This window comes from Magallana gigas, chromosome 4 (assembly GCF_963853765.1).
Source record: "Magallana gigas chromosome 4, xbMagGiga1.1, whole genome shotgun sequence".
NCBI classification, from domain to species: Eukaryota; Metazoa; Mollusca; class Bivalvia; order Ostreida; family Ostreidae; genus Magallana; species Magallana gigas.
In genome coordinates, this window is record NC_088856.1 from 5,314,916 (window position 1) to 5,457,972 (window position 143,057).

The 143,057-nt window shown below is 32.8% G+C and overlaps 11 protein-coding genes and 3 long non-coding RNA genes across 17 annotated transcripts; 5 read left to right on the plus strand and 9 right to left on the minus strand.

Moving 5' to 3' along the window:
• Positions 1-8,373: 8,373 nt before the first annotated feature.
• LOC136275136 (uncharacterized) lies at positions 8,374-12,660 on the minus strand. The gene is made up of 4 exons (XM_066083463.1): positions 12,434-12,660; positions 12,003-12,087; positions 10,184-10,286; positions 8,374-8,729 (listed from the first exon to the last, which is right to left on the minus strand). Exons 1-4 carry the CDS (start codon positions 12,471-12,473, stop codon positions 8,436-8,438), a joined length of 522 nt encoding a protein of 173 aa, XP_065939535.1. The 5' UTR covers positions 12,474-12,660; the 3' UTR covers positions 8,374-8,435.
• A 3,774-nt stretch (positions 12,661-16,434) lies between these two features.
• Positions 16,435-16,659, minus strand: LOC136274891 (uncharacterized). Its single transcript, XR_010713342.1, has 2 exons — positions 16,598-16,659; positions 16,435-16,513 (listed from the first exon to the last, which is right to left on the minus strand). It is a non-coding gene; the product is annotated as an uncharacterized lncRNA (long non-coding RNA).
• Positions 16,660-29,351: 12,692 nt separating this feature from the next.
• Positions 29,352-35,262, minus strand: LOC105349212 (uncharacterized). Its single transcript, XM_066083236.1, has 9 exons — positions 35,201-35,262; positions 33,842-33,927; positions 33,040-33,264; positions 32,719-32,800; positions 32,246-32,310; positions 31,981-32,142; positions 31,326-31,410; positions 31,100-31,214; positions 29,352-30,474 (listed from the first exon to the last, which is right to left on the minus strand). Exons 3-9 carry the CDS (start codon positions 33,095-33,097, stop codon positions 30,319-30,321), a joined length of 723 nt encoding a protein of 240 aa, XP_065939308.1. The 5' UTR covers positions 33,098-33,264; positions 33,842-33,927; positions 35,201-35,262; the 3' UTR covers positions 29,352-30,318.
• Positions 35,263-41,500: 6,238 nt separating this feature from the next.
• Positions 41,501-46,454, plus strand: LOC105349211 (techylectin-5A). The gene is made up of 7 exons (XM_066081013.1): positions 41,501-41,634; positions 43,735-43,806; positions 44,110-44,305; positions 44,956-45,092; positions 45,391-45,487; positions 45,591-45,755; positions 46,177-46,454. The coding sequence occupies exons 3-7, from the start codon at positions 44,194-44,196 to the stop codon at positions 46,410-46,412; spliced, it is 747 nt and encodes a 248-aa protein (XP_065937085.1). The 5' UTR covers positions 41,501-41,634; positions 43,735-43,806; positions 44,110-44,193; the 3' UTR covers positions 46,413-46,454.
• LOC136274384 (uncharacterized) lies at positions 41,594-43,789 on the minus strand. Its single transcript, XR_010712699.1, has 5 exons — positions 43,723-43,789; positions 43,135-43,223; positions 42,330-42,554; positions 42,027-42,108; positions 41,594-41,658 (listed from the first exon to the last, which is right to left on the minus strand). It is a non-coding gene; the product is annotated as an uncharacterized lncRNA (long non-coding RNA).
• A 1,233-nt stretch (positions 46,455-47,687) lies between the features above and the next one.
• Positions 47,688-50,254, minus strand: LOC117682258 (uncharacterized). Its single transcript, XR_010713623.1, has 3 exons — positions 50,100-50,254; positions 49,667-49,796; positions 47,688-48,845 (listed from the first exon to the last, which is right to left on the minus strand). It is a non-coding gene; the product is annotated as an uncharacterized lncRNA (long non-coding RNA).
• Positions 50,255-54,728: 4,474 nt separating this feature from the next.
• Positions 54,729-57,303, plus strand: LOC105349210 (ryncolin-2). Its single transcript, XM_066081017.1, has 5 exons — positions 54,729-54,881; positions 55,444-55,580; positions 56,486-56,582; positions 56,674-56,838; positions 56,962-57,303. The coding sequence occupies exons 1-5, from the start codon at positions 54,770-54,772 to the stop codon at positions 57,195-57,197; spliced, it is 747 nt and encodes a 248-aa protein (XP_065937089.1). The 5' UTR covers positions 54,729-54,769; the 3' UTR covers positions 57,198-57,303.
• A 94-nt stretch (positions 57,304-57,397) lies between these two features.
• LOC105349213 (uncharacterized) lies at positions 57,398-63,598 on the minus strand. 3 transcript variants are annotated; one of them, XM_066081015.1, is made up of 6 exons: positions 63,475-63,598; positions 59,190-59,260; positions 58,981-59,069; positions 58,621-58,756; positions 58,351-58,472; positions 57,398-57,810 (listed from the first exon to the last, which is right to left on the minus strand). In XM_066081015.1, the coding sequence occupies exons 2-6, from the start codon at positions 59,239-59,241 to the stop codon at positions 57,559-57,561; spliced, it is 651 nt and encodes a 216-aa protein (XP_065937087.1). In that variant the 5' UTR covers positions 59,242-59,260; positions 63,475-63,598; the 3' UTR covers positions 57,398-57,558. The 3 variants fall into 3 exon arrangements, with proteins under 3 accessions (XP_065937087.1, XP_065937086.1, XP_019918260.2); XM_066081014.1 differs by lacking the exon at positions 63,475-63,598 and adding an exon at positions 59,387-59,491 and having other exon boundaries at positions 58,621-58,747; XM_020062701.3 differs by lacking the exon at positions 63,475-63,598 and adding an exon at positions 59,387-59,491.
• On the plus strand, positions 61,002-64,670 carry LOC105349214 (metalloproteinase inhibitor 2). The gene is made up of 7 exons (XM_034449464.2): positions 61,002-61,204; positions 61,413-61,488; positions 62,215-62,273; positions 62,801-63,003; positions 63,477-63,573; positions 63,909-64,033; positions 64,356-64,670. The coding sequence occupies exons 1-7, from the start codon at positions 61,201-61,203 to the stop codon at positions 64,548-64,550; spliced, it is 759 nt and encodes a 252-aa protein (XP_034305355.2). The 5' UTR covers positions 61,002-61,200; the 3' UTR covers positions 64,551-64,670.
• A 982-nt stretch (positions 64,671-65,652) lies between these two features.
• On the plus strand, positions 65,653-77,817 carry LOC105349215 (serine/threonine-protein kinase Nek3). Its single transcript, XM_034449462.2, has 11 exons — positions 65,653-65,866; positions 66,483-66,746; positions 66,838-66,941; positions 67,052-67,148; positions 68,615-68,722; positions 69,004-69,144; positions 69,488-69,976; positions 70,265-70,301; positions 70,424-70,481; positions 70,706-70,790; positions 76,592-77,817. The coding sequence occupies exons 1-11, from the start codon at positions 65,765-65,767 to the stop codon at positions 76,715-76,717; spliced, it is 1,611 nt and encodes a 536-aa protein (XP_034305353.2). The 5' UTR covers positions 65,653-65,764; the 3' UTR covers positions 76,718-77,817.
• A 4,089-nt stretch (positions 77,818-81,906) lies between these two features.
• LOC105324367 (glyoxylate/hydroxypyruvate reductase A) lies at positions 81,907-86,443 on the plus strand. The gene is made up of 10 exons (XM_011423427.4): positions 81,907-82,070; positions 82,195-82,308; positions 82,416-82,447; positions 82,816-82,958; positions 83,188-83,261; positions 83,421-83,508; positions 84,141-84,261; positions 84,517-84,584; positions 84,770-84,899; positions 85,355-86,443. Exons 1-10 carry the CDS (start codon positions 81,956-81,958, stop codon positions 85,439-85,441), a joined length of 972 nt encoding a protein of 323 aa, XP_011421729.3. The 5' UTR covers positions 81,907-81,955; the 3' UTR covers positions 85,442-86,443.
• Positions 86,444-86,531: 88 nt separating this feature from the next.
• On the minus strand, positions 86,532-88,595 carry LOC136274385 (E3 ubiquitin-protein ligase TRIM45-like). Its single transcript, XM_066081018.1, has one exon. The coding sequence runs from the start codon at positions 88,565-88,567 to the stop codon at positions 86,666-86,668; it is 1,902 nt and encodes a 633-aa protein (XP_065937090.1). The 5' UTR covers positions 88,568-88,595; the 3' UTR covers positions 86,532-86,665.
• Positions 88,596-89,311: 716 nt separating this feature from the next.
• Positions 89,312-107,128, minus strand: LOC105326130 (glyoxylate/hydroxypyruvate reductase A). 2 transcript variants are annotated; one of them, XM_066081020.1, is made up of 11 exons: positions 106,342-106,364; positions 101,457-101,661; positions 100,279-100,434; positions 99,966-99,997; positions 99,552-99,691; positions 99,114-99,190; positions 98,890-98,974; positions 91,398-91,518; positions 91,041-91,108; positions 90,774-90,903; positions 89,312-89,723 (listed from the first exon to the last, which is right to left on the minus strand). In XM_066081020.1, the coding sequence occupies exons 2-11, from the start codon at positions 101,590-101,592 to the stop codon at positions 89,592-89,594; spliced, it is 1,077 nt and encodes a 358-aa protein (XP_065937092.1). In that variant the 5' UTR covers positions 101,593-101,661; positions 106,342-106,364; the 3' UTR covers positions 89,312-89,591. The 2 variants fall into 2 exon arrangements, with proteins under 2 accessions (XP_065937092.1, XP_065937091.1); XM_066081019.1 differs by lacking the exon at positions 106,342-106,364 and adding an exon at positions 107,013-107,128 and having other exon boundaries at positions 89,313-89,723.
• Positions 107,129-121,618: 14,490 nt separating this feature from the next.
• Positions 121,619-131,647, minus strand: LOC117682478 (A disintegrin and metalloproteinase with thrombospondin motifs 9-like). The gene is made up of 7 exons (XM_066083237.1): positions 131,488-131,647; positions 127,813-128,058; positions 125,391-125,662; positions 125,104-125,274; positions 122,682-122,835; positions 122,548-122,611; positions 121,619-122,455 (listed from the first exon to the last, which is right to left on the minus strand). Exons 1-6 carry the CDS (start codon positions 131,558-131,560, stop codon positions 122,571-122,573), a joined length of 957 nt encoding a protein of 318 aa, XP_065939309.1. The 5' UTR covers positions 131,561-131,647; the 3' UTR covers positions 121,619-122,455; positions 122,548-122,570.
• Positions 131,648-143,057: the final 11,410 nt, after the last annotated feature.

A 143,057-nucleotide genomic window follows, 5' to 3' on the forward strand; every position in this document is an offset into this window, starting at 1 on the left:
ATGAAAATAGATTTAAATTGCACAGACACACTATTATTGTCAGAGTAGTTGCCTAAACCTAAATCACACATGTCAATTTGTCATTTTAGCCGTTTTATAATTCATGTGTTAAAATCAATCTTGACCTGAAAACCTATTCATTTTTGCCTGCACAATCATGATGAGAATAAAAAAAATTGTCACATTTTACACTCGCTTGCTTTACAGACTTTGACAATGAAGGTATATGTTTGACCAATACGCCGGTTTCGAGATAGAAACTCTCTTGTTTAGGAGGCACACATAACACACGAGTGGAAGCAGAGGTGGGACACATCATCAACGTAAACAATAGCAACACGCCCAAAAAAAAGATATGTCTTTAAACGTAGATTTAATGTTAAAACCGCAACTTAAAATTGTTTTAATTGGACGAGGAATGACTGTCAGTGACTATAGTGTCCATCAACTTCGGGAATTTGCTAAGAAAGCTCCGGATGACAAACGAATTTCTGCGCCAGAAAAGTCGTATAATTATTGATCGAGAGGTAGTTAAATTTTTGCTTATAAAATCCCCAGAACTCAATAAATGGACTGATTATTTGAGAAACACTCCCGTTTTTGTCAGGCCGATTTATTTGTTTATTCATTATCAAAAGCAAACGCCAGGTATTCTCCTGCACGTCAACATAATTACAATTCCGAACGCGGTTACAGATTGTATCAGTCTTATAAATCACATTCACTCTGTGAAGTGTCATGAGCTATCCCACAACTACTTCTATGTAAACCCACTCTGTATTAGAGAAACCTCACAATCAGATGTTCCATACAGGACCTTGTGCCTGCTATATTGTGTTGATGGTAGTTGTACATCTGCTGTCTGTTATTGCACTGGGTAACTTGTGTTCAATTTTATAATTATGAATAATTCTCCACCCAATTATAATATCCACTGATACTACAGAAGGAAGTAAACTTTGTGTTCAGGATCATGATAACAATTTATTATTGCAACAATTTAATGACTGCTTAGCACTACATACATAGTAGCAAGTAATTATTTAAATGCAAAATCATTAAAAATACCAATGACGGCTACATACATTTGAGGTAATCTAAAAAAAAAAAAAAAAGTTATATTGCACCAGTTTTAAACAGTCAGTAGATACACATGTAAAATTTACTGAAACATTTTTAAAACATTGAATACATATGGCAATTGAAAAGTCAGGATAATGTACTGTAACATAAAATATTTGCATAATTGGGATACATGTATATCAATTTTATAATAATTTAATTGTAATCTTTTTTTTTTAGAGATGATGGTGGATGTAAACATGTTGTAACCCTATTGTTCAGTTTGTCACTGTCGTCAGAGAGGAATATTGACAGGAACACTGAAACATGTACTGACAGGAAACGCATTTAGGATGTACCTCGTAAAGAATCAAAACCTAAACTGCTGGATGAACTGAGCAAACCCGTCTTCTTTCATTTGAGCACTGTTTTGACCCTATCATTGTTAATCCAAATAATCCTGATATTGATGAAATGCTTTTAGATTTAGTGACACTCAAATTATTGAAGTTCTTGACATGAACATTGATAATAATAATGATCAAAATGTACCCAAAACTCTTCCACAAGATATTGCAAATATTGATCCAAATGGAAATATATCAATTTTTGACTACCTATCAACATGCTTTAATGAATCATATTGTACTGAAATCAACAGGCTTACTGACCAACAATCCGAGTCAGTCCATTGGTATGAATACAGATGTGGCAGAATTACATCTTCTGTCATACACAATGTTTGTAACTATAAAGTAAATGACCCAAACAACTATATTGTAAAGCAAATATTGAGTAATGACTGTACATCATTTTCAACACCTGCCACTATCTTTGGTAAGGAAAGAGAAGTTTTGGCAAGAAATGTATACGAAACAAGTATGTATCAGAACACAAAGGTAAAGTAAAAACCATAGGTCTTATTGTTAATGCTAATGTACCATTCCTATGTGCTTCACCTGATGAAATTTTGCAGTGTAAGTGTTGTGGAACAGGAGTATATGAGATAAAATGTCCCTACAAATTTAGAAATTACACTTTAGATCAGATTTTCAAGGACAATTATCATATTCAAACTGATGAGAATGGATGTATAAAATTGAAAGAGAACTCTAATTGGTACACACAAATACAAACACATATGGCTGGGGCAAATGTACAGTGGTGTGATTTTGTATTCTATTTGAAAGGTGGTGTCAGAATTGGAAATCATCAAATTTACAGTGAAGGAATTTTTTTATCCATTACTTTGGAATTCATTGTTTAAAAAATCAAAAATATTGTTTGAGAATTTTGTAAAACCTAAATTGCAAAAATGTAATTATTCTGTATTGTTATGTAAGGATTAATGTGTAAAGTCTCTTTTAGAGAGAAATAAGACTAATGTTGCAAATATTTTATGAACAATTATAAACTAGCAAAACTAAATTAATTAAGTACTTTGATTAAGTACTTCAAAATGCTAATACTATGTTTTGATTAATTACCTAGTTGAAAAATATTTACTGCATGACAAAATATATGTGAATGTTAAACATTCCAGGAAAAATTGAAATCAAAGTGCGCAAATATTGGTGCAGGCTTTTTCAATTAACAAGTCACTATTTAACTCTAAATAAGTGATTCTTGACAAACAACAACATAAGGACTTCTACTTTTTCACTAGAGTTGGCATTAGATTACAAAGAAATGCTGAAACTTTAATCGTTTGATTAATAACTGGTTTAAAAGACCATGGAATTATATTTCCTATAAGTCTGAATAACTTAAGTCCCTGTATAGCCCTCTCTACATGAATTCTGAGTTTGGCTATCTTACCGGTCTGCTTTATTTCTTTAACATTAAGGCGTTTCTTTTTCCCCCATGGACACTTTCTGGCAAAAGGAGGAATATTTTGGGTGGCTTTCTTATCAGTGAGCAGATCTCTTATTATAAAACCTCGGTCAGCCATTATGTCATCACCCTCTTCCACAAAATTTATAAACCCCGAATCTTCTGTAATAAATCTATCAGACACATTGCCACCATAAAGTTTTGAAACAAAAGTAAAATTCCCTGCTGGTGAAATAGCTAGCAAACATTTAGCTGTGTTTTTATACTTATATGTACTATATGTAGGACAATGGCATATACTTTTTTACTTTTTTCCGAGATGGCCATCTCAAACAATCTCAAACAATTTCCAAATGCATTTGACATTAAAGTTATCTAAGTCATAAAAATCTGGGAAACCCTACTTTTAGATACTCCAAACAGATCAGCAATACAAAACTCAAATAAACCTAAACATTAGCGAACAAGTGAAAGAATTAGTTCCTAATAAAAAGATATGTTCTTGATGGACCAGGTTTTCCATGTCTGTTCCTCTGTTAATTTTTCTCCTGAGCACTGGATGGACCTGACCAGTTTTTTACTGCTAAACACTTGACAGCTAAAATATTGATAATACCAAATAGCATAGCAAGTGATGGTAATCTTGTGTACAACTTAACATTCCCATCATTGGTAAAAGTCTCAATAGAACATTCTCTTAAAAGAGTGGTCTTGTCATCACGTTTTGCTTGAAGTTGGTGGATTTGATCAGACATTATGTTGATATTATTCATGGTCATGTCCGTTTGCACTGCTGTATCCTGGACGTTCACATCAGTAGAACCTGGTGATGTACCAGCAACATAAAAATGATCGAGGAAGGGAAGATTTGTAACACATTCCACTTTCTTCACATAATTTCCACTTGCTTTACACCTGAAAAAAAAATTATAATGAGATTAAATACGGCAGGTTAAAATTAATGAATGGTAACACTATTTCTAATTCTTAAAAACTCGAAGCTTAAACATAGAGTTGAATATATCAAAAGTCAGATATAAAAATATGAAGTTATTCCTACTCAATTTTATTGCAATTTAAAAGATTAAACAACAGTTGAGATATGTATGATAACAGACTAGAAAGCAGGTTTTTGATTGATAAGCAACAATTACCCGCAGATCTATCATGACTGGTGTTGATTTCATATTCCTCAGCAACAATGGGGATGTTGTCTTCTTCATAATGATGAAGAAGTATGCCACTATTGCTATCTGTTGAAGTTTCCGCCTCATCACTGATATCATCTGGAATCTAGATAGAGTTGCTGGTTTTCCTGTTAAATCAATTTCATTTTAAAAAAGGGCTAGCTAGGATTTTTTACAATCAAGAGTTAAATAATAGTGTTAAACGATTTTCACATTAACAAGCAGAGTATATCCTAAACATTTGACGTGAAAACAGCTGAATTTAAACTCCTGATACTCATCACATTCTATAGATAAACACTGAGCTTGCAAGAAATCATAAACTTTTATGGATAAAAATAAAGAACTGTCGTCTGCTCATTAAGTTTGCCAATACTCAACAGTCGATATTATATTATTATGAGTTATTCATTAACAAATATACCTAATAAAAGACGATTTCTTGAAATTGTTGTATGGAAAAAATGTCGAAGTATTTGAGCCGGGCTCAAAATGGCAAGAACATATTCTTGTATATTTGTTTGGTACCCAAGACTTCTCCCGTCTGATGAGCCTTATCCACTGGTTTCTTCTCCTTTGGTCAGACTTTTTTGGGCAAAGAATAAAAAGTAACATGTTTCTCTTAATACATTTACCTCTGCGCGCGAAGAGCTACACCAAGGGAGGTTATCTCGAAACAGACGTATTAATACTCGACAACTGAACACATTTTTATCTATCTATAGATAAATTTTTGACATTGCTTTTTTTAACAATTAGGTTTGTTCTATGATGAAGACTTTAAATGCTGACAAAACCATATATAGGTTTAAAAACTTTGAATATTGTGCTAGGATTTATCTTATTACAAAGACGCGGGTATGATAAGGCAACTCACAGCGATCAAATTCCTCTGATCAATATGACGTCACAATAAGCAGCATGATGTCATATTTTATAATTATCATTGATGACGTCACAAGCATGTTTAATAGAGAAGATCATGTCGGGAGACAAATCATCGGAATGCAGTGTAAACAATGCCGAAATAAGACTTATTTAATACAAATACCTATATTAAGTTGAGTGTCTGTTAGAATATATTCAGGATAATACAGGGATGGATATTTTGTTTAATCAGCGAGTGTTATAAGGTAAGCGGATCGACATTTATATGGCTTGACCAGCCTTTCCTCTGTCAGTGTGTACAAAAAATGGAAAAAGTGTAACACTACCCCGGATATTAGCAAAGATGATTTTGGTAAATATCAACGGTATATGACCTAAACTACCTGAAAAGTGCTGCTAGAATCCTGTGCTTTGTTGTTTTAAATGAAAATTACGTAGTATTTTCAATGAAATTTTAGAAGTTGAGAGGGTTTTTGATAAATATTTACAATATTTATTTTATGCAATGTACAATAGGATTCTAGCAGTAATACTAATAAACATGAACTAAGTGCCGATCGAATTATTGTAGCAAACATACAAATGAACTTCGGGGTAGTGTTACACTTTTTGATTTTTTGTTAAGGTAAAAAAAGTGATCTATTTTTAACTGTCACGTGATACCATGGCAGGGCAGCTTCAAAGATCGAGTCGATTCAGAAGTAGAAAAATAATATCTTGGTGAACACATTCACTTGGTATTAATATTCCACGCTGTTTTCATAAAAATAAACATTTTTTAAATTGATCATAATTTTGACGGTCATTAAACTCGGAGTTGCCTTAACCTACCCGCGGAGTTTACAATACTTCCCAAATACGTACAATTCCGAATAAATTCTGAGTATTCAGTGCAAAATTTTGTCTATGACAATGAAAAGAAAATGGAAAATAAAAACTTCAATTATTTTCATTGCTGAGCATACACAGTCATTAGATAAGCATCAACAAAATGGAATAATGATATTGATTTAAGATTAAAATATATATTACATATTTTAGAAATATTCATACACTTTAAAATTTATAGACGTTACATATAAGTTGCTGATAAATTCCATTTCCAGAAATCTTTTTTTTTTCATTCCAATATGATTTATTAGGACAACCACACGCCCACTGTACCGATTGCTGATAGTATCATATCAAAAATATATCTCCAGAAGCCTTAAACAGAAAATGTATATCACAAACAATTTGGCATTATCCACCATCGTTCAAGAGCTTTTCATCTATGATAAGCTCGTTCCCTCAATTTTGCAGACAAATAAAAAAAATGTCTTATAATTAATAAATATTTTGCCGAAAGCGTATAGCGCATATGTGCTCAAGTACTTTTTTCACAACTTTTTTATCATAAAAATTATAAACATCATAGTACACAATGGTTCTTTGACAAGATATCGCTTGATGATTCAAAGTTAAAAAAGTTATTAAAAAACAGCCTTATTTCTGCTTCAAATGAAAAAAAACCAAGTAAATATATTTTTTGTAGATTTGGAGGTAATTGGGCTTAAAAACCTTATGCATACGTATTTTCAGTATGATTTTAACTATTCTTTAACTCATTTTAGGCACTATTTTGAACTTTTTTAAATGAACAGTATTCATAATTTCCACTGCTTTCTTATTTCTCTTTACAAAGGGCAATTATACATTATAACTTTGATTTTTAGTAACTTATAGTTGATTAAACTTGGTCAAAAAGTAACTGGTATTAAATCGCTTTCCGGTTTGCTCAGGAACTAAAAAAACAATAAAACATTGTACAAAATAAGAAATTACATTAAAATAAAATTTAAATAAAATGATGTTTTTTTTCCATTCTATAGTTTCATTCAATGAAAGACTTGGATGGTCAACAACCCATCAGATCTAATTCAATTTTTCAAAGCATTTCTTAAGTTAATAATTATTTATAAATAACGTGGTGATAACGATCTGTGTTCAAAATCGAAAGGAAAAATACAAAACAGGAGCTAAGCAAACAAGAGCTTCTAAAGTATTAAAGGTAGGGTCAGGTGCCATAGAGGAGCATCCTCTGATGAGCAGTCACACCCGTGGTGTGTTCTTTGTCGTAATCGAGAAAACGAAAAAATCTGTAGACAATTAGGTGATAAATTATGATTTAACAATAAGTATAAAAACGTCAGCTAGCATGCAACCCAGTGGAATATTGTATTTGCTGACAAGTTTGTTGTATTGACCATAGAACGTACGAAAAGATGACTTCCATCGATACTGTTAATAGTCCAGGGCTGCATTTTACAAAAGAACTTATGACAAAGTCGTAAATATTTACAGCCTCGTAAAATAATCTTTAAAGAACAAAATTGACATAAAATCATTTGTTTACAAATATTTCAATTCCGATAATTATATTTTCCAGCCATAAGATAAATAAATGATTAGTTGGCGATTAATTAGCATTCATTAATTTAGTCTTAAGTCGTAAGTTCTTTTGTAAAACGCAGCCCTGATTCATCAACTTGTTTGTTATTAACTTGCCTCGCCTTAGAAACTGTAAATACGTAGAGCATGCCATTGCGTTTTGCATTTACTGAGAGACAAAAATACCTTATGCAGGTAAAGAAAGTTTATAACTACTTAAGTAAAGAAAGTTGACTTTTTAAAAATTGATGTCATCACTTTTATTACAAGGTTTGTTGTTTGGTTACCATCAATGTCCCCTTCCAATAAAACATCCAAATATGAACCAGATGAAGCAGACTTTGTGGTATCTTTTATTTCAAGTTCACTGGAATATATCGAGTCGACGTAAGTATTGAAATTATAGTTTGATAATTGATAATACGTCGTTGATCTACCTGAATGTTGAGTTGAAGGCCACAGCAAGTGTTTTATTTTTTTTTCACGTACAAGCTTTTGAACAAGTTCTGCTGCATATGTTTATAAAAATGGGCCTGTTAACAATGGGGCGCAATTAGTACCCCTGAAAATTTCAACAGATTGTGGGAAGACCTGATTTCCAAAACTAAATAAATGTTGAACATAAGAAATTCAAACATCTTTTTAATATCCACTTTAGAGTATTTGTGTGCGCAATCCGAATGGCTTTTAACAAAAAGAGTCTTGTACATGACCGATGACAAGGTATGTTAATTTACTTGACCCATTTTTTATTTGGAAAAAACAGCTATTGATGATGTCAACGAGCCTTGACTTTAATTAATCGAAGTCTTGATGCTGTTGATTTTGGTAAAAGTTTGGTATTTCAATTTATCTTAACGTTCCTTGAATTATGGTCTCCACATCTGATAATCCAAATAAATAAAGAGAAATGCCAATATCTTTGTTTTAAACTTTTATATTTTTTTCTTCATAACATTATACAAGTAGCTCTTATAAAATGGACAAGATAGTCCATCCCTCTTTAGAAATACATAAAAAAAAATTCAATGATTTTCATTTTGACAAAACAACGGATATCGGGGTTTTGTCCCGAATATGTAATTGTCCTTCGAACTCCATAGAAACATTTAATTTTTCTAGACTGTAATATTTATTGCACACCTTTTTTGAGTCCATATCATCAAAAGGATAGGAATTTCTTCTTTGTCCGTAGTTTTGCTGTAAAACATTGTAGATATTACTGTAAGCACCGTCCATACTACTGCTACTAGAAACCAAACCATTACTTGCACTCCTTTTACTTTTTTTTTCAAGCTCTACCTCCTCAGAAGTGTTTTGATTTCGGCCCTACAACATTTTACAAACATTTTACACATTTAGTAAATATTCTTTTTCCTTGTGAAACAAAACAAATTTATCACAATTTTTATGTTTTACTAGACTTTGACCCGTAGGAGCACGGGGTGACATTGCATATGATATTGGACACTTACGAAATATATACATCGACACACCATGTTGACATTTACATAACCAAGCTTTAAGCCTTTAATTATAATGCTATTAATTTCATTTAACTCTCCTTAGTTAGAATCACCTAACTGTGTCTCGGGACATGCCTTCACCACAGTTAAAATGCCTCCCATATACCCGTAATGAAGCCAAAAAACCCCGATTTTTGAGAAAATTAATGAAGTTGCATTGAAAATAACAGGCAAATTATTTGTAACAAACCATTTTAGGGCTGTAATTTTTTTTCACCGGACCCTATTTTTACCAACGATTTTTAATCGCTTCGAATTTACACATCATATGGACATTCGGACCTCTCGGGATTTTTCATATTTAAAAATGCACTGAGATAGAGTTATCTCCCGTATTTTCTTTTATGAAAAGAATAAATGACAAATTGTCAATGAAAATTTACACGTTCATGGATTGGTTATATCGTTTCTGAGTTTATCCATGCAAATGTGATATTTGGGTATCATAGACAAAAGAGCCTCGCTTGATTTAGCGTGAAGGTAATGCGCATGCGCAAAATTATAAAATCCAAAAAATCCAGATGATTTCCAAATTTTTTAAAATGAATATTCGTTGATTATTAATTAGCGAAGCTTGATTGAGAAAAAATAAAAACAAATTGGTAATCTTCAAGTACCAATAATGTTTAAAATATATAAAACAAAAGAGAGTACTCTTCCGATTTCTCGGTATTAAAGCCCAAAAATCGAGTCTATGATTTTAATATAGTAGTATAAAGGTAAGTAAGAGATGAATTGCTTACATTAACGGTATAAATAGAAACAGGAATAACATTCAGTTTTTTAGACGCATGAAAACCTGGTGTTATAGATGTTAACAAAGTACGTTCGCTCGGCTATTTTTATATAGGCTTCTTAAATCATAATTAGCGAGGTTAATGGTATAAGAGGAGCATATGTTGTACCATATAATACATTTGTATTTTGAAAACATTTGGTGTATCGTGTACGAACTAAAACCAAAAATTTGTCCTGAAATATTTCCCTCGCCTTTCTCTAAGCTAAATTTCATTGTAAATGGATATAAACCAAATGATTCTGAGATAACAAGTATTTATTGAATAAGACACCATTAGGGAGACATATTTACATGTAATGTTATCAATGGTATTTCGTAATATTGGATAAAATTGAACTATTGTGTCAAGCTTTAAAGTAAATATGTTCCTAATTTCTTTTTTGTGAAATACCTCGTATCAGAATGATATAAAATAAAAGATTAAAGCAATTGAAAAGTAGTTTTGATATTTCTATTACCTTCTCTTTAATGTTAGAAGATTCACTGATTTCTGCATAAAGTTCTGAGTTACAAGCGTGGCGTGGATGTGGTCTCTTATACTCAGTCTGCAGGTTTATTTTTCTTAAAATGAAGGAAAGAGTCATTCATGAATTTTTAACAACCACTTGTATGATAGCACCAGGCTAGCTTCGTGGCTTTTTAATTCTATAATGCGGTTAGCCATAATTCTTTGCAAATGCGCATTCAAGTAGGACCGCTGACACCTGGTCGTTCCTGGGTTGGCTGCCGTGTGACAAGACAATACTTTGACGACAGTTCATATTTGCTCTACAGAGCGTCAAGGTTGGCCAGAGGTAACCTGTTAAACTTACTTTTTTTATTCGATTAAAAGTGCTGATATATTTAAATGACTTGGACGAAAATGATTTATTGGAACTGATTGACCGGAAGTGTGCGTCATATTTATTTTGTTATTGTTAACAAATTGCTATGAAACATAACTTTGTTTACAAATGATAGACAGACACTTATAAGATGATAATTTTAGAAAGGTATCATCAAATGTTGCCATACTCAGAATGCCTGCATGTACTTTTTTAAGAAATATTTTGTAGCATTTTGACTTGGTTATACAACGTTGAAGTTCCAAATGGGAAGAACAACTCTGATGTTGAACACCACCACGGCACCTAGGTCCAGGACTACATCCGGTGTAACGATGAAACATGACCCCTGTAGAATATTGACCCGGGGGTCTAATTTCTACGGAGAAAACTGACAAAGGGTCAGTATTCTATGACAAGTAGGGTCCTTTTTCTACAGTAGAATACCATTCCAGACCTGTAGATCTTCGACCCCCCCCCCCCCCCACACACACGTTGAAGAGTGACCCCCATAGAAGTTTGGCATCGCTAATAAACTACATAGATATTCAAGAAATTAGAGTCGACACGTGTAGCCGGCATTCATCCTTCTTCATGTGAACGTACATAAGTTCAACTTATGTACGTTCACCTGAAGAAGGATGTATATCCAGAAAGCGCTAGTGAATAGAGACTTTGGAACTGTTCATTTTCTGTTTTCTTTTTTGATTATTTATACTGTGTGATATCACCTTTCACTCTTTTTGAATTATATATATTGAATTTTGAATATATATATATATATATATATATATATATATATATATATATATATATATATATATATATATATATATATATATATATATATATATATATATATATATATGTATATATTTTTATTTATTTATTTTTTTTATTTGAAAATTAATATAATAGACAGACTGAAATAATGATAAGAGACAATGATAGGTGATCAGAAAAGCGAACTGAAGCTGGTTATTCATGTTACAGCTAATTGAATGAGTTTGTGGTATGGGGGAGTGTGGGTGTGAACGTGATATTTTAATTATATTTCATTTGTTCTTTTGTAAATAAATTTATAAAACTGAAGCTGTTTTTATTTGGAGAACACCTTGCTCATCCACTTTACAATATTAAACTAGGCATTAATAAAAATTGTCTTTCGGGTCCTTTGTTGTCGACAATTGCGACGTTGTCATATTTAAATTATATCAAATCAGTACTTCAATATCTAAAGAGATTTACCCTTACATGACATACAAGCTAAAAGTATACGTAAGTGAAAAATCGAGTTTCAATTTAGAAAAACGTTTGGGATGATTAGAGAAGAATTATAAATGTAAGGGTGTAGAAACTGGGATCTTAACATGACATGTTGCTAGGGAGAAAGGACAAAATCAATTCACTTTTTATAAATAATCTATCTAATAGATGTACTAAAAGCACAAACCTCTTTCTTATAAGTGTAATTCCAAACAAGAACCCTAAGATTCCACCAAAAATAAACACTCCTAAGATAACGAGCAGGATTTTATCTAAAAATTGATTAGAAAAACCAAATATGCATTTTTCTAAGAATAAAGAGATACATGTAAAATATCAAACAGTATCTTCCCCAATAAAATGTTTGTTAAATAAGCATTTGCAAAATACTTTACGGACTAATCAGGCAAATCAAAGACTTCATTTCTCTCAATGTATCAATCTAGTTTTTCAAACAAATCATTCTAAGACAATGTGAAATATACAGAATTATTTCTTACAAATTTCATGTATAGTGCCAGAAGTATTTGAACGTTTTTGAAGACAACGCAATGTAAAACGACATAAATGTACATACATGTACATATATTTATAAATTAATGAACGCGTGTACTTTACCTTTCCAGTGCTTCCAAAAGTTTGATAACGAATACTGCATGTCTTTTGTACTTGTGCTATTTTGTTCATTATCTTTGAAAAAATGTTCATCTTCTCTACATTTTATGATGATACATAGATTCTTGTTAATTCCGGTAACACAAAGATACACTGATGATTCTTCATTTATAACAATCACAGAATAATGACTTTCAGTGGAAATTTGCAGATCACTCACAGTTTTTAGTAATTCTATTTGAAAAAAAATATTTTGTGGTGTTATAACTTTTAATGAATTTTAATTTCGATTGCTGTGGGCAAACGAACTAATGAAAAAGAAATGTTTCATACCTTGGAAAGTTATAGCGTTAATTTGTTCTTTGAAATGCAAAACGGCATCTGTTGTAATGTTTGAAAAACTGTTAAGAAAAAAAATCACACTAGAGGAATTACATATATATATATATATATATATATATATATATATATATATATATATATATATATATATATATATATATATATATATATAATGTTGACATTACTTAAAAGGTATCATTTTGCATTTTATTGTTTAAACTAATTTATGATAATTTCAAGTTCACTTATTGTGAATAAGATATTTGTTACGAACCTTATATCGGGTATATTTTTGAATTTTTACAACCGTTTTACAGCAGCAACTATGAAACATAATAAGCGATAGATACATGTTGATGATATATAAAGCTTGTACCAAAAAAAGTAACCATACTTTCCAATGCTCAAATGAATCTCGTTGACTTCATAGTTCTTTTTCCCATGCCTTATACAAGTGTTTTTCTCCAATACATGTATGCGTTGGTCTATAAATATACCCGAATAGCAAATTAGGATTAATTTTTAAGCTTTTAATCGTCATATTAGTGACTCCTATGACCTATTGCATTTGTTTTTGTCCGTTGTCGAGCGTCGTCTATCGTGCGTTGTTTGTTTAAACTGCTTAGTCCGATTTTTATCAAATTTTGTGCACGCTTTAAACGATGGCTATGCAAAAAATAGGTATAATAATATACATTGCAGTATATTTTTTTTAAATCAATTAAGCCATATTTTAATAAAAGCATTATGTTCAAAATTTGTTAACAATAATATTATGTAGAAAATTTGTTAACAAAACAAACGACATAAAAAGGTATTGCGTTATTTCGCATAATATTAAAATTCACCAGTGACGTCGATACAGTTATTGTTGTATTACGACTTTGACATCGCTATTAATAAACGTCGTAATGTTCAGGCAAAATACAAATAAACTTGTATACGTTTTGTTCGCTTATATTTTCGAAGTTTGCTTTCTTTAAAATTAATGCATAGCCTGCGGGTTGGATAATTCAGGAGACGAAACCAACCGGTTCCCTTTTCTAAACATTCCCATAATGCATTTTGGTTTGTGTTTTCGTTTACCCCCCACCCCCCCCCCTTTCTAACTTTCAAGGGAAGCCGATTCTGCTGGTGTAAATATGAGAAAGTCCACTGATAATAACTTTCTAAGATAAAGGGTTTGTATAGTAAGTTATTTGATACTGTAATAACAAAAACATCGAACCAGGCAACTTTAATTTAACATTTTGAACTTCTTCTTTAAAACTACAAAGCAAATAATAACCATTTTTAGATTGAAATATCTCTAGGATAAGAGAGATATAAATTGTGAATTTTGTGACTTTACAACCCCGGAGCCTCATTGGTGGGGCCAAATAGGCGAAAAAAGGGGAGGGGTGACATTTTCAAAATGTTCTTCTCTACTCCCACCTATGTTAGATAAAATGCATGATTATGATGGCTCTGAAGCCCTCTACCAAATTGTGAAATTCATGGTCCTTGGGCCGGATGTTCACGTCGCCGTCAATATGTCGACATCGTTTAAATAAATTAAATTTTATGATTTTTTTCTTCTCTACTATCAAAGTTATGGAAGATAAATTCATTCTTATTTTAAAGTACATAGAATTCTAAAACAGTGAAACCCAATGCTTATGGGGAGGGGTAAGAGGCTTTTTTTTTACCGGGGGGGGGGGGGGGGGGGTAACAATTAAATAGGGCCGTATATTGAATATGTAATTTTTTTTACGTCACTTGAGTCAATTAGGTAATCTATTGTCGCCATATTTTAGGAATTCTACTTTAATTTCCTGTGCATTGTATGCTTGTAGAAATAAATATATGCTTTTATAAATAAAATTGAGTATTATAAGAGATTGACCCTTTTCTCACTAAAATTGTACAATGTCTGGCAACTGGAGGTAGGATGTATATAATACAAGATTCATTCAACACTTGCCCCACCCCCTCTTCCTTATGCATAAATGTATTTCACAAATCAAATATAGATTGTGGTTTAGGGATTCAAAGTATAGTTACATTACAACATGAAACCCTTTGACAAATCGATCTTATGGCTATGGTACTCAGGTGAACGTCAGGACTTACGAGTCTCTCTTTTTCAATAACACAGCGCTAATGTATTCGATCGTATTTCTTTCTTGAATCAGTTATCATATTTCATATTTTAGCATGAATAACACATTAAATAAGTGAGAACTGTACAAAAGAATGTTAGTTAAAAAACGCATATTTTGAAAAAATGTTCATTTCAGTATGAATTTAAGAAACATTTAATATTCTACAGAAGTTTTAAGTATAATCAGTTTAGTTTAAAACAATGCAAACATTCCAAATAAAGTTATCTTATTATCATGTCTGAAAACGAGTTTATCTAACATGTTCTGAATTATCAAAACATGCTTGAAAATGCTGATTCTAGTGACCCGTTTTTAAATTAACTTAATATACGAAACAATTGGTCTTAAGCCAGTCTTGAGCTCAATAAATGATATTTATGACTGATTATCATAGTTTTAGTCATTTTCTTGTTTTTATGTTTATACATGTATGATATATTACATTAACGAGGAAATGTAAATCGTGATAGATATCCTTTCAAAAAGTCAACTAAGAGTTAAAATTAAACTTTTTTATAAAAAACAGTTTTTCCTCAAACTGTTTTAGGATTCTTGAATGTACTCCTGCTTTGTGGGGTCCTCTTACCTGTATGATTGTCAGTTATTGTATTAGTGACACAATCACTATGATTTGTGCCAACTTTTTCCATCTTGCAAGTAACTGCCAGCTGAGTACAATCCTTTTGAGGAACAGAACTGCATTTAATCTTTAAGCACAGTTTTCTGGTACACAGACATGTATTTTTTTTACTCTTTGTGACATACACTGCACAGCTCTGCATTTGTAAGCAATCCAACAAGTCTGCTGATTTTTCTCCTAATATAAATAATACATACTTAAAATGATATAAGAGATCGATCTAGATATCTCTTGATCGTGTCGAGTAATAAAATAAAACTGTTGATAATAATGAAATAAATAGATTATTTCTTTGTAACACATTACACATTCTAATTTTATTTTAGTCAGGATTGGTTAAGATTTGTCACAAAGCCCTCTAAAACAACGAATTCCTGCAATGTTGCATTATTTGTCGCAACTTACTTTCTCTTTCAGTGGCCCACATTGTTTGAATTGATACGCTGCATTTATCAGAGTATGTGTTGTTGATTTTAACTTCATTTTTATTTCTGTTAAAAAGAAAACACACCGGAAATATGAGAATTTTTTTTTGTGATTTTTTATGATTAAAATTGGTAGTCCAACAAAACAGGTTTCTAATTTAATTAAGGTTTAATGTTTATTTTATATAGAAAAATACTTGAATTATGCATCATGATACTTTTAAAACACGATATCACTTCACCTTAAGATATAGCACAAAACAACTCTCTCCTTTAAAAAACACCCCCAAAAACTCCAAAACACATGATTCTGTTGACAAAATGTTCTACATTGAGACAAAAAGTTTTAAAATAATGTTGAGGTTGTAAGCCGTATAGAGTTGACTTTTATCTGATACAAACCTGTCATTAAAATATCAAAAGGAAGGATTGAAAGAATAAAAAGCGACATACCTTCCATCGCAGCACATAAAACATTTCTCAGGGTACAACATAAAAAACAAACCAAGACTTGCACAGCAATGTAGATGCACTGTAAAAATTAAATTGAATTAAAAATTGAAATCTGAACAGTTGAATTTAAAAAAGAAAGTGAAAAAAAAAACAAAAAACTTACTGTCTTGTTGCATGCGTACTTGCTTGTGAAAACAAGAAAACAATTAAATCAATCACTATGACAAGGAAGGAAATCTGAAAACGAGTCTGTTCCGGAAGAGATTTAGAGATCAAGTATTATTATCCATTGCAAATGGATTTTAATACGCGATACACGACTGCGTGAACATACTCACTTATTTGTTTTTTCCAGAATGTGCTAATAGAATTTTTTTTGTGTTAAAATGCACTAGAGCGTATAAAGGTATCGACCTGTTTCAATGTGAAACACTTTATGACATCTTCAATTGAATTTATATGGAAAAACAGATTTTTAACATAACTTTATTTACACTGCAAACTGAAATACATTGTATACATTTATAGAAGAGACAAATGTTAAACTGAAATTACGTTACTTCTTTCAACTATGTACTGGAATCCATTTTAGTTAGTTGTTGTTTTATTTGGTACGGGGTCTCTACAAAATACATTGTATATATGCCAAAAATACAAACATTTCTGAATAACATTTGACATACATATATCGATATGGTAAATTGTGTGTATAGGTTGCACTGCAGTATTAAATTTTACTCTATATTCTTACCAAAATTGCACAACTTTATATACAGATTAAAAATTCAAAACGAACATCTAGAAAAAAATCTTTTTGATATCTTTTTACACAACGCTTCATTTACAATTTTCTAGCAAAATACACATCCAGCAAGGCGTGAAACTTTGTTTACCTCGAAGTTACACATGTTCTTAAAAATCAAGCCCGGGCCTTTTTACCCACTTCCGGAAACAACACGCATCAAAATTTAAATGACCTCGCATTATTACAAAAGTGGGATAATTAGACCTCTTACACATTGTTTTTCATCTCATAAAAGAAAATCAGATCCTGTCGCGTGCGGAAACGCCCCACATTTAAAGAAAAATTTGGGAATTATTTTGCCTCAGCCATGATTTGACACCTGCAATACAAACATTTATGCATCTATTGAGAACCAACTTTTGCAGATTAAAATAAAAAAAAGTAAACGAACGAACGAATTTATATATATATATATATATATATATATATATATATATATATATATATATATATATATATATATATATATATATATATATATAAAGCACAGAGAAATTCACCTTATTCGACCTCCACCTTCGCCCCGGCAGGGGCTTGAACTCACGACCTCTTGAACCCATTCTCCTAGCAGTGAGCGGCCACTGCGCTAACCACTGGGCAATCTTGGGAAGACAAAAATCTTGCTTTCGTTGACAAAGAGAAACTAGCGCGATGGTCGCTCACTACACGGTCGTTTGAGATACAGGTGGAATGCAGTTAAACGACTATTTAAGAGGATCGGAACGATACACATTGCATATATACATAAATATAATAAGCACAAACATTGCAATAACTCTCAAATTGACATATACCTGCACAAAGTGAATGATAAAGATATACATAAATCACAGAGAAATTCACCTTATTGAAGGTCAACCTCCGCCCCGGTCGGGGCTTGAACTTTTATAGAAACATATTTACACCCCTAGCGGAAATCCTCTAATTTTTTCTGCTTCAGAATAAGAGCGTAGTTTAGCATACGATTTCTAGAGATTGTGAACATAAACTATTTTATTGTTATAAAATGGAGAATTGATTTTTAATCAATCATAGCTATTGTATACTCATTAATAATCACTTATTAGCAGTTACATTGATAAAGAAAAAAATGTTTAATAAAACATGTTGTTCAGTATGGTTTCGTTATATTTTCCCTGGTTTTTTTTTGTCTATTTATCGTAAATAAAAAATAATTTCATTTCACAGAAAAGCAAAAAACAATTTTATTATTGAATTAGATGTTTTACTAAGCATGTAATAAGTATGATAATATCAAGTCCTCGACCAATATCAGTCCTCAGATAGAGGCCCTATCGCTGATACAGGTTGAATTATGGAAAATATCGTTTTTCTCTATATAGTATACACTACATGTACAAACATCTTATACATGCTTTGGATGGATGACCTTACCGCACTTAGAAAACCACCAACTTGTAATATACGTTTCTATACCTTTACAAGCGTTACGCAAGATTTTGCAGGCATAAATGGGTAAACTAAAGTGAATACTTTGACATAAACGTCTAGAATTGGAGGAAACTAATTAAATAAATAAAGTTCAAAGTATCAAATCACAACATTTGAAAGGTTTTTTTCTAATTTGTTCGAACTGACAGAGTAAATGAGGAATCGCATAGATCTTTCAAACACTTGTTACTTTTTATCCAGAAAGGATAATGAAAGTATGAAGCCAACAAGTTATTTTGCACAAAAGTCTATCATAACGAATGCATCTTGCTGATACTTTTTATTTGATCATTATACTTTGACTTTTAAAGTTGTGTTTTCCTTTTTTTCCAAGGATATCAAGTTCGTTATAAAAAAAATCTAATCAAATTCAGAATAAAAAAAATCAACTGAAAATTTACAAGCTTTAAGGAAAATTAACACAATAATATTGAAAAAGAAGATACAATAACTAAAGGTGTATGAATTCTTAATAAAACTGATTCAGTTTGACATAAAGACGAATTATTCTTACTTCTATCACCTTGTTGCAAGAAATTAAAGATTTGGTTGAATAAATTTTTATCATATTCATTTTATATAGAGTCAAATTATTTGCTTTTTAAAACTATAATCAAATCAAACCTCTCCCCTAATGATGTCACGTCGCGCTTTGAAGATTTGAAACAAAATAGAGCATGTTTAAGAATTTACTATGGTTATTTTCGCCACCTGTTATTTTCGCTTGTTACACTTGCAAATGGTTTCGCCCCGTCTTAAATTCGACCAGATACGATTATGTACTAAAAAGATATTGTACCTGTATACAATACCTCTTTTTTACAGTCAGAAGCCATTTTGCTTAACACGCAGATGATTCTAATAAAAGTAAAGAGCACGTAATATAAATGTATTGGGAATTAAAAAAACGTTTAAATGATAATTAAATGAATTGATTTCAAACAAATGCATGGTGCAAACAAAATGTAGTACTTATTTGATAAACTGTTCCGCCGTTCGATAAGGACTTTTTAAGCGTTGTTCATTATACAGAGGAAATAAAAAACGTGGACAAATAATAACATGAGATACCAGGAATAAGTAAACCTATACGCAACAAAATGATCGTTTAGTATTAAATTGCCAAAATGTTATTTCCAGATCATCTGAAAATAATTCATTAAAGGACATCTAATAATCTATTTGTAATGTTCGTGACTTTCTGAACATTTTAAGTTACCAGCAGTTTTTGTAAGGATAGAACTATAAAATTATCTATTACATTGGCAAACTATACCTTATTCGTAGCGTTGATGTTTTAACAGCTGTGCTTTTCATATTATATGGATATACTACTTAAATGATTCTTACGGTATTTGTATTGTACCGTATTATGATTAAGTCCAAGTCGCATTAACAAATAAGGATCGCACATTTTTCTGACTTTTATACAAATAAAATCATTCTCAATTAGTTTTTGGTATCGTTAACATCGCCACAGTCAATAAATATATAATATTTATAAAATCAGCTTATCCAAAATTCGGAATTCTAATGTTTTCAATTTCAGGCTTGTATATGTACAATATCATACGTGAGCACGATTTAATCTAAAAATCAATATAAAATGGACTAAATAATATCTCCTTACGAGTAACGAAGAGGTCTTCAGGTCTTCCGTGCTATTTCTGTTTTAATTTATACTCTGAACAATCAATGCAATTTCAGAATTACCCCCCACTTTCAAATGATGTAAAAAAAATATCCCTTATTACGTAATGGGTATGGGAATGAGTTTTTTAAACAGATATTGTTACAATCGACAACTTTTCTTTTAATTCTAAAAAGAAAACATTTTGTGATGTTTTAATTATTAAGAAGGCTGGATGGTCGTGGGCATTTTAAGGCTATCTGTAGCTCCTTGTGAAGAGGATCTCTGTATAAATATAGAAAATTGCTCAAATTTTAAGGCTTAAACATTTTTATTCGTTCTTTGCTAAATGTTAGTTTATGGCATAAAACATCTTGCGGAACTCCCCTCCTTTTTTTTTTTGGCGGGGGGGGGGGGGTCGGCATTTGTGAATGTTTACAGAAGAAAAAATAAAACATTTCTTACAGTCAACATTTCTAAGTGGAGTTTAAAACTTCAAATGCTAGTAAATGTTTTGGAGCAGTTAATTTTAAAAACTGAGGAAATTCCGGTTCTGTAGCGGCGTGTTGGTAAAAAAAAAATCATTTTATTTATTTAATACTTGTATACAAACTACTTTCAAATGATATTTAAAAATTTAAAATCAATTTGTTCATGTATTTTTTTTATTTTATTTTTTTTATTAGATTTATTCATTATATCAGTTTTACATCAAATATAACAAACAGAGATAACATCAACAAAATATAGAATGTACATATGCTCTAATTTGATTTTATAAAATTTTGGAAAATTCTATAGTCTATGAATGAATTGTGACTTTTTAAAACAGAAGCATAAAATACAGTAGATACCTTTACATGGTTCAAAAAATTGTAATTTGTTTCTTCTAAGGAATGTACCCGACAATACATCTTATATTCATAAATTCTGTATGCTATAAATGAAATGAGGGTATTCAGTGATACAATTTTTCTATTTTGTTCATGAAAAAACCCTAAAAGTACATGTGTCCATTAAATATCAATTTTAGTGTAAACATTTAAAGCATTCCATATTTCAAGTACGTTATCACATTCAAAAATAAGATGCTTTGTATTTTCATTCTACTGGCATATTTTACATTGACTGTGGATTTCTTTATTCCATTTACTTAAATAAACATTGTTACAAAGAATATTATTTAATACTTTGTAATTGAATTCTGCTAGACGTTTATCAGAAATATCTGATAATTTACATTTGTAGATATATTTCCAATCAACAGAATCAATATCATATTCTTTTTGTAAAACAGTCTGATAACAAGGTTTAGTAAACTTCCTATTTACTAAATTCTCATAGAAAAAACTACATCTTTGCCCTAATACATTCTCATAACCTGAATAAAAATTAAAATAATTATTATTTTGCATATTAGTAAACTTACAATTTGAAAAATCAAATTTCCTACATAAAGGCTTGAAAACAGAGGAAAGAATCTTGATTTTACATATCCATTTTGATTTATTATTTATACAGTCTTTGAAGTCTGAAAACGACTTGAAATTTCCTTCATCATTTAACAAGTCGTTTACACATCGAATTCCACATGTAATCCAATTTTTAAAAAATAAGGAGTTTCCCTTATACAAAAAATTGCAGTTGTTCCATATCGGTTGTTGTACAATTTTAATTGATGAAATATTTTCTAAGTTTTTAGGTTTACATTCATTGAATGAACATAACACTTGTTTATAAAACATTGGTAATTTTCCTAATTTTTGCATATTTTCTATCTTTTTTTCTGAAAATAGTAATGCGTAATTTACATCTATGTTTATTTGTTTACAGTAAGAATCAAAAATGTTGTACAGAATGTTTTTGTTTTTTAAGAGTCGAGGAACCCATGAGGCTTTAAATGCCTTTATTTTACATTCAATATCAACAACTGCCAGGCCACCTTTTAAAACATTACCTATTAAAGTATTACGTTTAATTCTTTCCCAAATAAAGTTATAGATTAAGCGTTGAATTTTTTTTATTCATTTTCGGGAGAATTAAGTATTGAAGCAACGTATGTTAGTTTAGATAAAGCAAGTGTTTTAAAAATGCATGATTTACCAATTTAAGTTAATTTTCTTCTTTTCCAAGACTCAAAAAGCTTTTCCACATCATGATAAATTTTCATCCAGTTCTTATTATAACATTCTACTTTATCGTGACCAATGAAGATTCCCAGACATCTTACTGCTTTGTTTGTAGTTTTGATACCATAGAGCTCGTCATAAAGATTTTTTTTGTTCAAGTTGATGTTTTTTTATTAATAGGTATATAATAAATATAATAAAAGATACCCTGTATCAGCTCTCGACCAATATCATCCCTCGGGCCTTCGGCCCTCGTGTTGACATTGGAGTTTGGGGCTGATACTAGCTGTGATATAGAAAAGGGTCTTTCTCTCTCTCTCTCTCTCTCTCTCTCTCTCTCTCTCTCTCTCTCTCTAAAAATTTAGCAAACTTTCTAAGCTCAAAACGTATAGTTATGCCTTTTATTGTTTAAACTAACTTTTGCCAATTTCTATTTTACTTATTGTTAATACAATTTTGTTAACGAATCTAAATTTGAGTATGTTTTAAATTTTTGCAACTTTTTCACAGAATTAAACAATAATGAAAAGTTATAAACTAAAAATAAGTTGTAATGACATCTCTAGCTGGTACCAGATAAGTAACCGTACTCTCGTATACTCAAATGAATCTCATTGATTTCATATTCCTTCTTCCTATGCTTTATACAAGTGTCTTTTTCCAGGATATGTATGTGTTGATCTATAAATATGCCCAAACAACAATTCAATTTATTATCACATTCTTTGTAATAACATAGACCTATTTGCATTCTGGTCGTATTGGTTTCTCGCATCAGCTCTTATATTTCATATTTCCGCATGAACAGCACAGTGAAATACTGAGCGCTGTACATGAAAATACAAATAAAATGCCGCATATTTTGGGGAAATGTTTTTCTTCGTTATGAAAAGGAGATACATTTAATATTTTACAGAAGTTTGAAGTAAAAACAGCTCAGTTTAATAAATACAAGCATTTTCCTAAATTAGGTCATCTGACTAGCATAATTATGCACGGTTTCATCGTTTTGTTAGAAAGCTGTTTTAAAATCAACTTAACTAAAAATTTAACAATAATGTTAAGCTTTTTAATTAACTATAACACATGTTTTTTTTAATGTTTTGTTTGGTTCCTTAAAGTTTTCTTATGATTTATTAATTCATGAATGACATGTACACCTCGTTTGTTGGGTCTTTTTACCTGTTAGTTCGTCAGTCACAGAAGAAGTTAAACAATAATCATGATTGCCGGGAATAGTGTCTATCTTGCAAGTGACTGTCAACTGATTGCAATCCTTCTGAAGCACATTACATTTAATTATTGCGCACAGCTTTCTTGTACACAGACATGTAATATTTTTACTTTTTGTGACATTCACGGAACAGGTCTGCATTTGTAAGCAATTCCACAAGTCTGCTGATTTTTCTCCTATAAATAATACACAATTGAATGAAGGCTTTATTTCCATTTTGAAGAAAAAAATTATGAAATATATTATAAAGGTGTATCGACAATTAAACAAAATTTCTCTTGATCCTGTCGAGTTGTTAAAATGAAATTAAACTGTTGCTAATAATGGAACAAATTGTTTATTTATGAGTAACATATACATATTCTAAATTCATTTTAGTAAGTATTTGTTAAGATTTGTGAAACCTTTATAAAATTCATGCTATTTTGTATTACTTGTCGTAACCTACTTTCTCTTTTAGTGGCCCATATTGTTTGAATTGACACTCTACATTGAACTGAGTATGTGTTGTTAATTTTAACTTCATTTTTATTTCTTTTAAAAAGAAAACACATACGAAATATGAGAATTAGTTTTTTTGCGTTTCTATTATCAAAATCAGTAACCCATTAAAACGAGCCTCTTATTTAACTATGGTTTTTTTTTTGCGGCAATTAGTTTTTATTTTTTTTAACTTCTTTCGGTATTTAGAGTAACCCTTTCACAGATTCGTTTATCATAGATGCAAGAATAGAAAAATGTACAAATATCTATTCGCCAAAAAGAAATGTTCTTGTACAATTGATACGTAATTCAAAAGAAGAACATTTTGTATGGCTGCAGATATTATCAGGGTATGAATAATGTATTCATATAAAGCACATTTCTTAATTCTTGATTTTGATTTGAAGTTTTCTTATTTGAATTTGTAACATAAATTTGTGTATAAAAGGTACTTGACTTATGCATACTTAAATGATATATTGCACCTTAAAATAAAACACAAAATAGTTCCCTCTTAAAAAAAAACCCCTTAAATCCCCCAAAGAAAACAAAACAAAACAAAAACAATAATGAACAAATACAACAACAACAAAATATACAAACAGATGGCTTAAAATTAGTCTTTAACTTTTAAGGTTCGATTATACCCAGACCGGTATGAATTCTACAATTCACATGGCTCTGTTTACAAAATGTTCGTAAATGAAACAATAGATTTAATAGTGGTGTTGAAGTTGGAAGACATTTAGTGTAGATATTTGTCTATTACAAAACTCGTAAAAATATCAAAATAAAGGAATAAAAAGTGACATACGTTCCATCGCAACACATATAACAATGCTCAGTGTACCAAATAAAAAGAAAACGAGACTTCCACAACAATGTAGATGTACTGTAAAAATCAAAAATCTAAATCTAAACATGTAAGGGTTGTTACACAGCTTGAAGAGGGCGCGCTTTGCGAACCCGATGTAATCGCATAACAATCATTTTGTCGCATGGTCTTTGTTTTTAGATTTAATGATTAAAGTTATCAAGGTTTGGTTGGTAAGGACTGTGGTAAGATAAATAGTAAACAGTGTTATGAGATATACTCACTTTTTGGTATATGGATTAAAAGTAACAAAAAAAATCACCATTAAATGTTCTAAATCTATTATTTACTGAAATAATTTGTCTGTTATACATCCAATGAAATAGGCAGTCTTATAGTTGAATGATTGGTCCAATGATTAATCAATTAACACTTTCCATCTAAAAAAAAAAACCCGTGCAGGCATCAGTGATATATACCACGGGCAAAAAATTTGAAATTAGCGGTTATTAGAATGGAACCAAACAAAAAAAATGAAATAAAAAACCTTCCTGTCTTGCAGAAATGCGTACTTGCTTGTGAAAACAATTAATCAAATGAATCAATTATTATGACAAGGAAGGAAATCTGAAATTATGTGAGTTCCGGATGACATTCAGACATTAAGTATTATTATCCATTGCAAATGGATTACAATTCGAGATACAGAGCTGGGTACACATAATCACCGATTTGTGTATTCCGGAATGTTCGCATGGAATTTGTTCTATGACAATGTTTTAATAATGCACTAAATCATCAAAAGGTATCGATCTGTTTCAATGATAAAAGTTAATTACAACAGTCATCGCAGCACATATCACAATCTCGGGGTACCAAATAAATTTTTAATTACACCTTTAATTGAATTTAACAGACAAGACACATTTTAATAGGACCAATTTTACACTGTAAATTGTAATACATTACGTCGATATAACTGTCAAACTAGATTTACGTTTTAACATATTTTTCCTTCTATCAACTATGTATTGAAATTCCGTTTTCTTGGTCTCAATAAAATACATTAGATATATGCCAACATTTCTGAACAACATTTGACATACATAAATCGATATGGTACATATTGGTATAATACAAACATTTATGCATCTATCGAGAACCCACCTTTGCATGTGGAATTTGTCAAAAACGTAAAGAAATAAACGAATTAATATATATTTTTATTAACCAAATAAAAGGATTTATGATGTAATTCAGTCGAATTTGGTAGAAAATTTAAATGAAAATGTAAGGCATAAGTCTACGTATTATTTTATTAATTCTCGCATCTAGAGAAACATAGTGTCGCACAAGTCAATGATTTACGAAGCGAAGTTTTTTAAAAGATTTCCACATATTTTATGTCTTTGTCTATTCATATTTGATATATAAAGATGAAGTTTTGAAAAAATAAAGGCACTCAAAAGTAAATAAATCCGGCCAAAAAAAGGGAAAAATATCATTCTTTGGCCCATTACATTACATAAATATTAAGTTTGTATTCTGTGTCAAAGCAACACAAACGCAGAGGTGTGTAAATACAGCAGAGTCGCGTATATCACCAGCAGACAGCCTTATGTTATACTAATAGTAGTATACGTTGATTAAGATGCACTCTCCACAAATGCATATTTTTGTCTATTAACATCAAACTTGATTTAAATTATAATTCTTTATTCATTGCGGCATATCCGCTATTTTAGACACCAATCGCAATCACATGACACACTCGAATCTATATCCACAACAATTCGTTGTAAGTTGTTCACATGTATAATTCTTGGTGAGTTTCAAAGGAGCATAGTCACGATTTTCGGGAAAAAATATTTTTCTATTTTTATTGTTTACAATGAATAAGTAATGCATTTCTAATGATCAACCAAATTTGAGTATCAGTACTTGTATTATAAGTAAGATACAGACCTTAAATGCTTTGTTATGTAAACAAGGATCGTACCATGTTTTTATTTACATTGGTTCAATATACCGGTAAAAGTTCTTTTTCAAGCTTATTTTTTTTACTTGCTAATTTGTTTTAAACATAAAATAGGCTGTACCTAGCTTTTGTTACATTCATTTTATGTCTTAACCTGGCAGTTTCTTATCAACATTCAAAATGTAAACAAAAACATGACCTGAGCTGTGTTTACATAGCAAAGAATTTGTCAGCTCTGTATCTCAATTATTACTCGACGAATGAATGACACTCAAGCTTTGGTTGACTATTAGAAATGCATAACAGAAGCGTTGTAAATATTAAAATGAGAAAAACAAATTTTGACCAAAACCGTGACCATGCTTCTCTAAGGATTTATAGCTGATATTTAATGACATAGAATGCGTGAAACCTTCCGTTTGATCGAATTTCTTTTAATTCTTATTACGTCCGTTGTCATAAACAAAAGGTAAAATATCTTTTTGAGGCTCTTTGTTACTTTTAGCCGATACCAACATTCCTCAGCTGACACATTAATTTTTTTTCTTAACGCTTACGTACCCGCTTTGTTTACACATGTATATTAGAATCCCAAATATTTGCATTTAGTTTCTGATACCTATTCAGCCATTCAATGTGTATTGTATTTTCAAATTTCAGACGAAGCTTTAATTAAAATAGAATTAAACTTTATTAAGATATATACCGGTGGCGCTAATTATAAGGAGTTGATTAACTTTCTGTTTTTGTAAACCTCATTACCATAAAACTTTGTTAATGCACCTGATAAACATAATAACCCTCGTATAAGGGCTATGAGTTTTAATGTTTCAGGGAATATTGCACATATACATAATGTAATTGCAAATCGTTGATACGCCAAATTTATACACCTAACAAAATTACTAAGTGATCAAAATTATAAATATAATCATTTAAAAATCATGAAATAAAGTGATAAATGTATGAAATCTTCAACATTTCGTAACGATATGTCTTCTCAACAATAGCACAGTTAAAAAATAATACTGAATGTAATGAATTACACGGGATAGAATCCGAAACAGAACTTGATATTTTGCAGCACGTTCTTCATGCTTAATGACAACTTTTTGAGAGTTACATTTATTTAGTCTTTAGCAAGAGTCACAAACAAAAACACTTAAGAAATATTAAGGATAAACACCAGATACCTTGGAATCATGGTATCTGGGTTGTTGTACGATATGTGTTACTCACTTTAAATCTACTTTTCATTTCGATCTTGAAATTGTTTAAATATTTGTTAATCCGTATTAATAGTTAGAGTTACAGAATCATTATTTCCATCGACAACCGCCAACAATCCGAAATCCCTGGGGAAAGCTTAACTAAGCTTAAGTGAAGTGTTTATGATATCCAGCAATGGCCCAGGTATCAGGTAGCAGCCAATAATTAGGATAGCTTCACCGTTCTTAACCACCCGAGAGTTAGATGGATATAAGACAAAAGAATGTGTTTATTTCACATTATCAATAACTTATATTGATTGAAATCTAGAACTTTGGTTCAGTGTATATAAGTAAAAACAACACATACATTGTGCAATTACTACTTGATTCGCTTTTATAGCTTAACATATTTTTTTTTGCAAACCATTATAAGGAACATGTTTTTTTTTTCTTGTAGAATACTTACATAAAAACAATATTGAATACATGCTAATACCTAACCAAGTTTACCAGTAATGAGTTTATTATAAACCACGGAATTGCATGGGCTGGCTTCGAACTTAAAGTAAAGTTGTAGTGCAATCGAAGTTTCAAGTTTACTGTACATGGTAAAGGAAGATGTGATATACGACCCCTATATTGACATAAAATGTACAGGTAGTCTCCCCTATCATAAACTGGTAATGTTTATGTATTATTAACCTGCATAACCTTTTATAATGATGTTCCTCTGTACCAAGCGTGTCACATACAATTCGGTAAGTGTGTTCGACGTGACTATATACATGCAACTACCTTTGATTTATGCAAATGCATTATTTTTAAGTTGTATTTCCAACGAATGGTATTTATGATTGTCAAGTTTCCCTTTTGGGAAATTCTAGCAATAAACAATGCACGTTATATGTATACAAGTCTTAATTTTTTCATTAACATATTCTCTTTTGTACTGGAATCAAACCATTGTATTCTTATTTTATTCATATAAATGAACAAAATTGACTGTTTCAATGCCACGAATCAGTATTGGTAAGTTTTCCTCACTCTCATTTTAAAATATTCAAAATCATGTTAGTTTTTTCTTCATTATTCAATCTACAAAATGGCCGATGGCATATGTTACATATGTTATGGGATATAATCCTTCACTTAAGTTGTAAATTATATGATATTATAATTGTTTTTATGCAGTTTATTTTTATAAACATGTAAATATACACAAGAAAATCATTCTTATCATTTAAATGAATCTATGCAAAATTTATTACTGTGGTTTCATCAATAATCGTTGAATACCAATTTTCGTAGATTTCGTTGTTAAGTTGATCCCCAAATTTAAATGTTTATTGAAGTTCAATTTCAACTAATATTTAATAATTTACATATCCTTGAAACTGTGGTTTTTCAGAATATCCACGAAAATTGATGTAACCACAGTATTTTTTTTAATTATGTATAACAGCTAAAAAGACACGTCAAGTAAAAACAAATAAAAAATAGTATAACGAACAAAATAATACGAAAATGTTATATTTTTTTCACAATTAGATGCTTTTTGAAAAAAGAACTTTGATGTTGTTTTAATTTTTCAATGGAAAATAAATGAATTTGATTAAAAAATCATAGGGAAATTATAATTGACTATATTTTGTAAGTGATACGTTTGGTATGTAAAAACCCTATACGTAAGTATGTATTTATGCAAAGTGTTCCATCTCTACACAGATAATTTCACTTATTGGACAATGCACTGAAAAATTATGCATTCAACGTAGTGCACAATATAAGAGCCAATTTTTAAATACAGAGTTGCATAATTAACAGTTTTGTAAATAAACAATATACATTTTTCGACTTATAAAACTTCCTTCTAATATACTGAATTATAACGTTTCGTTGTATGGCAAAATAGAAATCTAAGCACAAAATCATCCAAATAAAGACCAATGAAACATCTCAATATCGATTGTTTATTTTCCGTTCCTTCAGTGAAATAAAAAAGAAATTCAATGCTTAAGTTTACTGATATTCCATTCGATAAATGCTTTCATTAAGACATATTAAATTTTATAGTTTTGTTTTATTTTTTTTCTATATTCCATACTTCGTGCTTCTCTTAATCAAAATAACTGGTTTAAGAACCTCCTCTTATCCGTAATTTGGTTCTAAGACATTGTAACTATTATAGACATCGTCCAGATTGTGTCTACTGGTGATGTTAGGAACCAAACAGTCGGTTGAAGTAACTCTTGTGGACATAATGTTTTCTAGCTCTAAACTTTCTAATAGATTTTCTTCTTCCACCTATGATAAAGTAAATATACATTTATATATCATTTTCATGATAAATTATAATGTTGGTGAAAGTTAAGATAAGCAAAACTGGAAAAGTGAGATTTGGAAAATAACATACTTGTGGTGAAATATAATTATATATTCTAGTAGGTATTCGTTTAGAGATATATTTTACAAAAAGGACAGATATGCTTAGCTTTAAAAAAAAAGATAAAAGCAACAAAGCGGTTTAGTGCTTATGCAAATTTCTCACCCCCCCCCCCCTAAAAATTACAAAACTCTCGCATTCCAATCCATATCAAGTCAAAAAAATAAATCCACTCTTTTACTTATTATTTTATGAACTTATTCAAAAAATCCCAATGTCTTGAGTATGTTGAATACAGAAAGGAGTTGGTACACATGTTATATATCTGTTTGCTCTTTTTCAGTCGATTAAGTCTAAATAGAATGCTTTTAGTCGCATCGTGTTTCAGTGCAGTATGCAGATAATAGTTAATAGATAATAGATAAAAGAAAAGAAAAATAATCAGACTCCACAAATGAAAAACGTTTGGAGAAAAGAAACAAAACATTTATTTTTATGAAAAAATAAACATAATTATGAATAATATAATGAATAAATCTTTTTAACCTCTTGTGCTCCGCTGCTTAGAGGTGGTTCACTAATATTGATATCTGCACTCAGTGCTGAATTATGGGGATGATGTTGACGTGATACCTCTCTGGTAATTTGAAGTTTCGCTTTTCTGAAAAAAAAGAATGTATTGTTTATGTATTTGTATTGAATTTCTATGAATAATAAATGTCTATTTATTTTTTTTTTCAATAAAAACATAGCATGAAAAATATAAGTATACCTATGTCTTGAACGTTTCACTCCCATCAAAAATCCTATAGTTCCAACAAAAACTAATATTCCAGAGATGACAAAGGCGATTTCTTCTAAACATCGGAAATAAAATATAATGATTGATTCGACAGATTAGAATATACATCATACCAACCTTATACTAGGTGTTCTTTTACAGTAAATCTACCGGTAAAAATTTAGAGAAAATTTGTCATTTGTTATAAATTTAAATGTTGATAAAACCTTAGATTGTAGATTATTGTCTATTTGATCATGACCAAAAATCCCCATATTGTTTATGTATTAGTCGAGATATTCTTGGAATTAGGAAGATTGCAATTATTTTCTGTTTGTTATTACGATCTAAAAGTAAACAGACAAAACGCTATTTTTTGTCTGTTTTTAAGATTCCATTTAAAAAAGTTGCCGACACCAAAATATAGACCAACTGAATAAATAAATAGCGGGATTTAGTTAGAAATGTAGTTTTAAAAACAATGTCATAATTAACGTAGATTAGAATACCAAAGCTTGTTTTTCTACTAAACTTCTGTAATAGGAATGTTCCAATGAATGAGATAGTAAAAACAACACCGAAAAGCTTGCTATTACGACAACAAGAATAAATGTACTTCACTTTAAAAGTATTCCAAGGTATTTACTGTTTCTTTCGTTACTCTGTATCCCGTCTTTACATTTGGATATGATACAAAGATTCTTGCAATTTCCAGTGACACACAAGTATAATACTGATTTTCTCACTGTAGAAAATGCAGTCATATCTGCACTATCGCTACAATTTCGAAAAGCATCAAAAACGCCTCCTGAAATCAAAAAAAAAATTTGTTTCATTTTAACTCTCTTTCTAATAGGACACCTTTGGAATTTGGTGTTCTGTCGCACATGATCTGACAAAAATGTACATACCGTGCGATTTCATATCATCTCGTTGTCCAAAATTAACAGTGACTAGTGTGTTCCAATCTGATAATCTACAAAACACCTACATATAAACTGTTTAAGACAAATATCAGCGTGTTTATATATGTTATGTTTTGCTTTATTGCATGTTTCTTTTTAAACTGATTGCATTTTAATTAAGAATAAGGAATAACTTTTGTATGCATATGGAGATTTTAACACGGGTTGATCATATGATCAAATCCCATATAGCCCGTGTCAGGTAATATCTTTTGTTCAAACTGATCTTTTTTGGACTTTTCTTTTAATCTCAATTTTATCAACTTGTTGATAATCAAAATCATGAATCCATACAACGATTACCAATAAAATCTACAATTTACTGCGTAATGTGTTTTTGTTTGAAAAAAAAATTAAAAATTAAATAAACGTTTGATAAATAGAATAGACGATGAAAAAAGTGAAGACTGATGTCTTACACTATTGCCTGCAATCTAATTTCTTTAATGGAAAACATTTTTCTGCTGCATGATGTACTGATGTATTTTCTGATAGGCCCATCTATAATTGCACACATATATAATTCTATAATTAAGATATAATTCTATTATTCAAATAGATAGATAGATAGATAGATAGGTAGATAGGTAGATAGGTAGATAAATAGATAGATAGATAGATAGATAGATAGATAGATAGATAGATAGATAGATAGATAGATAGATAGATAGATAGATAGATACGAAATATTATTTTAAATTTTCTCTTCATATCCGTGTAATATTATTTAATTTACTTACTTGAAAGGTCGTCGATCACAACAAAAACAGAACAATCCACATGATTTACAAAAACCATCTCAATCTTACAATTGATGGATAAATGGGAACCTATTCCAGAACCATTACATTCGATTTTGGCGCACACATCGGTTGTACACAAACATGTATTTATGTCATTTCTTATCACTTTCACTGGACAAGTCTTGTTGTTTAGGCATTCCAACAAGTGTGTTTGTTTGTGATCTAGATGTAAGGTAGATTTAGATAAAATATTACCACACTAAATATTTGATTCTATTAATTACTGAAGTGTCTAGACCGTTTAGACATCCCCATATAACCCACACCCAGATAGATAGAGAGAGAGAGAGAGAGAGAGAGAGAGAGAGAGAGAGAGAGAGAGAGAGAGAATACCATTGCTTACATCATAATGAAAATAACATACTGATGCGGAAGATAATTGTGCTGGGTTAAAAATATGCACAAATATCCACTAAACAAACATGTATGTTTCCTCTCTATAAATCAGTAACTCGATACGAATTCTAGATAAGCTTTAGATGTAAATGTTGACCTGCTTTATTTGATCTTTCGAATTGAACAATAAACAATTGACATTTTAAGAAAACATATTTCAACCGGGACATGTATTTGGTCCGTAATGTTTACAACCTTTTCAGCGACAAGGACGATCAAAAAAGTATTTGTTGAATGAACGTCTAAACACATTGAATTTAGAGCTAATAGTTTGCCCGTAAATATTGCCTAATAAAACATAATTTCCAAAAATCGATCATAAGTACTAATACACAAAACATACTGTCAGTCTGATTTATCCATGTTGTTAAGAATGATATTCTGTTGATTTCCTGGTTTTCATAAGTTTTTCTTGAGCCATTAGTAGCGCTGAAAAAATAAGTATCCTTTAGGCATTGATGTGTCGTAATAGAAAAAAATTAGTTTCGTATTTAACTCACATACCATCTCTTTGTCTACTTGTTTAATAAATGAAATATCACTACGATGATTGGCAATAAGTTTGCATTTTTAATGAGTGTTTTGTGTTAATGCTAGAACAAGGCAATTTCTTGTATTTCTTGACAACTTTTTAAAAAAGTGAATAAAACAAGCATTCTGAGAGTATTGCATAAGCAATACACGTCCCCTACCGGTTTGTATTATTCTACGAAAGCTTCGAAGCAATGCATCTATTTCAAAACTACATGTATTATAAACGGGATGTTATGCTTTAATCAGAGATAAAAGAACAGAGGGAATTGAAACTACATACTTGATATAGAAATTAAATAAAAAATGGGTAAAATATTACTCTTTATTTTATCTCCTGTAATTTCGCCAAGTCCATCAAGTATTTGCTAGTAGTAATTTGTGAAAACAATGCACTGTTATGCAGAATAACATTTCTTACCGTCTTCTATACCCCGAATCAACAGACCAACCCGACAACGAACCCGATTGTAATAATACAAAAAACCCTGTCGATTTACAACACAATGCTTGACACTATTTTACAGAACTTATTTGTTTGTTAGAAAAATAAAAAATGGTGCTAGTAATGCACGATATTATTACTGACTACATACTTGCCTCGTTTATTCAATACACACTGAACCCGATAACGAACCCAAACTTAAAAAAAAAATTGGAATATAAAAAATTAATTTTTCTTGAAAATATGTCAACCAGACGCTACAAAAGTGTAAACTTTATGTGAAGTTTGACATTTTGAAGCTGTTCAGTAAATTTCAGATTATTCCTCAAACGCATAAAAAAAAAGTGTGGAAAACTGAAGTGGGACAGACAGACGGTAGGACGGGCGCAGATGAAAGCTGTAGTCGCCTCCGTTGAAACCGGTAGGGGACTAATAAAATAAAATCATAGACAGAACAGCGTCGTATAATACTAAGAGTTTTCCTTTTTAATCTGTGAAGTTTATGTGAGTGGCTTATCTGCTGCAGTAATTCTAAGATAAAAACAAAACAGTACGAGTTTGGTATTTGAATTTTTTTTTTTAATTTAAAAACTTTGTCATAATATATGAAATGCTATCTATAATGAGATTTAAAATAAAATAAAAATTGTTATATGTTGAGCTAAGTATGCTTTGTAATAGTGATTTTGTAAATTATACAAGAAATCTTTTTTCTAACTATCTTACCTTCCATTACAGTCCCCAATACACAAGATAGTAGCATAAATGAAGATTACACTACGGTGCACTGAAAATAAATGTAAGATTTATTTTGAAGGTTGTGATTTTTTGATAATGAACTGAAAATAAGAATGATAGCTTATTATTCACTTACTTGCAGTACATGCACACGTTATTCAGATGTATGGTTAAAACAGCTGTAACAGAAACGATGTGTATGGGTTTATATTGGCACCCGTCGTATATTTTAGGATAAATTATATCCGGTTGAAAAACTGTGTACATATAATGAAAAATTATATCAAGAGTCAATTATGCAGGGCGTTTAATTATAAAAAATATTCAAAGGAAACATAAATAACATTCGACAAACTGGATCATAAATATATGAGTTTGATATTTCCTTGTACATAGATAAATATGCATTTGTTCGAGACCTAAAAGATAGGACACATTGACGTGCGCAGTTTCTACCAATAACAGTACATCGACAACATAGTAGTAGCTAGACGTCTTTCATTTCTTGTTGCATTATTTCCATCGGTTTTTGGACTACTTTTGTATCCCACGAATGAACATTTAACAATGCATCCAACTAATGCTCCTATAATCGTGCCAGATCTGTATTTTTTGACTCCGTCTTTAAAAAAAAATCTTTATTTCTGCGTCATATTATTTGCGACAAAACATATTTATCTAAGCTAGTTAATAAGTGAAAACGCAGTATTTGATTGCAGAGAGAGTGTTATATTTAAGTTGGCAATTTAATGCGCTTTTCGATAATTATCTTATCAGTTAAAGTAAGTGACATGTTTATGATAAATATCCACGTCAAACCAGATATTTTTTGTTAAAAAAATGAAACACATCCGTCGAAGCTCGTCTCAATGATATTAAGCAAAATAAGAGTTTTGATAATATATCTGTACTAGAACTGATATGGAACGAGATGCTAGGATTGTGTACGACAAACTACTCCTGATAATAGCATAGATTATCTAAGACGCAGACACGACATAATATTCCCACTTTAAAATTGTATTCTAAAAATTAAATAAGTTTCTAAAATTAAGCGTATCAAACAAAAAGTGTACAGCAATGCAGATGAAACATATAATTGTTCTTGTATTTCCGGCCCCCAGGGACTGTCAGGATTATCTGTGGGAGGGATATAGTAAAAATGTACTGTATACCATCTATCTCCAGAAAGGCGGACGACTAAATGTTTACTGTGACCAGCAAACTGATGGAGGAGGGTGGATGGTAATATCAGACAAAGTTATTTATTACAACAGATCACAAACACAAAATATCACCTGAAACAAAATACTGAACATTATATAGATTTGACTATTCGTTTTACAGAGGTATGGTATAGATATCTAATGTTTAGAGACGTTTACTTTTATTTTATTCGATACCATATTGGATTAGATTTAATACATCTTTCTAATAAACAAAAATTTTGAGATATATTTTAATAAAAGTTACCTACTTTGTTAACAACGTTCAGTTTATTAAGATTTTAATGAAAACGACAATTAAATCTTTGATCGGTTATACAACGACGACAGAATGGCTCGGAGGACTTTTTCAGAAACTGGGTGGATTATAAATATGGTTTTGGAAACCTTTTTAACGAGTTCTGGCTTTTTAAAATTTAAAAAATAAGGTCATTACTGGCAATGCAAACGAAATGGCCATTTAATGTTTATTCACAAGAAATGACGTTGGTAAGTTTTATTGAAGGTAATCATCGCATATATGAAATTGTCAATCAAAGATTCTACGAACTACAAATTGACATTATTATTATTATAACATTTATATAGCGCTAAATATAATAAAATTACTCTAAAGCGCTTTACATAACAAGTTAAAACTACACAACGAGCATACACAAATAAAATTGTTAGTATAGGCATATAAATCTATAAAAAGAGGTCTACATATAGAAAATAGGCTAAACAGTTTTTAAAATATTCATAAAACATTTTCAGCACAGATTAAAGACTGAAGATCTAATTAAACTGATGAAAGGGTCAGTTATAAAACGCTAATTTAAAAAGATGTGTCTTGAGTAACTTTTTAAAACTAGTCAGATTTTCTTCGAGTCTTAAAACTGCGGGAAGATTGTTCCAGAATTCCAGAGTTCAGCTGCACTGACATCGAATGGCCGATTTCCATAAAATTTGGTACGTGCATCGGGCTTAACCAGAAATCTCGAGTTCTCTGATCGAAGTGATCTTGATGGAATATATACATCAACAAGGTTCTGAATGTATGCCGGTTACTTCTCTTGCAACGCCTTGAAAACAGTCAAAACTAGTTTGTATTGAATTCGAAATTCCACTGGCAACCAATGAAGAGCAATCAGCACCGGTGTGATATGATCATGCTTCTTGGTTCTTATTATTATTCTGGCAGCTGTATTTTGAATTCTCTGTAGCTTTGACAAGGAGCTGGAGATCAACCCATACAGCAATGCATTTCCATAATCAAGCTTTGATGTGCCAAGGGAGCACACTAACGTTTTGCAAGCATTTTCCGAAATGAGTTTACGAATTCGACCAATATTTCGAAGTTGGTAGAAACACTGTTTAGAAATAGAACTAATTTGGTCACGTAAAGTCAACGTCCGGTCAAAGAGCACCCCAAGGTTTCAAACGCAGGAAGCTGTATCAATAATCTGACCGTCAAAGTTTATTTTGCAGTTTTCAAATGGACCAAGTCTGTTTTTAGGAGAAAAAATAATAAGTTCTGTTTTGTCTTGATTTAATTTAAGTATATTGGTCTTCATCCAATCACTGATATCTGAAAGGCATGCCTGAAGTCTACGTGTTATTGTCTCCCATGCCAGGCTTGGTTTGACAACAGCATAGCTGTGGAAAGACATTCCATGCTTGCGACAAATCTCACATATGGGTTTGAAGAACATACAGTAGAGCTTTGGCCCTAGAACTGACCCCTGTGGTACACCATAATTAAGTTGGAAAGCAGCCGACGTAGACAAAAGGACCGCAACTCGCTGATATCTATTGGTGAGATAAGATTCAATCCACGCCAGAGCGTCGCCGCCTATTCCATAGGAAAATTTAAGACGCTTACATCAATTACATCAAAAGCAGCTGACAGATCCAACATCAAAAGAACAGCGCATGAGTTGGAGTCTAGCGCTGTCACAATATCATGGTGTACCTTTAAAAGAGCCGTCTCTGTAGAGTGATATACCCGATATGCAGACTGGTATGTGTCTTGCAGATTGTTTGACACAAGATGATGCTCAAGTCGTGCATTGACTACCTTTTCCAGGATTTAAGATAGGAAGGACAGGTTGGAAACTGGGCGGTGGTTCTTCAGAACTTCATTGTCATGGTCTCGCTTTGCCATTCGAAGTTCATCGTTATACCATGTTGTGTTTGAATGTCTTGTTACAGTTTTGGATTTCTCAGGAGCATGTTGATTCAAGAGAGTGCGCAATTCATGATCGTAACATTTAACTAGTACACCCAAGGACCTGTTGAGATCATGAAGCTTGTGCAATGATGTTAAGTCATTTCTAAATTTTGATATATGGATCTTACGGAGTTTGCGGAAAGTTATGGTTTTGCATTCTTTTAAAGGTTTGGATATATGTACTAGTAACTGAACGCTTACGGCAAAATGGTCACCTCCAGCATTGCTGTTGTTATCACAGAAGACAGGGTCTTGGATTGTAGGCACACTACTAAGGATGTGACTGCTGTTTCGCGTGATAATCAAGTCCAAGGTGTGACCATGGACATGAGTAGCTCCTTTCACGTGCTGCGTTAACCCATGCTCATCCAAAATTCTCAGAAACCTTCCTGCATCGATGTTGTTTGGATCATCAACGTGAAAGTTAAGATCACCTGTAATTATCAATTCCTCGGGAAGGATGACAAGTTGGTCAAGGTAGCATGGCCATGTCCGATTTTGCCGCAGACAGTCGCTATGCAATTTACCGTCGATTTTTAATCGGAGACGAAAAGCAAGGCTTCAAGCTTTTAATTGAGGACTACATTGGGACGGCAGGTTGTATTGCCCATCATCCCTAAAAAAATTAAAATGTTAATCATAGAGAAACAAACATACCAATACTTTCCAAAGTATCTGCCTACTTTGCCTATAAAAAACAAAGCAATAAGATTTTTTTTTTTAATTTTAAATTTTTTTTCTGAATGTATTAGTTACTATTATTTAATAAAGTTACCACTTGCTCCCGAAAATGTGCATATAATCTTCAATTTCCAATCAATGAAACATGTTGTCTTGCAATTTGCTTGTTGTTATGTTATCAAAGATTTAACATTGTAACATGTGACTCAAACGTATTAATTCAGGTATGCTTCAACATTTGAGGTTATTATGGGCAAAGATAGAGTGATTTTTGTTTTGTAGCGACATTAAAAGCTCTGAATGAATTTTACTTTCAATATTTTCATTAAATGGTTTTAAAGGGGATTCTATGTCGGGACATAATTGAGCCAAGTTCTACACCAAAGACCACGATTCAAACTCTTGTGCTGCTCAATACAAGGGAGGCTGGTGGTACACAAACTGCCATGAGGCCAATCTGAACGGCATTTACCTAAATGGAAGACACTCATCTTTTGCCGACGGTATCGAGTGGAAAGCTTGGCATGATAACAATTACTCGCTGAAGTTTACAGAAATGAAGATTAAGCGACTATAACAGCGTTTAATTTATCACTGTCAATGTAAATAAATAAAGATTAATTAATAAATATCTATGCCAGTGTTATTCCTTTTTTCTTTTTTTCTTTTTTACTAAAAGCACAGTATTACTTAAAATCTTTCGAGTGTAAGCAATTTTATTCATTAACAGGATGTATATTAACTTAGACAATAAATATACCCAAATTACTTACGGACGAAATCTCAATGTTTGAAAATCGCAAGTGTATTTGACGTTGTGAAAAATTAATAATTACAATCAAAATTGATTGATTTGACATACAGGATGAATAAGCCTTACTTCTTGAAAGTATTCGGATCTTTTGTATATGTAACATAACATTAGTTGACCTTTACCCCAATGATATGGTACTTTCCTTCAATCATCGTATACAAGATGGTTGTAGTCAGCTGCTTGTTGGTGTTGTTGGCTTCATATGCAGCAGTTTGTGGAATTCTTTTGGTACCATTTCAAGAAGCAAGGCAAACCAGGAGTGCCCTGAGTATATATATTCAACGCGGATTTTTTCTATTTATTATTTTTTTACATAGAAAAAGTGTTTTATAGCGTATGATGTCATAATTATTTTCTTTTATTCACGGAATTATTAATATCTTATTTTTGATTTGATAGTAATGTACTTACTAGTATATCGTACCTAAAATTTTACAAACGTGGTAAACAATGTACGATAGCAGAAGCGTTACGAACTATCCTATAAACAGATGTTACTATCAGAAATATTTATTGCTGATATAGTTTCCAGAGAAACGTGATAAGTTCTTTTCAAAATATGTATTATTAAGTAAAATATTCCTCATTATAATTATAAGATTTGAATATAAGTTTGATGTTCGTTTACTTCGTACAGTCACTTCTTGAAACGAATCAATATCATGCATCCATATCATTCAAATTATTTAAAGACTGTTTACAACTTGGTATCTAGAGATGATTTTCTCAGCCGAATGATAATGATTTAATGATTTAAATGACAATGAGGATTACTATTCAATTGTCATTTTTTATGGAGGACAGGCATTAAATAAAATAGATTTCTATTTTCTAATAGTCTGGCTTGGTACGTGTAAATCCATCAAAAATAAGGTAATAATGGCAACGAAAATAAAATGGTCATTTAATGTTTCTAAACTGGATATGATGATTTATCGTAGGAAATCATCGAATAAAATTGTCAGTCAATGATTTTACGAACTACGAATTGACATGACCGATTTTGATGACCGAATATCAAAGCTTGCTTTTCTACTAAACTTCAATTATATGGAGTGGTCCTACGAATGAGATAGAAAAAAACGACTACAAACAGCTTGCTCTTAAGACGACTAAGAATACATGTACTTCACTTAAAAAGTATTCCAAAATATTTACTTGGAGAACACTGAATGCCAAATAGTTTTTTGACTGCTCTGAATCCTTACTTTACCTTTGGATATGATACAAAGATTCTGGCAATTTCCAGTGACACAGAAGTATAATACTGATTTTCTCATTGTAGAAAATGCAGTTATATATGCACTATCGCTACAATCTCGAAAAGCATCAAAAACTCCTTCTGATGAATCTAAAAATAAAATTTGTTTCATTTTAATTCTCTTTCTACTAGGCCACCATTGGAATTTGAAGTTCGTTTGCACATGATGTGACCAAGATGTACATACCATGCGATTTCATATCATCTCGTTCTCCTAAATTTACAGTGGTAAGTGTGTCCCAATCTGATAATCTATAAAACCCTTACATATAGATATTACAAATACCAGCGTGTTTATGTATGTAGTTTTGCTTTATTGACTTTTTTAAAACTAATTGCATTTTAATTAAGAATAAGCAATAACTTTTGTATGCATAAGCATTTTTAACACGTATAGCCCGTGTCCGGTAATATCTTTTGAGCTTTTTGGACTTTTCTTTTCATCTCAATTTTATCAACTTGTTGATTATCAAAATTCACGAATCAATACAATGTATATCTACAAAATCTTCGATTTATTGCAGAACATGTTTTTTTTTTTTTTTTTTTTTTTTTTTTTAATATAAACAAGTAAATAAACGTTTCATGAATAGAAGATGAAAAAGGTGCAAAATTCTTACACTATTCCTTGCAATCGAATTTCTTCAATGGAAAACATTTTTCTGCTGCATGATGTACAAATGTATTTTCTTATAGGCCCATCTATATTTGGACAAACAAATAATTTTATAATTAAACTATAATTCTATTAAGAGAGAGAGAGAGAGAGAGAGAGAGAGAGAGAGAGAGAGAGAGAGAGAGAGAGAGAGAGAGAGAGAGAGAGAAAGAGAGAGAGAGAGAAATAGAGATAGATTGATCGATCGATAGATAGATTACTTCTTATTTTCTATTCATATTTTTGTAATGTTATTTAATTTACTTACATGAAAGATCGTCGATCACAACAAAAACAGAGCAATCCACATGATTTACAAGAACCATCTCATTCTTACAATTGATGGTTAAATGGGAACTTTTTCCAGAACCATTACATTTGATTTTGGCGCACACATCGGTTGTACACAAACATGTATTTATGTCATTTCTTATCACTTTCACTGGACAAGTCTTGTTGTTTAGGCATTCCAACAAGTGTGTTTGTTTGTGATCTAGATGTAAGGAAAATGAAGATAAAATATTACCACAATGAATATTTGATTCTATTAATATTTGAAGTGTCTAGACCGTTTAGACATCCCCATATAACCCAATTCCAGAGAGAGAGAGAGAGAGAGAGAGAGAGAGAGAGAGAGAGAGAGAGAGAGAGAGAGAGAGAGAGAGAGAGAAGTCCTTGCTTACATCATAATGAAAACAAATACTGACGCGGAAGCATATTGTTCTAGATGAAAACATATGCACTTATATTTACTTAACAAAATATGTATGTTTCCTCTCTAAAAATCAGTAACTCGATATGAAAAACTGTATATGTAAAAATTTGATATGTTTTCTTTGATCTTTCGAATTGAAAATTTGACAGTTGACATTACTAACAACAATATTTCACCCGGGACCCGTATTTGGTCCTTTATGCTCACAACATTTCCAGCCACATGGAACATCAAAAAAGTGTTTGTCGAATTAACGTCTAAACACATTGAATGTAGAGCTAATAGTTTGTCCATAAATATTGCCTAATAAAACATAATTTCAAATATTCGATCACAAGTACTAATGCATAAAACATACTGTCTGTTTGATTAATCCATGTTGTTAAAAATGTCATTCTGTTGATTTTCTGGTTTTCATCATTTTTTCCTGTGTGGTTATAAGTAGCGCTGAAAAATAAGTGTTTTTAGTTTAGTATTTAACTCACATACCATGTCTCTGTCCACATGTGTAATAAATGAAATGTCTCTATGATGATTGCCAATCAGTTTGCATCTATAATGAATGTTTTTGTGTTAATGATGGAAAAAAGGCAGTTTCTGTTATTTCTTGACAATATTTTTTAAATTAAAAAGAATAAAATAAAATCACAGACAACACATAGTCGTATTATTCTAAGAGGTTTTCTTTTTAATCTGTAAAAATTAGTTTGTGAAGTTTCTGAGTTTGGTTTATCTGTTGTAGTAATTCTAAGATATAAACAAAACAGGACGAGTTTGGTATTTGAATATTTTTTTTATTAAAAACATTTTAGACATGATATATTAAATCCTATCTAAAAAGCATTCAAAAAAAAAAATAAAATAAGATTGTTATATGTTTAATAAGTCTGCTTTGTAATAGTTATTTTGTAAATTATGTGAGGATTCGTTTTTCAAACCATCTTACCTTCCATTACAGCCCCCAATACACAAGACAGTAGCATAAAGGAGAATTACACTTAGTCCTCGATACACTGAAAATAAATGCAAGGTAAATTTTGAAGGTTGTAGTTTCTTGATAATGAACTGAAAATAAGAATAATACCTTAGTATTCACTTACTTTTAGTACATGTACATGTTACTCAGATGTATTGTTAAAACATCTGTAACAAAAACGATGTGTATGGGTTTATATTGGCATTCGTCGTATATTTTAGGATGAATTATATCCGGTTGAAAAACTGTGTACATGTAATTAATAATCATTATCAAGAATCAATTATGCAGGGGTTTTTAATTATTAAAAATGTTCAAAGGAAGCATAAATTTGAGTTTGTTGTTTTCCTTGTACAGAGATAATAAGCCTTTGTCCCAGACCTAAAAGATAGGACACATTCCAATGCGTACACTTATTATCAACAACAGTATATCGACAACATGGTAGTGACTGGACGCCCTGTAGTTTTTATTGCATTATTTCCATCGGTTTTTGGACTACTTTTGTATCCAACGAATGAACATGTAACAACGCATCCAACTCATGCTCCAGGTAATCTTGCCATATCTGTATTTTGTTGACTTTGTGTTTTAATCTTTATTTCTGCCTCATATTAATCGCGAGAAAACATATTCATATAAACTATTGGATTAAGTGAAAAAGCAGTATTTGATTGCAGAGAAAGTTTTATATTTAAGTTGGCACTTAATTGTGCTTTTCGATTATAATCTTATCAGTTAAAGTTGCTGACATGTTTTTATAGCTATCCACGTCACACCAGATATTTTTTGTTCAAAAAGAATGAACCATATCTGTCGAAGGTCGTCTCAATAACATTTTGCAAAATAAGAGTTTTGATAGTATATCTGTATTAGAACAGATATGGAACGAGATACTAGGATTGTGTACGACCAAATACTCTTGATAATAACGTAGGTTATATAACACGCAGACACGACATACTTTTCCCACTTTAGAATTGAACTCTACAGATAAATATGTTTCTTAATTTAAGCGTATCAAACAATTAGTATACAGCCACTGAATGAAAAACAACGCAATGCAGATACGACATACTTTTCCCACTTTAGAATTGAACTCTACAGATAAATATGTTTCTTAATTCAAGCGTATCAAACAATTAGTAAACAGCCACTGAATGAAAAACAACGCAATGCAGATAAAATATTAGATTGTTTCAGTATTTCCTGCTCCCAGGGACTGTCAGGATTACCTGTGGGAGGGATATAGACAAAACGGACTGTACACCATCTATCCCCAGAAAGGCGGACGACTGAACGTCTATTGTGACCAGCAAAATGATGGAGGAGGATGGACGGTAATATCAAACACAAGTTGTTTATTACAACAGATCAAAAACATAAAATATCGCCTCTTACAAAGCACCTAACATTATATTGATTTGATTATTCGTTTCACAGAGGTATGTTTTAGATATCCTATTTTTGGAGTCGTTTTAGTTTATCTATAACATATTGAATTACTTTTCAAACATCTTATTGGTAAACCGAAATTTTTGATTTTTTTTAGAATAAAACATACTAACTAAATTAAAAACATTTAAACCTTTAGTTTAGGAATATTTTAACAAAAAAAGACGATAAAATCTTTGATAGGTTATACAAAGACGTCAGGATGGCTCGGAGGACTTTTTCAGAAACTGGGTGGATTATAAATATGGTTTTGGAAACCTTTCTAATGAGTTCTGGCTTGGTAGGTGTAAATCCATCAAAAATAAGGTAATTACTGGCAATGGAAATGAAATGACCATTTAATGTTTATTTACTGGTGAAGATGTTGGTAAGTTTTATTGAAGGTAATCATCGCATATATGAAATCGTCAGTCAAGGATTCTACGAACTACGAATTGACATGTCCGATTTTGCCGGGGAAAGTCGCTATGCAGTTTACCGGCGATTTTCCATCGGGGACGAAAATCAAGGCTTCCAGCTTTTAATTGAGGACTACATTGGGACATCAGGTTGTATTGCCAATCGTTCATAACACATGAAAATATTAATCAAAGAAAAGGTAACATACATGTATTTTGCAAAGTAATTGCTTACTTACTTTGCACATACAAATCAGAGCATTTAGACATTCATTTTAAAACAAAATTTTCTGACTGTATGAGCTTTACAGAGAGGTCATCACTCACTCCCGAAAATTTGTATGTAATTTTTAATCTCAAAGCAATGAAACATCTCTCCTTCCGACTTGCTTGTTGTTTTGTTATCAAAGATATAATATTGAAACGTATGACTCAAAAGTATTAATTCAGGTTTGCTTCAACATTTGGATAATTGTGGGAAAAGATAAATTGGTATTTTGTTTTGAAGCGTTATTAAAAAATTTGAATGAATTTTATTTCAAATATTTTCATTAAAAAAATGTTTTGAAAGGGGATTCTATGTCGGGACATAATGGAGCCCAGTTCTATACCAAAGACCACGATTCAAACTCTTGTGCTGCTAAATACAAGGGAGGCTGGTGGTACAAAAACTGCCATTCGGCCAATCTGAACGGCATTTACCTAAATGGTAGTCACTCATCTTTTGCCGACGGTATCGAGTGGAAAGCTTGGCATGGTTACAATTACTCGCTGAAGTTTACAGAAATGAAGATAAGGCGACTATAACAGAGTTTAATTTACCAGTGTCAATTGAAATAAATAATACAGTGCCAGTGTTATTCGTTTTATTTTACTAAAACACACTATTACTTAAAATCTTTCGAATGTCAGTAAATTTGATTTCCATTTATTCATTTACAGGAAGTACATCAACTTAGACAATAAATATAGCCTTATTTAAAAAAAAGTTTGATAGAAAATTTTATTATATGTTTTAACATACAAAGTGCATTTGACATTGTGAAAAATTTATAATTGTGATCAAAATTGATTGATTTGACATACAGGATGAATAAAAAATCGTAAGGAGCCTTACTTTTTTAAAGTATTTGGATCTTTTGTATATATAACATAACATTAGTTGACCTTGACCTAAATTATATGGTGCTTCCTTATAATCATCGTATAAAAGATGGTTGTAGTCAAATGTTTGTTGGTGTTGTTTGCTTCATCTGCAGCAGTTATGCTGATAGTATCGCGTGAAAAGCTTGGCATGGTTTTTATTATTCGCTAAAGTACACGGAAATGAAGATCAGGCGACTTTGACATTGTTAAATCGGTCATTGACAAATTATATAAAATAGACAATGTCGTTTTCTTTTTGTACAAACTCTGAAACATTCTACTGACAATTTGATTTTCATTTTTACATATACATATATCGGAGTGTACAGTAGCTTACGAAAATAACTTTATACCTTACACCTAATTGTCTACTGACTTTTCCGGGTTTTTTCCCGATTAAGAGCACAGCGGGTGTGCCCGGTCAGCAGATGATGCTCACTCCTGCTTGGCACCTGATCCTAATCTATTGTTTTGGAGGTCAGTATTGCTCTGCTTTGAATTTGGATTTCTTTTTAAGGATTTTTGAGATGGTTGACGATTTGTTATTGTTATTTTTTCATCTCTCATGCACATCATTGGTCTTAAAATCTCTTAAAATGTTCGATATCCATAACTGCAGGCATGATTGATTGAGATTTTGTTTATTTACATGTAGTCTAACAGTCATTTCACTTATAATTATAACGTGAATAAAAAATCTTTGGATGAACATTTCTTACACGAACGTATACAACTTTTCTGAATAAATAACTTATGGTGGCCTTGACCTTTACATACAAAATGGTCGTAGTTAACGGCTTGTTAGTACTGCTCTGTTTATTTGGAGCAGTTTCTGGACTTCTTTAAGATAACAAAAAAATCCAACGAATTCTTTAGGACACTTTATTGTATATATTAATATATATGTTATAAATATATTTATGAAATTTATCTCCAACGCATGGTGTATATTACCCGTGTGATAAACATTTGCTTTATCAACGGGTGATGCTTCTATAAAATACATTCGAACTATTTTGGACACAGCCCCTTGCTTAAATGCTTCAGTGATCTAGTTTTCAGAGATTTGCTGTATATTCCACAATTCAAAATTGATTTATGATGGATTTTGAAAAGGTTTAAACTTTAAAAAAATTGAGTAAAACGCATTGGTATGTAGTTAAGAAAACTGTACATCAGCCTAGCTGTCATAGAGTTAATTCTAAAGACGCGATGAAAACAGCTTGTTTTACACAAATGATTACCAATAAATCCCCCCCAAGATTTTTATTTCACCACAATTATGCAGCCTTAACAAATATTCGTAACAATAGTATTCGTTTTATCAAACATGAACAACTGTTATAAAAATCTTTATTGGATCATATTTTTCAAACTGTTGACATTTTTGTTAGAACATCATTTGATAGGGTACTGATTCTGACAACCAAATTAAAAAAGAAAATGTTTAGATTATCTTTCTTTTCTGAAGTGATTTAGCCTAAATTCGATATATTTAGATTCCCATTTTGTGTGCATGCTTTTTTTTTTAATGAAATTGACACTGAATCAGAATCTGCATTAAGAAAATAAAGCAGTTAACAATATTTATGGCAACTCTTCAATAGCAAGTACAAGACATGTATCTTTACAAACTAGTTTTCCATGGTTCTAAGCTGTTTACATTCCTGAACTTTTAAACATTACTGAAATGATCCAGAAAAAAAACATTTGCTTTAAGTATATGAAATGTAACAGCTAATTGTGCAAAATAAAACATTTATTTGCTCCTGTGTCTATCATTAAAGCTTTTGACGTATTCCTCAAATAGACAATCGTTTCCAAACGCCAGACTTGCTAATGGACTCTCAGATATTTAATACAGATTCAGAATCTTTATCATAAACAATAATCATTAAAGCTGATTGAACAAACACAGTCATCAATCCACTTCGTCGTCATCTTGTTCAGTCCCTGGGCGGCGAGTCAGACTTGTCTTGTAGATGTGACTGAAGTTTGTGTGATATCCATTGTCTAAGGAACCAAATCTCTTTGTTGAGTTCTTACAGAGTCCAAGTACGGACTCATAGGAGTCAATTGTACTCCTAAGAAGGACTGGAAGGTAGAACCATTAAATGATCAGCATAATGGAAAATACACTGCCAAGATCCTACGTGCATATTTGATAAAATTTATTATCAAACGAAACTTAATGATCAGTTTTATATTTCATATAATTAAGAAATGTTCACGCATATAAATGCTATTGATATTCATCAATTCATTCGCAACACATTCCCTCTTTATAAGGTATAAAGTATAGATATTCTAATGATGGGGCTTTTAATTCTTCGTCCACAATAAAAATAACAACAACATAAATTCTGAGAGAGGCGCATTTCATAGCGTCGACCGATTTAGACGCGTTAGCCCCAAGTTTGAATCTGGTCCGTTGCTATCGCAGTAACAATGTAACCTTGGGAAATTTAATTTACTCTTCTAGTGCACTCTCTCCACCCATTGTTAAAATAGGTACATGTCACATGAGAGCTGGTAATGTGAATGTAAAGCATTAGCGCCGTAATTTGGCAGCTCTGCTTGTATGCTCCAAAGGAAGTTAAGAATGCTATGGATTGTACGGGTTTCGCAAGGGGGTAATATGTAGAAGTCGTGCAAGGCAATCTACTTTGCAACCAAGACTACAAACCCTTACTTTTTACCCCTACCTTTAATTGCAATCTACTAACAATTGTGGTTTCACCACCTAGTAGGCAAATAACCATCATGATGGTCTTTTTGGAAGATAAAAAAGTAGGATTCATTACCAAGTTTGCAATATCCTTGTTTTAAGCACCTGACATTCGCCGGCGAGAGGTATCCCCTAATTTTGTATAACATTTTATAAAAGTACATCCTGAAAGCACTCAAAAACTTACTGTGGGTTTCACCTTGAGATGAGTGTTTGATATTTTGTGATGTACGACTGAAGTCATTTGGAAATTTGTCAACAAATAAACAACCATCATTATCAATGTCTGTGGTATCAAATCCTTTGCTTAGGGTGTCCTACAGAATATAATAAAAAAGAGTGTAAATTTACTTTATTAAGATAAAGACGTTTTTTTCTTTTTTCATACGACATAATTTTTGCCTTGACTTTAACCCGATCTAAACATAATTCGTTTTATTTTTACGGACTTGCACATTTTGAAAACAAATGAACATCAGGTACGCATAACCATATACCTTTTTATGATGCATGTTAATTATACAATTGATTATATGATTTAAGCAAGTGCATGCATTTTTAGGGGTAATTCATATAGCTTCTTTATGTAATATATTCCATGCATTTATCTCTAGATTTACCTCATTTGTCACGATTTTAGTTCTGGTCTCACTGAAGGATTCCTCAGTCAACCTCAGAACATTCCAGCTGGTCTCACTCTCAGAATTTTGTGTGGTTGAGCCGGTATCATTACATTTTGTTTCATTAATACACGGATAATTGTATTGAGCATACATGTACTTCCTATCAAAAGAAAATATTTGTGATACTAAATTTTTAAAGCATGCAATCGTCACAAAGAGTCTATGTCTATATATTGTAGCACAAAATTGTATTATTTTACACCATTGATGATAATTCAGCACGGTTTTAACATAACATCCACTGCCATTTAGTAGTAAAAATAAAGCAATAAAGACATACTAAATTCAGTACCAAGTTTGTACTTTTATGTAATAGAAGGGGTGACAAATAGATCAAGGAAGAGAGGGTGTGGGTGTTGGTGGAAAAGACAACTTGATTGATGATATTGCAAGTACATGTACATGAACCTCTAATTTTTGTATTAAAAAGAGATCTTTCTCTAATGTGCACCTTTGTAATAACAAAGAAACCTATACCCTGTACTTATCATAATTAAAATATAATTGTTTCAAAGATAATATATACCGGTATATTGTACAAAGTGAATAATGAATAATACCTAATTAACTATATTTGCACAACATCAAAAGAGATATTTTACAACATATTTTCACTAACGTGATTATTTGGCAATTATTTCTTGGATTTTCTTCAGTGTTGTTATAAACAGTGGACCCTGTACAAGACATAAAATTTGGTCCTCACTCCCTTCCCAGAGTCTTTGCTTAATCTGACCCCGAGACCAATATTGAGGGCTCTGACTGTGCATTCCCGGTCCAAAAAAAAAAAAAAAAAGTAATTGACAGAACATAGTTATCCTCAAATCAACAGTTAAACAGGTCTCAAGCAACAAACTGTTTCCACATTCTAAATACGAAAAGGTGTCTTGCCCTATAAAACTTGTCAATAATGTTAAAGCAAATTAAATTGATCATGATCCAACAATTATACCCTTTATTTTTTACTGTTATTTTTTAAAGACAAATTTAAAAAAGAAAATCATTGCTCAATTAACTTTTGTTGCAATAATAAAATGTTGATAAAAGAAATAATTACCTGGGCTTTTGCCGCTTTCAGTGTTGCATTTCGTACTGTATTTTTGTTCAGTGATTCATTATCTATTTCCAGTAATACATCATTATGAGACGTAGCTAAGCTAAAACCAGTACTGTCATCAATGGAGACATTTCTCGCCTCTTTCAACAATCTTAACGTTTCACCTTCAAAAGTTTTCCTTGTTTTGGACGATTTTGTCTTTCTGTTAGTCAAAGCCGTTGCATCGTAGAATTGTTTATATCCTTGAGTATATGATGAAGTATTGTCGGTCAAGAAAGTATTACCATCAGTTTCTGCAGTCATAGATTCAGTGGTCAGAGTTGAATACTCTACCCTTCCCAAACTCTTAACCGGTTTTTCTTGGACACCAAATTCATTTTGTGTGAGAGTCAGATCATTTGGGTTATTATGTGAAACGATTCCAATGTCTGGTTTTATTGGACGAGACCCAGTTTGTTTCTCAGATCTTTCTTCAACTTTTTCCGGGATTTGATCAATACCAGTAAGTGCAATTGCCATGGCTGCATTTCTCTCATCAAACTTTCTGATAGCTTCTTTGATTATTCCCGTTACTTGGTTTTTCACATATCCAACATGTTTATCTTTGCTGTAATATTCAACCCCTTTCATCATAGTAAGGCCAGTTGGAATACGATATGTACCACTACGGGGATCTGCAGTACGGATAGATCTCACAGCGTACTTTGTCTGCTTTTTAAAGGTATTTTCCAGTGCTCCTTTCGGGCAAATTGATCGTAACCTTGTCTTGCCAATCGCGTCACTGGTGAAAAATCTGAGCCTTTTATTAGAGCAAAAGGAAGGAGAGAGAAATGGCAAGATGTATATTGCTCTTTCACAAATGTTACAATGATTGTTATCTTGTTGTTTTGTGAACAATTCGCTATCGTGTGTTTCATATGTTACAGTTTCGCCTTGTTCTAGCGTTCGTAAAATTTCCTTAAACCACCCTAAAAAATTCATAAATGTGTCGTAATCTTCTTTGGCATAAACAAAAACAATATGGATCATATCATGGGGTTCCATTGGCTCCTTATACGCAGTGTTTCTGATACCCTGGTGTTATGGCATCATACTGATCTTTACTTCCACTTCAGATTCAATGTCATTTAAGGTGGAACAATTGGGCCAACAGAAATACTTTTGAAATAGAAATAACTGTTTATGTAACTTTTTTTTTTTTTACAAAAAATAAACAGCTAAAAGTTCACTGACAGTTTTTTAGACGATTTGATCACGTATATTGTAAGAACCAATTAAGTTCCAATCCCGTGAATTTTTTAACAAATTTAAAGAATTCACGGGATAGGTATTTGGTTCTAAATTTATCAGAAATATAAACACCACCGTCGATATATGTTAAAACAATTCAATCGAAGCAACAACAGTATTTGATCACGTGAATACCCAAGTTCAAATCTCGGTAAACATTTTAACATTCCTGTTTATTTTTTAATTTGACGTTTTAGTCTATATACGTTCAGAAATACACACACAAACGATCTACACCAAACGATCGACATACATATTTACCAGGAAATACATTTTCATTTAGGGAAATATATTAGCAAATTGTTTTATTATTAGAGAACTTCGAACCTGGTAAATAATCGTAGACATGTGGTGTAAATATATCCCTGTTTGCGGCAAAATAATAATTATACGTACATGTTTAGTTGTTAAGTCTTACCAACTTCATTCCTATTTCACACCAAGGCAATATATAGTATTGAAATACTCAAAAACTGGAAATCCCATGATTATTTATAGTCCATCTCCGCGTGTACACGGTAGCATATCAGCTTGGCATCTGATAAACTCGGCACAATAATCCGGCATATTTTCAATTTTGGAAAAGCAAATCTAAAGTCTTTTATTTAATTAGATTGCGTCTGTGACCTAACTCTGCAGACTGAAGTGGTTTTTGCAAAATCAATAAATACTAAAAGCGCGTGCATAAATACATATATAGAATCATTTTAACACATCATCATTTTTTTCAAATTGCATGCAGCATATTTTGTCGTTTTTCGATAGGCCTAACTTCTAAGTTCATTATTATTGATTTAAAAATAATCAATACAGTAAAAGTTGTTTACCAGCGATGTTTTTAAATGCATGCATATGCTTTTAATTCACGGTTATGTGGAAGGTTAGTTTAGAGTCATAGCATGGAATTATTTTTTTTTATGAACAACAAATAGTGAAATATACATTTAAAACATGAAATAAATCTCTACATACCGCAGTCTTTCACTAAATCACTAGTTGAAGCAGAACAGCCCCATGCGTAAATAGTATTTGAATTGGTTTTGTAGTGGGGGTGGCCCTAGTGAATTATCTATACATTCAAACACAGGAATGACGCTCAATAATGTAGGAGAAAACACATTTCAGCTTGAAAAAGTATTGTTTTACCGTAACCAAAATTAGTCAAGAAGAATAAAATATCGTACATATGCAAATCAATTAACCGTCTTAAATCATATGGAAAAAACACCGAGATGGAAGGGAGGGGGTGGGGGTAGGTGGATTGGAGATCATTGATCATCCCTGGGGGATGGAGTACACTCATTCATGATATCCACCTACGAATAATAAGTTTTCAGTTAATTAAAAATAATTGTTGAATTTTAAAAACAAAAAATATAAACATCACACTACTTCAAGGATCTCGGATTCTTTGTGCTTGACCGATTCCTACATAGGTGATCCAAACGAAATCCAGAAACTGCGCGAATGATGCAAACAACATTAAAAAGCAAATGACCACGACCATGTTGTATGTAATGATTGTACGGAAGCTTTATTTAGACAATATATTTTTTTTTTGGGGGGGGGGGTGATATGAAGGAAGCAACATTGCAATAAAAATACATAAGCCGCGTCAGTGCGTCATCAAATAAAGCATTATATTGTTTATAATTACATCCTTCTTTTTACATGATTTGATCGTTAAAAGTAAGTCAAATGAACTCAAGTATTGTCAATGTACATCAGTATGTTAGATTAAAAAAAAACAGCAAAATAGTATTTGATGGGAGTTTTATATTATCTTGATTATTTCGTGCAGTCAGTGATTTCTCTTAGTTTTCTGAATGCTTCGACCGATCGTGAACTGGTTAGAACTGAATTGCAGTTTCTATATATCTATAAATTACAACTACTGTATAGGTGTTATTTTCGCCCATTAGCAATTGCAAACTGTTTCGCCCTGTCTTGAATTCGCCCCTATGCAGTTGTGTTAACAAAAATATTATTTGCAATAAAGAATTCGCCCAATCTTAAATTCTCCTTTCTACAACGAGGAAATATTACATACTGGAAGTAAATTTTTAAGTATTAATTATATCACTCATATATACTAGATATCGTTTTGTAATTACTTTTCGTGTGTAAAAAAAAATTCATCTAAAGTGAATGGCACTTCACTTCAGGAACTTTTCTTACTCTTAATTTTCTGTATATAACATTCAGTTGATTGACCTTGACCTTACTGATAGGAAGTGTCCGTACAATCATAACATACAGAATGGTCGTACAAGTACTTAACTGCTTATTGGTACTGTTCTCGCCATTCGCGACAGTTTCTGGACTTCTTTTGGATTCCATACATGTAACAAGGCAGCCAACTAATGCCCCAGGTAAATACATATACTCTAAAGTTGTTTATCTATCATTGAATTTGTTTTGTTTTAAATAACATGTTTTATGTTTAAACAGATGAGCAATATGTTATTTTAACTGGATAGTAATTTACTAAAGATTTCTACAAACGTATCATACAATGCACAATATAATGCTCGGTAGAAGGAGCGTTACGAACCGTATGGTTTAACAAATTTTAATCCCAGAAACATTGGTTACTGATCACAGGTCATGATATGGTGTCAAGAGAAACGTGATGAATGCCTTGCCAATATGTTGTATTGCTGTATCAAGTGAAATACCGTTCGCTATTATAAAGATAAGAAATAAATTGGCAATGTTAGACTTAAACGTTGATGTTCGTTTACCGATTCTTTTCTTGAATCGAATCTAAATCGTAAATGCATGATACAAATAAAATGAACAGTTCTACATATAGATACATAGATTTAACTGATTAGCCGATTTTGTACAAAAGTATGAATATTGAAATACCAGCAATAAGCAATACCACCATTTTTAAAAGGGGTTTCAAATGACCTAAATTTCTAATTCCAGTATTTCCGGCCCCCAGGGACTGTCAGGATTACCAATGGGAGGGATATAGTCAAAACGGACTGTACACCATCTATCCCCAGAAAGGCGGACGACTGAATGTCTACTGTGACCAGCAAACTGATGGAGGAGGATGGACGGTCTGTTTTTGTTGTTGTTTTTTTGTTTGGTTTTTTTTTTTTTTTTTTTTTTTTTTAATTATTTATTCGATTTGTAAATGAGCCAGCATGGCCTAATTGGCTGTTCTTCCCTAAAAGTGTTTTTAAAACTGTTACCATGTGCATATTAAGGTACTTTACTTTCAGCTGTAATAACCGTGACGGTTATGACTGAAGGTTTTTGTAAACCATGTGTCTAACGTTCCAGATTTACGTTATATTTTCTAAACAAATTCCTATACAAACAATTGTAACTTATCTATCATTGACTTTAAGTAAAGTTCATGCGTGTTACTGATACATCTGAATCTTTAATTCAATTGTTCTAAGAGATTAAAGGTAAAACTTAAGACAAACTTTATAATGTCGACTTTTGTTAAAGTGGATAATTTGGATAATCTGAAAATTGATTTGATGTAAACATTTTCAAACTTGAATTTTTTCTTTTTTGTAAAGAGGTTCATTTAAAGATTATGATTAAAGCAATATAAAACAAGACTGTAAAATCATATCTAAATGAGGAGTTTTAATCATTTCATAAACAAAAAAAAAATTGTCGCATGACAACAAAAGGTAATTTAGCTGAATCAATACCTATGAATTACCTTTAACTACAAAATTAAAAATTCCTTAAAGCCTTTTTCTTTTCTTTTTTTTAAAGCAACGTTTTAATTAACACAGACCAAAAATGCAGCCGATATTGCTTTGACAAAAAACTCACCTGATAGTGTTTATTTCATCCATTAGGTAAAGTTAAAGTCGTTGCAATTGTATACCATACCACCTATGCATATAATGAATTATATTTATGAGTAGTATCTAGATACTTCAGTATTAGTTTTTCAAAGACAGTACGTGTTTAAGGAGCATCATCAAACTCTAAACAGGTTATACAGAGGAGAGAGGATGGATCTGAAGATTTTTTCAGAAACTGGACAGACTACAAGTATGGCTTTGGAAATATATCAAGAGAGTTCTGGCTAGGTAACTTCCTCTTTAATATTTATATAGATGACGCAAAATATAAGGAGTCTGAAGAATTTAAGACATAATAAAAATGGTTTGTCTTTCTCAGGAAACCATCGTATCAACGAAATTGTCAGTCAAGGATTTTACGAACTACGGATTGACATGTCCGATTTCGCCGGAGAGAGTCGATATGCAGTTTACCGACGATTTTCCGTCGGGGATGAGGGTCAGGGCTTTAAGCTTTTAATCGAGGACTACATTGGAAATGCAGGTTGTATGTCTCTGGATAAAAATTAAATACAAATCTTCTCTTAAATTCCATTGTTGTACTATACGAAAATAATATGTTTTGTAAGTTTATGATATTCCTGACAAAATAGTTCTATTCTTTAAGGAGATTGCATGTCGTTTCATAATGGCTCCCAGTTCTACACCAAGGACCATGATTACAATACGTGTGCTGCCAGGTTCAAGGGCGGCTGGTGGTACACAAACTGTCATCAGGCCAATCTCAACGGAGTCTACCTGAAAGGCAGCCACTCGTCCTTTGCCGACGGCATCGAGTGGAAAACCTGGCATGGATTCAATTACTCTCTTAAATACACCGAAATGAAAATCAGACGATTGTAAAGATCTGAGCATATGCCTGCTTTTACAATAAAATCAAAATAAAATCAGAGTGTCTGTTTATAAGTGCTAGTTTCAGCATCGAACATTTTAAATGATTTACATTGCCCTTTGACAGCTTTAAAAACTGTCATCGTTGTGAACTGTTTAAGATAGTCAAATCAATGTTTTTATCTGTTAGTAAAGAAAGGATCCAGTCTACTTTTCTATTCCATGAAATCAATATATAGTTCATTTATTAAATAGAATGCTTGAACCTTATTGGATGTCGTTTTATTGTATCAGTAATTAACATATAGGAACCCTCGAGATTAGTGCTGTCCATTAAACACAAGAATCAAGCTTTTATAGCTTTACAGGATTATTATGTAGATGTCACGTTTGTTGAATTGGACGAGTTCGGTGGATTTGTTGGAAAAGGATCAGAATTATCCAATAAAAGACAAGAATTAAACTCTGGTGTCAGCATATTCCAATCCCCGTTAGAACTGTCCTGATTGGTCGAGCACTCTGCGTATTTGTCGTAACAATCGAAATTGTCTCTGTTTAGTTGACAGGTCACTGGTTCGGCGTCCTTCCTACACCTCTCATCATCTATACAGTCATCATAGCAGATCTGTTATAATACAATAGCATACACTTAATGACATATACAGAAATTCTCAATGCAATACTTCAATGACACTCCTCAGCTCGTGTATCGGTAAAAAGGTACGCGAGCGCAAGAAAAACTCCCTTATTTTAAAATCAAAGTTTTTGTATAAATCTTACACATGTTTTTATATATAGTTACAAAACGGTGGGATCAAATGGTTGTCTTAATTACATACATGTATAGTCAAATGATGATAGCATTGATTTATTAATAGGTATGATAAACTGTATGACACAATAGGTTACTATAGATCAAGTTACGATGAATATAAATAAAACTTAACTATATGATTATATAAACGATATTCATGTATGTATGAAACAAGCTAGCAAAATATGAAGCAAATAAGCACAATGTTCATTTTTGACAAGGTGCATTATAATGCAATAGAGACAGAAGAATGAACTTGAAAAAAGTCGATAATATAAAAAGGGTATACAAATATAGGGTTCAAGACCACTTTTACTCTTCATGTGTGTTATTGTCAGAGAATGTCTTTACCTCTGTGTTACAGCTATATCCGTGCCCAAGTAGGCGTCCTCTTTGGAAATTGGAAAGATCCGCCCACTCTATAACATCGTCACAACCAGCTATTAACAGAGCTTTGTCTGTTTGATAGGAGGCTACAAGAGAAGATGGGATCATTTGCAGTGGGGTTTTTTTTTTTTTTTTTTTGGGGGGGGGGGTGGTTTTGAATTTTTTTTACTCGATTTGACTCTACCCTAGAAGAAACTTGGTCTGTTATTTCTATTTATTTTCTCCTAGACTTACCGGTAACAAGATACTTTGCTCCAACATCCAAATTACACTCCCTTGGGATTTCTATGACACAAGATTTACAACGAAGTATGCCGTTACCAGAAGTACTGTACTGTTGAAGTCTTATGATGTGATCCTCCTTTAACAGCTCAATAAAGGTAGAATCATATGATTTATTTATTGGTTAGGAACAGTTTTTGTTAGTAATGCTGCCAATGAAGACTTTTCCTAAACATTTTACTGACTGAAGCATCGAACACATAATGATTTGTAGAGCTAGATGATATTTATATCTTTTAATCTAAATATATGTTGATCAAAACATTTTTTAAAAACATCTTATTTGTTGTGAAGAATAACATGTTTACTTACTTTATTAACTTTGCGTATGATCTTCATGCTGTATCTGTGGTTATCCTCAGGGGAGTTCGTGAGATCTTTCCGAACCTTCATTTTTAAAACTAGTAAGAAAAAATAATTATTTGCAAATTATTTTTTAAGGACTTTGCAACAAGTAGACTATACCGGGAAGTACAATATGATATCCATGTAGTTGAAGACAAACATAAATGAGCATTTACCAACTTGACCAGCTTCCATAGCCAGACATAGTTTTCTTTGAAGCATTTTCATAGGGACACAATCTTTTTTCCTGATCAAAGGAGAACAGAGAATATTACATGTATTCATAATAAGCCTGGTTTTTATATATATATTTTTTACTGACATTTTAACTAACACATAATTACTTGTATTAAAAAAACAAAAGAATACTTACTGAGACCAAACTAAGTACACCAGTACTGATGTGATTATAAGTCTCAACATTGTGGTAGAACTCTCTCCGTACAAAATTACTGTTCTGTGCATAGACAAGTGGTGTACAGTGTTCATTGTGGTTTATATTAAATGTAAGTAACATGTGAAATAAATACGTTTTAAACATAAAATAATGTTTCTATAAACGTATTATACTGTGTATTCTACTTTTTGAAAATAAGGTGGATAGCTAAAGTCAAACATTAATGTAGATTAATGGATAAACTCAGAAATGCGCTATACCGTCGTCTTACCTGAGAATTCGCGTAATTCTATCAGGGAATTTACTCAATAAATATATATAACAAGGCGAAACCACAAATATTTGGCTCCAGATGTGCTTTACATATGGTAAAACTTTTTGTTATGTTTTCTAATTGAGTATAAGTAAAAACATGTTGTTTTCATTATCAAACTGAACATTAAACCGTGTATTACTGCGTTTAATGGACATTTGGACTTTTTTCTGTCTGTATATTCTTTAGAAACGTGGAATGTAACAGTTTGATTTCATGGCTATTGATGATAGATTAGAAATGAGATGACGCCTCTCTTAATATAAAAAAGGCTCTTACATTAAATCATGTGTGCGACATTCGTTCTCATTTCTTATAATTGAAAGCTGCTATAGAAAGCTGTTAAAGTGATTCCTTCTTTATAAAAGCATAGGTCATATCATATAAATGACACTGATCATCTGATTAGAGAAACTATTATCATCAATTCAAAGTAAAATACTTGGTACCGTTCATTAACAGAGAAATACGTATACTTTTAGTATCACAATTTATTATATCTTAAAGTACATTAATTTTACATTATGTTAATATATTTAATATTTTTGTATATTGTATTTTTAAAATACTTATTATAGGTATATTATTATGTAAAATATTATTAGTATATCATTGTATATTTAAGAAATGAACTCAATGTCTACCCAAGTTATACTCGTATAACCTGGGTTGGGGCAATTTACGCTTTATAATCCGCGAAGCGGATTAAAAAAAAGCGTTAATTGCCCCAACCCAGGTTATACGAGTATAACTTGGGTAGATATTGAGTTCATTCCTTATAATTTAATTTTCTGGAATTTGCTGTACAAATTGAGTCCGTTTTACTTTTAAAAATGATATAAATCTTTTCAAAATTCAAACGTAACGTCAAGTGAATTAGTACGTTGGTGCATTGTGACGTGTCTTGTGACGTGCAAACCAGGTTATACAAATTTAACTAAATTTTTCTATCCAATCAAATGCCGCGTTACAACCATAATTAAATTATTAATGTATATTATGCATTGTTTTGTTTACAATCTTAAGTTTTGAAAGTACCTTTGCAATCACGTTTAATAATAAAAGAATGTTCACGTTTGTACTGTATATTTAAGTGTTCAATTACATTCGATTTGAATTTTTGTCCACTTTGTGATGTAAGTGCTTAAACATAAAAATAAGGGTTTTGGCCATTCACTTTCTTGGTAATTATGATTTTTTGTATATATACGAATTTGGACCCCCAAGGATAAAAGATGTTACCAGCTAATATAGAATAAATGACCATACCTTTTTTCGAAATAATCGAAAAATGATGAAGAAAAGATGAAAGTTGAATCGCTATACACAATTTGGGCGGTTACCTTAAAAGCAATAAATATTGAAATGGCCATTGATTGAATTGTATGGTATTCTTTTTAAAGAAAATTTTGAATAAATATATATTCCTGTACTAATAGAAGTAAATACTTTACACTGTGGACTTGAGACAAGATACATGGGTAAGATGTTACAAGTTTAATGAAAATTATTGTCTATCTTTTTAACTCTTTATTCAAATTGATTTAAGCGAGCTCATTCGTATAGACAGGTTTGTTTACTGTTAATTTTGTCATACACAAGCAACGAAGTGATTGGGTTTTCGGCAGTAAATTTGTCCATGTAATGATGTTAAACTTTTGTTATCTTTGAATCTAACATCTACGACAGCGTACCGTCATCTGTTGTGCGCTGTGCTGGTATTGGGACTTTTTTACGGACCAACAGTCGGCGAGGACCCCACTGTGTAAGTACATGTATCAGTGCACTATGATAATGACGCATTGGGTTACCTTGGTTTATTTTGGATTTTTGTTTTTTGTTTGTTTGATTGTTGGTTTTTTGTGGTGTTTTTATTTTTTGCTTTATTTCCCCCGTTTTCTTTCTTTTTTGCAGTTAAGAAAAATTGCATAATATCGAAAATTTACTGTAGAATTCTAGTACTTGAAACAATAACAAAATATTCAATGTGGATACGATTAATTTACAAATATAATGGCCATATTCTAACTGTATAAGCATAAATGATTTTTTTTTAAATTAAATCTTTTGTTAGCTTGCCAATTTTTGTTTAAATCTGCAACTTCTTGGTTTACCTCAACACAGAAGAGTATTATCAAACAATTGATTCCATAAGATATCAATACTGTTTTACATAATATGAATTATCAATATACAAAATATGTGAGTGAATTTGTACGCTGTTTACTAGACAATTTTCATTATTCTGCTTTGTTTGATTTAGGGGGGTCAAACTTAGATTTGATTGACCAAAATCATGCTCAGTATTATTTTTAAAAATAGCTTACAAATAACTTACGATTAGCTGTATTATTCAATTTACATCTCCTCTGATGAAAATATTTAGCTATGATACATATTTCTCTAAACTTTTTGGGTTTCATTATAATTTGTATTTTAGTTGACTGTCGGTAAAACAATAATAAATGATATTGCTTTATCATTATTTTAGCGATGACTGTGGCTGTTTTACTAAACATCCGCAGGAAAAATTCTGTTCATCAGAAGCAGGTTAGTAAAGAGGGCTGTGTGCATGTCATGAACATATCAGTTTTTGTTTCAGTTCAGCAAAATATGAAGTAATTTTCGTTAATGAATTCAGGATTTTGTAATTTTGGTACAAGTGCGCAAATAATAAGACTAATACTTTTCAGAGTATATAGAGAGGCGACCTTTGTTGATTACTTTTTCGAGATCCGATGTTTACTTTGTGATCACGAAGCTTCCTTTTATCTATATTGTACAATGTTTAAAGCCGAAATAGAACCATTTTAACAAGACCTTAGACTTTCGGTATAATGTAACTATCTATATCTTGCCTAAAAACAAGTTAATAATAGTGCCAATTTTGCGTGCAATATGGACAGATTGCGTAGTCTTAGCTCAAAAGCCAGACAGATATTGTTGATTTGAAGAGTGGCCAGCAATGAGATAGACAGACCAACATCACATTGCTCTTAAACACCAATACCCAAAGTCCAAGCTCTTGTCAAAATGGTTCAATATTTAATTGTGCATTTCAACGGTTCCTTTAATAGCATTCAAGGGACGTGCGCTCAGTGTGTTCACCCTATCAGCTGCCCCGGCAATTAGAATTCGTCCCCTACTCATACGGGATCCCTCCAGTGTCTTCAGAAAAAGGCGGAGCTTTTTACTGCCTTCCCCCCAACTTTCCGACCAACAACCCATGACCCGGAAGACCATGAAATACAAGTTCCACGTCGACGAAGTGTTTAAAGGCGTAAGTACATTACCTAATTTCCATTCCGTTTGCCTATTCATAATTAATGCCTTTTCATATTTCGTAGGAGTCGGGAGTAGGGATTGTTCCGCCAACTGAAAACTTTAAGTTATAGAATTATATTGAGATATTATACTGTTATCATTCAATGTGTGCATATTTTCATGATCTTGTATTTTTAAACTGCATGAACATTGGTCTTTACAATTTTAAATGACCTCCCCCCTACCCCCCCCCCCCCCCCACACACACACACACACATTTCTCTTGAATTGATTATTTAAAGAATGTATTCTAATTTTTTTTCTTTCGCAGAGCATTTCATTTTGAGTTTGGATGAAATGGAAATTGAATGCGATCAAGTACTATTATAACTGATGATAATTTTGCATCAAATTATTTACGAATACATCTTTGCGTGAAAAAGTTAAAACCAGTATAATGACAACATATGTACTGTCCTTTACTTACAGGACATTTTGCCAGATTCAGAAATAAATGTTGATGTCCATGAATACATGGCAGGTTGCTCCTCTTTGTTTTCCATCAACCAAACCTATCTCGTCACAGGTACGCATGCGCACACTCGTGTTCCATGTTAGAGTGACTTTTGATATACTAGTACATGACAGAAGTAACTATAATATATTTTGATATATCAACAGAACCCAATGGGGATCAACAGTTCATTTTTCTCATTCGTGTCAATCCTTTTTTTTTTGCAAAATTCAGTTCTTACAGTGCATCGGGGACAGGTTGTATTATTTAACCTAGCTAATCTCAGCGAGATTCGTCGAGACTGAACAATTTTGACGGAAGTCTTTTCAAACGCCCTTCAAAATTTTTCAGTCTCGAAGAATCTTGCTTGGATTATATTAAACCACAACTCTATATTGTTCATACAGGGGAACTTGATGCCCACGGGGTCGTTCATAACGGCGTCTGTGACTGGTCAGGATGTTGGAACAGTGACGTATCTCTTTACCAGAAGATCAGCTTAAAATCTGGGGGATACAGTTGTGATGTAAAGGTATGTTGCTAATGCATGTTTAGACACAAAATTATGTACGTAACTGTATTTTACTAAAGCTTCAAAAATGTTGATGAAATCAACCATATAGACTTCTGTCCTATTACAACGTATCACAATTATTGCGTAATTAGAATGTAAATTAATGCCACAGATATTGTAAATATTCGAGACAATATCAGATTTTGTGTGTAAGATTCGATCGGTGAAGGACGAAGTATCTTTTTTATTGCATGCTTTCAACCTAAATGTTGTAAACAACTATACATGTGTGAGAATGCACTGTAGATCTTTAAATCATAAGTATTAAATTTGGTCACAGATTTGCCACCACGATTCCGAGTGTCCTGGGGATACAGACACGTGTGTTTGGCCCAAAGGAGCCGTCGGAACCTGCTTCGCTAGACATGCAAAATGCCATATGTCGGCAAAATTCAAAAAGGCAGTATGGACAGCATTTCCATCGAGGATTGACAGTTGCCTGCAAAACATACCAGTGGCAAAGTACCATGAGTAGAGAGCACCAACAAACTGATCAGCGTTCTGTGTACAAGTGGATGTTAAATACAAACCATTGTATGTTCAGAAAAAATAAATACAATATGAGTATATACAATACATTATGTATAAAAACTTTTATCTTTGTTTTGATTGAATGATTTAAAAGGTGTTTAATTTTTAACAGCCAATCGAATATCATATGTGAAGGATGCCGAGATGCACATAATCTCCATACTTGTAAGTCTCACTTAATTCCGTGAATTCTGTAGAGCAACACCTACATGTAAAATGGCCCCCTAAAATGAACATCATTATTTTTCTGTAAATCTTTGTTTTCTTTGCACATATATACATGTAAAGTTATTTTATAATTTTCCTTTTGATCCAAATGCCCACAATTTAGAAATATGACATCACAAAGTAACCTTTTCCCACCATTTTTCCATTTTTAGCATAAAACGGCTTGTTTTTAAACAGTTTTTCTTTCCGGAAACATTGAGGGCTTGCTTTGATTTTCATCAGAGGTGTATCTATCCAATACTAATAAAGGACAAAAATATTTTCCTTGTTCAAAGTGTCGCTCTACATTTCCCATTCGATAAAAGTTTAGAAAAATGTCAAGTGTTGAATGCTTTTGATTAAATTATAAAAATTGCGTAACTTCTGACGCCCATGGACCTCTTGTGTTGAATTCCTAGCATGCATTTACAAACTCGTAAAAAAATGGCTGGAAGATGAAAGTTGCATCAGAGAATTCACTGAGTCGATCGTAATTACATGTACATGTATAAATACTTAAATTCTGGGTTTTTCATATATAAAAAATTGACTTCCTGATATCAGAAAACCATTTTCTATTATAAAAAAAAAAAAGAATTTCTAATACCAAACACGAATTTTGATATGCAAGAATTCAATTTTTGATATCAGTAAATTGACAATTATTTTTACAATTCTTGACATCTTTTGAGGGCCCATAGTAAGTACATGCAGCTATACTGTCTTATATGTTTTTAGTTTTATTTGTTTGTTTGGTTTTTTTCTTTCTTTCTTTTTTTTTTGGGGGGGGGGGGTCTGGTTTAATCCCGGGCTCGATGTTCACCGTTTTTCTGCTAAAGCTATTTATAGAAACAGGAAGATCCGCGGTCGTGAAGAGACGTGAATTGAAATGGAAAGTACATTTAGCTCTAGACGATAATATTAGGGAGTTCCTTGAAAAAAAGAGTGAAGATGGCAACCGAAGAGACTCAATTTGAACTCGGTGACACTATAGGAGAAGGAGCTTTCGGCAAAGTATACGAGTGCTTTGACAGAAGCGATGATGACAAGAAGGTGTGTTGCCTAGTGCGATATTATTAATTGTTAAAAATACATTTGAAGGATTTACATCGAATATTTTTATTCCATTCTAGATAAACTGAATTCTGAAATCAAAAGCTAGAAAGTATAATACGATTAAAATTTGTAATTTCTGCAAGAATGATAAAAATGTTGAAATTATTGTGTTGTGTATCGATTTCCTAGTTTCGGTTTGCATATATCTTCGCAGTGTGTATTGTCCTTAGTCAAGAAGTATACACTGTCTATGTTTAGTATTAACACTACCTAAAAAATACAGTTGGTCAAGACACACCCTTTTTTTTTGCTTCATGAAACTAGTAAAAGCTGAAAAATCGGTTTATATTGTGCTTATTTTTTGCAATTTAGTCCCTTGACCTTCATTCCAGTGATATTAATCATTTAGCCTAATGATCATAAAGGCATAGTACCTTACAAGAAAATTGTTGACATAAAATGATCTTGGTGCACAAAAGACATTTTTTATATGCATAGATCTATTCAAAGAACATAGAAATTGATTTTATACAGACTATATTAACATAGTAAAATTTTAATAATGACAGTGTGACATTGTTGCTGTGAATCAGACTTAATTTTTTTTTTTCAGTATGCCATGAAAATGATAGATCTGAGAAAGTCATCAGACGATGAACGTGACTTGGCAGAAAAAGAGGCCAGATTGTTGACAAATCTGCAGCATGAATTTATACTGCATGCTGTGACCTCATTCCAGAATCAGGGGGCACTGTGTATAGTGACAGAATTCTGTGACCAGGGGGATCTAGCACAGTTCCTGGAGAGTAGAAATGGGGCGTCGCTAGATGAGCAACGGATAGTTGAATGGTTTAGACAAATCTGCAGCGCTTTAGAGGTAAACAGTTCGTAATATGTACATTTACTCATATATTGATCATATCAATACAGTGATTATATCATTAATTATCAATTTTTCCCTTACCCAGTATTTGCATGGAAGACACGTCCTTCACAGGGACATGAAGACTCAAAATGTATTCCTGACTGGTGCAGAAATGACAGCTAAGTTGGGAGATCTTGGGCTGGCTAAGTATGTAAAATTAGATATCACAGAAGTTTATAATAAGTCTGAAACATTTGTCAATTATTTAATCATTTGACAGACCAGTTTTCATCTGCAGCGATCAAAATCTGTTTCAGAGTGTTGGAGAAACCCACACAGAAAGCTGTCACTTTTTGTGGTAGTCCGTACTACATGAGTCCTGAAATATTTGCTTGTAAACCTTATGACTCTAAGGTAAGCATATTTTTAACATTATTAAAAATCCTGAAATCCGACATCTAAAACAAATAATTGTATAATATTCATGGGATAGAATTCTGTGTTTTATTATAATAATTTATCAAAGCTTTCAGGTCAATGCTATTGTTGCAGAAAGAAATATTTTTACCAATGTTAAAGATTAAATTTTGCAAAACTTCATTTACATGTATCATACAATTTGTAAAAAAAAATTCTTTCAAACAAACAATTCCACATTTAGAGTACTACACACAAATATTTGGGATAAGTTTTTACATTGTTGATCAATTTAAGATATTTTTAAGATGGCAGTGAAGGAACCCACTGGTTTTTACTCTTATCTCATATTACACATAAATATGAATTAGCCTAATAGGTGTAAGGCCATTTTACTACCCTACTTAATAGACATAAAGACCTGGGGATGTTTTATCTTGGTGTATGATCAAAGCATAGACTTGACCTGTGGCAGTTATCCATAATGCTATCTAACTATATAAACTATATAAATACATTATGTATTGAAACCAATGACAACATGATTTTTCATTGAATTCTTACAAAATTAATGTCCATGTTATCCATTTAAGATTTTTAGCACTGTGGACATTTTCATAAACCATGATTAAACATTGGTGAGGCTTTTAATTACCAATCATTTACATGACTATGGAATATTAAGAGTTCCAATTGTCTGTATTCTTATCTATGACCATTATATCTGAGAATATTCTGTTATTTCCTGGAAAGGTGCATTTAAGAAAAATATAGCATCATGCATAAGCATTATAGACTGATGCATAAAAAATGAGGTTTTATCAAATCTGTTTTATTTTATAGTCAGAAGTTTTCCCTTTGTGTTTTTGTGATTATCCTGATATATATGTATACATATATCACATATTACATTATATGAGCAGTATAAAAGTGGACCTTCAGCATATTCATGCATATGAAACCTTCAGTAATACATGTTAGTGAAAATGTCCTTCAACATGTTCAATTAACAGTCGTATCAAAAATGTTTTACAGGGTTGTCTCTAAGACATAAGTAATTATAATGACCTAATTACCTGGCTATTATTGCAGTTCAACACAATGTAGCTATAAACAAGACCCCCAGACCCCCCTTCTACTTTTTTATTTCTTCCTTCTACTTCAATTTTTAGAGACAACCCTGCTGTCTTTAAAGATTTTTTAATACATGTATAGTGAAGTTGTCCTTCAATTAACAATTACATCTTAACAAAATGATTGTATTGACAGTATCACAGTATTATAACAATAATGCTTCATGTTCTCTATTTACTACATGTAACTGTGATCAGATGGTGAGATTGTAAAAGTAATTGTATTTGATGATATTTCTGACTTCATTAAAAAGTAGAATCTTATTTTCGATTATTTTTATAAGCTCAAGAAAAAAATTAACAGACAAAAATTGGGGTTTTTTTATGCAGAGTGACATCTGGGCAATGGGAGTGTGTGTGTACGAGATGGCCACCCTGGAACGACCCTTTGATGCCACGCTGATGCAGCAGCTGGTGTTTAAAATTGTTCATGGTCAGGTGAGCTAGATCCTGATCCTCAAATTCATCTAAATGTTATATTATTTTTCTTGTAGATTGTTTTATTTACGATAAGTTTGACCAAAAGATATATAATTGTGTTAGCCTCAGAGTTCTTAAGAAACTAAACATTAATTACTAGCCTAAGGTTGTTTTTTACCTTTTGCTCTTATTACACTTCATGAATTTGAAAATAAGAATTTTTTAATAAATTTCATCAGTGTGCTGTCAGCATTATGTGTATAGTTCTCACTAACTAAGAATATTTTATTGATATATAGTTACCCCCGATGCCCAAGGATAAGTACAGTTCACAGCTGATCAAGATCATGGAGAGAATGATGTGTCGGGAAACGGACAAGAGACCCTCAGCAACAGAGCTTCTGCAAGATGTCCTCTTCGAGAAGCATAAATCTCCTCAAGTAAGACAATACAGAAATTATCAAACATCAAATTTAGTTCTGCATTATAGTTTAACAATGGCTTTTTTTGCTTCAGAGTGATATAATTTTACATAATTCAAAAATTTTTTGGTAAAAATCTCTTTGAACATTGAGACCTCAAACAAAATTTATAATTTATAATTTTCACCTACTATGAGGTGTCACTGCTTGCAAATAATTGGAGGAAACATTAGATAGAACAAGAAAAGTTCCTTTCATTGGATATAAATGTGTATTTACCTGCATTTGTCTTAGATTTTAACAATGAACAAAGATTCGATGACTTGATCTTTGGTATCACATGGTTTACTTGATTCTGTAGGCACCACCTTCGTTACCAGATAAGAAGGGAGCCTTGGGCATGAAGTCAATGCGAGGGAACTCCATTCTTATTAGTAAACTAAATCAGTCTAAAGGAGACAAGTTTAATATGAGCAATATCATGGAAACCCTCAGTGAAAAAATCAGCCAGAAGAAGAAGAAAAAAACCAAGGCTGCCAATCCAGATGGATTCAGCTCCATCATCAACACAGCTAGTGTGCACAGTAAATTTCTCAATTCTACCTATGAAGACGGGAACAAGACAATCACAGACAAGACAATGAAAAAAGGCCTGCACGAAAAAGGGAAGTTCTGCAAGAACCCGGGCGCTAGATCTGTAGCCAGTGCTTCAGACATTAGCCTTGAAGAGGATGATCTAGAGAGTACAATGAAGGCAGACGATGAGGCTCGGGCAGCCCTGCCCCCACCGCCAGACCCCCTCCAGATGATGAACCTGGTGGTCAGGACTCTCACACAGGTGTTTCCCAAGGTGAAGTATTATCTACAAGTTCTCGATCCTGGTCTTTCCTTGTCTAACATAATGATAGATCTCAACAGGAAAAAAAGAAGTTTGGACAAACAAATTATAAGACCTTAAAAAAGCAAGTTCTTTGTAAAATGTATTCAAATAATAGAAGTACATGTACTACAATCAACCACAGCCAATATTTTATTACATCATGTTCCTTAAACATGTTTTAAAAATGTAGATATTATGTGGTGGTTTAATTGGTGACATAGTGAAAACATTCAGCCTACTTTCACTTTCACTTTGTAGGGAGGCGGGGCATCAGGTGGGGAGATTAGTATACCAGGTAAGTCTCTTGTTGTACCAATAATGAAATGAAATTCATAAGATAATATCATAATTTGACAGGGAAAGATATTAACTGAATACACATATACTAAGATACGACCGTAATTATTATTATTTCAGATTCTACAAGAAGTGACCCAGAGGCCATGTTGCTGCATCAAATAGAACAGCTACAGAAGTAGGTATCATTTCTCTCACAGATGTCTCAATTCCAAATACCGGGTATTGTAAATAATGTGGGATATGGGCTTTAATGGGCAGTGGCCAGATGGAAGTGTGAAAATGCTATATAGCTCTTCAATACTATGTTCTAAAAAAAAATCTAAGAAGTTAAGAAATATGACGTCTTTTTGGGCAGCTACAAGGCGTCTATATAATCAACACCATTTCCTTGTACTTCAGGCACTGTTGCCAGGTTCTAGGGTACCAACTGTTTGCCAATGCCTATGATGTTCTGGATCAGACGGACGACAACATGCAGCTTGAGGTAACTCACATTTCCTCTGTTTCTGACCTCTCAGCTTTCTCTCTTACAGATATTGTGCTCACTGTATAGGGCTACCTGCACTGCAGGAGTCCTATGCTATACTTGAGAGTCGAGTTGAAGATGTCGAGCTAGAGGTGAGGGGGTTGTCTATTTACCCTGCATTGCACAGACTTTTGTCACAAATTTTGCCGTATTTTCATAAACCTTTGACCTTGATTAATACGACTTCTAGTATGTGCTTAAACCATTGCAGTGCATACTGTAGATTCCTAATGTAGACACTAAAAATTGATGAATTCTTAAAGTTTTGTGACAACACTCACTAAATGAAAAACTTCACTTTTTACATTATTTTACATGAATTCATAAAAGCATTTGGTCGCCATATTAGTTTCAATCGCTCCTCTACTGCCACTGGGGTATATATACCGGTTGAGAAAGTTACGGTCAGTTGCTTTCCAATCGAGGCATTCGCGTTGCACGGACTTCTAAATGCATGAACTACACATTGTAGTAATAAAGAATAAAGAAAACAACAATCAATGAAATACAAAATATATTTATTCTTTGAAAAATTGTCCAAGGTATCTGTATTATTTTGCACAGACAGTGCTGTTTTACTTCGCATGCACATCGAACACGTGTGTCGTTCATACAGAGTGCATAACGTCTGCATCTTCTTGAAAACCCCGGCGACACTACATCCAACACAGTAGCTAAATGATAGTAAATCCAAGAAAGTAACAACGTTTCAATCCGTTCCTACAAAAACGCTCCATTTCTAAAATCAATGCGATAATTTACATTGCTCGATCTGCCACAGTGTGTGGTTCGCGCATGTGTGATGTTATAACATACACAGGAAAACGGTCTACAATTATCGAGGAATTTTCGAAGTATCTGCGCCTGGATTTCACTCTGTCTTATTTCATCATTTATTGGATATATCTTGCCAGTGCAGTAGTTGTCATATTATTTTTTGTTCAAAACGCGTTTTTACAAGTCTTTTCGTCCAAGGTAACGTGTTCGGGTGTATGAAATTCCTGAATGCGGTGAAGCATGAATAGTGCTCTTGGCCTTATATAGGGGGTGTGTAGCGATGAGCAGAACAATAGAAATCAACAACTAATATGGTGGTAGTCGGAGATAAAAGGGAAATAATGCGTATTTATGAATTCATGTCAGCTTTAAGGTTTATTTGCATATATTGGTAAACATAACATACTGCAGAATTAATAGACAACATTTATGGATTGTGCATGTCTATTAAATCATTTTTTCAAATACTCAAGTTTTTCTTGGGTTTAGCAATGAGGGTACCCTCCCCTCTTTCTGCAACAACCTCCATCCAACAATGAACCCAAATACATCCATTTTACCCCCAAAACAATTATAAAACAATAAACAGGTACAGCATTGGAAGTGTCTCTTGATTGACTTTTAGTTTATGTGGCAAGTACCTGTGCATGTTTTGATTGAAAGAAACAATTGCCAGTCTATCAAATTTACTGTACATGTAATAGAGTATTAAAATATAGTAAGAATACATGCATAATTACATTATACATGTAAGTTGCTTGGTGCTCTTTAAGAATTTTGCATATGCTTTTGCTAGTCACTAGAGTACATCTTTTGAAAAAAATGATAATTAAAATAAATATTTTTCAGCACATATTGATTTTTTTAGCGACTGATATCATGATACTGTTTTATTTAAAATTATAATAATATATGTAATAGATAGAGGATATCTAAATTGTGTGATTTTATATTTGCTTTATCCAACGAGTTGAAATGGTGTATATATTCGCGAGGCTTGCCAAGCGAATATAACCATTTCAACGAGTTGGATAAAGCAAATATAAAATCACACAATTATAGATGTTCCATATATCTCATACAATTTGATTTATATTATGAAGCTTCTGAGACAGTCCCTTAAACTCCTCTCACACCAGACCTGCGTCCTCACGGCGATCCCGCTGCATCCTTAAATAATGTAAAACGCCAAGGTAAACGCAGTAGAGTCTCCTACAACGCAGTAACAACGCAACGGCATCTTCATCAATCGCAGTAGGATCGCCTCGAACATTTTAGAACGCCATGTGACGGCGCGCACTTGGAACATGCACAAAGTACGTGCCATGGCTCTGCGTTCTGATAAACACGCCGTAGAAGCATAGTGAGGTCGTCATGACAGCGCCATATGATCTCCAACACTGCCAAGAGAGCTCAGTCGGTGCACTCAAGGAACGCAGCTAATCGCAGTGTAGACACAGTGATAGGTCAATTGCGCTTGCACGGAGACCTCAAGGAGTCCTTTGGGATTTCACTGCATTTCTATCGCGCTCTCACTGCGCATCCACAGCGTTTGAACAAGTTGTTTTTCATTTGGCTGCGTTCATACAACGACCCCAAAGAGCTGTTGCTGCGTTCATCGCGCTCTCGTGACGTTTCTTCTGCGTTTCTACCGCGCTCCCACGGTGTTTCTAGTGTGTTGTCATTAAGACCACGAAAACTCGAACAATGGCTGTTGTACAATAGCAAGCGATGTAATTATTATCAAACTGGATGTAGGTGACTATGTAAAAAGTAGCATTTGCTAATATTCCAACACCTATCAATGGACGTAGATGGAATTCATGCCATTTGGTTCTGATGTTTTCACATCTTTTCTATGTTTTCTAACAACTAATAACGGATCTTTTTTGTAGACCTAACTACTAAGAGTTTTGTCCTAGTCCTTCACAAATTGGTTTGAAGTAGTTATGTTTCAATTACAATGTACCTTTTCATAAAATCAAAACAATTTTTTAATCATTTCTTTACTAGTCATAAATTCTTGTTTGTTTCCCATATAAATGAATATTAACCTACCAAGAAGTAAAGAACGTTTTGTGCATGCAGTCAGTGCGCAGAGCACGCGGTGGACGCGCGGTAAAAACTCAACAAGAGCGCAGTTAATCGCCAAGTAGAACTCCATGGAAATGCAGTTACATGCCGTTGGAGCTCCGTAAGAACGCCTCTTGTTAAATTTTCAAATAAAACTGTACATTTTTTAAAAATTTTCCTTGCTATCGTACGGCGATTCCATGAATTTTACAACGCCATGAACACGCCGTGGGGACGCAGCTTGGTTTGACAGGGCCTTTATATGACCCGAATTGAGTTTTTTCAAAGATTAAGAACGATGATGCAACGTTGTGTTACGCGGTTATTGTGACCTTGCACAATACAATTTAGTGCGTCATTTCTGAGATAAATCTAACTGTTTTGATGTAAAGTTTCACTAAAGTAAATCTTGAAATAATTTTTCAGCTCTAAATAATTTTTCTTAGAGCTTATTCACTTGATGAAATGGAAATGCACTGATCAGAAGACTTGAATAATCAAGTTTGTTGACATACACAAAGTTGGGAATGCTCGTTAGTTTGAATTGACTCGCACGAGGAACAGTTGTTGACGTTTTATAAAACAAACACTAGCCTAATGATTTGAAATTGAAAATAGTGAATAAGGATGCTTGAATAAGGTGGAATAAAAGTCTTACAAAACATTATTTCGGTAATTTCTTGTATATATGAACACAACCTTCATCGCATCGTCAGGATGAACTCCTTGATAGTTAACGTAATTTGCAGTTTTATAAACTACACAAAGCAAATTAAAAGTTGAAAGGGGGTTAAACTTATAAATAAAGTCTTGACAAACAAGTAAAAAAGGGTCTTATGGTTACGGTTATGTATAGTGCTTTGCAAAAGAGTGGAGGGGGAGGGTGCCAAGCCCCCCCCCCCCCCCCCCCCCCCCCCCGCCCCCCCCCCCCCCCCCCCCCCCAGTCCGACGCCTGTGCTACGGAGTAATGTGTTTTCCTTCATATTTGTAATTTAAATCTTTGACAAAATCCATATACAGTAATATCAATTTTTGTAGTAGATGTAGTTATGTTGAAGGTTCTAGCAAATCTTCAAAAATAGGTCATTGAAGCGAGAGGCTGTGTCAAAAATAGTTTGGACAGGAAGTATTTGATAAATTAAAGCATCAGCCTTTTGATATAGCAAAGGTTTATCATACGAGTAATATACACCACACGTATGAGATAAAATAAGATTTATAAAGATTTTATTACCGCTACACTCCTATCATTGCCTGTCAGTACAGGAACTAAAGGCAGGGTACTAAAGTACTGATGCATGTGTTCTAGTGATATCAGAAATGGCATAATCCTTTACATGTTTTATGTTAGTTGGATAATTAAATGTCACTGACAGCACATACATTATTTTTTTTAAGATCATGATTATGATATAAAACACTCTTTAGTTGATTTAAACAAAACAAAACAAGGAAAAATGTAAATAGTTCAGAAATCAGGACAAAGTTGCCAATATGTAGTATATACGTTCACAATGAGGTGCCAATATGTAGTATGTATATTCACAATGATAATAGGATAAATTGATGGTTTTATCAAGAGGGGCATACTTAATAACGACAGACTGGCATTGTGGCATACCACCGCTATGTCATATATATATTGACCTATTTATTAAAAAAGTGGCTTACATACTTATGATTTGAGAAAAACATTTGTGTGAATACTGTAGTGTATATAGAAACATGTACAACAGTTTCTTCGTTTTATTTAGAAGTTTCCTACATCCTGTAACTGTTTCCTTTGCCTGGAGTGAAATTGTATTGGGTTGTCAGGGGGAAATAGAGACAAACTCAGTTATTTATGTCATGCCATCCCAGCTGCTCTAGTCTGGAGATAAAAATTTAACTTAGTTATAGGAACTCTGTACCTAAACTCCATTCTCTCAAATTTCATTCTCATACCTAAAATTCAATCGTAAGTAAAAGCGTAAATATGGGAAGAAGTATTTGTATTCCACGCACATGCAGTATGAGCAAAGAATTTAAACTCAGTCTGCTTTATATATATACACAATGTAACCTCCAAGTCATGTGTTGCTTATCACTGGTAATGGAGCATTGCCAAGTGTAATCATGAGTTCCACTTATTTCCATACTTTTTCCATTCTTTACATTTTGTGGGATACATTGAGTGTACTTAGTCTCCATGAAATCCAAAAATGATACACATTATCCACTCCAGTTTCCTTCCATTATCTATTTTTGTTTATGATTATTAAGTTTCTCAATGAGAGGCACTTTATTAATTTATAGTGCAGGAAGAATGATGGTTCATTATGTCAAACAAAAAATGCTTATTTGATTCTATATGAAAATATCATGAAGTTTTGGATTTTGTTTTATCAATTCATCTAATTTCATTTCTTTTTTCTGACTATCATTTTTTAAAACATTTTTGAATTTACTATTCGGAAGGCTCATATTATAAGTCTGTGTGTACTTTGCTCATATTTTCCTCATACATGTATATTCCCATAAAATAATCATGCAGTTGCCGTTTAGCTCTAATTGTATCCTGTTGCTTGCATGGAATATGCAGATCATTTTCATGGACTCCAGAAAGAACTCCTCATATTTTGATATTAATTACATGTAATTCCAGTTTAAGTTTCCTTTCAAATTGATATATGATATGCATAAATGTATGTTATTTTCAATACAATATATTGTGTTTTATTATGTGCAGTGTATATTGATATCTGGAAGGATTTATGATTTTTTTTCTTTCTGATGTATAATGAAACCTTTTCACCACCAATCTTGATAAACTTAATTGTTCAGACCTACCCTCTCTTTCTCAGATTCAGACATATAATTAAATATAGCCGCTCTTAGACAATAACATTCATATATATTTGACATTTCAGGAGAAGCTCATACGTCTCCTGTCCCCCGAGAAGTTTGCAGTTGTCGGAGTACAGCTGTTCTATTGCAAGAATTTCGAGTACAATCTGCAGAAGCTAAAGGATGGCAGAGGACACTCAACCGCGTAAATAAGCCATTTGATTGGCTGGGTGTTTTATCTAGATATAACATTGAGTGAATGATGTACCAGGTTAACTGACTTTGAAAATTTATATAATTGTGTTTCTTTTAACGAAAGTCTTTGTTTTGTTTTGTATTTATTCATGTTTCTTTGTACAACGACTAATTTCACATAGTAACTAGGTTATCATTGATGCTGGTTTTTTGCACATTGTGCTGTAAAAGATGCTGGTTGATAAAGCCAATAGATATAATTCTTGGGCTAACAGGTAGTTTGGTGTACATACATGTAACTGTATAGTATTATATACCAGTATATATTTACCTGTATGTGAATATATATGTGACTATGACCTGATGTTCTTGCTGTCTATACATGACACATGTAAATATTTTATCTATGAACATTGAAATTGTTGACGAGTTTCTTTTTAACAATATTGTGTTGTTTCATTTGTATGTTACAATTATCCTAGTCTAGAAAATCATATCTTGTTGAATTGATAAATCTAAAAATGATAATTATAAAACTATACATGCACAGTGTATGTGACAAGAAAAGCTTGGAAGTCTCAGCAAGACTTGGTATGTTACTTGTACTGTTTATTATTTACATGTACAAGTTGATAGATGTTGTACATATGAGTTTCCAGGATAGCATTTTTGTCCCAAAGTTTGTTTATTCACAATATTATGAACTTCCTTGTAACAAAGAAAATGCTTTGTCTTGTGCCTTTTTTAAAACAAAAGAGAAAATGAGATATCAATTTTACTATCCACTTAGTATTGCAAACAATGTCCCTTGAAATTGGTTGAGATTGTGCCTTACTAGAAGGCTTGCTGTATTGGTTAATGAATTATTTCCAATGTATGTTTTTCATGTTTGCATGATATCTAGACTGATATTTGCCTGCTTTTAGAAATGTTATCAGAAAAAACATATTAAGATTATTTGTGATCTGTAATTTTTTTTTGGAATATAGATAAATGTATATATGCTGTGCAACTCATGTTAGATTTATATATGATAATCATATATGACTAAATGTTTGGTTTATTGAATGAAAATAAAATGTTGATTCTAGTAGGTTAAAGTAATCAAAATGTTGTAACTCGCTCATCCTTTTTACAGTTGTGACCCTGTATTCCCAGTGAAGTTAATACCACCCTATACTGTGCATGTATCCGTAGTGTCAGTTTTTGATTTGATGGATAGTCTGTTTAAACGAACCATAGCGCATTTGGTAGGCAATTTCAGGTACATAATACATAATATGTAGTAGTGATCTCTGAAATGCATGTATATACAGTCATTTTAAACAAATATTATCAAAACCGATTTGGTTTGACTTTTCCTATAGCGTCACGATCATTTCTGTCAGCTACGTCATGCATAAATTATACACGCCGCCGGTGTGAAAACTATGATTGGTTAACTCCTATTTTTAGGCCGAGTTATCAGTATACGCTTATGCAATGCCAGAGCTGAAGGATTTCTCAGAACAGTTTATTTCCCCCCAATATTATTCATTCAAAATCGACTATCCCGTATGTTTAAATTCTGTGCTAAACTCTCTCTCTCTCTCTCTCTCTCTCTCTCTCTGTGTAAGCTACGGTCCAGAGTACGGCGTTATAAAAAATATAATATTTAAAAGTTGCATGTGCTAAGCGTTCATTTCATGTAAATACCGTAAAATGTATTACCTACTAACTTGCCAGTCAAAGTGATAGGTATGAATTCCTCGATTTCTACACCTTTCGATCGGCAATCGACAGTCAATAAAAGTATTGAACGATGGTGTGAAAGAACGAGACGGAAGTGGAGAGTGCAAGGAGGTTTGTACATGTGCGTCTTCATTAGGCAAGTGTCCGATTCGTTTCTCTTCTGTTGCCCTATCACTTTCGGTGTAAATATATATACTAGAATATCCACAAACCATTTACTGCAGATTTCTTTATTTTACCTGTCTCGGAACCCCCGATCACCCGCTCCATACATGAACACTGGTTTGTTTACATACATAAAAAATACAGTTCTTGATCCGCTTTCCGAGTACGGTTAAAGGTTGTTTAATATGAGAAAGTTTGGGGCGGGTACAGCTACAATTATTAACAGTAGTAAACTAAATGAAGAATTATTTAAATGGATTATTTGCACAAAATGTGGTATGGTATGATGTAAATATTTTTAAAAAATAGTGTTATTTTTATAAGTGGCAAATTGCCGTAAAGTTTTTTTGTACATGTAAGTATTGTATGCACTGTAGCTTTATATTTTCTAACCCAAAATTTATACACAGAGCTACAGCTATATATGTTATGTACCGTATGTATTGTTTTATCACAAGTGTACACTTTCGAAAAATAGCCCAATTTCGACAGTCACGAGTACCCATGTGAATTTTTCATTCTCTGATATGTTGTTGTTCTGTCCGTGCATAATTTAGTCTTAGTTAACCAGCAGCCAATCAGCGGTAAGCTGAAAAAACTGTGGTTAAGGTGAGGGTATTGTTTATGTATGACGTAGCTGAAAAAGTTGAACGCGACGCGATCGGAAAAGTCAAACCAAATCGGTTTTAGTAATAATCTGTGCTGTTGAATATATATTGAATTTGAAGTTTATAAATACATTGGCAAAAAGTCATCACAAATAAAATTTGAAAATTATCCGATGTTTTTAGTTCGATTTATGAAAGTTAAGACTGAGGTACCCTAACATTTTCTTAAAAGAAAAAGAGCTATTGAAGCTTTCCTTTAGTTAGTTTCAGGATGATGAGTTGAAATATGGTAGTAAAACAAACATTCGCATGGCACGAGAAATGACAGATCTCTATATTTCCAATTAATGTAGTTTATATCTAGCCACACCCAATTGTACCCTACCCCCCTTCCTTTTCAAAAGAAAAACGAAAATGGAGGTTAAAATCCTCAACAATCAGAAGGAAACTTTGTATTAAAAAAATCTACATGTACCACATTGGATTGTATACAAAAATGTGCAATTGATTTTATCAACCATCTTAATTTCTTATAATTGTCCTGTCAAATACATGCATCATAACAGCTAGAGGTAGTGGTGGGACAATATTGAATAAAAAAAAACCCAAGCAACCTCATGAAATGATGCGGCTTAATTTTTGCAATCGTTGTCAATAATTTTAAAGCATTCTTCCTTAATGTCCTGCGTGTATAACCAACAAATTGAAGCTTTAGAATTTTCATATATATATATATATATATATATATATATATATATATATATATATATATATATATATATATATATATATATATATATATATAAAGATATTTTTCTTTACAATACAACGTATTACTTCATATTTAATTTATGCTAAACGCATTTTACTTTCGATATAAATTTTTACTTCTGTTGTTACATGTGTATATTTACATCTACCAAGTATTATCCCCTCTATTTCTTATGGAAACTTATAGTTAATTCATAGCTCTATGGAAACAGCCAGATTTAAATCTACACGCCCCGTTTATTGATTGGTCGAAATCTAAAGCGGCTGAAACTGACAAGAGAGTAACAGCTAGACCAAACTTGACACGCCCTGTTTATCGACTGGTCGAGACCTACAACTACCTAGGAAAAATCACGGACTGCACGAAATAATCATGACGACGTCAGACTCAAAGTCTCACAGGAGACAATTTGGCTGTTTCTTTTAGTTAACGTAGTACTTACGTACATGTACATTAACAGTAATTTAGTGAATTTTACTTACTTTTCATAATCAATTTATCAATTGGCTAAAAGAAAGATGTTAATATAAACAATAAAATGCTTTCTTTGATGATTCATTCGGGTAATGAAGGTAGCGATCATTGCAGAAAAAATTTACATAGTTAATTAATTGATTAAAATGCGATTGTTTTTGGCGTAATACTAATATTCACAGGATAACGTTTCAATACTTATAATACATTGAAAACCTGGACAAAGAAGAAAAATAAAGATTTTGGAGAAAAGCTGTATTTCCAATTTTTTAATGACCTGGAATGTTGTCCTTTATTGATGACTACTGTACAATAAAACATGTACGATAAATAACAGTTTGGGATGACATTTCGCATGCAGATGAGCAAAAACTGTTCTTTTACAGAATGGTCATTTTCCCGTTTTGCGAACAAAATATATAATTTTTACGTCAATTTGTATTGTCTCATACCCCCTTCAATATATTTCACCGTTCGACTTTATTTTATTTTAGCCAAATGAGAGAAAAATAGTCCACGCTGGCACCTCAGTTTGGCGTCATTTGAAGATATGGGTTATATATGCATGTATAGTACAAAATCGATATGTAGTGTTATATGTATCACAGGTAAAGACACTGGAAAATGTAAATATATAAAATGACAATGTGTCAGTGAAGTTTCTTGGATATTTCCCGTTTCAACTGCATCTTTTACAGGTATGTGTATTTTTTTAAATCGTCCAAATGTGCAGCATGAATATTTTGGGATCGACAGACTATAGTCCCAATTTATAATCGAAAAAACAAACCAGGCAACGTCTAGAGCTCTCTAGTTGGATCATATGTAGATCATATGTATATAGTTGCAGGAATTAACAACTGCCAAGTACTGCAAACGTAAACAATTAAAATTGCATTGCTAAATTAAATGCTAGTTTCACTAAGTACCGGGTATTTTAATGTTTAATTTATTTTAATCTTGAATGTCGTCAATGGTTTCAAAGTTTATTTGTTGCAGAACGTCTGACCCATCTGATTGGTTGTAATTTAAGCATTATCCATATGTATAGATGAAGAGAGGTCATGTCACAAATTCGTTTAATTTCTAGATCGGCTCGAGCTTTATCCCCGCCATAGCTGTACATGTTACTCTCATACGAGTAGAAAATTCGTACTCTAAATCATCATTACTTGTAAATATGGATTTTAGGGACCAGCATTTTTAAATGATTTAAAAAAGCTGTTTATGATAAATTTTAAACTTCTGCGAAAATGAAAAAAAGTGGAGATTTACATTTTTTTTACACGAAAAATAAATTCCAAATTTTACAGGTGATGTTGGTTGTCTGGTGTATATGTGTTCATGATAACATGCCCTTTTGTTGGAAAGTTTCATGTACCTTCAAAATGTCGCTACTAGCCGACCTTATTATTGCCCTTTTCCGGGTAATAAGACGAATCACAACAGTAAGAACTATTCGGATTTGCGCATTCTGACCGAATTTTCAGCGGACTGGCTAAATGACGACAAAACTTCCAGTGGTTTGTGTTTCGAGTCTCGTGCCGCGACTCTCTGCCGTTGTCCGTCAGTTGCTTCCGGCGGCAGAAATCCTGGAAGCGACCCCGGGTGAGGATGGTAAGTAAAAATGGTATTAAAAATTCCCAGTGTAGTTATCAGTAAATCGGTCAGCAAGAATACATGAGAGTTATCTCTCTTAGCTTGCTACAGATTTCAGTGGAGGATCAAACTTTTATTGCAGGCAAATCTCGAATTCCTGCTAACACAGAAATATTGTTCGGTGATACCCCGACTATTATTACCTGTATAAAAGACGGCCATATTAATCTGCAATGGGCACAAAGCACCTGGGCAGGTGAGTTAGGCATATCAAGAATGTTGACATTATTTCTTGGCGATCTGTCTGATGATTTATAAAATAAACGGCTACGGTATCAACTGATTATCTTTTCTTTATTAAAGGCGTTGAAGCGCTTTTTAGAGCCTTTCCAACGGTAAGTTCACAGTTAAAATCTGTTATTCGCATCATAAATGTAATTCAACGAGCATATACATGTACATAAAAAGAAAACACCCCCAACCCCCACCCTTTAAAAATTTATAAAACAATTTTCATTGCGTAACAAACATGAAACCTAAATCTTATATTTTATGAATATGTTTGATTGTAATGAAAGGCGGTTAAAATTACGAAAATATGTTTAACAGTTTAAACAACGCATTCAAAAATTATAACATAAAAAAAATAACAAATAACCGTTCAACGAGTAATTATGATAGATTTCTTTTCTTCTTTTTTTAAAGTAATTTTCATTATTGATTTGGTAATTTTTGTCTGAACATTGTAAAATATAATTCCAAGCCTCCAAAAGGCGTGTCCATTACACGCATGGGTGACGGGTTTGGTCGCTTGATGGCAGAGTATGTCGTCGGCAATATCTTATCCAGGGAGCTGTCTGTTGTGAAATTCAGCCAGCAACAGCAGAATAACATGTGGGACAAAAGGTATGCCCCCCCCCAAAAAAAAAAAAAATATCAGTAACTATATATAATAAACAAATAGAATTACAGTAAATGAAACTTTTTCATGCATCTCTCACAATGTTATTTTAATGATAAATCATATCGTTCCCGTTGCATCCTGTGTTGCTATAAAGCAGCCAATTGACAGAATATCAAATCGCCACGTGCAAACGTACATGTACATGTATAGACGATATTTTTCGTTATTTAGCCCTGCAGAGGACAGACGGATGCTGACCTCAATAACCCTCGGTGTCCTGGGGGTCGGATCCATCAGTACAGAAAGTAAATTTTTTAAAATCTTTTTAGATTGATTATCATTTTAAAAAGATATTATTATAGAATAAGCTGCAATATGACTATGCTTATTCTAACTCCTTTCTTTATTTTTCTTGTGAACTTTTATATTTGATATCACGTGAATTGTCACCATTTTTATTGTAGTTGCCCGGTTAAGTCGGGCTGTCGGAATGACAGTGTGGGGACTATGTAGAGCGAACAAACAGTCCAGGCCGGAATTTAATCGTCTGACGTGAGAATTCAGCATTTATACATTGAATGGGTTTTTTTCTCTTCTGGAATGCCTTAAAGTCCTCTATTCCACTTTACAAAGGAGAAATATTTTAATTACAAATTAAATTACAAATAAATGGCAGCAATAAATGATCTTAGTCTCAAAGAAAGAGTCTTACAGTGACGATTTCGTAAAAATCATTTTTAAGGGGCAAGATAAAGAAATTACTTTACAGAGTATTCGAAACCTTTATAATGTGTATGCCTAGTCATATCTGTTGGGGATGGGCTGGGGGAGGCTTGTAAATTACAGTATGTGTAGATTCCTTTTGCAGAATCAGATACATGTAAGTGTCTTGTCATACTAGTTATATCAAAACTGGGTTTTAGCAACAATCGCGTTGATATATTTTTTCTTAATTACATGTTCAAAAAATACACAGGAACTATTATTGCCTCAACAGACCGTATATTTGTTTGCTTTTAACATGTTTAATCACGACTTTGCTCAAAGCGAAAAACAGTGCATGTTTGTGTACCCATGCCCCTATTTGGTCTATCTCACGCTCAATTACATGTAACTAGACTCCTGTCTCTGCTAATGAACGACGACTGTCAAATTGTCAATGTTATTGGAAATATCTTACACAGAACGGTCGGTAACCTGAGCGAGTTTCTGGCGGGGTGTGACTACATCTGTAACGTTCTCCCCAGTACGACAGATACCCAGGACTTACTGTCGGGAGACGCTCTATCATGCTGCAAGTCCAAGGTAACAAGGTCATAACGATTAACGGCATCAGCGATTGTCATTGGTTTAATGATCGTCGCTTTCTCTTCATTTGGTTTTTTTTGATAAAGTGTTTCCAGTAAACCGTCATTATAAACAGCAAAATTTATTAGATATTTCCGTGCAGGTTCAATTGTTGTTCAGTTGAATGTGAGCAAATTAAATTTTTCGTTGAAACTAGGTATATATGTATGGCGCTTATTTATAAATATTTCAAATTTGTTATTACTATTACAGAGTCCGGTTTTCATCAATGTCGGACGTGGAGGCATCATCAGCGAGGAATCACTACTTGCTGCTCTCGAGTAAATACCAAAACCTATATATTTAAGTATTTAATCACCACATGAAAATGCGTCCTGTAAAAATCATTTAAATATTATTTATCGCAAAATAAATATGAATTCTACAATAGTAATTCGGGACCCTGGAATTATTTGCCGTGTATCACGTACAATGTGTCATGTAATTGCATTTTTACAACTTTAAGGAATGACTGGTTACGTGGTGCGGTGTTGGATGTGTTTAGAGAGGAGCCACTTCCGGTAAATAGCCCCCTATGGTCACACCCAAAAGTGACGGTTACTCCCCACATATCTGGCCCAAGTGTGGCAGAAAATGTAAGTTTGTTTTGAATTGCGTTAACGTCCATTTAAACGGGTCAATGATGGAAAGAAAGCACAAGTGTAACTTTTGTTAATTTAAATTTATAAATATAAAAATCCACCCATAAAGAGATATGAATGTACATGTATATAACAAACGTACATGTGATGCAGTGATAATTGGGGCGCTGGCGTACATTGAATCTCTCACTGCGAATGTATAAAAGAAATATACAACGACAATAGGCCAGGTGAATTGGCGTCCATGCATGGATCAGTGGGACGTACAGGTAAATGTAAGGCATCGTGCCCTGGCTTCTGCGACCTTTTTTTAGGGATTGTTTGAAAATTGAAAATTTTTAGGCTTTCGTTTTTTACGGTTTTACTTTTGGGGGTATGGAACTATAAATATGCATTAACTTGAATTTAAAACTTTTAAAATACTTATAGCTCTTTTCATTCTTCTTCAGATTGCTGAAGTGTTTGTTCGGAATTACGAAAAATACGTCAACAATGAGAGCTTAGATCACGTGGTGAATTGGGAAAAAGGCTATTGAACGTTTTTGTATATTTATTTTTGTACAAGAAATAGATAAAGACCTACACGTAGCACCTGTTGTAAACATGTAATAAATTACACAATCCATAAATTAATTGAAACATTTATCAATATATTGATTGAAACATTAATCTTGAACGAAAGAAGATGGGGGAATAAGATGGCGCAAATGCCCATTGCGGTTTAGTTGTGAAATACGATTTTGAATTTATTTTTTCCCAATTAAATCTATTCAGATATATTATAATACGAGTTTGCCAAAGCACAATTTCTAATTATATCCAGTTTTTAATATATTTAACAAAAAATAAGAAAAAAAATATTGCCTGAACTTTTGGTGGGATCGAACCCCTACCATTAAAACCCTAGATATATAAGGTTAGCTTATGTCAGGTACTCTAACCACTGAGCCATTTCAGACAAAACAAAACAGGGTCTTTAAATATTATGTGTCACTTTTGGCTACGAATTTACGGACTTGCATCATTTTTTCAAAACGTTCAATTGTTGGGATACAAAATAATGTTTTTAATGTATAGTGGGTCATCTCTCCACGTTTTTGTTGATTGAAATCGGTTTGTTTTCCATTAGACCTTACTAAAATATGAGAAAAAAATGGAGCCCAGACCCACTCTCTAAAAAAAAATGCCTTAAAGTTCTAAAAAATGACACTATTTGCAGGTTTTGATACGTATACGCCTGTTTGAGTCAACATATTCCAAGTATTGACTATATTTATAGGTTTAAAATCAATTATATGTTCAATATATATTGTTTAAAATGATTTTTTTTAAATATAAGATTTATTGATATTTTAATTTTTTTATTAGCTTGTCCGACCGTGTATGGGCATTTTACACGCCTTATCCACTCATATTCTTTCGTTTACTCATGTTATCTAATTAATCAAACCAAGTGCCTTTGTGTTTTCTGGAAATTACCTTTAGTACAATTATGTATACTAAGTAATTGTAAATACTTATAAGAAATTAACAGTTTCATTACAGATTTATTGTTCAAATATTCATTTATACATTTTGTCAAAAGTGTCCAAGACCAAAATGTCAAAAAATTTCAATAAAAAATGATATTGTTTTATTACATTTATTCTTAAGACTTCTTCAGATGCAACACTATATGTGTATTCTCTACAGTTTAATGACTGTTGATAAAGTCTGAGTTTGAATGTTTTTCTCCATTTATACAGCGCAGCCGTGAACACTTATGTTATACGATTGACGGTCATCTTAGTGTTATCACTACAGATACAACAAACACTGTCGTCATCAGGGGGAATCATTGTGAACCATGGCCTGTCAATGTTATCAAACACTCTAAGGGGATCCCCTTCACGTGATACCACGTGAATGTTGTTACTGTCCTTGCCCGCAATGTATATATTGTCCTTTGAATCTCTCTCCAAGCCGTACGGAAATCTCAGATTGAGACTTGTGTATGTCCATAAAATATTCCATGTATTATCCATGGATGTCACTTTGTCTTTATTATAGGTGCTGTAGACAATATTTCCCTGCTTGGTGACTATAACACATTCAACACTTTCCTCAACAGCATGCGATTGAATTAGAGTGCCGCTTTTGTCCACCACTTCTATGGAGTCTGAACTTGCGATATAAAGATGGTTGTTCCAAATATCTAGTCCATAGCATTTTTTATTCATGGAAAAAGAACGAACATATTGAAATGATTTGGATGAAATAACATTAATAATCTTTGCCATGCAACACGCAATAAATATATGTTCTCCATCAAGGCGTAGGCATGCAGGTTCTTGTTTAATCTGGACTTGTTTAATTATTCTGCCGTTTCTTTTAAATAACAAACAGTTCCCTCCATTGTTTTTACCAAACGACCTTTTCTGAGGGAAAAACATATCACCATTTGGTAAAAATGTGCCACTATAAATATATCCTTTCCTTATTGAAAAACATACATTTTCTTTGAACACTGCTGTCTTCATATCAATTTCATGATTTACATCTTTGACAATTTCTAATTGTTGCAATTTTGAAAATGCTATCATTTTCTTTACTTTCTCAAAATTACAACTATCCTGAGCTAACAATGATATGTGAACAGCCATTGTTTGGGATGTTTGCAAGTGATGGACAATATGTTTGCTTCTACAGAGTTCTATTACCTGTTTTGCTACATCTGAGTTATCGAAAACAATGTTTGATAACGAATGCTGACACTTTTTGATGCACTGCAACTGTTCGTTCAAGCTCGCAGTGCTTTTGTTGACCTTCTCTTTGCTAGCTTTTGTCAATTTGGCAAGTTCATTGAGAAAAGTATTTTTTAAATCACTAACATATCTTACTAAATCCTCTTCTAATTTCATCGCTTCCTCTCGCAATCTTTCAGATTCTTTGTCTATTTCATCTAGATTTTCTTCCTGCGAAAATTTTATTATTGAAAGTTTTTGCTCATAAGCTTTTAACTTACTGACAATATCTTGGATGATACCGCATTCTTTGATTTTCTTTGCAGCAACATCCAATGGCTCGACACTGTTGCATGTTCTGTGTTGAGTTGCTGCACAGAGTGAACAGCATGGATCATCATGGTCATTGCAGACAAGCTCAATTAGTCTATCTGGGTGATTAAGACACCATTTGTACATATGTTGTTGCCAGCATGTATCCAAAGCGCTGCTTAAAGGACAAACAGTGTGTCTACGAGATGCTGCATTCTTCTTGTGAAATCTAGTGCAAGTCTCGCAAATTGCTTCACAACATTCAAAACAGTAGTTGACGCCCCGCGTTTCCTCGTTTTCGACTTCACAAGATCCGCAAAGATTTTTCTCGGATATTTCTATAACATGCACTAATGTTGCATTGAGAGGAAACTGATTTACCCACTCTTTATGCTTTCCGACACAGGGAATAAATTCCCGACATAATGGACAATTGAACCCCACAGGTGCCCCTTTGTGTTCACAGGCAGAGTTTACAGCTGATGCTATGCAAGAATGACAGAAGGAATGACCACACGGCAGAATCCTTGGAGATCTAAACTTCTGACAACATACGGAACATAATGACATATCGTCTAAACTCTCTCCAAAACCACTTTTACTGTCGACAAATCCGCCAAATGCCATTGCGATCTTTAAGTTTCCTGTTTAGTGTATTCCGATCCCGATATCAATGCGATTTTACTTGTCTTACTAGGTCAGTGCTATTTTGAGGAATTTACCGAGACGCTGACAGATAATTGAAAATACAATTATTTAATGAATAAAAATTAATAAATCATGACACGTGTCTTATCCTTTTTTCGTCAATCTGATAAAGCAGACCCCCCCCCCTTTTTCACCTGTACACGTATGCAGGGTATATAGACATAAGACGCCTCAAGTGCATTTTGAAATACATATGCTTATATATATGCGTAGTGATATGTATCTAAAACTGCTGCACCGCTCTGGATTTCCTTTAAGACAAGGAGACTTAAAGTTGAACGTATATTTACTCTCCCTATTACTAAAATCATCAAATTTAAACATACCCCCCAAAAAATTACATATAAACTTTGGTTACATTAAAGGTATAACGATTATTGCAGAATTTTTTTTACATAACCCGCCTTCATATCGTTAGATATTTTCTTGAAATGTCCGAAAAGGTAAAATACCAAAATTAAAATCTTAAAACTAAAGTCTTGTAAATACCATTCTCATCCAGTTTTGGACTAACAAGCCACAGCTTAACTAAACACAGAATTACAAAAGATTACTGTAACAGCTATGTTTAGATTTTGTTTTAATGTTTTAACGTACTTAACAAAAAGAAAAAAAAAAGAAAAATACTCGAGCGTCACTTCATCCTTTTTTTTATTTTTAAATCATTGTCTAATTAGACCAACAAAAAGAAAGAAGGATTGATTTTACAAGTATTGTTTCATCACAGTCTTCCTCTAAGATATATATACCTTATATTTTAACACACAGTGTCACACATTTAACACAGTTGAACAGAAAAACGTTATAAATACATTACATATGTAACATATATCTATTAAGATGAAGTAAATTAAGTCAGCACATTAATATTTTCTAGAATAATAATTTCTAATAAACTTTCAAACACGAACTTCACATTCAAAGTAGTGCAAGATATTAACATTTACATGTATCGGTCAATACATATACATATACAGGGTACAACACGCTGGTATCCCAGCTTCCAGTCCACCATATATTCCAGAGGCTCCCCTCTGATAAACTTCTGATAGTTTGAAACAAATACTCTAGCAATCTGCGTGAAAAATATAATAGTATAAATGTATATGGTATTCAATTAGGTATTGTAAAAGTGTTATTATAATAGCTTAAGAAATTAAACAGTAAGTAGTAAGATAATACTAGAAGTTTTTACAATTTTTTTTAAAAAATATCAAATATTTATTCTATTAGTTTTGAGAAATTGAACTACAGCCACATGAGTAATGTAAAATTCGAGTCCATCCAATTAAAGTTCAATTTGTAAAACTGCCCCTTCAAACTTTAACACTAAGATTGGGTAAGCATTGATAGGGGAGCTTTTGTTTAAGAAATAAAGTACGAGTTTTCGTGAATGTTGCAGAATAATCTCAGATATCGAGAAAGGTTGTTTTGAAATATTTAAGCCGAGGCTTTTATATTTCAAACACAATTTCGAGATCGAGATGTTATTCTGCAACATTCACGATAACAAGAACTTTATTTCTTTTCTACTAATAGCCCAGTATTTCTACAGATCGTTTCTCCTATGGAGAGTCGATCTAGGTCATTTTGATGGCTGTCCCGTGTAACCCCAACGGTTTTGTTAGTAATGTTTACATGTGTATCGATCAGATGAATCACATGCAGACGACAGATTTTTTTTTCTTTAGATTTTCAATACTCTTCACTTATTTATAAAATATCTTTGAATCATGTTCCTAATATTCTAAGGGCAATTTGATTAAATTATTACTACTACACGTTAAATGTTTTACGTAAAAACACGCAGTGAAAATGTGCTGGGGAAGTCCTAGGAACAGCTGCATTGATCTCTTAAAAATAAACATTTGAGGCAATACACATGTTTTGACTGGAACTAACACGTGAAATTGACATGGTTTTAAAACGTATTAAATTCTGAAGTTGTACTTTCATGATCAGTGCGAGACAAATAGGTATTTCTGATCTGATAATTTATTGATGATTTGTGGTATATTGGAGAATAATGTCTGCGGCATCTCTTTGATCTCGGCAATAACTGTTACAGTAGTAAAATAAATTGTATCTCGGGACTCAAAATCTCATAAAGAGAAATTCTTTATACTGTGTCTGTGGACGGAGGTCCGGATACGTGCGGCGTAATGACGACATCTGGGTGTGTCCACAGCGGACTGTCCGCGGGTAGTGGTTCCCTGTCTATGGCGTCCAAAATGGCGCCACCGATCCACCTATTGCTAAAAGGATCAAAAACTGTCTTTTAAGAATTACACTATTCTACAATTTAAAAACCGTGTAAAAGATCCATAGTTAAATTTTATAAAACTCATGTTGTGAAATATCAAATTGTATGTTGAATATATGGATATCTTACTTGAGAGCCCTCACGATAGAAGCTTCATCAATGACGTCACCTCTGCCTACATTCATAAACACACTTCTCTGTAAATTTGATTAAAATAGGGATAAAAATGGGAACAATTTCTAAAGTATGTTATTTAATGTATTTACCAATAAAGTGGTATAATTGATACATATATAACTTTAATGATAATATTACAAGGTAACTCTAGCTTTTTAATTTCTTGGAAAACTTTGTTACAGTACTTCATAAATTCTAAATTTAGAGTAATTCACATTTTTTATTGTCATGAAATATAGATTATAATGATTATCCGGGTTCAATTTCATATAATAATTTAAATGTAACGCTGTCTTATATAAAATTTACCTTATCTTGACAAGCTTTTAAAACATCTCCCGATAACATTCCTTTAGTTTCCGCTGTACTTGGTAGAATACTGCAGACATAATCACATCCGGTGAGGAATTTGGAGAGATCTTCGTTCCGTCTGTAATTAAAAATTATAACTAGACATGATCTCGTTGCGAGCAACGAGGAGGTCTTCCGTCCGATTTTTAGAAGAGGAAATGACCTTGCCTTTTTCTTCATAAACGAAACGTATCAGGGAAATGCAGACGTGATGTAAAAGACCGATGAATGAAGGATTATACATCCTATTGGATCCTTAATTTGAAGGACCATCCCCATTTTATTTCATATTAAATAAGAGGTCTTTTGGCCTAATAACAGGTCTAATAACCTGTAATAAAAAGAAACCAGTCTACAGTCCAACAACCCTTTTATGTTGAATATTTTAGTTAAAAAAAATTAAATAAAAGGAGAGAAAGAAATAGAGAGAAAGAACAAATCTTGGCTCCGTCGAGATTAGAACACACAGCCTTTGCAGTTGTCTCAAAACATGGCTGAGGCGAAATGATTCCCGAATTTGTCTTTGAATTTGGGGCATTTCCGCCCGGGAGAGGACTGAGTTTTTGTATGAGATGAAAAACAGCGTGTAAGATGTCTGACTATTCAGGTTTGGTAACAGTGCGAGGTCATTTGAAATATTGATGCGTGTTTGTGTCTGGAGGGGGGTAAAAAGACCCGAGCTTGATTTTCGTCGTAAATAAATCGAAAATAGAATTTTGAGGTGTGGATCTCGGATTCGTTTAACAACAATAAGAGGAAGTCCTTTAACAATGACTGATGCATTTTACCCATGTATTTCACTGGGTTTTTTTTCGTGTTGTTTACTATTATGTTTGACTGTTTTATTTCAGCAGGATTGATGAAATCTTGATAAATGTAGAAATAATGAAATCATTGACACGTAAATTTTTTCGGTAAATTGATGACAGTAATTTCCACAGTTCTAACATTCATAAGTAGTTCACACACTATCGTAGATACAGACTAAACGGAAAACAAGAAATATACATGCAACAGAAATATATTACGCATCTTCTTACATCCCTTGTACTGTGTATTTTAGGGCCTCTGTACAGGCTATACTGCCGTTTGATCTCAGGAATTTCTTCTTAATTGTTCAATCCGCTGCGTATTTGGCAGACAATAAGAATGGGGTCCGAGGTACATTTACACAAAATTTCATTAGGATTGAGTAAGGGGCTTGGGAGTTAAGAATTTTTTTACAGTACATGTCAAACACGACAATTGAAACTCAAATGCCAAAAATTTCATAACTCTGTTTATAATGAACGAATTGGTCTGGTAATTATTACAGTAATCTAAAATGGTACTTAGTTGAAATTGAAGGCCCAAGATCAAAGATCAAGTAAAATCGGGCCAGAAAAACTAAATGATTTTATGAATTGGGGGGGGGGGGGGGGGGCGTCGGTCGGTGACTTCTAAATTAAACGTAGAATATTAATTCTAAATATCACATATTACACAATTTCTAAATAAAATACATATGTTAGAACAATGTACATGTATAAGCGTTGTTTGAAAGATGTAACTATTGATTTTTTCGTAACTATTGATTTTTATTTTTTTTACATCTGTTTATTCTTAGGCTCAAACACTAAGGGGGGGTTTGGTGCGTGTACTGTGTAATATTAATTTCCCAGTATAGGCAATAAGCGCCGTTTAATCTCAGGAATTTCGTCTTGATTGTTCAATTCGCTGCATATTTGGCAGAAAATGCCAAAAAATGCTGCATATTTGGCAGCAAATGCCAAAAATTTCATAACTCTGTTATTAATGAACGAATTGGTCTGGTAATTAGTACAGTAATCTAGAATAGTATTCAGTTGAAATTAAAGGCCCAAGATCAAAGATCAAGGAAAATCGGGCCAGAAAAACTTAATAATTTTATGAATGGGGGGGGGGGGGTGTCGGTCGGTGACTTCTATATTAAACGTAGAATATTAAATTCTTAGTATCACAAATAACACAATTTCTAAACAAAATACATATGTTAGAACAATGTATAAGCGTTGTTTGAAAGATGTAACTATTGATTTTTTAACATCTGTTTATCTTAGGCTCAAACACTCATAAACTGCTGGTCAGTTTTCAAACCTTGTCGCAGTCACCCGTTTGTTTGTATAGTTACATGTATAAACTTCGGAGGTTTCTCTTAATCCCAGACAGGCAACAGATTTGTATCAGTATACATACATGCACAAAAAAGGAAAAAGTACACCATCTTTAATAAAAATGACTTTTTAGCGTTGACTTCCAATCAGTAAGAAGACAATCATTAAACAATAAATTTCAAATTATTTGAATCCATAGACATTATCCCGTAACTTGAAATAATTACAGGTATAATTTTTGGACGCCAAAGTACATTTAGCCTCTATCCAATTTATTGCATGTTAACTGTACTAGTTCTTATTCAAATGCTAAAACATTTGTACTTGAGAGAGAGAGAGAGAGAGAGAGAGAGAGAGAGAGAGAGATTTTTTCTAGTTTTTTATAGTGTTTATGGAATCAGTATATCAGCAACGTATGTCAATAAACACATTTATATACATGCATGTGTGTATCTATATATGTGAATAGATACTAATCAGTCCTCCTTTTAAGGTCATGTAGAATACTTACTTCGACGTGGGTGCATTGCTAAATATTGTGTGTGTAATTGAGATTGCGGCATTTCTTTGATGCCGGGAAAGCGACCCAACATACTGCAGGGTATTTCGGCGGCTCGTCTTTGATGCCTGCGATGCGACGAACGTTTGAATTTAGCGAACTGCTGACAAACAAGCTATCTATTTATAATGGAAAAAAAAGCCGCTATCATTTCTATTTATAATAAATATAAAACGGAAAACATTAAAATCCATCATTTTAAAGATAAAATCGTTAAACAAAACAAAATTAAGAAAGAAAAAAACATTCGGCATGTCTTTGATGTCGGTAATGCGACGAGCGTCTAAATTTAAAGAGCTTCTGACAGAAAAGAGCTCCATATTTGTACTGAAAAAAGCCGCTATTATTTTTAATAATGACAAAAATAAAACGGAAAGCATTCAAATCCATCATTTAAAAGACGAAATCATTAATCAAAACACAAATAAGAGAGAAAAAAGATTCGGCACTCAGGGACTGAACCCGGGTCGCCTGGGCACAAGTCCACCACTCTAACGACTGAGCTACGCGGACCCTCGCTTCAGGACTTTGGAGTCCAAAATCTCAAGAATGCGTGGATCGATTTTTAAACAAATTTCATATTCAGAAGTTTTGAGAAGGTCTTTATCAAATGAAAAAATAAAAAAAATTCAAATCCCAAAAATTGAAAAATTAAGGTTTTTCATTTCCTTCCGGTGACGACTGGAAGTGACGGCGGACGATCGGATATGCGTAGTACACTGCGGCTGGACACTTTCTACCATCCCTGAAAATTTGAAAGTTCTATCTTAAATACTTTTGGAGAAAACTCGTGAACAAGCAAAAACATAAAATCTTTAATATCTCGGGACCGGAAGTGACGACCAAAAAAATCCCACGTACTTTTCTTACAAATTTTGTCATAAACAAGATCTGTAAGTTTTATCAAAATCAGCTGAAGCGTTTTTGAGAAAACGTGGGAGAAAAAAAAAAAGAATAATAACTAGACACGATCTCGTTGCGAGCAACGAGGAGGTCTTCCGTCCGAATTTTAGAAGAGGAAATGACCTTGCCTTTTATCTTCATCAACGAAACATATCAGGAAATGCAGATGTGATCTAAAAGAGCGATGGATGAAGGATTATACACCCCGTTTGATCCCTTATTTAAAGGTCCAGCCCCATTTTATTTCGTATTAAATAAGAGGTCTTTTGACCTAATAACAGGTCTAATGACCTGTAATAAAAAGAAAAAAAGAGGGCCTGCCTTTTTAAACGAAAGACCCTAATAACAATAAGAATGGAAGGGTCTTCCGCTGAAGACGGAAGACCCTAATAATAAAAGACTGTATTTGTCTAAATCTTAATTGAAGAGTGTTTTTCAACTTGCATTACAGTCCAACAACCCTTTTATGTTGAATATTTTAGTTAGAAAATTAAATCAAAAGGAGAGAAAGAAATAGAGAGAAAGAACAAATCTTGGCTCCGGCGAGATTAGAACACACGTCCTTTGCAGGTGTCTCAAAACCTGGCTGACGCGAAATAATTCCCGAATTTGTCTTTGAATTTGGGGCGTTTCCGCCCAGGAGAGGAGCTGAGTTTTTGTATGAGATGAAAAACAAAGTGTAAGATGTCTGACTATTTAGGTTTGGTAACAGTGCGAGGTCATTTGAAATATTGATGCGTGTTTGTGTCTGGAGGGGGGTGAAAAGACCCGAGCTTGATTTTTGTCTTAAATAAATCGAAAATAGAATTTTGAGGTGTGGATCTCGGATTCGGTTAACAACAATTAGGGGAAGTCCTAAAACAATGACTGATACATTTTATCCATGTATTTCAGTGTTGAGAATATTTTTTCGTGTCATTTACTATATGTTTGACTGTTTTATTTCAGCAGGATTGATAAAATCTTTATAAATGTAGAAATAACGAAATCAGTAACACGTTAATTTATTCGGTAAAAATTTGATGACGGTTATTTCCACAGTTCTAACATTCATAAGTAGTTCACACGCTATCGTAGATACAGACTAAACGGAAAACAAGAAATATACATGCAACAGAAATATTACGCGGCTGCTTACATCCCTTGTACTGTGTAGATTTTAAGTCCCCGTACAGGCTATACTCGACGTTTGATCTCAAGAATTTCTTCTTAATTGTTCAATCCGCTGCATATTTGGCAGACAATACGAATGGGGTCCGAGGTACATTTACACAAAATATCATTAGGATTGAGTAAGGGGCTCGGGAGTTAGAATTTTTTTCTACAGTACATGTCAAGCACGCCAATCGAAACTCGAATGCCCAAAAATTCATATCTCTTTTAAAAATGAACGAAAAGGTCTGGTCATTAGTACAGTAATCTAGAATTGAACTAGGTTGAAAATAAAGGTTCAATATGACAAATCCAGTAAAATCAGGCCAGAAAAACTAAATGATTTTGTGAATAGGAAGGGGGGGGGGTGGGAGTCGGTGGGAGTACTGTGTGAATTTAATTTCCACGTATAGGCAATAAGCGCTGTTTAATCTCAGGAATTTCGTCTTAATTGTTCAATCCGCTGCATATTTCACAGACAATAAGAATGGGGTCCGAGGTTTATTTTCACGAATTTTCATTAGGATTAAGTGAAGGGCTTGGGAGTTAAAATTTTTTTATAGTACATGTCAAACACAACAATTGAAACTCAAATGCCAAAAACTTCATAACTCTGTTTTTAATGAACGAATTGGTCTGGTAATTAGTACAGTAATCTAGAATGGTAATTAGTTGAAATTAAAGGCCCAAGATCAAAGATCAAGTAAAATCGGGCCAGAAAAACAAAATGATTTTGTGAATTGGGAGGGGGGGGGGTCGATCGGTGACTCCTATTTAAAACGTAGAATATTAAATTCTAAATATCACATATTACACAATTTCTAAATAAAATACATATGTTAGAACAATATAGAAGCGTTGTTTGAAAGATGTAACTATTGATTTTTTTTTTTACATCTATTTACTCTTAGGCTCAAACACTCATAAACGGGTGGTCAGTTTTTAAACCTTGTCGCAGTCACCCGTTCGTTTCTATAGTTACGTGTATACTTTCGGAGGTTTTTCTTAATCCCGACAGGCAACAGATTTGCATCAGTATATAGACATGCACAAAAAAAGGAAAAAGTACACCATCTGTAATAAAAATGACTTTTTAGCGTCGACTTCCAATCAGTAAGAAGACAATCATTAAACAATGCATTTAAAATTATTTGAATCCATAGACATTATCCCGTAACTTGATATAAAATATGTATAATTTTTGGACGCCAATATTCATTTAGCTTCTATCCACTTTACTCCATGTTACCTGTACTAGTTCTTAATCAAATGCTAAAACATTTGTACTTGAGAGAGAGAGAGAGAGAAAGAGAGAGAGAGAGAGAGAGAGAGAGGGAGGAGAGAGAGAGAGAGAGAGAGAGAGATTACATAGTGTTTTATAATGTTCAGGAAATCAATATATAAGAAACCTAGGTCAATAATCGCATGTATACATGCATGTGTGTATCTATATATGGGATTACATACTAAGCAGTCCTCCTTTTTAAGCCGAGTAGAATAACGTGGGTGCATTGCTAATTATTGTGTGCATATAGTCATTGAGATGGCGGCATTTCTTTGATGCCGGCAAAGCGACCCAGCGAACTCTAATGCGGTCGAACTGCAGGGGCACTTCGGCGGCATGTCTTTGATGTCGGCGATGCGACGAGCGTCGGAATTTAGAGAGCTGCTGACAGAAAAGAGCTCTATATTTGTACTGAAAAAAGCCGCTATTTTTTTTTTATTTATGACAAAAATAAAACGGAACACAATCAAATCCATCATTTTAAAGATAAAACCATTAATCAAAACACAAATAAGAAAGAAAAAAGATTCGGCACTCAGTGACTGAACCCGGGTCGCCTGGCCACAAGTGCACCACTCTAACGACTGAGCTACGCAGACCCTCGCTTCAGAATTTTGGAGTCCAAAATCTCAAGAATGCGTGGATCGATTTTAAAACGAATTTCATATTCAGAAGTTTTTAGAGCGTCTCTATCGAATGAAAAAATAAAAAAATTCAAATCCAAAAAATTGAAAAATTAAGGTTTTTCATTTCCTTCCGGTGACGACCGGAAGTGACGGCGGACGTTCGGATATGCGAAGGGCACTGCGGCCGTTCACTCTCTACCTTCTCTGAAAATTTGAAAGTCCTATCTGGAAGACTTTTTGAGAAAAATTGTGAACAAGCAAAAACATAAAATCTTTAATATCTCGGTACCGGAAGTGACGATCAAAAAAATCTCGTGTAATTTTCTTACAAATTTTGTCATAAATAAGATCTGAGAGTTTCATGAAAATCGGCTGAAGCGTTTTTGAGAAAACGTGACAGAAAAAAAATTAAAAATTATAATAATAGAGGAAAAGAAACAAAGCAAAAACAATAAGGTCTTCCGTTTCCAACGGAAGACCTTAATAATAGAGGAAAAGAAACAAAGCAATAACAATAAGGTCTTCCGTTGGAAACGGAAGACCTTAATTAATATACCCCATCATACTAGATATGACTATAATTATATAAACAACATTTAATTGTCATCATTAACAGGAAACTATTTCACAAATATATAGTACAAAGATTTAGAAAATTTTGAGTCGTGTCAATTTAACAATAAATTGCAAATGAAATAATGGAATCAGTACACAATTATAAAAGCATCAGCTTGAGCAGTACTAGTCATGTACTATTTATGTATATAGGTACACAGAGTAAGTTGTTACTTACAAAAGAACGTCAAAGTTTGGTAATCGCTTTTTCGTTCTACAAAGTCCCCTGACGGTCATTCCAAAAGCTTTGCATGCTGCAGCAACTGTGCCCAATAAGAAATACTTAGTAACATAAGCATTTACTAACTAAGTATAACATTTAGGACATATTTAAATCCAAATCATGCCATTGTAACGTATGTCATAGTGTTCTTAAAATCTCCAAGGGTATATATACCGTACTCTTAGAGCCAATGGCACCAGTTCCCAGAATTCCAATAGTCATGGTCGATAGAGACCGTTTCTGGATAAATTTGGATCTGTAAAAAAAGTATTTAAATGTACTTAATCTGTAAACGGAAATTATTACAATCTCAGTTTTATAATATTACATTCTCTTGTTGGTACTTCAATTTTTTTATTTTATACCCAAACCATTAATGCATCGTCGAAGGCTCAACAGAGAACCTCACTACTTACCAGCCTGCATTGTTGAGCATAAATGTACATTTCAGATAGAACAAATGTGTGCATAAATAAAAAATACGTTTAAAAAAACTTTCAAATACACAATTATAAATGTACATTTTGGTTCTACCATGGAATGAGTAAATGCGAGTGGACTATTACTGAAAAATGTAAAAACAAACAAAACAAACAAACTGATCTCGGATACTGAACCTGCTCCAGACCTTCTGTCGTTGGTACTCCGCCATCTGAGGGAAGTAGTGTTCCCGGGAAATAATCTGGCCCAGCACGTACTCGGCCATGAGCTCCCCAAACCCTTCACCCATACGTGTAAAGACCATGTGCTCTGGTGGCTACAATTTGTGAATGGGGTTAATCGCAAACAGGTCATGATTGTTTACGTAAACTTTGTTGGTAATTACTGACGTTTAATTTCATCTTTAGATCTATAAAGATGATGAAAGGAAAACCAAGTATATCGTGATAACTATTATAATCGTTGTAAAGTTTAACGTGATCTGAAATCATTATAAGTAAAGGTAAAAGATCTTTTTTTATAGAACAAACGATGCAGATTTATTTAATGCAAACTACTTTCATTGTTTGTAATGAGAAGAAAAAGGTTACCTTTTGAAATGCTCGAAAGAGTTGATCAATACCTTTATATTTTGTACAAAAAAGATAATGAGAATTAAGAATGAATATACATGTAATTACTGGTTTAAACGATACCCATTAATTGCTATTCAAAATGCATTACAATACACGGGATAAACTGTTTCTGCAGTTGATTAAATACATTTTTCATATGATATAAATTACTACAACTTACTTTTCTTTAATGAAATTAATATTCAAATTCACTTTGCTTTCAAAAACACCCACTGTTACAAAAATGTGGAAGTATTTGTTATACAAATTTAAATTATTCAAAGTTTACCCGCGCTACATGACTGGAACCATCGCAGATGATCACACGAGAGGCCCCTCTGCACTAGATTCCGTAATGTGGAATGAAAAGTAATGATAATGTCTGCCTTGCTTTCATCAATGAGCTTTGCAAGTTTGGAATATTCTGATGGATCTATGCGGAAATCTAAAATAAGAAGACTCATGTCTGTAGCATTCACCACAAAATGATGTTTTATTCAATATATATGAATACAATGTACATGTACACCGAATTGGATCAAACAGCAAGCACAATGCCTATATCTTCTCTCCTAAATCACAAGTTATACGCGTTAACAAGAAAATGACTAATAATTATTGGATACATTTTGTATAAGACAAATACAGTTCTATTAAGAATATATCAAATTAATTAAGGCCCGTTAGTGTGAAAAACTGTTTGAAATATATTTTTTCCACACAGAATTGTATATGTACATGTATGAAATTAAGCCCAGAAGACTCATTCGAGATTCTAAATAAGAAATACGTGCTTCGAATCTTGAAAGTGTCTTGTGGATTTTCATACTAGAGGCATATTACTATATTTAAACAATATGTGTTTTTTTGGTGATTCATTCGGGATATGAAAGTTTTGACATTGCAGAAAAAATAAATAACCCGCGCCAGCGGGTTATGTAAATGTTTTTCTGGAATAATCGCTACCTTCATAACCCGCATGAATCATCAAAGAAAGCAAGCATTTTATTGTTCATAATATTATTTTTCATTCAGTTAATAAATAAATTGATTAGGAAAAGTAAGTAAAATTCACTAAATTACTGTTAATGCACACAAGTATGTTAGCTAAAAGTAACAGTCAAATCGTCTCCTGTGAGACTTTGAGTCAGACATCATGATGATTAGTTCGTGCAGTCCATGATTTTTCTTAGGTCGCTGTAGGTTTTGACCAATTGATAAAAAGGGCGTGTCGATTTCAGTCTGGCTGTTTCTATAGAACTATGAATCAACTATAAGTTGCCGTAAGAAATAGAGGGAATCATACTTGGTAGATGTAAATATAATACTATAAATCGTATTTAATGAATAGTCAGATCGAGTTTAATATCAAATCACTAATATCGGACTGCCAAATCTATGTTTTGAAAATGCGAGAACATAGACATAACATCAAGTTATTTTATACACAACCCTTGTTATACAAACCCTCGGGTATTGGATAACTGAGGACATTCAGGTCGGGTACGAGAGTCCGTACAAGTTCCGGTAAACGGGATAACGGTGACACTATGTACACAGTATGGGGCTGATGGTCCCGAGGTTGTGGATTCACGCCGCTCATCGCTTCAAGCTACAACCGGAGTTCAGCGAGTCCCAGTGGGTACTATGTACTTGTAGGTAGAGACAGTCACTGTGAATACAAATAAGCCAATGCACTCATGACTCAACTTTGCATATATTATAAGGAAAATGAAACGAAACCTTATGCATACACACGGCGCGTGTACACTTTATGCGATCAATTGTTGGCATTAATATTATTTAGGCCTTAAAGGGACTTAGACACATTTTGAGCTTACATTTTTCAAAATTTATTTTTCCATTTTTATTGTCTAGAATGGTTGATATGGATATTGTTCTTGCTTCCTCAAAGTTTTAAAGTCAAATATTGAGTTACAAGCAAGATACAGAGTTTGAAATTCTTTGTTTTGTAAACAAAGCTTGTGTCTTGTTATTGTTTAAATATGTGTTGTATTGGTATAATTTTCAATGAAAAAGTGCTTTCTTTTGTTGATAATATTATTTATGAACACATTGAATCAGTTTATCTTGTTTGCCACAAGTCATTTTGTCAAATAAATGGTTATTTCTTTACTTTATATTATTTGAAACAAATATAAGACTCGAGCTTTGTTTACTTAGCAATGAATTCTTATGTCTGTATCTCGCTAGACACTTGACATATAACATTTATATTTTGTTTAATAATTCAAAATGCACACGCAAACCATTTTATACATATAAATGAAAAATAAAAAATTGATCTCAAATCGTGTCCAAGTCCCTTTAACTTTATCTAGGCCTACTCAATAAAAACGCTAAACACCTTATAAAGAAGGAAAGTTGACTTCTTTACAAAAGACACTATTCCCGTTTATCTAGGCCTATCCATCAGCTTTTTAGTACATGCATATAAAAAGCCTCTCCAACCTCCTCTTGTTCAATCATTTGTAAAAACAAGAGGCCCAGGGGCCACATCGCTCACCTGAGCAACAATTGCCTTAATTCTGATCAAATTAGCATTACAGTATCAAAATATCTTGACAACTGAGTACAGTAGATCTTGATAAAAAATTTTTTTTAAATCTGCCAATTTTTATCCACCTCTTATTTTTTGGTAAATACCAAGCGCCTTTTGTTGTTGTACCTGTAAGAAGATTTTTCTCTATTCCTATATAACCACCCCCCCCCCCCCCCATTTCATGGCCCCACTTTTCTCTAGGGAATCATGGTTTCATCAAACTTAAATCTGCATAACCTGTGCTTTCACACTAAGTACTGAGTTTTGAACCAAAACTTTCCCAGAATACTTCTCTTTATATTCCTATGTAAAAATTCAAACCGCCATCACGGTCCCGCCCTAACACTAGGGACTGTGATTTGGCAAACTTGAATTTACACTACCCGAGGATGCTTCTACACAAGTTTAAACCTTTTGTGTAATTCGGCATTATCTTTTGCGTAATGGTAGATTAATGCAATAGGTTTTGTTGAGAACTATGGTTTGAACACACTTGAATCTACACTACCTGAGGATGCTTCCATTTTAATTTGAGCTTTCCTGGCCTAATAGTTTTTGAGAAGAAGATTTTTAAAGATTTTCTCTATATATTCTTATGTAAAACTTGATCCCCCTATTGTGGCCCCACCCTACTCCCCGGGGATCATGATTTAAACAAACTTGAATCTACACTACCTGAGGATGATTCCATTTTAATTTGAGCTTTTCTGGCCTTATAGTTTTTGAGAAGATTTTTAAAGATTTTCTCTATATATTCTTATGTAAAACATGATCCCCCTATTGTGGCCCCACTCTACCCCCAGGGACCATGATTTGAACAAACCTGAATCTACACTATCTGAGGATGCTTCCACTCAAATTTCAGCTTTCCTGGCCTAATAGTTTTTGAGAAGAAGATCTTTAAAGATTTTCTCTATATATTCCTATGTAAAACTTGATCCCCCTATTGTGGCCCCAGCCTACCCCCAGGGACCATGATTTGAACAAATTTAAATCTACATTTCCTTAGGATGCTTCCATTTTAATTTGAGCTTTTCTGGTCTAATAGTTTTTGAGAAGAAGATTTTTAAAGATTTTCTCTATATATTACTTTGTTAAACTTGATCCCCCAATTGTGGCCCCACCCTACCCCTGGGGACCATGATTTGAACAAACTTGAATCTACACTACCTGAGGATGCTTCCACTCAAATTTGAGCTTTCCAGGCCTAATAGTTTTTGAGAAGAAGATTTTTAAAGATTTTCTCTATATATTCCTATGTAAAACTTGATCCCCCAATGGTGGCCCCACCCTACCCCCGGGAACTATGATTTGAACAAACTTGAATCGACACTACCTGAGGATTCTTCCATTTTAATTTGAGCTGTTCTTACCTAATAGTTTTTGAGAAGAAGATTTTTAAAGATTTTCTCTATATATTCCTATGTAAAACTTGATCCCCCTATTGTGGCCCCACCCTACCCCCGGGGACCATGATTTGAACAAACTTGAATGTACACTACCTAATGATGCCTCAACACAAGTTTAAGCTTTTCAGGCCGAATAGTTTTTGAGAAGAAGATTTTTGAAAAATACCAACAAATTTTCAATAATTCTCAATTATCTCCCCTTTAAAGAGGGCGTGGCACTTCATTTGAACAAACGTGAATCCCCTTCACCTAGTGGTGCTTTGTGCCAAATTTGGTTGAAATCTGCTCAGTGGTTCTTGAGAAGAAGATGAACATGTGAAAAGTTTACAACAACGACGAAAACAACGACGACGACAGACAACGGACAAATTGTGATCAGAAAAGCTCACTTGAGCCTTTGGCTCAGGTGAGCTAAAAAAGGTTAAGTTTACAATACAATAAGTTGTTAAAGTTGGTTTCTGGAAGAACAGATTTGAAAATTTTCTTAATAAATATTGACAATTTTTTTACTTTTTTAATCTTTAGTTTTCAAGATCTGTGTACTAACATAGAATTGTGAGCAAATCTCTGTATCTTGCTTATAATTCGAAGCTTAACACTCAAATATGGTTAGTAAATAAAAATTGTAAACAATTAAACACAAGAAACATGCACTATAACAAATAATTAAAGAACACAATTTATTTTTTCGAAATGAATCATATATATACATGTACATGTATATACCTACATATTTCCGACAGCGATATCAAACTCTATTTAAACTGAATAAACTCGAGAAAATGCCGAGCATCTCAACAAAACCTATTGCATTAATCTACCATTACGCAAAAGATAATGCCGAATTACCGATAGAATGAATTGTATTTCAGTACTTTTTTGATACATCAGATTTTGCTTAATTTGCGCAGGTAAACAGTTAACTGTTTGATTTACCGAAGTCTCTGTTTGATTTGATACGTAAAAATCACGAAATACAGACGATAGTTCCCAGGTTACAAAGCATAAATAATGAAAACGAAACGAAAATCAGAACAAGCTAACACCAACGTCATCAACGTCATGTGTGAAAACTGTCAACGCATACATGGCATTGAAATATTTAGCCTCAATTTACTTCACAAAATCGGCACGAATATATTTTGCATGTTTCAAAAATTTCCCTTCATTCGCGAACTGTTGCACAACAAGCAAATTCATCATAGTCAGATCGACCCCTTTTCGTATAATGTCATGGCTGCTTTAAACAAAGAACCTCGTTTTAGAAGTATGGAATACGAGTCTTGGTAAAATGGGTATGCAAACCCGGGCCGTGGCAAAATAAAAGCCGGGGCAGATCGGCAATCGTCAATTCCGAATACGCATTATTTTGCAGCAATATTTACAGCAAATACAAATATACTGGTCCATCAAATATCCTGAAATTTTAATGAGATTGGCAGATTTATAACTGCCAATCTTTTGTTTTGCCCAGGCCAAGTCTTGTCTACCCATTTTACCGGATGCCGAGCCCGAAGCTATTAAAATGAATGAAACACGCCTTTCCTTTATTATAATTTTCGTAATAACTCAGATTTGAAACAGAATCAGACCCTAATTTTTGGGGGGCACACTTACTTAAATTCTGATCATGCATATATGCAATAGTAAGGGTATATATTTATTTGCAAGTGCGGAAATAAACAGCTATAAATACACAATCCCTCAAAGCAATATCTTAGTATTAACACATGTGTGGGGGGGGGGGGGGGGTGTCAGTGTATAGGCCTATTGTACCCCTAACTCCTATTGTACCCAGTATAATATTATATTAAATTTGGTAATTAAATGGTATCTACAATTTCTAACATGTTCCCAGTTGCGATCAAGGAAGGGTAAGGGGAGGACAGTCCTTTCATTTTTTTTTCCCTAACGCCCAACACCGCTCGTAAATAGGCACTGTCCCCCATATTTCTCTTTCAGCACCGCTTTCCCTACAACCCCTATATAAGCCATATTTAAGGTGCCTCACTACACCACTTTGAAATAATTTCTCAAATTAGCAAAAAATTACTTGATTATGATAGAAAGCATGAGGAATAAGATGTATATATATCAAATAGGGGGAAAATGTGCAATTCTAGATAAATAATGGTATTTTCAAAAATTTCATTCAGTAAACATAAACAAAAGCCCAGGTGGACTCGAACTCATGACCTGCGGTTCACAAACCTGATACTTTAACCACTGAGCTATGACTATATACATCTGAATCGATCGATACAAACAGTTTAGCAAATCATTTAAATCGCCACCTTGTGACGTAGTGTCTTAAAAAGTATAAGTCTCGGTGTAGTGAAGTACCTTAACAGTTAAAAGTATTTTGTTGGAGAGGTCTCACCTGTGTGGACGAAGATCTTGCTTCGCCCTGTTATTCGGTCGCGATTGTGGTATAAAGTTTTACGCACTTTTCTCAAACCAGGATAGTACTAAACATCAAATTAACTGGTCAATGCATTATTTACAAACATAATATTCACAAAAAATTAGAATTATATGCATAAAAGTCCAAAGACAACGAAAGGAACACTACACGTCTGCCAGGAGTTTCAGGTGTGCAATCGGGTGTAACGGAATCGAAAGGTTTATATACCAGGTACCTGCGTGACAGTGCCTATTTACGAGCGCGATGTTCAGCTTTAGATATCTATCTATCTATCTATCTATCTATCTATCCACACACAAACACACACACCGGGGTATGAATATAAGCTGCTTTGCATGCACATAAATGTGGGAGGGGTATTTTCACCGGAAATCATTTACAATAATGGAAAGACTTTTAACAACTACGTTGGAAGCATAGATGCGCGTCTGCACGATGCTTGTCTCGATCAAATCTACTGACAAAAGCATCCTAATTAGTAATAGCGTTGAGCACCAGATGATCATGTAATGAGAAACACTCGAAGATGGCAAATCTGCTTCTTGTTATTTAATCAATGAATGCCTTAAAAATGTGTAAACAAACAACTGTATGAAAAGTATTTATACATAAGATCTATGTCTTACCTACGAAATACAAAGGACATGGCCAAAAATAATTATACAGCTGATAGTCACATTTCTAGTTTCGTTTTCTAAGCAAAATTGAGACTTTAATTTATATCTTCCATACAGAAGATTTCTACCTACATGTGTACATTTGAGCGGTAAAGTTTAAATCTCAATATTAACATTTTTAAGTGTATATGCCTGTGATAACACTACAGATGAATTTCATATTTACAGTCCAGTAAATTCAAATAACGTATTGTTGAGGCGCGAACTGGGTTTGCATGATTAAAAGTCTAGAAATCAAAATAACATGAGGATATATATCAATATTCTGATATTTAATCGTACAGTTGCTAAAAATGAATAAATATAAGTTATAAGAAGCCATTCTTTGAATATTATGAAGTAAAAATTTTGGTCGGAGCATGGCTAAATCCATTAGTAGAGCTCATCGGGTTTTATCGATTAAATATACTGTAGATAGCGTTTATAAATACATGCACATTTTATTATGTGATGTAGCTGCAGGTTTGTAGCTCCCGGTCTGAAAAAAATCGGATGGATGACCGGGGAGCTACTGTGCCTGCTATAGTAAAATTATGCAATTTACGGCGCACAAAAAAATTGCGCTAGTTTTGGACTGATTCACCTTATTTCCGAACTTATTCTGTGAAAACATTTAAAACACCATTTAATTTTTCATTCAATTCACTACTGATATCGGTACTTAACTTGCCTCAAACTTTCCTTAAAAAAGCTTACCGATCTCGGAAATTAAAGTATGTTAAATTCACGTCGAGCTCGAGAGTCGCCATTTTTAAATGTAAACAAACTGCACCACTTCACTTTACAGGGCTGGTGGTGGAGTTTAAAAGAGTATCAGAGGCAAGTAAAGTGATAATGTCTTAAGTAAAATGTCATAGGAATTTTTTGGAATCAAATATGTATATAGAATATGTTCGAAAGTTAGGTTGATCAGTCCAAAACTAGCGCATTTTTTTTCTATGGGAGGCACTGTCGCTCCTAGGTCGTCCATCCGATTTTTTTCAGACCGGGAGTTACAGACCTACAGCTGGTGTTGTTGTAAATTTTGAAATCTATTAAGTGGCAGAAAATTAAACTCAAATTTGTCTGTTGTAAGTATTGTACATGCGTTTACAGCCATCCGGTAAATTATTAAAAATTATACAGCATGAAAACAATATGGAAACGATAATCTTTCAAACTGAGCATGTAACACTGATAAAAATAACCAAGAGAAGAATATCTTGTAACATTAAGAATAAAGTTTATTTATATAACCCATTTTAAACTACTGATACATGTACATTGATATTTACTTTATACAGGTGATGTAATGCAATTTTCTCATCGTCTGAGCCATGCAAGTTTATGTATGTATACAAACAAATGGAATTGATGCAGTAAACTAGTATTTCCGTTGCTAATCTACCACATAATCCATTTCCTCCCCTCTCAGAAACTTCTGGTAGTTCGAATGAAATACTTTGGCAATCTGCAAGAGAAGAAACAAAATTATACAACACAAGTTTTTAACAGCAGTATATGACCTTCCATCTACTATTTTTTTAAACTTTGAAAGGGAATAGCAAACATGTCAAATATATTCCTAATACTTGTGATGTTGTTTGAAAAAAATGAATGAGTTTTTGATTTAAAGTTGCTTGTTTTTATTTCGGCATTCTATCATTAGGTGCTGCGTCTTAGTTATACCAAAAAGCAATGGTTGGGATTTAGTTAACTGGAATAAAAAAGATTAATAATTATAAAAAAACTGGGAACATGATTTAAAAAAGAAGGCGTATGCTCATGTAAAATCACAAATTTCAAAGCCTTGCTATATTTATCGCACAGTTGGATTCAAATCGGGACGTCAAATTCTAATATATGTACATGTATATACTACAAGCAAAGTTAAGCAACCTGGATAAAAAGCAGTGTAAAATTACTTTTTCTGAAAAACGATAAAAATAAAAATAACAGAAAGTGTCATTACATTACCTTTTTCTAGACCGTAAACGATAACTACAGGCTACTCATGGAATACAGACTTTTTGAGTACTATGAGCTGATCAAATATTGTCGTGGGTGATAAAATTTATTGTTATACTTTCATGTTAAATACTGAAATCTGATTGGTTAAGACGCAGTTAATAATATTACTATTACCCTCAGCGTTAGCAACGCACTTGGCAACGGGTAACATTAAAAAATGTTACATGCGCGAAAATTATGCGCGTACGGTTCGCTGTAGAATTCATGTTATTCCTATATAAAAGCAGTAAAATTTTCTTAAAATTTTTTAAAAAGACATTCAGTATAACAAAATAAATAGTGCCTGTTTGGGAGGATAACAGTTGAAATTGACACCCCTCGAAAACCATTGTCAACCTCCGCTTCGCGTCGGTTGACAATGGTTTTCTCGGGGTGTCAATTTCAACTGTTACCCTCCTAAACAGGCACTATTTATATAATATCATTCTTTTACACGTAGACAATCTTTATTGTTCAGAAAATAAACATACACTGTGTTATATAAACTATGCAAACTCAACATGTATATTTTCAATCATATCTTTGTTTACCGCTTGATGCTGTGTTATTTTCTTTTCTTTTTTCATGTATTATGTGTTCAAAGTGGCGTATAGGCCCGACGGGCCGGGTGTTTAATCTATGCTGACTGTTGTTAATATTACACTTTGAAATGTATACACATGTCACTATAAATAAATAAATTACTTACTTACTTATACACCTATTCCCAGGCTAAGGGGACAATAGAAAGTTTATCCCCCCCCCCCCCCCCCCGATAGCAACTTATCACATTGCAAAGCCGAAGTAATAGTAGTGATTATATATTTAAATATCATACCGAATAAAACTTGATTTGTAGGCGATGCAGACCTTGTTGATGCTATAGAAATTAGTTACTGAACTTTGAATTTAACATAGCGACTCGGATTATATAAGGAATAAGGAATCATTCTTTGAGTATTATGAGGTGATTTCGGCGTGATCAAATCCAATAAAGCCCGAAGGGCTTTATGATAGATTTGAAATTACTGAAATTATCACCTCATAATATTCAAAGAATGATTCCTTATTATTTATATTTATATAATTTTAAACCATCGTACGATTAAACATTTAAATATAAATAAGCAAGCCCCGCTGGCGCCTCAATTTGGCGTCATTTGTATTATGGGTTATATAGTACAAAATTGATACGTATGTTATCACGGGCAAAGACACTGGAAAATGTAAATATATTAGACTATGAGATTTTCCTAGTTCAAAATGAGGAAAATTGAATACCGCCGTTAAATTGCTTCGATAACTAATCGCCATGGGAAGATAGCACGGATGGATAGAATAGAATATTTATTCATTATAATCTTATTTAAAAATATCCACAAATTATATACTTTTTAGCAATTGTATGATTAAATAGCAAAATAGTCATTGATGACATGTAATGGACTATGCTTGTAGATTTCACAATCGATTCGTAGTGTTAATACAGACAAGTAAAAAAATAAAATATTAATAGCCACAGAAAACATGTACTTTGTCAGTCGTAAGGGGACCCGATATGTGAGGCGTAATGACGACATCTGGGTGTGTCCACAGCGGACTGTCCGCGGGCAGTGGTTCCCTGTCTATGGCGCCCAAAATGGCACCACCTATCCAACAAATGCTGTTAAGTATAACAGATAATGCATGGTAATATTTACATCATGCATCAAGTTTATTTAGTACTGTGCAAACTGACAACAATATTAAATGTTTATTTTTCGAACAAAGCCTTAACAATTGTGATATTTGGATAGATTTTAGTAAAAAAAAACCCACATCTTGAATAAGCTCATATCATACTTGGACACAATACAATTTAGTCAGGTTCGGTTATTATCATAGCCCGGTTAATCTAATAATTTTTACCTGACAAAATAACTTTTACTAGTATATTTATGTATGCAGAGTCAACTGTGTTAGCATGTATGAACTGTAAATTATGAATAAAGAAAACTTGATTCAAAGCTTTCAACACAGAAGCTTCGTCAATAACGTCCCCTCGACCTACATTAATGAAGATAGCTTTCTGTAAATTAGAAGAAAATCAATTAAAAGTCAATAACTACATTCTGTATTAACGTTTCTTTTGCAGACAGTAGGGACGTGGACCAACGAACAAACGATTTTGTCTTTCTCACATCAAATTCTTTGTACATATAGAAATCAAAACGTTGCTCTCATTGAAATGTTATGTAAACAAGCTTGAAACCCGAACTGCAAGTATAAACATTTCTGTTTTTCAATATTACAAAGCAAAATTCCGACTGCAAATTTTGATGGTGCGAGAAACATGCAAGGCAGATATTGATGTCTGAAATGCCGTGTACAGCTTCGCCCTATCTGGTCTTGGTGAAACTCATGTAAAAAGCATTCGACAATACACACATATTGTTCTCACGACCTTCTTTTGGTACATGGTATCTCGTGTTTTTGACACGGAACAGCGTCATAGCAAACTTCAAAAACCAATAATTATAATGATGATAAAATTGTTCCTATAAATCGGGAAAATCATCACGTAAAAAGCCAAGCGATTTTCCGACTGTGATATTTTAATGCAATAATGAACTGTTATCATTCATTTAACATTTTCACCAACTTACACAGTATAGCATAGCTTTTGAAGCTACTTAATGAAAATTTGATAAACTATATTAACCTTTTCTTGACACGCTTTTAATACATCTCCAGATAACATCCCTTTGGTTTCCGTCGTACTTGGTAAAACACTGCATAGTCACATCCGGTTAGAAATTGAGCGAGATGTTGACTCTTTCTGCATATATCAAAATAGCTCACTGATATTTAATGTAAGTAATGAAACAGTTGATGGACAATTTATAATGAAAACTATTGAAATGTACCAGGAACAGTCATTTCTTTAAATCAATGCGTGCCTGCTCGTAATTAACTGTTATCGTTATAGACAAAACGTAAAAAAATATTTCTTACAAAAAACATCAAAGTCAGATATGGTAGATTCGATTTTTGTTTTGGTAAGTCCTTTGACTATCATCCCAAAAGCCTTGCAAACAGCAGCAACTACACAAACCAACATGAAGAAATCGGCATAGTTCATATCATGTAAAACTGTCAACCAAGTTAAAACCACAGTTCTTTAAAACAGAAATTACTCTAACATGTTTGAATAATCATAAGTGCCCACTTATACTTGAAATAAAAAAAATCCTTGAATAACAGCAAATCAACACCAAGTTTTCATTCCAAATCACACTGTATCATACTCTTTATGCCAATAGCACCAGTTCCCAGAATTCCAATCGTCAATGTAGTTAAAGACCGCTTCTGGATAAACTTGGATCTGAAATTGATTCAGGGTTAAAAGTTATAAAGGCTATCTTCTTCAAATACCCTATCCCATTTTCTATATACAACACAAAGGTTAATAAAGAGATAAACGAAATCGTTCATACCTGCTCCCCAAACCCTTCGCCCTAACGTGTTAGGACCATGTGGTCTGGTGGCTACAATTTGTGAATAGTCAACAAGTGCAAATGTATAATGTACTGTTAAAGTGAATAGTTATCTATCCATAATTATTTCAATGTACTGAAATTTTTTGAAACATTTTTTGTTGTGCTTTAAATTCTATAGTTATCTATCCATGATTATTTCAATTGACTGAAATTTACTGAAACTTTTTTTTGTGCTTCAACATGTTGTATACCAAATCTTTAATTACTATAATATTAATTAGTAATGGTTCATATGCATAACTGCGAACATATGCTTCAAGGTTCGCAAGGCTGTCGATGTTTTGAAAAGTTCTCGTTGCTTTACTGTGCAAACAATACCCTTTTTAGGTCACCTGAGTCATTCCGATGACCTATTGGAATTGGTCTTCGTCCGTCGTCGTGCGTTGTGCATTAATAGTTTTACATTTTTAACGTCTTGAAAACTATCAGGCCAATTGTTACCATTTTTGGTGTGAAGCATCTCTATGATAAGAGAAATCTATATTGAGAAATTCATGGCTCTACCTCCCCCGGGGGGCCACAAGCGGGGCAAAATATTAAAAAAGCCTAATTTTCAAAAATCTTTTTCTCTCCTCCCACACATATGAGGAAAAAACTGAGTGCATGGTTATAATGTTCAACACCCTCTACCAAAATTGTAAAATTCCTGGCCCCTGCGTCAGGAGTTCAGGCTCTGGGTGGGGACTTTTTGGCCATATCGTGATAATGTATTAAATCTTCTTTTCTACTCCCATCTATATATTTTAATAAAACTGAGTGCATGGTTATGATGTCCACGGACTACCTAAATTGTGAAATTCATGACCTCTGGGACATGGCTTTTGGCCTTAGGTCAGTGAAAATGTATTAAATCTTAGAAAATCTTTTCTTCTTTACACCCACACATGTGGGAAAAAAACTAAATGCATGGTTATGATGTCCACAAACTCCGCCACCTATATAGGGAAATTCATGACCCCTGGGTCAGGGATTCAGGTCGTAAGGGGGGGGGGGGCAATATGGCCATGTACTGTTCATGCACATAATGTTTAAGAATTTTCTTCTCTAAAGACACAGAGCACGAAATAAAACTAATTGCATATTTAGAAAAAAAATCTCTGGTCACTTTTAATAATATTCCTTGTCACCTGTATGTAAGGCAAGGGTTACAGCTGGGAAGGGGGGTATGTATTTGTCTCATAATTTTATCCTGCTCAAGAATTTCAATGAAAGAAATCAGTTAATTCACAAAAATAATGAAGCTGTCCATCAAAGTTATCGATGTGATATTGTGAAAGCATTTGAAAAGAGTTCAGGGAAGAGGATTATAACAGTCAATGGAGTTATCTTCCTTTGTTTCATCCTAACGGAGTTATCTACCATCGCTTGTTCATATTTAGTAATTAATCATTAAATATATTGTAATTAAGAAGTTGTTTGATCAAAATAGTGATGCCATGGCCAGCAATCTGCATTTTACGGCGCACAAAAAATTGCGCTAGTTTTGGACTGATTATTCTCATTTCCAAACACTTCCTGTACAACTATTTGATTCCAAAAAATTCCTCGGACATTTTACTACAGATATCGTCACTCTACTTGTCTCTGATACTCTTTTAAACACCCTCACCAGTCCCGTAAAGTGACGTCGAGCAATTTGTTTACACGTGAAAATGGCGACTGTCGATCTCGACGTAAATTAACATACTTCATTTTCCGAGGTTGGTTAGCATGTTTAAGAGAAAGTGTGAGGCAAGTAAGTGACGATATTAGTAGTAAATTTCATGAAAAATGTAATGGCACTAACTGTTTTCACAAAATTTGTATGAAAATAAGGTTAATCAGTCCAAATCTAGCGCAATTTTTTGTGCGCTGTAAATTGCAGATTTTTACTATGGGAGGCACTGTAGCTCCCAGGTCGTCCATCCGAATTTTTTCAGACTGAGAGATACAGACCTGCAGCTAGATTTATTATATACATGTTAATTCGTAACCATCATGCTACAAAATTACCTTTGGGAATGCAAGGAACAACTTCTCTGTACCTTGATAAAATTGAGATGCAATAAGGAGGGAAACAATGATGCATTTCATAAATTAACATTTTAAAGGGAAATATACAGATAATCAATCGATTGTATTGTAAAGACTACTAGTAATTAAAGTGTGAATCGTAGTTAATTTAAATAGAAGTACCCTACCAGTGCTAGTTGATTGGAACCATTTTAGTGATTCGCAGCAAAGTCCATTTTGTACTAAATTGTACAAAACATGAGGAAAAGTCAGAATAATATCAGCCCCACTTTCGTTATTGAGCTTCGCTTAATTCTCGGGTAATCTGGGCTTTCTTTGACTAACACTGTTAAAAATAATTTATTTCAAATTTCCATCATGTAAGCTTGAAAATGTGCAATAATTAAACTGTGTATAAATATATATATATATATATATATATATATATATATATATATATATATATATATATATATATTGTATATATATATATACCGGTAAAAAAAACCTCGAAGGTATTGTGTTGCATATTTTAAATTTTATAAAAGTATGTTTTGTTTCCCAGAGAGCCAGGGACAAGGTGAAACTTTGACCGGTTTATAGACTTAAATATTTTACATTTCTTTTTCCAATGCTTTGATAAAAGTTGAAGGTTATAGGTTGTCACTGGCCTCCTGGAATCGGACAGTTGATGACGGTCAGACCTGGTATCCGGTCCTGTATCAACATGGGTAATCTTGGAATGGCGACACGGTTTTCACAGTGTGGTTCTGCTGTGAATGTAGAACTTCCCTGCTCATTGCTTCACACACCATGGAGGGCAGATAAAGCTACACTAAGTCTTGTGATTTTAGAACCGAAGAACGTTCTGTTATATTGCTTAAAACTCGCTCTTACTGTATTCTGATACCCGTTTAATACCCATGTTGAAAATTCTGGGTCATGATCTGAACTTCCTAGTTGTTCCAGACAACACACATAATAACATTGATAGATATGTTTAGCAATTTTACATAAACAAAAGTGTTTATAGTTTGAACTGTTTTAGAGGTTTTTGCAATTAATTGTGAAAACCCCCATAATTCATTTGCACGATAATAATGTACTTTTGTTGGTGGTTCATTTGGATTCTAAAGGTAGAATTATTCCACACACAAAAAATCACGTAAAACGCGTTAGCACGTTAGATGTGTCAGATCTTATGAGATCAGTTATACATCTTCATAAGAAATTTGTTTTTTCTTAGGGTGGTGGTGGGGGGGGGGGGTTCATCTCATAAGAGATGATGTGTAAATCTTGTTCCTTTCATCAATTTCAAGTGTACTTCTTGATAAGTATGTAATTGTTTGTTAAAATTCATTAAAATATTGGGGAAATAATAATCTTGGACAGACTAAAGCTGCCCATTAATGATAAAAATACAAAATTATATAATTAGTCAAGATTTCGATTCATTATTGTTTAATGATAGGAAATAAAAATGCAAAAAAGCCTTTTAAAGGATATTCTTACAGAATAATTGGATATATCTTAATCATTATATGATACATTTATGTATAAAATATAAAAAAGAAATAACCTATCGTCTCTCTGCAATGCACTAGTAAAAATGAAAAAAAAATAGGCCGCAAAATCGAGTTCCAAGTACTGATAAGAGCATGCAGCGTATATAATGTCTTATCTAACAGCTTAGGTGACACAATCATGAAGCGCCGGGCACCACAAATAAGTAGTGCATTGCATGTTATTGTTGTGTTATTTGCGGTCGCATGTCACGTTACACAGACATCAGAGGATGTAAAACTTACTAAAATATTAGACCGATTAGAGAAACTTGAAACTGAAAATAGAAAGAAAGACTATATAATCTCCGATATTTTAGAAAAGACAAAACACTGTCCTTCTGGAGCTGACACTGACCACCAAACATTATTTCGTAAGTTAGAAAATATAATTAAAAATAGCTGTTTAATAATACTGGTCATGTTTTCTCGAATATAACTAAATAATACATGAATGTCCAAGGCTTGCAAAATCGCATCTTTGCTAGCAAAGGGTGACGATCAAAGGGGATTTTCTATCGTCTGCATCTATCATCTGCGTCTCCCTTGGCTAGAGAAGATTATAAAGTGCTATGGGCATTCCGATAATTTGCAATATGTGATTTGTAGTAAAAGTAGTTAAAGGACAATGCGGATTTGTAAGTTACGTAAGGGTGTAAAAATAAATCACACAAACGCACCTATATACATGTACTTTGCTTTTCAATTTCATAAGAATAACTCTTCCTAAATTTGTTTTCTTCGAGGATGTAAATAAATGGGGGGGGGGGGGGGGAGCTCCCCACAAATACCTCGAACATTGAGCCACACGAATTCTAATGATTCCACGGTACTTTATTTTGTCATAGGTCCTAGAAAGCAATTGTTCAGCTCGACTGCATCTGGGAAACTCCCAGTATTTCACGCACGACTGTCACAAGATTTACACTCCGTTGGTAAAGGTCAACCAATCGTCTTTAATTTGGAACTAGTGGATACAGCTAATGCTTACGAACATACTGATGGGATATTTACCGCCCCACTCACCGGGATATACGTATTTTACTGGAACCTTTTGACTTGGGATGCCTCTGGGATGGACACCGTTTTAGAATCCTCTCACGGAACGTTGGGGTATGGATATGTTAGCCATGCGGTTACTGGTGGCAATTTGGTCATTGCAAGACTTGCTGCCGGGACTCATGTGTGGGTTAAAAAAGCAGACAATTATGGAAATTCCCTTCACGAAAGATTTTCTACATTTTCTGGATATTTTCTGACCGAATCTGTTTAATACAATGTTATACTGAAATTCATTAAATAGTGAATTATATACACATATTGCATTTTAACATAGCGCAGAGGATGAGAAATTATTGTACTTTTTGTGTACCTAAATTCTTGTATCGATCAAATTATTTAGTGACAAATTGGTAGATAAATGAAATATAGTACTATCTCATCAGTTTTACTTTGTTAACGCCAGGTAAACGTCAATGACACAATGCACATTTTTCTAATGATAATAATCAAACTTAAATTCAGTTACAGCTGTTGTTTTACTATATTTACATTATCCTGTGTCTTTGCCTGTGATAACACTACGTATCGATTTTGTACTATATAACTCATAATACAAATGACGCCAAATTGAAGCGCCAGCGGGGTTTGTTTTTTTATATTTAAATATTTTATCGTACGATGGCCTAAAATTATATAAATATAAGTAATCAGGAATTATTCTTTAAATATTATGAGGTGATAATTTCGGTCGGGGCGTCATCAAATCTATTATAAAGCCCTTCGGGCTTTATTGGATTTGATCACGCCCCGACCAAAGTTATCACCTCATAATACTCAAAGAATGATTCCATATTCCTTATATGATTTGTTTTGCATAAACGTTAAAATAGAAAGAGCAATTTTTGATTGTTAAGGTTTTTGAAATTCATTTAAACTGGAATGTTTGTATAATTATCTCTCACCTGCGAAACTTTGCTTTACAGAATTCTTAATCATTATTAATTTGTAAACTATGTTGAGTTTTAGCTCACCTGAGCTGAAAGCCCAAGTGAGCTTTTCTGATCACATTTTGTCTCGTCCGTCTGTCCTTCCGTAAACTTTTCACGTTTTCAACATCTTCTCAAGAACTACTGAGCTAATTTCAACCAAACATGCCACAAATCAAAGGAGATTCAAAGTGGTGAAAAATTAAGGGCCACGTCCTTTTTCAAGGGGAGATAAGTAGAAATTAATGAAAAATTTTGAGAATTTTTCAAAAATCTTCTTCTCAGGAACCATTAAGCCAGAAAATCTGAAACTTGTGTGGAAGACTCCTCAGGTAGTGTAGATTCAAAGTTATGAAAATCGTGACCCCGGGGGTAGGTGGGGCCATAATGGGGGGGGGGGGCGTCGACGTTTTACATAGGAATATGGAGATTAATCTTTAAAAAATTTCTCATTAGATAATCAGCCAGGAAAGCTGAAACTTGTATGGAAGCATCCTCAGATAGTTTAAATTCAAAGTTGTGAAAATGGTGATCCCCTGGGGTAGGGTGAGGCCACAATTGGGGGTCGAAATTTAACACAGGAATATATAGTAGGAGTAAATCTTTAAAAATCTTCTTCTCAGAAACTAATCAGCCAAGATAGCTGAAACTTGTATGGAAGCATCCTCAGGTAGTGTAAATTCAAAGTTGTGAAAATCATGATCCCCGGGGATAGGGTGTGGCAACAATGGGGGGTGGGGGTGGGGGGGTCGATGTTTTACATAGGAATATATTGAGTAAATCTTTAAAAATCTTCTTCTCAGAAACTTATCAGCCAGGAAAGCTGAAACTTGTGTTGAAGTATTCTCAGGTAATGTAGATTCAAAGTTGTAAAAATCATGATCCCCGCGGGTAGGGTGGGGCCACAATGGGGGTCGAAGTTTCACATAAGAATATATCGGTACCGATCAGACCCAACCTAACACCAAAGTAAACCCCAACTAAACCCCGGGTTTACTTTTTGGGTTTACATTTTGAAGATTTGGGTCCACTCGGGGTTTACTTTGGGTTTACTTGGGGTTTACTCTAGGTATTTTGAAATTGCTTTTGAGGTCAACGCGGGTATGATAAGGCATCTCTCAGCGATCAAATACCTCTTATTGGTATTACGTAATAATAACCAGCATGGTGTCATATTTTACTCAGAAACATGTCGATTTTAACTTTATCTTTGGTTTAAAATATAAAAACTACAGGCATAAAATATCGCTAGAAACTCTTCTTCGATTTCTCTGTATTACGTATAATTATCATCGATGACGTAACAAGCATGTTTAATAGAGAAGATCATGTCAGGTGACAAATCAACGGAATGCAGCGTAAACAATGCCGAAATAAGACTTGTTTGATACAGATATAAGATATAGATGAGTGTCAGTTAGGATATAATCAGGATAATACAGGCATGGATATTTTGTTTAATCAGCAAGTGTTATGAGGCAAGCAGATTGATATTTATATGTCTTGACCGGCCTTTCCTCTGTCAGTGTGTACAAAAAAGGCAAAAGTGTAACACTACGCCGGATATTATGACAGATGACTTTGGTAAATATTAACGGTATATGACCTAAACTACTTGAAAAGTGCTGCTAGAATCCTGTGCTTCGTTGTTTTAAATGAAAAATACGTAGTATTTTCAATAAAATTATAGAAGTTGAGAGGGTTTCCGATAAATATTTACAGTATTCATGTTATGTGATTAACAATAGGATTCTAGCATTAATACTAATAAACATGAACTAATTGCCAATCGAATTATTGTAGCAAACATACAAATGAACTTCGGGGTAGTGTTACACTTTTTCATTTTTTGTTAAGGTAAAAAAGTGATATATGTTTAACTGTCACGTGATACCATGACACGACAGCTTCAAAGATTGAGTCGATTCCGTAGTAGAAAAATAATATCTTGGTGAACACATTCACTCGGAATTAATATTCAGAACTGTTTTCATAATAATAAACATTTTTTAAATTGATCATAATTTTGACAGTCAATAAACTCGGAGTTGCCTTAACCTACCCGCGAACTGTATGCACTGAAGTGTGAAGCAGACAAGTATTTTAATCTTACTATCCTACTACCTGTATTTCCTACCCTTTGTATATTCCGAATACACAGTTAGCGTCTGCTTTCAGGGTATACTTCAGGCCGGGTTAACTCTCTGTGTCCACTCTGGGTTTACTTTGGGATTACTCTGGATCCACTCTAGTAAACCCGAAGTAAACCTAGAGTAAACCCAGAAAGTAAACCCAGGGTTTAGTTCGGGTTTACTTTCTGTTAAGTTGGGTCTGATCGGCATTGTAGAGTAAATCTTTAAAAATCTTCTCATAAACTAATAAGCCAGGAAAGCTGAAACTTGTGTGGAAGCATCCTCAGGTAGTGTAGATTCAAAGTTGTAAAAATCATGACCCCTGGGGGTAGGTTGGGGCCACACTGGAGGGTCGATGTTTTACATAGGAATATATAGGGTAAATCTTTAAAAATCTTCTTAAAAACTAATCAGCCAGGAAAGCTGAAACTTGTATGGAAGCATCCTCATGTAGTGTATATTCAAAGTTGTGAAAATAATCACACCCTTGGGAGTAGGGTGGGCCACAATGGGTTTTACATAGGAATATGTAGAGTAAATCTTTAAAAAACTTCTTCTTAGAAACTAATCAGCCAGATGATTCTTTATAATTGTTAAGACTTTGGCCTCAGGAGGTTCAGAGGTTGATGTAGGTTTATATCCCATATATAAACAATTCTTAAGGATCTTTTTGAGAACAGCAATACTCAACATGTGATATGACTATAAAATCACCCTGTTAGAAAGAAGACTAATGATTATAAACATAAGAATATCCAGGGGAAAAATGGATTTGATCTATACTGGATCTACATGTATTATTGTACATTGTCAAGATAGTTTGTATTATGGCTCCATTAAGCTGATTTTATCATACATATTCTTCCTCAGGTGAGCGATGTGGCCCATGGGCCTCTTGATCTTGTTCAATGAAGCAGTTGAAAACATCATTGTATCACACTATGGAACTGCCTTGTCTCAATCTTGGTATATACGTTAGAAATCGATTTGAATATTTATTAAAAAAATCAATAAAATGAAAAGTTTAGAAATTTAACATTCGCATACTTTCTGATGTCTCAAATTTATAATTTATTCCCACTAATGTTTGAATGGTACATGAATCAACATTCAAATACTATATCTTGATAACAGGAACAGTTTACAGGAATATGGAAGTCAAGTCAACTTAAAATTTATTCCATCGGATTAATAATTCGGTATGTCTTTGAGACCAAACGGCATAAAACAAAATAAACAATAAGACAGAAGTCATTTTATTATAGTAATAAGTTTATTGGAAATATAGAAATACCTTAATTCGCAAATGTTAAAATAAGTTATAATTCTCATTTTGTAAAAATATAATAAATGAAAATGCAAAACCGCCCTCAATTCTTACATTACTAATACATGTATCCCGTTGGACTGTATTGTAATGTTATACACGTATACCATACAACAACTCACATTATTTTTTTTCGATGTTAAAGTGTTACTGAATTACTGAAACTACTGAAAAAGTAAGCAAATGTATAGTTATAAGTGTTACTTTTATCTAAAAATATATACTTAAATTATAGACATAACAAAAACTTCTCATCAAGCATTAAATGCCAATTTGTTGAAGGTTCATGATTTCTTTTCCATATTAGAGAGACTTACTTTCTATCTACTTTTTAAATAATAACAATTCCTATAATAATCTGTTCTACCTTACAGAAACTAACTCCCTACAAATATATATTTATAAAAAAAATAAGACAAATTCATTATAGAATTCGTATATTGTATAAGTGGCTCAATGAGAGAATGATGTTAATGGTTTTTTTTCTGATTTAAGATTAACTACCATTTTATATTTCTAGACTTTTTGACATGAATGACTGTAACCAAATCATTTTTAAATTTCTATCTATTTTTGGTAATAACACTTAATCTTTAAAAAGGCAAAACATGCGTTGGTCACACAATTACACTATTATATTATACACATAGTTCCAAAAGAAATGATCTTTAACTTTTGCATCAACATAATGCATTTAAGTGACATACAGCACTTTTGATTAGGTTGTTGTCAATACAACTTTCTATAAAGCTAAAATGTAACTCTCTGCATCATAAAGTGATGGTTTTTTAAAAATCCAAATCGTCATTGTAAAGTTAAAATCCATCCAATGTCGATACCGATGTTCTATTGTCATCCGCATTCTTTGTAAAACAATTGAAAATATTTAGACAATTCTTGTTAAATTTATTTTCAATGAAAATGTTTTTAATTTTATTAGTATGTATTACTATACCTATTTCCTTGAAGAACTAAATTTCACTGGTTGCAAATAACAGCTTTTGCGTCAGCAGCTGAAACTATAATGTTGCTTACTCATTAAAATATGAAGTGTTCTAATTTCTTTAAACAAAGCTGTGTCAAACTTACTGAATTCCTTAGAATGCTTGACTCTGATTGGTCCAGAGATCGGTCCACAAAGGCCGCACCATCCTGCACAGGTGAATGAAATCAGGTCACCATTCACGGAACGATGAAATTTCTCCATAGCCGCATTATAACCTTTTATGAGACCAAATTCAATCTGAAAGTTATAATAAATACCAACTTAATATTGCTGAGAAATGCTTATTCCATACATTATTTACTGTTTAGTGTTATTGTGTAAATGTCATGGTTTGGGAGTCAAATTCCTGCGTTTAAACTCAGGCTCATGAAGAAGAGTGCATTACACAAAGATGGTCTTGATTTTAACGAACTGAATTCTGAGTTCTTCTGATAAACAGTATCTTGAGGACTTAAATCTGATTTGGTAAAAAACCACGCTAGCATTGGGATTCGACGAGGCAGGCGTGAGGAGGGAAACACCAACAATTTTATGAATAAGAAGAACGACCCTTACCTTAGAGTCAGAAAGACGCCATGTGCACATATAAAACAGCAGCCTGCGAAAGTTAGTGATTGTTTTAATCATTAGGGTTTCATTACGCACGAGCCTTTAGGGGGAACCCTCTGTATTAGAGACAATTATTTTCCCTCCTCCTCTTAGATTTAGAAATGCATGAATCCAACTATTTTTTTTAAATACAATGTTCTACATAATTCATTATGTTTAATTGAAGGACGTACACTGTCAGATGTAACAAATCCATTTTTTTCAAAACACTTTAATTTCTCCTACTAATTGTTATTTTTTTTATTAATCACAAGCATCTACTTATTGTAAAAATACTCGCAAACTTAAGATATTAAAAGAGACATTAAAATCACCATAACATGCAAACATTTCAATAGCATTTCGACAAAACTAGCTAATATATATATTATTTCAACTCACTAGGTAAAGCGAATAAAAATTTACAATATAGGAAGCATCTATATTAGCAAAAACCGTGACATACGATAATTTTTCATAATAACTCTTTTCTGTCAAAAAGCAAGAGATTTTTAAAATATAGCTTCTCCCATTTCCTTTTATACTTGTACCTTGGTTTTAACGCATGAAAAATCATTGACATTAATTGCTATAAAATGTCATAAAATGTCATAATGTAGAAATGACATCTTTAGTTTGTCTTGTTTTGATATATTAATGTATTAAGACAAACTATGGATGTTTTCAAATTGTTTTCCGACCGTGACACATGGAGAGAGTGTTTGATGAAGTACCAATTTTAACTATAATTATATGAACAAAAACATCACTTTATATCGTACTTGAGTAGAACTGAGCTCTATACTCCTAAAAAACAAAATATGAAAGAAAACTGAAAATATTTTCATTTTGTTTGCACAATTGCGGAAATAAGCCCGTTTTGTGACGTTAAAGACGTCAACAGCTAATGGACAATGATTTCTTATATCAAATTCAATGTCAACAGCTTTAGGACAATGGTTACTTGTATCAACTTCAATGTCAACAGCTTTTGGACAATGATGACATATAAAATTCAATGTCAACAGCTTTTGGACAAAGATTACTTATATCGAATTCAATGTCAACAGCTTTTGGACAATGATTACTTATCTCAAATCCAATATGAGAGCCGACCTCTGCATAATGTTATGTCAAAATTTAATTTTGATACAATACTATTTAAGAAATTTGTATAAATATAGGCAGCTATCAATATGAAATAAAACTAGTGGGTATTGTTTTTTTTACGAAAAAACACATGTCTCCCCTTCTCCCCAAGGATTGTAATATGGGGCAAATTTAACAATTGAAAAAGAAAGATGTCAGCTATATGTAACCCAGACCCAGATAAAATTTTATTATCATTTTCTTAATTTGACCTTGGGTAAAACATGGTCAAGGTCATATATAAATCAATAGAACACCTAAGTGTATTATTATTGCTCTTTGTTTAAAGTTTGAAGTCCTTCTGTCAAAGTATATTCAGGAGTTAAACAATGAATTTTTTTCTAATTTGACCTTATAATAAAATTGTTAGGTCAAGGTCAAAAATTTTGGTAAGGTTCAACTAGGTTATATACCATCTATCCATGATACAAGTTAAAAGTCTGTATGTTAAAGGAGTCTTGTGTTATGGTCCGGACAATATTTTTTATGAAAAGCTTGACCTTGAAGAACAAAATAGGTCAAGGTCAAAACTTTGTAGGCGTGCTCTCCTTCTCAATACCATCTACCTATGTTTAAAGTTTGAAGTCTTAATGTCAAAGGGTATTTAATTACGGCCGGGACAAATTTGGATGAAGAAGAATAAGAAGAATAAGAAGAAGAATAAGAAAGTCGACAAAAACAATATGTCTCCCCTTTGAAAGGGGAGACATTATAAATATTAATGCAGCTAAGAAAACATTATAAAAAGTATTCAACATTTAATCATACTGTAGGATCAACGATCAGTCCAGTTCCTTTAGTATCAATGGTGGCTGTCCCAAAGTGAGGACAAGGGTCCTTAAAGTGTTCCCCATTACAATCCAAAGCATTTCCATACTGGATTGGTTCTGATCCCGTCAGCGATGTGAACGTATAATCAGTTCCATTTACCACCATGCTCTATAAACGGACATCGCATTTTTTAAGTATTTTAAAACACACTGAACATATCATTTACAAGTATAATTCCATCTGTGTTTATACATAAAATAAAGGATGCGGTACACAAGTTTTACCTCTATCTGTAATTTCACTTTTAAAAATTTTGTTTTTTTCAACGGGGGGCGAATAGCCGATTGGCACTGTTTTCTCTGTATTATCCAATTTGATCCGTCATGAATGATAAAGTTGTTGGGATATTTCAAAGTTATAAAATGTGAAGGCTCAGTCGCTAGGTTGTGACAGTATATTTTCGTTAACCTTTGATTTGTTACAGCTGGATAGACCCAGTATTCTCCGTCTGTTGTAATACCAGAACAAGTTGAGAGGGCGAGACACGACTCTGGAACTGCAAGGAAAATATCTTTTATATGCTTACGTCAAATTTCGTTATTTTGAAAGAACTAGTAGGGATGCTCATATTACTTGGATAATCTTGTCGATTAAAACTATTTTTTTGAAAATGTTTTTTATCTAAATATCCGACATCAAATGTCATTGCTTATCTTCTTTTTTTGACGCTTTCATATATTTGAGCTACAAATTATCTTATAAAAATCAAACTTGTCTTGTTCCATAATAGGTCCTTGTTCCGTACCTATTGAACAATTAAGGATAAATGACTATAACAGCAAGTATATTAATAAATTTAAACTTTTAATTAAATTAACATCTTATCCAATTTCTATCTAACCTTTATACTCTACAATATAAAAATATCAACTTAGTCTCCTAAACTACATGCATAACTTTTGATTTTTTATCAAAAAATTTATTTGATCTACAAAATCAGGATATCTTGGAGACTAATATATCAGCCACTTAAAGTATACCATGGGCATCGGCGGAACAAATTGTAATTTAAGGAACAAAAATGCCGGGGAAAGATGTTTTTTTTTGTTGCCCAATAACTGCTCTTAATGAAATTATTTTTTTACTAATGCCTTAGTCACATTACTCGGCTGGACGCCGTAGACCGGTGGTAATCGGTGATGTGAGCGATGCCTCAATATCAGTCCACAATGGCCAAGTAGTCATGGACATATTTCTCACAGCAACAGACATCGTGCAGAGGCCGTGCATACTCCCGCCGATAATATTACGGCGAGAGTCTAAATAATTTTTTGATCGGTGTAACACCGATTACCGGCCGGAAATTGGACAAACATCGGAAAATCTTTTCCGATCATCCTACAATGCTCGACTGGTGGCCGGACCGTGAAGCAAACATCATACGATTGTTTTCTGGCCATCTTACACACATTGTATGATGCCCGGATGATGGTCGGCCGAAGAACTATTAAGTAATTACCATACCTTGCATGGACAATAAACTATAATGGCTTTGGCACCGATGCATCTGAGATTACCCATGTTACAGTGCACAACTTGTACAAGCCCAATAAAGGCCCAGCGATGCATTGCTAAACATATGCAGATATTCAAGCGCTAATCGGCCGATGTATTAAATATTGTTCGTACATTGGTGAACAACGTTTGTATATCGGAAGTACATTGGCTGACCATGGGCAAATGTTAGGTCGATAATCGGCCGATGTTTGTTAAACACCTCTAACCTCAAACTCAAAGCGCACCGAACAATTATCGGCCATACAGCGGCTGAATCTTCAATAATGCGTTAATGATGTATTGCCGATGAGAAGTGACATAACATTGGTGGAAACATCGCTGAGTTTTAACTACAACTTATTTTCTTTCGATGACCGCAGTCACTGTCTGATTACTGTTGATGTCCGGTCGGCATCCACGTCAATTTCACCTAAAAAAACGCATCGGTAGCACATCGTTAACCCCATAACTGGGTAATGTGACTGATACTTTAACGAATAATCAACAAGGAAAATGTTTAGTGATGATCGTTGTCGAGTACTCGTTGACAACCCTATTTACGGTAAAATCATTATTAAACACATTTTTATAAGGTCAATTGCATAACCTTTCATCGTAATTTGATACTCATCATTTGATTATTCATCAATACATGTACATGTTTTTGTCTCTTCTTAAATTAACATCTTGGTTCATTTGTGTATTTTTTGTCCGTGTGAATAACTTTTGGAACAATACGTTGCAATTCTTTCGGTGAAATATTTTGGTATTTATTAAACATCCAAATACAATAAGGATTTCTTATGAAAATATGACATATGCCTAAATTTTTTTAAAATAGAGTCACTCATTGCAACCAGAAACAAATAATGTTAAAGGCATGGTTTACTAGGGGTTTGGTTTCTCAAATGAGGATTGTTATAAAGTTCATGTGAAAAGTGAAAAATAAAACTACAATGAAAATTCTATAACTCATAATAGATGGTATTTCCTTATCTTCAGTGTTTTCTTTTTATTCTGAGTAAACGTTATCCTTAATAAAAAAAATCTTTATAAAAATGTATTTTATGATTATGAAGGGTAGCATTTTCGACCTTTTTTCCACTTGACAAAACTATTCGTAAAGCTCAATGTCCAGTTATAGCTTACCCCATCGAGTTCCTCTGTTCTCCAACACCCAGTAATAGTCGGCGTCACCTCTGTCATCACTGTCATAGATCACGTTGAAGAGGTCACATGACCCGTTAGCCATGTTGTACAATAATGACACACAGTCCGGTTCCCGGGTACACTTGGAGGTACAGTAACTTCGACGGGAGAAATGTCCCGACCAAATTGCCATAGAAAGCTCTATTAGGTCAATTCGTGTTGTAGTCCGCCTCAGAAATATTTCATCTGAAAAAAATATTAGTTTTAATTAGTTTATTATATGTTAATAAGTATTTTATGGACAAATACGTTTATCCATACAAGATAAACAATGTAATGACGAAGAACTTTTTCTCAATGTAAATACAATTTTGCTTATATATATATATATATATATATATATATATATATATATATATATATATATATATATATATATATATATATATATATATATATATATATACAACGGCAAACCGAAAAAGGAAATGTGCGATGTTGTTATTAAAAAAAAGAAAATGTGTTGTTCGCGATAAAATTTAAACATTCTAGCTTAGTTTTAAAGGGGTGAGTTCAGTAATTGCATACATGTACCATATCAATTTATTTTGAGAAAAAATATCACATCGGAATAATCATAATCTGAAAAATAACACTTTCTATCAATAGACGTCGACTTAAAAAGGACAACTAGTGAGAAAAGGTGATCTGAATTTAAAAAAAATAAGAAATATAAAAGATAACCATAAAATACAAGAAATTTTATTCCAACTGTGTCTTATTTAATTTCTGGTTAAAAAAGTTTTTACTCTTATTTTGTGGAAAAATGTCTCAAGAGGTCGATGATTCAATTTTACCGAAAAAAACCCTGAAACAGTCTATTTTATCTTATTCATTAGAGGACTATTCATCTTTGGTAGTCAATTTCACTTTTTTACAAAATAAAAAAAAGTTAGTGCTAACATTTGTCTTTTAATACTGTAAATTATCTTCGAAAAGGATTATATCGCAGTGTTCGTTTCAAAGCAATCATTCTAACAAATGAACGTTTTGATTTATCTTCAATAATGTAGACAACGATTTCAGAATGGTTTTACATTTTTGGGAGTTGATTTTAATCAACTCTCCTATGCAGTTACTCTGGCAAACCGGAAGTGAAACAGTGTTTGGACCTAAGCACAAATCATCACCGCTGACAAGACTTAGTTCTTGAAAATATTAAAACAAATTCGATGCAATGTATGCTGAAGCATTGTTCGTCAAGGAAACTAATCAATAAACACTTTGAAAATAGTCAGATTTTATATAACAACTAAGATATTTTTGTATTCTCATGTATTCCTACGCCAGAGTTTAATTCAGCCTCGTTCAACCAAACGCTCGGCTGTCTCCGTAAATCTCCGACAAGCAGAGAGGCTCTCTTGCTTGTCGGAGATTAACGGAGACAGCCGAGCGTCTGGTTGAACGAGACTACGCGGGCATGTTAAAGCTTACCGATGGATTTTACAGCGATGTGTTAAAAGTCACTTGTCTGTACTTCATACGATACGATGTCATAATTAACTTTGACGACACGATCTGCATTCCTATCGATAGTTCTCAGGGAATGTATCTTAACGTTAAAAGTGAATTATATCAAACCACTATAAAACCGCATGTTTCCTTTACATAGATTTACATAGATGCGGCCGTTAATGCTAGACGTACAGAATTCATTCATATTAAAAACCAGTATCAAATAATCGGCAGTTTTAAAACTTCGTTTTAAGTAAAAGACTATTTATAAACTAGTGGTTTGGAGACTCTCCCTGCTACGTGTAAACAACTAAATGAAGAAATTTTAATGCATCTAAAACCAGCTTGGCGCAGGTGAAAGATCAACACAATTTTAGAATATTTTACGTAAAATTGGTAGAGAACATAAGTACCAATGTGAAAAGTGCTTGGGAAACCTACGGATTTACCCCAATTTTTTGTAAATCGCTTTTGATTTGTAAAAATGTGCATTATTTTGATGATTTTGTGGAATGTTTCAACATTATCTTCCATAAACGAAATATCTATTTCTTTCCCAAGCAAAAACTTAAGTTTATGACTTAACAAAGGATTTTTCTTCAAAATATGTATGATTTAATGCCATTTATCACCTACACCGATGCAATTTAAATATATCACTTGTAATATTAGGATTCGCCCGTCACGTGATTACAAAGAACATATGACGTCACAAAAATGCATCAAATATAATGTTTAACATCGGTATCATTAAATGTTAGATATATTTTAAGAAATACTCCCGGTCAAAGTATTTATTGTGATGATTCAAATAATATCGTTTTCCAGCCGTATTTTAGCATCGGGACGCCTTAACATTGCTGCGTAGAGTTCGATATCAATAGTGCTTGGATCCATACAATTTTTAGAATTGTTTCGATTACTTAATATTCATAGTTTGAAATATATCTTTAAATATTACACAACATGATTCATATGGGATTTCTCGAAATTCTTGTCGGAAATGTCTAAAATTCATATAATAAAAAAGTGCGTAATTCAAATACAGACTAGAAACTAATTGCAATACAAGATAAGTTGATTTTAAAAAAAATGATAATCGATAAAATCAACTCCAGGCAGTACTTTAGTACTTTGATTAAAATTGAACTGATATGAATTTACTGCTTCATCTACTATGAATAAGCAGATATACTTGATAAAATAAGGAGCAGTGCATTGCAGTAATGCAACGTCAATTTAGTTTATATTTTCTTCTTCGATTTATTTTACCTTTTTACATAATTTTACTTTTCGAATGAATAAAACCAATAAAATAAAATAATCTGAAAATTTAAAATAATTGCATTTGAAAAATAAAATGCGTGTTCATACATAGATTGAATGATCTAAAGTAAATCATGTTGCACAAATATGAATAATTTTACCTTTTTACATAATTTTACTTTTCGAATGAATAAAACCAATATGTATGATTTTTAATTTTTTTTAATTTTTAATTTTTTTTAATCAAAGTACTGAAGTACTGCCTGGAGTTGATTTTATCGATTATCATTTATTTTAAAATCAAGATTATGATATAGATTCAATTTTAAGGGAATTTTAAATTTTCTTATAATGCTTCTTATGTATTGATTTATTGATTTACAATTTTTGGATCAATGAGTAGTTGAACTGTCTATATTTATTATCAAATGATTACTATATTTGGTCATGTGATGTTGGTGTCTGTCGGCCGCAATTACACTGGATAATAATACAAAAGGTCACTCTTTTTTTTGTAAAGATAGACGCGCTAAATCAATTTCTTTTAGGGAGCCACACGGCTACCACCTTCTAGCAATCATTTAGTTTCTGTGGTCCACTTGTTTCAAAATCCATTTTGTCTCCTAACTTATTTCCAAATGTTTCATAAATTTTAAGCAAATTTTTATTGCACATGTAAACGAAAGGAAAATGATCGTAAAAAATGGACCAAATTGATGTATTATTATTAAAGTATCATTACACGCTAGGTAAAATAAGATTACTGAAAGCATGGAATATCATTCACCTACGAAAACTAAAGATTCATTACATATAACTAACAGGAACATCGGTTCATGAATGATATATTTGTACAACAAAATAGTATCTAGATTACAAAGTGTAATGTCTTACCTGTTTTTCCCAGTGAATAAAGGAGGAAGCGTAGACACAAAAAGATAATTACCCTTTTTGTATAGTGTAGCATTGTCCGACACTAAAATTTTAATCAATGAGAAAACAAATTGAAGATTATTAAAAGGCGATACTCAGTAGCTGTTTCTGAGAAATGGCAATTGCATTTAATTTACTTTATTATATAGTTGTAGATTTACGTAACGTTATTGATTTAGAAGTAAATAATTGACTGCAATTGCAGCATACTTTTAAGGGTTACGTAGAATTAAAAAAAAATAGTGATAATGCATTGTAAATTGTATGATATAGAACTTATACTGTAATGTTATGTTTAAATTCAAAACTCTTGGTCATGTATAACCTCTCTTAGTTGTGGTTTTTAATACTTTATGAATAATAAAAAAAAATATTTACGATTTAAATCATGATCAAGATTTTTGTTGTTGTTAAAATTATCAAATAAATAATCTCTTTGCAAAATGAAAAACAACTCATTTAAAGACAATCAAACTGAATAAATACCAATAAAAAATATTTCAACCAAGTAGAAAATAAATCTTAAACTGTCTCGCTTAGTTTTTTACGTAAGCCCATTTAGGACCTATCAAAAAATATTTTTGAATTTGTAATAACGAATTCTTGAATTTGTTAAAACGAATTTAAATCGTTATAACAAATTGTTGAATCCGTTATAACGAATTAAATTTGTTATAACAAGTTTTAGGAATTCGTTATAACGAATTTAATTTGTTATAACCAATTCGCTGAATTCGTTATTTCAAAATTTGAAATCTGTTTTAACAAATCAAATTTGAAATAACGAATTCTTGAATTCGTTATTTCAAAGTTTTAATTCGTAATTTCGGTTTTTTAAAATCGGTTATAATATATTTTCATCCAATTTGTGGTAACAAATTTCATGTTTTGGGGAACAAATTAAACAGGGCGGACTTCATTCGTCCCATATCAGCGTACGACGAAATGTACCGATCAATTGATCGGCGTTAACCGGCGAAATGGTAAGAAATAGCCTATGCCTCTAAGATAACATTAAGAAGAAAAAAAGGGGCTCATTTAATGAAATAAAATTACACAAACATTTACTCATTTAATGAACATATATGTACAACGTAAAGTGTGTTGAAATAAAAGAAAGTTAATTTGCTTCCCTTTGAAATTTGTATTTAGTATTTCAAATATATAATAAAAACAACAATGCATGGCAAAATCTGTACCATACCTAATTTCAACTCTGGACCAATATCAGCTCTCGGGGCTTCGGCCCTCGGTCTGATATTGCAGTCTCTGGCTTTCATGGAGTGTGATACAGATTTTGCCATGTATTATTCTCTATAATTATTCCTATTCATTAATAATGGATTACATTGTAGGTTGATGTGTTGTTATGAGCACTCATGACCAGTGATATCGACCAAAGACAAAGAAAGATATCGATATAGACTGACGTTGTGACGTCGTTATAATTTTTCTATGCCTTTGGTCGATACCACCCTCTGATTTTACAATAAAGTTTGTATGTTATATCATATTATATAAATACTAGAGTGGACATTTATATTCAAAATAAGAGATGTTTGTTAAACACGTATGTCCCCCTCCCTTCGAAACATCCACAAAAAAATGAACGTAAAAAGCAAATAACTGGAATTTTTTTCTAAGCCCAAGGAGCTAAGCCCTCTTCGAACCAGATTTTTTAGCTATTTGTGTTATTATTCAAGGCAGACGATCGAGGTCAGTTGACGGTCAGGACTCATGGTCCAGTTACTTTTCTTTAAGATCTGAATATTCAACTGATGTAAGTGAACTATGTAAGTGGCTGTTGTATGCTCTAAAAGTTTTTTTTCTAAAATATCTGCATTGGAGAGGAATCCAAAGACCGACCAAAGATATATACAATATTAAATATTCACATTAAATTGCACATACAAATTGCCTCTAAACAGTTGTATAAAACCTTTATTAAGAATGTTACAGCCCATGTAAATTGGTCAAAACAAGTCATAAACGATGAAAGATGAGAAATCCCATGAAGGAAGTCCCTAAAAATGAACAAAATGCTCCATCCTAGAATTGAAAAGAATGGTATTAATCAAAATTGACACTGATGATGGTAACGAAAATTTATGGAAACTAAAGTAAGATTTTTTTTTAATAAAACATTTATTTTAAAAGCACCTTTCTGTGTAAATTAATTGAAACTGATGTAGAGTGTGACATCGAAAATATTCTCTAAATGTTTAATTGAACAGAAATATGTTTTCTGCATTATTAATAAATCGATCAAAATTGGTGTAGAAGTTTGCAATATGAGAATTCCCTGAATTTCAAATAAAACAGAACTTGTGAATAAAATATTCATTTTATAATTTATCATTTTGTGAAAATCAATCGAAATGAATATCAACATATAGCAAATTACGCAAATGAATCCACTGATATAATTTACCAAGCTTTGAATGAAAAAAATCAATATTTTGTATGTTAAAGGCTTCAATTAAGAAAGAAATTTCTAGAGGTTGATATTTTGTTTGTTTTCGTTAAATATTTCTATTTTGCTCATACCAGGATTGTTATAGATTATATACATGCATATAAAATCATCTCTGACCTCCCGCCATAATTAATAAGTGTTTTAGACCGTTTTTCTTTGTTATGAATTAGTGTGAACTTTATTTCAAATCTGAATTCGTTTTATTAAATGTTTATTATATTGTGAATAAAACCTATCTTCTTCGTTTTTAAATTTGTATTAGGGAAATGCCTCTAGGATAAATTAAGAAGAAAAAAAAAAGAAGCTCATTCAATGAAATAAAATTACACAAACATTTACACATTTTATGAACATACATGTACAACGTTAAGTGTCATTAAATAAATGAAAGTAAATGTTCTTCCCTATCAAATTTATATTCAGTATTTCAAATATATAATAAAAACAACAATACATGGCAAAATCTGTATCAAAACTCAACTCAACTCTGGACCAATCTCAGCCCGCGGGGCGTTTGCCCTCGGTCTGATATTGCAGTCTCGGGCTTATATGAAGTGTGATGCATATTTTGCCATGTTTTAGGCTCTACAATTATACCCATTAACTAATAATGGATTACCTTGTAGGTTGATATGCTGTTATGGGCACTAATGACCAGTGATATCGACCTAAGCCACAGAAAGATATTGATATAGACTGACGTTGTGAGGTTGTTATCACTTTTCTATGTCTTCGGTCGATCCCAGCCTATAATTTTACAATAAAGTTTGTATGTTATATCATATTATAAATACTCGAGTGAACATTAATATTCAAAATAACTAGTTTATGTAGTATATTAGCATAAGACAACCAGATTGTTTAGCTATTTGTGTTATCATTCAAGGCAGACGGTCAAGGTCAGTTGACGGCCAGGACTCATGGTCCAGTTACTTTTTTTTAAGATCTGAATATTCAACTGAAAGAAACTGCCGGCTATGTAAGTGGCTGTTGTATTTTTCTAAACGTAAAATATCTGCATCTGTGAGAAATGAGAAATCCACAGGGCAAAAATTTTACAATATTAAATATTCACGTTAAATTGCACCCACAAATTGCCTGTTAATATGTGTATAAAACATCAAGAATGTAACAGCCCTTGGGAATTGATCAAAACAAGTAATAAACGATCAAAGATAAGAATTTACATGAAAAAGGTCCCGAGAAATGAAAAAAAGCTCCATTCCAGAATTAAAGAAAATGGTATTAATCAAAATTGAAGCTAACGATGGTAACGAAAATGTAAAGTTAATGGAAACGAACTTACGATTTTTAAAAAATCAGATATTTTTTTTAAAGCATCATTCTGTGTAATTTAATTGAAACTGATGTATGATGTGGCAATGAAAAAAAAACTTGTGAATAAAATATTCACTTTATAATGTATCATTTTGCAAAAATCAATTGAAATGAATTACAATCAATAAAAAAAAATGCGCAAATAACTGCACTGATATAAATCACCAAGCTTTAAATGAAAATAAAAATCAATATTTTGTATGCTAGAAGGCTTAAGTTTAGTAAAGGAATATTCGGGAAGTTGATATTTTGTTTATTTTTCGTTAAATATTTCTATTTTGCAAATACGAGGGTTGTTATAATACATGCATATCAAATCATCTCTGACGTCCAATTGATTCAAAATACTTAAAAAAAAAAAAGTGAGACTGTAACTTATATACATGTCTGTATATTATTTAGAGCCGTTAAATTTAACATGACAAACTTTCAGCGCCAACAAATCAATCACATGTATAGCATTGTTATTAAAATTGTGGAGGAAGGCAGACTTTTCCAAATTCTAAACAGCAAAAAACCACCCATCTTGTTTTAAAAACTGACCTGATGAGTAAAAATCCCAAACCGTTGTGAGAATTGAGGTAATTAGTGACAATCAATAAAAAAAAATACATCTACAATCCTCAATATCCTAATATTTGTGGATGGGTCAGACCGTAGAACCTTTAAATCCTTTTGTAATATCATGTTTAATTTGTTAATTTTCTGGTATATACGATTTCTAACATGTTCCCCGAGGCGATCGAGGAAGGGTAAGGGTGGGGGGGGGGGGGGTAGAACAGTTCCCTCAAATTTATCATATTATATATTCTGGGGGTATGAATATAAGCTACATGTATATTGCATGTTTATAAAAGTGGGAAGGACCCTTTTCAGCGGCAATCATTTACAATGTAATAGAATTTAAGCAACTACGTTCAATTTTAAAGCATGGGGGACTTGGGTGTCTGCACGATACTTCCCTCGCTCAAAAATACGGACAAAAGCCCGCTAATGGTATTCTTAATACCTTAAATGTGGTCATTTTTTTTATCTTATAGCGGCGTATCTGTCATCATGACGATCAAAGAAGTACCGTCGCGATGCATCATTTTTATACAGATATTGATATAAAAACCTGAAAGTTATAGTTAAACAACTATTTTTTAAAATGTTTCTGTAAATTACTGTTGATGGCGTTAAATACATGAACGTTTTATATCAGTTTTCAGCAAATTAAAGACAATTTTTTCTGTTATAAAGTTCGTGCATTCACTTACGGTCATCCGGTAAATAAAAAAAAAACAGCTTGACAATTATTTTGATAATGGATATGGATAATCTTACACATTGAAAATATAACACTGACAAAAATAATCAAGACTAGATACGATCTCGTTACGAGTAACGAGTAGGTCTTCCTTGCGATTTCTGTTTTAAATCATACCATGAATATTCGATATAATTTCAGAATTACCCCCCCCCCCCCCACACACACACTTTCAGATAATGTATACACATCCCTAATTACGTAATAAATGGGTGTTGCAATGAGTTTTCAAGATAGATATTGCTACAATTAACAACTTTGCTTTTATAATGCATTACGAAATCTTAATCGTTTTTTATGTAATTTGTAATAGACTTTACGAGTTTCTTGCCCCCCCCCCAAAAAAAAGGGGCCAGCCCCTTTTTCTTGATTTCTTTGAAAAGGTTTAAGAATACTAACATTTTTTGTTCTTACACCCATTTAGAATTGTTGATCATTTTTGAGATACAAATGTTTGAATATTTTAGGGGCCAGCCCTCTTGATCCTTAATGGGGACAAAAATTCGTGTTTTGATAAGTGGAATCAATTTGAATTATTAATTCAAACATTTTTTCTTCTATGATGTCTAACAAAATATTTCTACTTCTCTAGTTATATTGCGTCAAAGTTTAAGTATTTTGGCCCCTAAAAATCCCCAATTACGTAATAAATGGGCGTGGTAATAATTTTTTCTAATAGATATTGGTACGATCAACAACTTTGCTTCTATAATACATTACAAAATCTTTATCGTTTTTAAGTTATTTGTAATAGAGTTTACGAGTGTTTTGGCCCCTAAATAAAGGGACCAGCCCCTTATTTTTGATTTTGTTGGAAAGAACTTTTGATTATCTACCTCTTTTGTTCTATATGTCTTATGAAAACGTATGAAAATTTTGAATGAAAATTCGTACCCAATTTTCGTGCCTAGGCGAGCTCCAAGAAATGGCGCCATTGGCGTAAAACAAAATAATAGTGCACAACTTCAGACAATAGACTACCTATCCTGAAAATTTCATAGTCATATCTCTGATAGTTTCTGAGATCAGCTCTGCACAAAATAGGTCGTAAAAATGTACAAAATGGCCGATAAATCGGTACCGGAAATGCCGACAGGAAAAATCTCAAAAACGTATGAAGTTTACATCAAGACTCATCTTCTCTGAAAAAATGGTTGAAATCAGTCGAATAGTTTTCGAGAAATCTCGTGCACAAAATTTGTGGAAAAAAATAATAATAACTAGATACGATCTCGTTACGAGTAACGAGTTGGTCTTCCGTTCAATTTTTTAAACGATACGATTAAAATATCAAAGAAATTTCAGAATTTCCACTCAACCCCTCCCTTTCAGATAATGTATACGATTGTCAATATCCTTTCAAATGCTTGACAAAGAGTCTTGCTTTTAAAGATTTAAGATTTTAGTCCCCTAAAACCCCTAATGACGTCATCAGTAGGTGTGGCAATGAGTTTTACAAACTAATATTGTTACGATCAACAACTTTGCTTCTATAATGCTTTACAAAATCTTGATCGTTTTTAAGGTATTTGTAGGAGACTTTACGAGTCCCTTGGCCCCTACTTTAAAGGACCAGCCCCTTTCCCTACAGTTCATTCAAAAAGTCCCAAAAATACTAACATTTTTTGTTCTTACACCCATCTTAAATTGTTGTTCATTTTTGAAATACAAATATTTGAATATCTTAGGGGCCAACCCTGTAGATCCCTAATGGGGACATACATTGGTGTTTTGATAAGTGGAATCGATTAGAATCATCAAAGCAAACATTATCTCTTCTACAATGCTTAACAAAATATGTCTCCTTTTCTAGATTTATTGCGTCCAAGTTTAAGTACTTTGGTCCCTAAAAATCCCTTATTATGTAATAAAAGGGCATTGCAATGATCTTTTCTAATAGATATTGGTATTATCAACAACTTTGCTTCTATAATGGATTACAATATCTTTATCGTTTTTAAGTTATTTGTAATAGAGTTTACGAGTCTCTTGGCCCCTAAAAAAAGGGGCCAGCCCCTTTTTCTTGATTTTGTTGGAAAGAACGTTTAATTATCTACAACTTTTGTTATATATGTCTTAACAAAATTTCAACTGATAAAGAGATACAAATCAAAACGTATGAACATTTTGAATAAAAAATCGTATCCAATTTTCGTGCTTAGTCGAGCTCCAAGAAATAGCGCCACTGGCGTAAAACAACACAATAGTGCACAACTTCAAACTATAGACTACCTATCCTGAAAATTTCATAGTCATATCTCAGATAGTTTCTGAGATCAACTCTGCACAAAATAGGTCGTAAAAATGTGCAAAATGGCCGATAAATCGGTACCGGAAGTGACGACAGGAAAAATCTCAAAAATGTATGAAGTTTATCCCAAGTGTCATCTTCTGTGAAAAAATGGTTGAAATCGGTCGAACAGTTTTCGAGAAATCGCGTGCACAAAATTTGTGGAAAAAAATAATAATAAGAAGAAATCGTACGAAAACTATAAGGTCTTCCGTTGGAAACGGAAGACCTTAATAACTAGACACGATCTCGTTGCGAGCAACGAGGAGGTCTTCCGTCCAATTTTTAGAAGAGGAAATGACCTTGCCTTTTATCTTCATCAACGAAACATATCAAGAAATGCAGATGTGATCTAAACGAGCGATGGATGAAGGATTATAGACCCCGTGGGATTCCTAATTTGAAGGACCAGCCCCATTTTATATCATATTAAATAAGAGATCTTTTGACCTAATAACAGGTCTAATGACCTGCAATAAAAAGAAACCAAAGAAAAAAAGAGCGTCTTCCTTTGTAAACGGAAGACCCTAATAACAATAAGAATAGAAGGGTGTTCCGCTGAAGACGGAAGACCCTAATAATAAAAAACTGTTTTTGTCTAAATCTTAATTGAAGAGTGTTTTTCGACTTGTACTACAGTCCAACAACCCTTTTATGTTGAATATTTTAGTTAGAAAAAGAAACAAAAAGGAGAGAAAGTAATAGAGAGAAAGAGCAAATCTTGGCTCCGGCGAGATTCGAACACACAACCTTTGCAGGTATCTCAAAACATGGCTGACGCGAAATAATTCCCGAATTTGTCTTTGAATTTGGGGCGTTTTCGCCCGGAAGAGGAGCTGAGTTTTTGTATGAAATGAAAAACAACGTGTAAGATATCTGACTATTCAGGTTTGGTAACAGTGCGAGGTCATTTGAAATACTGATGCGTGTTTGTGTCTGGAGGGGGTTGAAAAGACCCAAGCTTGATTTTCGTCTTAAATAAATCGAAAATAGAATTTTGAGGTGTGGATCTCGGATGCGGTTAACAACAATTAGGGGAAGTCCTAAAACAATGACTGATGCATTTTACCCATGTATTTCAGTGTTGAGATTTTTTTTCGTGTCGTTTTCTATTATGTTTGACTGTTTGATTTGATTGATAAAATCTTTATAAATGTAGAAATAACGAAATCAGTAACACGTAAATTTATTCGGTAAAAATTTGATGACAGTAATTTCCACAGTTCTAACATTCATAAGTAGTTCACACGCTATCGTAGATACAGACAAAATAGAAAACAAGAAATATACATGCAACAGAAATATAACGCGGCTGCTTATATCCCTTGTACTGTGTAAATTTTAAGTCTCCGTACAGGCTATACTAGCCGTTTGATCTCAGGAATTTCTTCTTAATTGTTCAATCCGCTGCATATTTGGCAGACAATAAGAATGGGGTCCAAGGTTTTTTTCTACAGTCATGTCAAGCACGCCAATCGAAACTCAAATGCCCAAAAATTTATAACTCTCTTAAAAATAAACGAATATGTCTGGTCATTAGTACAGTAATCTAGAATTGAATTAGGTTGAAAATAAAAGCTCAAGATGAAAGATCCAGTAAAATAAGGCCAGAAAAACTAAATGATTTTGTGAATAGGAAAGGGGGGGGGGGTCGGTGCGTGTACAGTGTGTAAATTTAATTTCCACGTATAGGCAACAAGCGCCGTTTAATCTCAGGAATTTCGTCTTAATTGTTCAATCCGCTGCATATTTGACAGACAATAAGAATGTGGTCTGAGGTTCATTTTCAGGAATTTTCATTAGGATTGAGTGAAGGGCTTGGGAGTCAGAATTTTTTTTACAGTACATGTCAAACACAACAACTAAAACTCAAATGCCAAAAGCTTCATAACTCTGTTAATAATGAACGAATTGGTCTGGTAATTAGTACAGTAATCTAGAATGGTAATTAGTTGAAATTAAAGGTCGAAGATCAAAGATTAAGTAAAATCGGGCCCTAAAAACTAAATGATTTTATGAATTTGGAGGGGGGAGGGGGTCGGTCGGTGACTTCTATATTAAACGTAGAAAATTAAATTCTAAATATCACATATTGCAATATGTGGTATTAAATAAAATACATATGTTAAAAACAATGTATAAGCGTTGTTTGAAAAATGTAACTATTGATTTTTTTTTTACATCTGTTTATTTTTAGGCTCAAACACTCATAAACGGGTGATCAGTTTTCAAATCTTGTCGCAGTCACCCGTTCGTTTGTATAGTTACGAGTATAAACTTCGGAGGTTTTCCTTAATCCCAGACAGGCAACAGATTTGATTTAGTATATAGACATGCACAAAAAAGGAAAAAGTACACCATCATTAATAAAAATGACTTTTTAGCGTTGATTTCCAATCAGTAAGAAGACAATCATTAAACAATGAATTTCAAATTATTTGAATCCATAGACATTATCCCGTAACTTGAAATAAATACATGTATATTTTTTTGACGCCAATGTACATTTAGCCTCTATCCAATTTACTGCATGTTACCTGTACTTAGTTCTTATGTACTTTAGAGAGAGAGAGAGAGAGAGAGAGAGAGAGAGAGAGAGAGAGATTTTCTTGTTTTTTATAGTGTTTAGGGAATCAGTATATCAGCAACGTATGTCAATAAACGCATGCATACACGCAAGCGTGTATCTATATATGTGAACAAATACTAATCAGTCCTCCTTTTAAAGCCATGTAGAATAACGTTGGTGCATTGCTAAATGTTGTGTGCATACAGTCATTGAGATGGCGGCTTTTCTTTGATGCCGGCAAAGCGACCCAGTGAACTCTAATGCGGTCGTACTGCAGGGGCGCTTCGGCGGCATGTCTTTGATGGCGGCGATGCGAACTGCTGACAAAAACGAGCTCTATATTTGTACTAAAAAAGCTGTTATTATTTTTATTTATGATAAAAATAAAACGGAAAACAATAAAAACCATCATTTTAAAGGTAAAATCGTTGAACAAAACAAAATTAGGGAAGAACAAATAATCGGCACTCGGGGATGGAACCCGGGTCGCCTGGGCACAAGTCCAACACTCTAACGACTGAGCTACGCGGACTCTCGCTTCAGAACTTTTGAACTCAAAATCTCGGGAATGCCTGGATCGATTTTAACACGAATTTCATATTCTGAAGTGTTTTAAGCGTCTCTATCGAATAAAAACATAAAAAAATTTCAAATCTAAAAATTTGAAAAATTAAGGTTTTTCATTTCCTTCCGGTGACGACCGGAAGTGACGGCGGACGTTCGGATATGCGAAGGGCACTGCGGCCGTTCACTCTCTACCTTCTCTGAAAATTTGAAGGTTCTATCGTAAATACTTTTTGAGAAAAATTGTGAACAAGCAAAAACGTAAAATCTTTAGTATCTCGGTACCGGAAGTGACGATAAAAAAAAGCCCGTGTACTTTTCTTACAAATTTTGTCGTGAATAAGATCTAAAAATTTCATGAAAATTGGCTGAAGCATTTTTGAGAAAACGTGACAGAAAAAAACCCCAATAAAAATAATAGTGAAAAAGAAACAAAGCAATAACAATAAGGTCTGCCGTTGGAAACGGAAGACCTTAATAATAAGAAATCGTACGAAAACTATAAGGTCTTCCGTTGGAAACGGAAGACCTTAAAAAGAATACCTAGTATTCAGTAATATAATATAATTTATTTTTAGAGCACACTTTTTACTGCAGATACATCGATATTTACTTTGAACAGGTAATGAAAAGCAATTTTCTCATCGCCTAAGCCATGCAAGTTTACATTTTGTATGTTCGTATACAAACAAATGGAATTAATTCATTAAACTAGTATTTCCGTTGCCAATCTACCACATAATCAATTTCCTCCCCTTTCAGAAACTTCTTGTAGTTCGAATCAAATACTTTGGCAAACTGCAAAAGGAGAAACAAATTCTATACAACAAAAGTTTTTTAAGTCAGTATATGACCTTCCATCTTCTATTTGATTTTAACCTGGTAAGGGAATAGCAAACATGTCAAATCTATCACTAACACATTTGATGTTTTTGAAAAAATAAGAAAAAACTAACGTTTTTATTTAAAGTTACTTTTTATATCG

What these genes read in the sequence shown, in the direction of transcription:
- LOC136275136 (XM_066083463.1), bottom strand. Translation starts at nt 12,473, where the DNA reads ATGCAGTATTCGTTATCAAACTTTTGGAAGCACTGGAAAG. An exon ending in CTTTTGGAAGCACTGGAAAG is followed by an intron (nt 12,088 to 12,433) that starts GTAAAGTACACG and finishes ATCAATTTTTAG; the next exon opens with ATAAAATCCTGCTCGTTATC. An exon ending in ATTACACTTATAAGAAAGAG is followed by an intron (nt 10,287 to 12,002) that starts GTTTGTGCTTTT and finishes CTTCATTTTAAG; the next exon opens with AAAAATAAACCTGCAGACTG.
- LOC105349214 (XM_034449464.2), top strand. An exon ending in ATTCTGTTCATCAGAAGCAG is followed by an intron (nt 62,274 to 62,800) that starts GTTAGTAAAGAG and finishes TTCCTTTAATAG; the next exon opens with CATTCAAGGGACGTGCGCTC. An exon ending in TCGACGAAGTGTTTAAAGGC is followed by an intron (nt 63,004 to 63,476) that starts GTAAGTACATTA and finishes CTTTACTTACAG; the next exon opens with GACATTTTGCCAGATTCAGA.
- LOC105349210 (XM_066081017.1), top strand. Translation starts at nt 54,770, where the DNA reads ATGGTCGTACAAGTACTTAACTGCTTATTGGTACTGTTCTCGCCATTC. An exon ending in ATCAAGAGAGTTCTGGCTAG is followed by an intron (nt 56,583 to 56,673) that starts GTAACTTCCTCT and finishes TGTCTTTCTCAG; the next exon opens with GAAACCATCGTATCAACGAA. An exon ending in GGACTACATTGGAAATGCAG is followed by an intron (nt 56,839 to 56,961) that starts GTTGTATGTCTC and finishes CTATTCTTTAAG; the next exon opens with GAGATTGCATGTCGTTTCAT.
- LOC105349213 (XM_020062701.3), bottom strand. Translation starts at nt 59,478, where the DNA reads ATGCACAGAACAGTAATTTTGTACGGAGAGAGTTCTACCACAATGTTG. An exon ending in TATGGAAGCTGGTCAAGTTG is followed by an intron (nt 59,070 to 59,189) that starts GTAAATGCTCAT and finishes TTTTCTTACTAG; the next exon opens with TTTTAAAAATGAAGGTTCGG. An exon ending in AGCAAAGTATCTTGTTACCG is followed by an intron (nt 58,473 to 58,620) that starts GTAAGTCTAGGA and finishes CTTCTCTTGTAG; the next exon opens with CCTCCTATCAAACAGACAAA.
- LOC105349215 (XM_034449462.2), top strand. Translation starts at nt 65,765, where the DNA reads ATGGCAACCGAAGAGACTCAATTTGAACTCGGTGACACTATAGGAGAA. An exon ending in GGAGATCTTGGGCTGGCTAA is followed by an intron (nt 66,942 to 67,051) that starts GTATGTAAAATT and finishes AATCTGTTTCAG; the next exon opens with AGTGTTGGAGAAACCCACAC. An exon ending in TGGGGAGATTAGTATACCAG is followed by an intron (nt 70,302 to 70,423) that starts GTAAGTCTCTTG and finishes TTATTATTTCAG; the next exon opens with ATTCTACAAGAAGTGACCCA.
- LOC105324367 (XM_011423427.4), top strand. Translation starts at nt 81,956, where the DNA reads ATGACGACAAAACTTCCAGTGGTTTGTGTTTCGAGTCTCGTGCCGCGA. An exon ending in AATAACATGTGGGACAAAAG is followed by an intron (nt 82,959 to 83,187) that starts GTATGCCCCCCC and finishes TTCGTTATTTAG; the next exon opens with CCCTGCAGAGGACAGACGGA. An exon ending in CCGGAATTTAATCGTCTGAC is followed by an intron (nt 83,509 to 84,140) that starts GTGAGAATTCAG and finishes TATCTTACACAG; the next exon opens with AACGGTCGGTAACCTGAGCG.
- LOC105349212 (XM_066083236.1), bottom strand. Translation starts at nt 33,097, where the DNA reads ATGGTTTTTGTAAATCATGTGGATTGTTCTGTTTTTGTTGTGATCGAC. An exon ending in TGTGATCGACGACCTTTCAA is followed by an intron (nt 32,801 to 33,039) that starts GTAAGTAAATTA and finishes GTGCAATTATAG; the next exon opens with ATGGGCCTATCAGAAAATAC. An exon ending in AGATGATATGAAATCGCACG is followed by an intron (nt 32,143 to 32,245) that starts GTATGTACATTT and finishes TTTTGATTTCAG; the next exon opens with GAGGCGTTTTTGATGCTTTT.
- LOC136274385 (XM_066081018.1), bottom strand. Translation starts at nt 88,567, where the DNA reads ATGGCATTTGGCGGATTTGTCGACAGTAAAAGTGGTTTTGGAGAGAGT.
- LOC105326130 (XM_066081020.1), bottom strand. Translation starts at nt 101,592, where the DNA reads ATGAGCGGCGTGAATCCACAACCTCGGGACCATCAGCCCCATACTGTG. An exon ending in GTTCCAGTCATGTAGCGCGG is followed by an intron (nt 99,998 to 100,278) that starts GTAAACTTTGAA and finishes CAAAATATAAAG; the next exon opens with GTATTGATCAACTCTTTCGA. An exon ending in GACCTCCGTCCACAGACACA is followed by an intron (nt 89,724 to 90,773) that starts GTATAAAGAATT and finishes TTTTTCACGCAG; the next exon opens with ATTGCTAGAGTATTTGTTTC.
- LOC105349211 (XM_066081013.1), top strand. Translation starts at nt 44,194, where the DNA reads ATGGTAGTGACTGGACGCCCTGTAGTTTTTATTGCATTATTTCCATCG. An exon ending in ATGATGGAGGAGGATGGACG is followed by an intron (nt 45,093 to 45,390) that starts GTAATATCAAAC and finishes AATCTTTGATAG; the next exon opens with GTTATACAAAGACGTCAGGA. An exon ending in TTCTAATGAGTTCTGGCTTG is followed by an intron (nt 45,488 to 45,590) that starts GTAGGTGTAAAT and finishes GTTTTATTGAAG; the next exon opens with GTAATCATCGCATATATGAA.
- LOC117682478 (XM_066083237.1), bottom strand. Translation starts at nt 131,560, where the DNA reads ATGCTACACTATACAAAAAGGGTAATTATCTTTTTGTGTCTACGCTTC. An exon ending in GACTGATCGTTGATCCTACA is followed by an intron (nt 122,836 to 125,103) that starts GTATGATTAAAT and finishes TATAACTTTCAG; the next exon opens with ATTGAATTTGGTCTCATAAA. An exon ending in CAAGCATTCTAAGGAATTCA is followed by an intron (nt 122,612 to 122,681) that starts GTAAGTTTGACA and finishes GCAACATTATAG; the next exon opens with TTTCAGCTGCTGACGCAAAA.